The sequence below is a fragment of the Gorilla gorilla genome, chromosome 5 (assembly GCF_029281585.2).
Source record: "Gorilla gorilla gorilla isolate KB3781 chromosome 5, NHGRI_mGorGor1-v2.1_pri, whole genome shotgun sequence".
NCBI lineage: Eukaryota > Metazoa > Chordata > Mammalia > Primates > Hominidae > Gorilla > Gorilla gorilla.
Genome location: NC_073229.2, coordinates 176973494 through 177105127, shown reverse-complemented (window position 1 = coordinate 177105127; position 131634 = coordinate 176973494). Strand labels below are relative to the sequence as shown.

Genomic DNA, 131634 nt, shown 5'->3' with positions numbered 1-131634 from the left:
TCCCAGCACTTTGGGAGGCCGAGGTGGGCGGATCACGAGGTCAGGAGATCAAGACCATCCTGGCCAACATGGTGAAACTCCATCTCTACTAAAAATACAAAAATTAGCTGGGCGTGGTGGCATGCAGCTGTAGTCCCAGCTACTAGGGAGGTTAAGGCAGGGGAATCGCTTGAACCCGGGAGGCAGAGGTTGCAGTGAGCTGAGATCCTGCCACTGGACTCCAGCCTGGTGACAAAGTGGGACTCCATCTCAAAAAAAAAAAAAAAAGAAACAAGAAAAAGAAAGTGTGAATAGATTTGGAAGAAACAGTCATCTACACTGTTAAAATATTGATGCATAAAATCCAAGAGAGAAGATGAGAAGACTAAAGGAAGTGAAATTACTTGGTCTAGAGAAAAAAATTCAAGTATATGAAATCTATCATGAGAAGAACAAGAAAAAGTCAGCACTAGCCAAAAGATAAATATTTTTGAATAGATATCAGGAAAAACACTTCCTCACAAGTTAGACTAGACTGTTAAAATGTGATTCCCCTTTGGAGATATTTTAAAGATGGAATTAGGTTCATGCATGCATGCATTCATTCATTCATCTCTTCAACAAGTACTTATGGAGCAGCAACAATGTACAAGATAGCCAAGATCTCCAGTCTGTTTGTTCTTACCTTATGGTAGGTGATAGGACAATAATAAATAAACTCATAAGGTAAGAATTTCAGATATCAAGAATCACTGTGAGGAAAACAAAACAAGGCAAAAGGAAAGAAAGTGGCCAAGTTAGGGTTTATATTTTCAAACAAGGGAGTTAGGGAAGTCTCTTTTAAGAGGGCCACATGGGTACTGAAACTTGAGTGATGGAAGGAAATAGCCTTTTGAAATCTAGGGGAAGAGCATCACAGGCAGGGTAAGTAGCAAGGGCAAAGGTGCTAAGCTGGGCTTGGACTCAGGATACTCGTGGAAGACAAGAAGGCCAGAGGACCCAGAGAATCAGCAAGGAGGAAGAAGGGTAGGAGATGAGATGGCTGAGGTTGAGTTTCTGCAAGCTTTGTAGACTACAGTTAGGAGTTGGGATTTCATTCCAAGCCCAGTGTGAAGCTACTGGCTGGTTGTAAATGAGGTAGGGAACTAGGATAGGTATATTTTTCCAGTTTGCATCACACTTAGGATTTGACAATCATAATCAACATTTTTTAAGGTCTTTTCTTTCATAGAAAAGGGCATAATCTAAACTTGAACAGAAAAACTCTTAGATTTCCAGCCATATTTAATAGCCTAAAAACATTGTGAGTTTTAGTTTATTCCAGAAAGTTTGTGCCTGAAAAGACCAGCAAAACCGGGCTATTTTGTGAGACTGTTAACTTTTGTAACTTCTAAATACAACTCAAAGACAGCATTCCCCATTCCTTCTGTTCTCCATTTCTTTAAAATAAGAAAGAACATTATTTTGCCATTAAATCCACCCTTTTGACTAATACTAGCCATTAAATTTAAATCACTATATTTTATTTTCAGTGTAAATTTCTTTGGTAGCTTAATGTTATAGGATCCATTCTTCTCATTTTGGGAAGAAGAGATATGAAATAATCATTTAATATTTAGTAAGATAGAGAAAGAAGAAGGAAGTTAGAAAATATTAGTACTTATTACATCTCTTACACTCTACCTAAAGTTTTATACACAGTGCCAAGAAAAAGTGACTCTCCTGAGGTTATCAAGAACCTGTGAACTAGAATCCTGGAATTCTGTATTCCCTCTTACCTTCCTGCAACATTCTGGACCCCATCAAACCTGGTGACTGAATAAAGTCTTTCTACACAATCACTTCATGATAACTTTGGCTTTAGTTCCATGGGCCTCTTACTGTCAAGATAAGTTTCTTTTAAAGGAGTGTTACAGCAAATAGATTTGTGCTGCTACACCATCTCATGTTTGCCTAAATGACACTTATTTCAAAGCCCCCTCTTGATGTTTAAAGAGATTCTGTAAAGGACGGATTAAGGACATACCATATTTACTACCTTTAAGTTATCATATTACTAAGAAGTGCAGGAAACTTGGGGCCAATTGATAGAATCCTGATATGATAAATCGTATCTTTCTCACTATTCTTTTAGCTTCTGTCAAATTCCCCATTTCCTCCCAGTGCTTACAATAGAGATTTATGTAGAAGAGATGCTCACCATATTTTGTTGAGAGAATGAATCTGTACTGACATCATTTAGTATTCTTTACCAAATTCTTGTTTATAAAAATAGCATAGGAAATTATGTTTTACTAGAAGGCAGTAAATATGCATTCTATTCTTATGTCAACAAAGACTGACACACTTTCTGATATCTGACTTAAAATTGCTACTTATGTTTTACTTTGCCTATTACCCGAAGAATTTGAGGTGGCTTATAAAAATTCAATGACGGAAATCAATGAAAATGAATTGGTGTTTTTCTATCCCAACAGAAGCACACAGCGCTATGTGATGGGGATACCAAAATGAATAAGATGTGTTCTCTGCACCCAAAAAGCTCACTGTCTAGTGGAGGCTGTCAATTAACTATAATACATGTAGTCAGTACTACAGTGCTGATATGAGCAAAGTGCTCTAATGCAATAAGAAAAAAACAAATGCAATTAGACCACAAAATCATTGCAATTCTGATAAAGAAATAAGAGTCCTGCATTGGGTGGAGGCAGATATAAAAAGAAAGCCCGGACTAAGAAAAAAAAAAAGCCCTACTATAATTGAGCTCTCATCTAATAAGCTGGATCATGAAATTTTCCCAAGAAAATCATCTTATTTTCATAACACTAAATGTATCATGTTTGTCTTTGTGTGAGGGCAATTAGCAAAACTAGTGCAACTTCACGTAGAGTACAATTATATGGAACATTTTAAAATAATGTCTCTTTCTTATATCAATACATGACAATGGCTGGTAATACAGTTGTATATTGTACTTTCATGAAGATGTTCCCGCAGGAAATATAGAGGTGTTGTCAGACCAAGGGTTTTTTCATTATCTGATTTGATATGAGAGTTTAAACTAGAAGTTCTACACAAATAAAAAGCATAGTCCGTATTACGTAACAGACTACTGCTGTCCACTGGAGTTTTGCCTCCAGGTATGGCACGTATTGTTTTTATCGTCTTCTTGGTAACATCCAGCAGTCAATTTACAGACAGCATCACCTGTTCCTTCTTCAGCTATTGGCTCCTCAAATTCTCCATCAGCCTAAAAGGCAGACCATTAAAAGCAGAAATTGGGCTCCTTGAAAGTAAGCTTTGGATAGCTTTAGACTGATCATGAGTGTTAGGTGTTTGGGGTTAATCAAGGAAAAATATATGTCCACAAGAGGCAGTGACATGCTGTAAGCTTTATTGGGTGGTACTTGGACAAGGTCACCTGAGAGAGGAAATTGTTCACAGCAGCAGTCTGTCCAAAGGCTACATGGAGGCCACCATCCAGAAAGGGAGGAGGGCAAGAGGACTCCCAGGAGAGAGGAAGATCAGACAGACATTTTATGTTCGTATGTGTCTAGGTGATGTTTCTCAGCAGCATAGTGGGAAGTTTCCGGACCAGGGAGTTCCAAAGGGCAAAGCAGTTTTGAATCTAACTTATCAACATCCAGCAGAGGTTGGGTGAAGTTTCACAGATTATGCAAAGTAAGCAGGCTAAAAATCTGCTTGTTGGGCCTATTTTTTTTTTAGTGTGATAAAAATACGTAACATGAAACTTCTTAAATTTTTGAGTGTACAGTATAGTATTTTTTAACTATAGGTACATTGTTACACAGCAAATCTCTAGAACTTTTTCATCTTGCATGACTGAAACTACACCTGTTGAACAGCAACTCTCCATCTCTTCCTTCACAGCCTCTGGCAACCACTCTTCTACTTTCTGCTTCTGTGAATTTGACTGTTTTGGATACCTCATGTAAATGAAATCATGCAGTATTTGTCTTTCTGTGAATGGCTTATTTCACATATTTTTAAAGACCTCCAGGTTCATTTATGTCATGACATATGACAGGATTTCCTTTTTCTTAAAGGCTGAAAAATATTTTATTGTGTATATATATCACATTTATGTATTCATTCATCACACTGAGACATTTAGATTGTTTGCACACCTTGGTTATTGTGAAAAATGCTGCACTGAACATGGGAATGCAAATGTCTCTTCTGGAGCCTAATTTCAAGTCTTCTGAATAAATACCCAGAAGTGCGATTCCTGGTGCATATGATGCTCTTTTTTTTGAGACCGTGTCTTGCTCTGTCACCCAGGCTGGAATGCAGTGGTGTGATCTTGGCTCACTGCAACCTCCACCTCCCAGGTTCAAGCAATTCTTCTGCCTCAGCCTTCCAAGTAGCTGGGACAACAGGTACGTGCCATCACACCTGACTAATTTTTGTAATTTTAGTAGAGACAAGATTTCACCATGTTGGCCAGGCTGGTCTCAAACTCCTGACCTCAAATGATCCACCTACCTCGGCCTCCCAGAGTGCTAGGATTACAGGTGTGAGCCACCACATCCAGCCTGGTAGTTCTATTTTTAATTTTTTGAGGAACCTCCATACGTTTTCCACAGTGGCTGTACCATTTTACATTCCCACCAACAGTGCACAAGGGTTCCAATTTCTCTACATCCTTGCCAACACTTCTTTTCTTTTCTTTCTGCCTTTCTTTTATTAATAATGACCACCCTAATAGGTATAAAGTGATTTCTTACTGTGGTTTTGATTTACATTTCTCAGATGATTAATGATATTGAGAATCTTTTAACATATTTTCCGGCCATTTGTATGTCTTATTTGAAGAAATATCTATTAAAATTCTTTGTTCATTTTTAATTGGGTTATTTATTTTACTATTGAGTTGTAGAAGTTCCTCACATATTTTGAATATGAATTCCTTATATGCTTGAAAATATGTTGTCTCATTTGGTAGCTTGTGTTTTCACTATGTTGATGGTCTCCTTTGCTCTACAGACACTTTTTAGTATGATATAGTCCATTTGTCTATTTTTGCTATTGTTCCCTGTGCTTTTGTTGGCATATCTAAGAAATCATCACCAAAATCAATGTTATGAAGCTTTCCCTTATGTTTTCTTCTAGGAGTTTTATAGTTCTTGTCTTACATTTAAGTCTTTAATCCATTTTGAGTTGATTTTTGTGTACGGTGCAAGATAAGGATCTAGTTTCATTCTTTTACATGTACATATCCAGTTTTCCCAGCACCATTGTTGTAAAGACTATCCTTTCCCCACTGTGTAGTCTTGACACTTAATTTTGACACCGAAACTGCTACTCAGTTTAAATAATCCCAGGTTTTTTGCAGGCAAATTCCTATTTTCTTTTTCATGTATCTTCTAACGAAGATAAGACTGAGTAAAACTACCATGTGGTTCCTCAATCCTGATAGAGCCATTTATTCTTCGATTCATATGTACTCAAATGCCAGGTCAACCATTTTTCCCATCATGCAATGATGATACCAAACAGGTATTTTATAATTCATTAAGTTTACTTTAAAAGTTTGAATTAGAAGAACAATCTCAGGCCAGACACATGGCCCACACCTGTAATCCAAGCATTTTGGGAGACCAAGGTGGGAGGATCACTTGAGCTCAGGAGTTCAAGTCCAGCTAGGCAACATAGTGAGACCCCATCTCTACAAAATATAGAAAAATAATTAGCCAGGCATGGTGGTGCATGTCTGTAGTCCCAGCTACTCGGAAGGCAGAGGTGGGAGGATTGCTTGAGCTCGGAAAGTCGAGGCGACAGTGAGCTGTGATCATGCCGCTACACTCCAGCCTGAGCAACAGGGTGAAACCTTGTTAAAAAAAAAAAAAAAAAAGAAAAAAGAGAAAAACCAATCTCATGTAAGGCACTGCTAGGTGCACATGCTCATTTCTAGGTGTAATCGTTATTGTTTAATTGAATTCCCAAAATTTAAAGAAATTTCAAACTATTTTTATAAAGCATGATCATTAAATTTTATCTGTTATTTTTGTATTTTCCTACAATATTCCTAAAGTTTCAAAATGGATTGTACTAAAGTAAAAACAAGTATGACTTTTGTGCATAATTGCATAGTTTCAAATTTAACGATAATTCAGAAAACCAATATGGCAGTCGTGGAGAAAAAAGTGACTCCATCTTGGATACCAATCCACCAGTTGACTTATGATTAACCCCAGTTCCGGGAGTGTCTCCAGGCTTCTGTTTTATTTACTGTCCCTAATGTAAGAACATATACTCCTACATTTAGGACAAAGCAATCTTGATGTTACCACATACTTTATAGGCTGTGATGCACATAGCATTCTTGCCTGTCATGGAGAGTGCCTTTAATTGTCTTGTTAGAGTACATATATCCATTTTCTATGGCATGTAAGCCATGGATTAGGGAGTAACAGTGCAGAGATCTACCTGTCTTGAGGGCATCCAAGACCATGCTTCTGTTGACAGTAAGTTCCCTTAATAAATCCCTTAATAAATCCACCTATGCTGACAAAATGGATTTATCTGCCCCCTTCTTCTTGGTTTCTCGGCTCCTTTGGCAATTGGGGGCCAAGTCATTTTATTGACTTGGCCTCTTCTAAAAACTTGAAGTAGAATAATAGCTAAATGTATAGTCATGTGTCCTAGGAACTTAACAGACATTATGTTTTTTTTTTCTTTTTTTTTGAGACAGAGTTTTGTTCTTGTTGCCCAGGCTGGAGTGCAATGGCACAATCTCAGCTCACTGCAACCTCCACCCCCTGAGCTCAAGCGATTCTCCTGCCTCAGCCTCCCAAGTAGCTGGGATTACAGGCATGCGCCACCATGCCCGGCTATTTTTTGTGTTTTTAGTAGAGACAGGGTTTCACCATGTTGACCAGGCTGATCTCGAACTCCTGACCTCAGATGATCTGCCCGCCTCGGCCTCACAAAGTACTGGGATTACAGGTGTGAGCCACCACACCTGGCCGACCTGTTAATGAAATAGGTTCCATTGTTATTGCCATTTCTATACAGGCCTAAGCTGAAAAAGGTTAAATGACTTGCTTAACATCACCAAGCTTATAAAGAGGAGGAGTTCAAACCTATGAAGTCTAATTTCAAAGCATACTCACTTTCCATGATACCATACTGGTTATGGAGAAGGAGCCTTGAATACACTGACAGAAAATTTTGGAAAATGTAATGCATTAAATGATATTAAATATTAATTAAAATGGAATAAATTATTATTTAAATTATGCATGGTCTAAATTGAGTTATAGCCACTTATATAGGGAAAAATATTTTAAATATTGAATATTTGTTGCTTTTGCTTAGAAACTTACAGCCTCATTTCAGATCTTATTGATCTTTGTTTTATGCTACTTCTTAGTTTTTAATAAAGCTCTAAGATTTGTTCTTATGATTTGAGAAGCAGGAAGGCTAATCTAATTATTAATCTACAGTTTTGAATTTGAAATGACGTAGAGGAAGATACATTCTAAAGAGCTCTTTAATAACTAATCTAGATGTCAGGATGCACAAGTTGGTTGAAATACTTCCTGGTGCATCTTAGGAATCACTTAAGTTTAAGTAACCAAATTAAGTATTTGAAGTGTCAGAGACCCACATGGATCTATTTGTGACCATGGAAATAAAAACAAAGATGGTTGACTATGTTCTGATTTTAATCCCCTCCATGTCTTTACTTTCTTCTGCAATGATAGAGCCATTTGAATAAGAAATTGTGATCTGTAACTTAATCCTGTTTAGTGTCGTCAAGCAGTAGTAGTAACTCATCTGTCCTCTGTTGTTTTAGGAGAAATTTGAATGTATGTTTTTATATTTTATATTGAAACAATATTCAGTTGTGTCACATTATTTAATAATTAATTAGTCAAAATGGCTTAAACAAATTTTACAAAACTTTAAGAAAGAATTTTTCCATAAAAATTTTGGAGGTAACATTTAGTAAGGGCTTAATGGTTTCATTATGACAATGAACATTTATCAAGTTAATTTTTATACATAATTAAGTCTAGATTGTTACTTTTCTTTGTAATGGTTTTAATTTGTATATTCCTATTAGCTTACTTTTAGTCATCTTCAGCTTCTAATACTGAATGACTACTATACTTTAAAAATTAAATTTCTGTGTTCTATCTTTACTTTTTAATACTAGGATGAACAATTTATCTTTTCACAGTATTTTGAAAATTGTGAATCTGGTAATAATCATGATATCATTGTATTGGTCTGTTTTCACACTGCTATAAAGACTGGGTAATTTATAAAGAAAAGAGGTTTGATTGACTTACAGTGCTACCTGACTGGGGAGGCCTCAGAAAACTTGCAATCATGGTGGAAGGCAAAGGGGAAGCAAGTTCAAACCTTATCACATGGCATCAGGAAAGACAGAGCTAAGAGCAAAAGGGGAAGAACCCCTTAAAAAAACCATCATATCTCTGAGAACTCACTATCATGAGAACTGCATGGTGGAAACCACTCCCATGATCTAATTACCTCCCACCTGCTCCCTCCCTCTACTGGCAGGGATTATGGGGATTGCAATGGGGATTATGGGAGATGAGATTTGGGTGGGGACACAGAATGAAACTGTATCAATAATTTTTCATGTTAGTAAATGCAAATCACGTTTTTGATTTATAAAAGCATTCAAATTCAAAATATTCAAATTATAGTAATTTAACAGGTAAAACCAAGGAGTAATGAGCTAAATAAATAACCACCTCAAGAATTTTTTTTTTTTTTTTTTTTGAGATGAAGTCTTGCTCTTGTTGCCCAGGCTGGAGCATAATGGCGCATTCTCGGCTCACTACAATCTCTGCCTCCTAGGTTCAAGTGATTCTCCTGCCTCAGCCTCCCGAGTAGCTGGGATTACAGGTGCGTGCCACCATGCCAGACTAATTTTTGTATTTTTAGTAGAGACGGGGTTTCACCATGTTGGCCAGGCTGGTTTTGAACTCCTGACCTCAGGTGATCTGCCAGCCCCGGCCTCCCAAAGTGCTGAGACTACAGGTGTGAGCCACCGATGAATGTACATCTTAGTGTTCAGAAAAAGCATATCAAATTTTTATTTCTGTAGCTCTTTTTTTGCATAGTTCTCTCTTTTTCAGAATTCTGCTCTTCACATTCTGCTGCATTAGACTACCTGAACTCTGATTTCTGTCTCTTCAACTGAGCAAAACCACTGTAATTTGTGAAGGTTCCCCCTCCCTCTTTTGTAGTCAATAATCTGCCTTTAAGCAAAAATTCTGTGTGGTCAGAAGACAACCTCCATTGCATCTCACATCTCAGGGATCCAAGTCCTGTGTTGCCTGTTGATTACTGTTTGAAAACAGTTGTACTGTATACTTTGTCCAGCATTCCATGTGTTTAAAGGATAAATCTAACCTTTATTACTACGTTGTGGTTAGAAGAGGAGGTATTCCACTGTCTGAATTTTTAATTTTCAGTTATTAGCTCTTGAGTTCTTAGTCTGAGTTAGAAGTCTCTTATTCTGAAATTCTAAACATTTATTGTTTTTGAACGGCTTTTAAAATAATTCTCGAATTGTTGCTTCTATGGTAGTTGGTATTTCCATAAAAAATAATAGAACTATGCTTTCCCTGTAAAGCTTATTTTGGAAAATCCATTTACATACTTAGAATTTATTATCTACAGAACACCTGCCTGCTCTAAAAACTATAAATCTATTGTAACTTGATTCCTATTGAAAGGCATAATGCTAGAAGGTGGGCAGACATATTAGATCTCTTTTCTTTATTTTAAATTCATGATTTTTATTGTGTTAGAAGCCATTATATGTTTTTAAATCTTATGATACAATGAGGGTCCTCTTAAGACTGGGATCCCCAGAGTTTTTAACCCAGGCTAGTTCACACCGAGACTGTAGCAGTTCGTCAAGTACAGCTACGTGTTTCTACTGGGCTGGCTCTAGCAGCAGGCTTCTGCTCTGGGAAACCTGTGATTCCCTCTGTGCACCTCTCTCTCTGGTTCTCAGGGCAGTAGCTTGTCCTGTGACCTCAGTTTTCTGATGGATCTAGGAAGAGTTGTTGTTTCTCAGTGTTTTCAGCTATTTTAGTTGTTGTTGTTTCAAGTTTTCTTGTTGGATGAGAGTGACACCTTCCAAGCTCTTTACATGTCAGAATGAAAACCAGAAGTCTCCAGCAATAAACTTTCTAAATGTTACCGTGCTAAAAATCGACAACTCATTTCCAATTCAGGAAGTCTGTCTCAGAGCCTGCACACTAAACTATTATGTGTATATAAATATTCTCCAGTTCACTGTGTCATCTGGATGTTTGACATTTTCTTATATTTTCTCCAACTAACTTACTGCTTTTGTTGCTTATAAACAAAATAATTAAAATATAAGGCTACCTCTGAGAAGAGCTTTTTACATGCCATAGGTTTCACTTGCAGACTCAAGTTATATTGCTTTTAAGTCAGTTAAGTGTGCTTTTATTATTTCTGTGATTGTGGCTACTTCTAGAATTTTTGTCTTTTCCGCAGTTCAATATTTCTACTATCATTTATTTGTCATTGTCTTTTTTTTTTTTTTTTTGAGACAGAGTCTCTCTCTGTCACCCAAGCTGGAGTGCAGAGGCGTGATCTCGGCTCACTGCAACCTCTGCCTCCCGGGTTCAAGCGATTCTCCTGCTTCAGCCTCCCAAGTAGCTGGCATTACAGGTGCCCACCACCATGCCTGGCTTACCTTTTTTTGTATTTTTAGTAGAGATCGGGTTTCACCATGTTGGCCTGGCTGGTCTCAAACTCTTGACCTCTCTGGTGATCCTCCTGCCTTGGCCTCCCAGTGTGCTGGGATTACAGGTGTGAGCCACCATGCCCAGCATCTTATTGTCTTTGACATTAGTTTTGCCCCTTTTCCTTTTTCTTGTTGAAGGGCATATGCGTTTGTTTTCCTGATCACTGATTTCACTTTTGCAGGGTCTATTATAAACAATACAGCTTTAATTCTTCTCTTGCACTTTTCATTTTCTAAAATTCTCTACTTACTTTGGTCAACTCACTCTCCATTTTTGACTTGATCTCACACTCTCTCTTTTCCTTATGATTTTCTGCTTCTGCCTCATGGCATCGTTCTTGAACTTGTCAAGGAAGTTGTTCCTAAGACCTTGCCCTGGTTCCTACTGAAAACTGTACTTAGAGATATTTTTAAGCTTTGTGTTTTAGGAAATCTAATGAAGTGATGCCTTTCTGTCTACAAACAGTAAGATCTGTCTGGGACATTTCCCTGCTTTTAGATAATATTTGAGGAATGTCCTTGGTTTTTCTTGTAACTGCCTTAGGTGATGACCCAACTTTTAACCCAGATCTGGAGAAGAATATGGGTTGATTTCATAAATCAAAGAAGTAATTCTACTTTTTAGTAGATTTGCATCTAATGTGACTAACATGAGATCTTAAATGCTGTTAGAATTGAGTCGTTGGTTTAATTAGATCCCAGGCGGGACTGTAAACTAGTTCAACCATTGTGGAAGTCAGTTTGGTGGTTCCTCAGGGATCTAGAACTAGAAATACCTTTTGACCCAGCAATCTCATTACTGAGTATATACCCAAAGGATTATGAATCATGCTGCTATAAAGACACATGCACACATATGTTTACTGTGGCACTATTCACAATAGCAAAGACTTGGAACCAAGCCAAATGTCCAACAACGATAGACTGGATTAAGAAAATGTGGCAAATATATGCCATGGAATACTATGCAGCCATAAAAAACGATGAGTTCATGTCCTTTGTAGGGACATGGATGAAGCTGGAAACCATCATTCTCAGCAAACTATCGCAAGGACAAAAAAACCAAACACTGCATGTTCTCACTCATAGGTGGGAATTGAACAATGAGAACACATGGACACAGGAAGGGGAACATCATACACCAGGGCCTGTTGTGGAGTGGGGGGAGGGGGGAGGGATAGCATTAGGAGATATACCTAATGTTAAATGACGAGTTAATGGGTGCAGCACACCAACATGGCACATGTATACATATGTAACAAACCTGCACATTGTGCACATGTATCCTAAAACTTAAAGTGTAATTTAAAAAAAAAAGGAAAAAAAAAAAAAAAGAAAGAATTGAGTCATTGGATTGGATCCAGAAAGAGTTGCTGCTGCTAGAGAATCAGGTGCTCCAGAGAATCAGCTACAGTCCTTGTGTTCTTTTGGGTAATGCACTGGTCCTTATCGTTCCCTATGTGCTTACGTCTGCTTTCACCTATATAACTTTTTTGCGTGCACATTTCAGGAAGCAAGATATTACTGCCTATTACACTCTATTTGACTCATGTTATAGAAGTTGTAGTGTCCCAAAGGATTAAAAATATAGGAAATGGAGATAACAATGGAGGTGGGTGATGAGAGGGCATGGTTTTGCCCTCCTGAGGAGAGAGTCCTCATGAGGTTGGGCGCCTGTTTTCGGATTAGAGTTTCATTTTACAGTTATTGGCTAGTACACAAAAGCTCAACTTCACAAAAATCACGTCCATCTTGAAGTGGTTTAACTGATACAAAGATAGGTTTTTCTCAAGCTATTTCATAAAATAAAAATTAGGAAATAAATATATTTCTATTAAGATAGAAAATTAAATTCCCCAGTGCCCCATGTGACTGTTTTTCTGGATTGTTTTGATTTAAGGACATATTAGAGTGGAAACTGTCATGCGCCACATGGGTTGGCCTTCCGACCAGATGTCCTTTCCGCAGGTCTGGCAGCTTTGGCTGCCAGAGAGTTCACAGCCAAATTTCTACCTCAGAATAGACCTTGGCTGAAGGGAACTGCCTTGGTGGAGGCTATTCTCTCTCCCCTGCAGCAGACAGCTTCCAGTGATTGACCAAGCTGGGAACAAACGCCAAGGTCCCTCTTCCCCATTCAGAACATTTCTGAAGGCCTACCCCAGCTTCAGAGCCCTTGAAGGATCAGCTGAAGTTGTTGCTCCAACTGCATCGCAGCTCAATTTTTGCCTCACTCCATCATGCTTCCCTCCCTTGAGTGTTGTTCTCAAGAGCGTCTTCCTGCTAACTTCCTACATTCAAATCTTTTTTCTTCCAGATTCTGTGTTTCAGGAATGCAACCTGAGACAATAGTTGTGTTGCATTTTTTTTTTTTTTTTTTTTTTTTTTTGAGACGAAGTCTCGCTCTGTCGCCCAGGCTGGAGTGCAGTGGTGCAATCTCGGCTCACTGCAAATTCTGGCTTCTGGGTTCATGCCATTCTCCTGTCTCAGCCTCCCGAGTAGCTGGGACTACAGGCACCCACCACCACGCCCGGCTAATTTTTTGTATTTTTAGTAGAGACAGGGTTTCACCGTGTTAGCCAGGATGGTCTCAATCTCCTGACCTCATGATCCGCCCGCCTTGGCCTCCCAAAGTGCTGGGATTACAGGCATGAGCCACCGTGCCCGGCCTGCATTTTCCATGTCAGATTGTATTAGTCCATTTTCATGCTGCCGATAAGGACATACCCAAGTCTGAGCAATTTACAAAAGAAAAAGTTTTAATGGACATACAGCCACTCACGTGGCTGGGGAGGCCTCACAATCATGGTGGAAGGTGAAAGGCACATCTTACATTATGGCAGGCAAGAGAAGAGAGCTTATACAGGGAAACTCCCCCTTATAAAACCATCAGGTCTGGTGAGACTTATTCACTATCATGAGAACAGCACAGGAAAGTCCTGCCTCAGTAATTCAATTACCTCCCTTCAAGTCCCTCCTGCAACACATGGAAATTCAAGATGAGATTTGGGTGGAGACACAGCAAAACCATATCACAGGTCAACCCGTTGCTCTCCTCTGCTCTGCTCTGCTCTCACAGGCTCATCTCTAAAAGAAGCATCTTTTGGGCTCCCATGCTTTCTGGTTTCCTGTTGTCTTCAGCCCACCCTAAAAACCAACAGGAGATCAGAGGGTGGGAGGAGAGTGGGACCGTGGTATTTACAAATTTCCCATCTTCTTTTTTTCCTCATGGTTCTGGAAGTGGCTGGGTCAAGACTTTGTCTGCCTCTTTTTCATGGCTCTGGGCCTTGGGTTAGTAGTGGCTTCCTGTTGTTACTGGTTCAGCACAGCTCTGCCTACAGCTCTGTAAATACTCATCCCATTAAGATTTTCTTCAGTTACAACCTTTTATGTGTGCCAGCTGTTTCCTGCTAGGCCCTTGACTGATGGTATTTTGCAAAATTCAGTGTTAACTTACTGGTTCTAATTTCTATCATCAGGCATTCAATGATACAACATTAAAAAACTAACAGGTAGCACTTATTCTCTTGTGCAAAAGGCAGAAAAATGTTTTTGAAACTAGTTTACTACTAGCATAATAATTTATTCAAGAATCCTGGGCATGAGAAAGCTCCAATGGAGCATTCCGATCTGGCGAAGGATGACAAAACGTTTTACAGGGTGTAGGTGGAGGGGTCAGCTGAAGTTCTGCTAGTTTTGGGAGTAGTTGGTCAAAGATAGTTCTTTTGAAGTAGAAACAATTTTTCTTAGATTGAAGCTATTGTTTGCACAATTTGGAGTTTATCAAAAGGAGTGAAGAAGAACAATTTGGGTAAGGTGACAGGATAGAGGGGTTGAAGGGGAGCGGCTATGAGGGACAAGGCGATGGGAGAGGCATAATGAAATATTCTCAGCCTTTTAGTATGTCTTAGAGAGAGAACAGACTTTATCCTCAGATGGGTAAAATCATAACCAGAATAATTTAAGGCTTATGAATATGTAAGGAAATGAACATAGAGTTTTAAAAAGTTTACTTAAACTTTTTAGAGGAAGAAATGCCAAATACAAAAATGGGATTAAAATAAACCAGCACAGGGAGTGGTTGGTGCACGCCTGTATTCCCAGCTACTTGGGAGGCCAAGGCACGATGTTTGCTCAGGCCCAAGAGTTCATGTGCAGCCTGGGCAACATAGCAAGACCCCATCTTAAAAAATATATAAATAAAATAAGCAATAAAACACGTGAATTGTTAACAAAATAAATAAAACAATCCAGGATGCCTTTGAGACATTTGCATTAATTTTTCAAAGTGAATGTAATGTGTCTGGTTGAAGTGAATGTGTCTTGGAAAAAAAATGAAGAGAGATTGAGGTAGAGTTTGCCTAAATTTGCTATTGCAATTTAAATTAAATTAGAGAGCCCAAGAAAATACCTAACACAATTTCTGAGCTGCAAATAGTGAGTTTCTAATGTTCATATCTCCTTTTCTCCTTCTTAGATTACTTTGTTATTTGCTATTAGCTTTTCATGGAGAAGGTACCTTGAGTAAGAGAAAAGGCCAGGAAGCCACTGTTCCAGAAAAAGGCAAAAGCAATACAAGTCCCAGGAAAGTGCAGCAGTTTATACTAATTCTTTCTCCTTCTCCACTCACCTCATTATGCTGCACAAACTGCATGCTAAAAAGTTTGATGCCGAGCAGTCTAAAATCGACTATGTGCAAGAGAAAGGGACATTTACATGTAAATGGTTTTAGTGGGTGTTGCAAATTTGCAGTCTTCAACTCAATACTCACTTGTGCTAGTGGGATCTATGATGGTTGCTCTACCATTAGAGATTTGGTTGACTGAGGTGGGAGCTGCCTTTCATTTTTACATGTTTACGTATTATAATAGTTAATAATTTCTGTTCTAAAGCAACTACACTCAGTTTTTCCCACTGTGATTCCTTTTTTGCTGTCTTTACAGTTAATGTGGAATAGTATTTTCTTTTTCATAAAGCCAAGCATGTGTTGATTATTTCATTTGTTTTATAGACTGTCAGAGTATGGTATTTAACGGGGACTGTTTACAATCTCATGAAAATAAAACAACAGCATCAACAAAACCACCACCAACAAAAATAAAATCTCATGAAAACAAACTGAAAAGGGCACTATTTTCATGGAAAAAATAGAACAAATAGACTGTTTTAGTTTTAGGAGTTCATAAATCCTTTTTAGAAATCCTTTCATTACTTGTCTGATGAAATGTCTACAATGGAGAGTGTGAAAGTAAGAGTAGTAACAATCGCATATAGCTTCCTGTTTCCTGATTTACTAACTTACTTATGCGATTAATATCCTGTAGGATTCCTGCTCAAACAACCTTTCCTTTCGTGATTGTTTTCTCACCCGTTCTTGTGCTTGTTTTCTTTCTGTCTGCCTTTGTTGTATTACATGCCTTCACTCCTTCTCATCTCATTCATCTGCAATCACAGATTTTCTATTTCTAAATTGGCCGCATAATGTCACTTGCTGTATATAAATTCTTTAGTAGTTTTTCTTAGTTTTGGGGACAAAAGACAAGCAATAAGATTGGACCCAGATGATAAAGAGTCAGCCTAATTCTGAAATCTCATATTTTTCACTTCTACATTAGCATTCTTTGCTCCAATTGCAGTGGAAAGTCCCTTAATTGTATTCTGCTGATTTACACCATATTGTAGGAAAACATGCTGTTTCGTTATCCTGGAATTTTTTTCCTGCCTACAAATAGTTTACTCCTATTTCCTCTTTAAAATGCAACTTAAATATTTTTTCTCTTAGAAGTTAATAAATCCCCATGTGTCATGGGAGGGGCCGGTGGAGATAATTGAATCATGGGTGCAGTTTCCCCTATCCTGTTCTCATGATAGTGAGTTAGATCTCACGAGATCTGACGGTTTTATAAGGGGCTACTCCCTTCGCTGGGCACTCATTCTTCTCCCTGCTGCCATGTGAAGAAGGACATGTTTACTTTTCTTTCCACCATAATTGTAAGTTTCCTGAGATCTCCCCAGCCCTGCTGAACTGTGAGTCAATTAAACCTCTTTCCTTTATAAATTACCTGGTCTTTGGTATGTCTTTATTAGCAGCATGAGAACAAACTAATACAGATGCCCTTCCTAATCCACAAGTCTAGTTTGTATGCTCCTTCTCTTTGCATGCCCTCATTCACTTAACAAGTATTTATTTAGTACTTATTATGGATTGTGCCCTGAGTTAGACACTGAATGTATTGTGGAACAACGTAAATGAAGCTCTCAGCCTTATCTGTTACACTTAATGTTTTTTCATTTCTTTGTTTGTCTTTTACTGTAGTCTTAAATTCTGTCTGGAAAAGGTAATGTTTTATTCAACTTTGCCTTGCTAGAACCTAGCCAATAACATGATGTATATAATACATGTTCAGTAAATACTTGTGGAGGGCAAGAATTAATGAAGGAGGAAACTAAGAATGCGAGGTTATGGGGAAATGAAAATTCCTCCCCAAAAATGAAAAACAAAACGGGCTGTATTAGTTTGCTAGGGCTGCCATAACAAAGGATCATAGACTGGGTGGGTTAAATAACATAAATTAATTTTCCCACAGTTCTGGAGGCTAGAAATTTGAGATCAAGGGGTTAGCAGGCTTGTTTCTTCTGAGGCCTCTTAACGTTGCCTTGTAGATGTCAATGTTCTCCACGTGTCTTCATGTCGTCCTCCCTCTGTGTGTATCTGTGTCTTAATCTCCTTTTCTTATAAGGTCCTCAGTTATATTGAATTAGGGCCCCACCCTTAGGACCTAATTTTAACTAAATTACCACTTTAAAGACCCTATCTGTCTCCAAATACAGTCACATTTTGAGGTGTTGAGGGTTAGAACTTCTACATATTAATTTTAGGGGGGCAAAATTCAGTCCATAACACCTCCTAACCCAAAAGATCCTCTCCAAAAAAAAAAAAAAAAGAAGAAAAAAGTTTCATTATTGAATACGCATTAAATCAGAATGTGAGTCACATCACAAGCAATCTGCTAAAGAGATTGCAAAAACAGAAATTTTACCCTTTTACATGGCAGACAGATATTTACAAATCCAATCTGTTACATACATTGTCTCAAGATAAACGATAACTAGCCATCAAGTAAGAGGAGTTGACTGTTCCAGTTCATGTTCCTGATAATTTCACTTAGTAATTGGGGTAACCATCCATGTTTGATAATTACTTTTATGTAAAAAACACAATTGTCATATTTTTATGACAGAAGGTAGTTTTGCAAGCTGAATCAAGGCTTCTACCCTCCCACAGAAACAGGGAGATAAATACTCTATCTTCCTTGATGATTACATTACAAAAAGATCTAGACCTCGAGAAAAATATTCCTTTTTTTAAAAAAAAATTATTTCCATGGGTTTTTGGGGAACAGGTGGTATTTGGTTACATGAGTAAGTTCTTTAGTGGTGATTTGTGAGATTTTGGTCCACCCATCACCCAAGCAGTATATACTGAACCCTATTTGTAGTCTTTTATCCCTCACCCCTTTCCCACCCTTTCCCCCTGACACCCCAAAGTCCATTGTGTCATTCTTATGCCTTTGCATCCTCATAGCTTAGCTCTCACTTATAAGTGAGAGCATACAATGTTGAGTTTTCCATTCCTGAGTTACTTCACTCAGAATAATAGTCTCCAGGCCGGGCGCAGTGGCTCATGCCTGTAATCCCAGCACTTTGGGAGGCTGAGGTGGGCAGATTACCTGATGTCGGGAGTTTGAGACCAGCCTGGCTAACATGGTGAAACCCTGTCTCTACTAAAAATACGAAAATTAGCCAGGCATGGTGGCAGACACCTGTAATCCCAGGTACTCGGGAGGCTGAGGCAGGAGAATTGCTTGAACCCAGAAGGTGGAGGTTGCAGTGAATGAAGATCATGCCACTGCATTCCAGCGTGGGCGATAGAGCAAGACTCTGTCTCAAATAATAATAATAATAATAATAATAATAATAATAATAATAATAATAGTCTCCAATCCCATCCAGGTCATTGTGAATGCCATTAATTCATTCGTTTTTATGGCTGAGTAGTAGTCCATCATATATATATGTACCACAGTTTCTTTATCCACTTGTTGATTGATGGGCATTTGAGTTGGTTCCATATTTTTGCAAATGCGAATTGTGCTGCTACAAACGTGTGTGCAAGTATCTTTCTCGTATAATGACTTCTTTTCCTCTGGGTAGATGCCCAGTAATGGGACTGCTGGATCAAGTGGTAGTTCTACTTTTAGTTCTTTAAGGAATCTCCACATTGTTTTCCACAGTGGTTGTGCTAGTTACATTCCCACCAGCAATGTAGAAATGTTCCCTGAGAGAAATACTCCTTTGTGGTAAAACTGGCAAAAGGCATATTTTAAAGAAATCCTTTTAGAAAGAATTTCATAAATCTCAGAGGGTCAGAAACAGAAGTTACAATTTTCACAAAGTTTTCTAAAACAAAAGCTGAAATAAAAGGATGGGGGGGTAGCAAGGAGTCCCTTCCATTATTTTAAAAAGGTAAAGTTAAGCCTCTTATTTTTAATTTGTATTTACCCTTAGAAAGACAAAAAGGAGAAGATGTAGTACAACAGGTATTTCAGCTCCTCTCTGAGGTGATACTCCCCATGGAACATTCACACACAGCACATTCCACAGCTGTGCCTGGGGCTGTGTCCAAATCCACCATGCCCATTTCAACTCCATCCTTCCTGTCACTAGTGCTCAGAAAGCACATTAGAATTCAAGCTGATGAAAGTACAGTTCATCCATTCTAACTTATAATAATGTGAGTCATGTACACACATTCATAATCTAACTATTAATAGCAAGAATTTACTTGCCATCTATGCCTATTTACACCATAGCAGAGCCACTAGAAAAATGACAGAATAAAAGGAGGAAAAGAAGACATAGTGTTTACCATTAAAAATTACCTTAACATGTGGAATATTAACCCCTTCTTTCCTGTAAAAACAAGATGAAGCAAAATCAGAAATTATGTGTATAAATGACCACATTGATAAGGGACATGTGCAACAGCAGCTGCCTCAGAAGCAATTGAATTTCTCCTACCTTCCACTCCCCAAAGTCATGCTACTTTAGTCACAGTAACAAAGAATGTCAATGTCTGGATACATACTTTTTATCCCCCTAGAACCAGGTTACTTGTGCAAACACAGTAAAGACATTTACAAAATGATATAAATTATGCATAGAAGAATAGCAAGAAATGCAGAAAGTGTGACGGTCAGTGCTTGATGTGATTATGGTCAATTTTCTCTGGAATACTTTTTGTTTCTAAGTTTTTAAAAATAGAATGTATAATAATTATAATCATAATTATATTAACACTAGAAAATTGCTAATTCCATGATTTTCTAGGTCATTCCCCCTAATTTTGTGCTGAGAAAAATATGTATACATAGATTTATCTCCATTCCAGTGCCTGCTCTCAGTTAGCAACATGAAATGTTCAGTTGTGAAGAGAAACTGCTGAACAGAGTAAAATAGTCAACAGGTTTCTACTTATTCTTTATGATTTCCACCATGATCTTGAAGACAGTCTTATTTAAAGCTGGCAGTTTATCTTATAATAAATAAGATAGCATTTGGAGTCACGTGTCTGAATTTTGTCATTTTCCATGTAGCTACGTGGTAGTATTAGACCACAGAGTTTTAATTACATATTTTAGCTGAGATGCAAAAATGAAGTGCATTTTTATGCATTCTTTTAGAAAGAACTATGTAAATCTTGATGCCTTTGAGGTTCTTTAAAGTTATTTATGCTTACCCCTACCCACATCCTCCTGGCCCTGCAGCTTTCTCCCATCGCTTTGCTGGCATGAACTTGCTCATAGCTCCCCCACCACTTTGCTGGAGTGTGTATGGATGGACCACACTGCACTGCCCCCAAAGGCAGGCATGTGCGCTCACCCCACCATGTTGCTGCTGAGAGCACAAGCACACATGGACACCACTGCCCCACCTTCACCTGTGCCCTGCCCTCACCAATGCACATACATCCTGCCATGCTGCTGTTGCTGCTGGCCTGTGTGTGCAAGTGTCTACCCTGCTGCCATGGCACTAATGAACTGCTTTGGTTGGCACTGCTTCACTGGAGTCTTGTTGCCAATTGACCTGGAACACTTTGGCTTCTCCAAAGCAGTGGGTTCCTAACCTCAAGGGGTCAGAGAACCAAGCTGTGTGCCTGGTTCCAGCCCCCTAGGGCTAGAGCATGAGTCCAGAAGCTCTAAGTTGAGTGTTGGCCACCTGAAATCTTACAGAAACAAAGCTAGGTGATTGAACCTACCTTATACCACAGTCAAACTGTCAATGGGATCAAGGAATGTAAAAGCAAATAAATTTATCCAAGGAGAGCAGCTTCAAAGATTAAAGTAACATCAGCCCACACGAATGAGAAACAACCTGTGCAAGAACTCTGGCAACTCAAAAAGCCAGAGTGTCTTCTTACCTCCAAATGACCATACTAGTTCACCAGTAGCTGTTCTTAACCAGTCTGAAAAAAGACTCTGGATAAGAATGAAGATCGTTGAGACTCAGTCGAAAATCAAAACCTAATGCAAGGAATCTAAGGAATTCAATACAACCATACAAGAAAAAGAACAAAACCTGACAGGCATGGTGGCTCATACCTGTAATTCCAGCACTTTGGGAGGCTGAGGAGGGTGGATCACTTGAGGCCAGGAGTTCAATACTGGCCTGGCCAACATAGTGAAACCCTGTTTCTACTAAAAGTACAAAAATTAGCCAGGTGTGGTGGTGAGAGCCTGTAATCCCAGCTACTCAGGAGACTGACGCAGGAGAATCACCTGAACTCAGGAGCGAAGATTGCAGCAGTGAACCGAGATTGTGCCACTGCAGTCCAGCCTGGGTGACACAGCTAGACTCTCTCTCAAATAAAGAATGAACAAAACCTGAGAAATATGGGATTATATAAAGAGACCAAACCTATGACTCATTGGTGTCCCTGAAAGAGAAGGAAAGAGCAAGCAACTTGGAAAACAAGTTTGAGGATATTGTCCATGAAAATTTCCCCAAAGTCCCTAGAGAGGTCAACACTTAAACTCAGAAAATGCAGAGAATTCCTGGGAGATACTACACAAGACGATCATCCCCACATAGTCATCAAGTTCTCCAAGGTCAATGTGAATAAAAAAATATTAAAGGCAGCTAGAGAAAAGGGGCAGGTCACCTACAAAGAGAACACCATTGGGCTAACAGCAGACCCTTCAGCAGAAACGCTACCAGCCAGAAAAGATTGAGCACCAATATTTAGGATCCTTAAAGAAAACAAATTCCAACCAAGAATTTTATATCCAGCCAAATTAAGCTTCATAAGCAAAAGAAAAATAAGATCCTTTTCAGACAAGTAAATGCTAAGGGAACACATTACCGCCAGACCTATCTTACAAGAGGTGCTTAAAGAAGTGCTAAACATGGAAAGGAAAGATCATTGCCAGCCACCACAAAAACACACTTAAGCATACAGACCATTGACAGTATAAAACAACTACGAGATCAAGCTTGCATAAAAACCAGTTAACAACATGATGACAGGATCAAATCTGCCCATATCAATATTATCCTTGAACATAAATGGGCTAAATGCCCCACTGAAAAGGCATAGAGGCATGTTGAATAAAGAAGAAAGACCTGACTGTATGCTGTTTCCAAGAGACCCATGTCACATGCAATGACACCCATAGGATCAAAGAAAAGGGATGGATAAAAATATACTAAGCAAACTGAAAATACAAAAGGAGTTGCTATTCTGATTTCAGACAAAACAGACTTTAAACCAACAATAATAATAATAATAAAAAAAGGCATTACATAATGAAAAGGGGTACAATTCAACAAGACTTAACTATCCTAAATATATATGCATCCAACACTGGAACACCCAGATTCATAAAACGCATTCCTAGAGATCTACAAAAAGACTTAGATAACCACACAATAATAGTGGGAGACTTCAACACCCCACTGATAGTATTAGACAGATCATCAAAGCAGAAAACTAACAACGATATTCAGGACCTGAACTCAACACTTGACCAAATGAACCTAACAGACATCTAAAGAACACTCCTTTCAACAACAGAATATAGTATGAGAATATTCTTCTCATCTGCACGCAGCACATACTCTAAAATCAACCACACAATCGGCCATAAAACAATTCTCAAAAAATTAAAAAAACTGAAATCATACCAACCATACTCTCAAACCACAGTGCATTAAAAATAAAAATCAATACTAAGAAGATCTCTCAAAACCAAACAATTACATGGAAACTAAACAATGTTCTCCTGGATGACTTTTGGATAGACAATGAAATAAAGGTATTATTCAAGAAATTCATTGAAACTAATGAAAACAGAAGATACAGCATACTAGGATCTCTGGGAAACAGCCAAGGCCTATTTATTTATTTATTTATTTGAGACAGGGTCTTGCTATGTTGCCCAGGCTGGTCTCAAACTTACAGACTCGAGCAATCTGCCCACCTCAACCTCCCAAAGTGCTGGGATTACAGGCATAAATCACTTTTCCCAGCTTAAAGCATTGTTAAGAGGAAAGTTTATAGCACTAAACACCATATCAAAAAGTTAGAAAGATTTCAAATCAACAACCTAATATCACATCTAGAGGAACTAAAAAACAAAAGCAAATCTTTGCAGGTAGCAGAAGATAAGAAATAACCAAAATCAGAGCTGAACTGAAGGAAACTGAGAGGTGGAAAATCATACAAAAGATCAACAAATCCAGGTTTGGTTCTTTGAAAGAATTACTAAGATAGATAGACTGCTAGCTGAACTAATAACAAAGGAGAAGCTCCAAATAAACACAATCAGAAATGACAAAGGGCACATTATCGTCTACCCCACAGAAATACCAGAAGCCCTCAGAGAGTGTTGTAAACACCTCTATGCATGCAAGCTAGAAAACCTGGAAGAGATGGATACATTCTTGGAAACATACAACTGCCCAAGATTGAACCAGAAAGAAACTGAAACCCTAAACAGACCAATAATGAGCTCCAAAATTGAATTAGTAATAAAAAGCCTATCAACAAGAAAAAGCCCTGGACCAGACAGATTCACAGCTGAATTCTACTGGATGTATGAGGAAGAGCTGGTACCAATCCTACTGACATTATTCAAAAAAATTGAGAAGGAGGGAATCCTCTAATTCATAGTTGAGGCCGGCTTTATTCCAAAACCAAAATCTGGCAGAGACACAACCAAAAAAGAAAACTTCAGGCTGATCTCTTTGATGAATATAGATGCAAAGCCCTCAACAAAACACTAGCAAACTGTATCTAGCAGCACGTCAAAAAGTGACTCCATCATGATCAAGTAGGTTTTATTCCTGAGATGTAAGGTTGGCTCTTCTCTACATTCACAAATCAATAAATGTGATTCATCATATAAACAGAGCTATAAACAAAAAACACATGATCATCTCAATACATAAGGAAAAGGCTGTAGATAAATTCAACATCCCTTCATGTTAAAAACCCTCAACAAACTAGAGACCAAAGGAACATACCTCAAAGTAATAAAAGCTATGACAAACCCACGGCCAACATTATACCAAATGGCCAAAGCTGGAAGCATTCCCCCTGAAACTGGAACAAGACAAGGATGGCCACTGTCACCACTCCTCTTTAACATAGTACTGGAAGTTGTAGCCAGAGCAGTCGGGCAAGAGAAAGAGATGAAATGTATCCAAATAGGAAGACAGGAAGTGAAACTATCTCTGTTTGCAGACAATATGATTTTATACCTAGAAAACCCCAGTCTCTGCCCAAAGACACCTAAATCTGATAAACAGCTTCAGCAAAGTTCATACAAAATCAATGCACAAAAATTAGTAGCATTTCTATACACCAACAACATTCAAGCTGAGTGCCAAATCAAGAACACAATCCCGTTCACAACAGCCACAAGAATAATAAAATACCTTGGGATACAGCTAACCAGGGCAGTGAAAGATCTCTACAACAGCTGAAAATAAAAATCAGAGACTATAAAAGGAATGGAAAAGCATTCCATGCTCATGAATAGGAAGAATCAATACTGTTAAAATGGCCATACTGTCCAAAGCAATTTACAGATTCAATGCTATTCTTATCAAACTACCAATAATATTTTCAAAGAATTAGAAAAAAATTATTCTAAAAGTTACATGGAACCAAAAAAGAGCCCAAATAACCAACACAATCCTAAGAAAAAGAGAAAAGCTGGATGTATCACATTATTCAACTTCAAATTGTACTGCCAGATTACAGTAACCAGAACAGCTTGGTACTGCTACAAAAACAGGCACATAGACCAACGGAACAGAATGGAGAGTCCAGAAATAAAGACACACACTTACAACCATCTGATCTTCAACAAAATTGACAAAAAAACAAGCAGTAGGGAAAGGACTCTCTATTCAATAAATGGTGCTGGAATAACTGGGTAGCCATTGACAGAACACTGAAACTGGACCCCTTACTTCTACCATGTTCAAAAATCAACTCAAGATGGATTAAAGACTTAAGTGTAAACCATAAAATTGTAAAAACTCATGAAGAAAACTTAAAAAATATCATTCTGGACATAGCCCCTGGGAACAATTTTATGACAAAGATGCTATATGAGTCAGGGTTTTCTAAAGGGACAGAACTAATAGGATAGATGTATATATAAAGTGGAGTTTATTAAGAAATGTTGACTCACACGATCACAAGGTGAGGTCCCACAATGGGCTGTCTGCAAACTGAGGAGCAAGGAAGCCAGTCTGAGTCCCAAAACCTCAAAAGCAGGGAAGCTGACAGTGCAGCCTGCAGTCTGTGGTTGAAGGTCCAAGAGTCCCAAAGCTGAAGAAACTGGAGTCTGATGTTTGAGGGCAGGAAGAATCCAGCATGGGAGAAAGATGGAGGCCAGAAGACTAAGCCAGTCCAGTCTTTCCATGTTCTTCTGCCTGCCTTTATTCTGGCTGCAGCTGGCAGCTGATTAGATGGTGCCCACCCAGATTGAGGGTGCATCTGCCTCTCCCAGTCCACTCACTCAAATGTTAATTTCCTTTGGCAACACCCTCACAAACACACCCAGGAATAATACTTTGCATCCTTCAGTCCAATCAAGTTGACACCCAATATTAACCATCACAGATGCTAAAAGCAGTTGTAACAAAATGAAAATTGACAAATGGGACCTAATTAAACTAAGGAGCTTCTGCACAGCAAAAGAAACTATCAACAGAGTAAACAGACAACTTACAGAATGGGAGAAAATATTTGTAGACTATGCATCTGACAAAGGTCTAATATCCATCATATATAAGGAAATTTAACAAATTAACAAGCAAAAACCAAACAACCCCATTAAAAAGTGGGCAAAGGACATGAACAGACACTTCAAAAAAAGACATACACATGGCTAACAAACACATGAAAAAATGCTCAGCATCACTAATCATTAGGGAAATGCAAAGCAAAAACACAATGAGATACTACCTCACATCAATCCATATGGCTATTATTAAGTCAAAAAAACAGATGCTGGTGACGTTGCAGAGAAAAGAGAGTGCTTCTATTCTGCTGGTGAAAATGTAAATAAGTTTCAGCATTGTGGAAAGCAGTTTGGAGATTTCTCAAATAACTCAAAGCAGAATCGCCATGCAAACCACGAACCCCATTACTGGGTATACACCCAGAGGAATGTTAATCATTCTACCATAAAGATAGATGCACTTGTATGTTCATTGTAGCACTATTCACAATAGCAAAGACATGGAATCAACCTAAATGCCCATCAGTAGACTGGATAAAGAAGATGTGGCACATATACACCATGGAATACTAAGCAGCAATAAAAAAGAATGAGATCATGTACTTTGTAGCAACATGGATGGAGCTGGAGGCCATTATCCTCAGTGAACCAACACAGGAATGGTATATCAAATATCACGTTTTCACTTATAAGTGGGAGCTAAACCTTGAGTACATATGGACACAAAGAAGGGAACAACAGACACCAGAGCCTACTTGACGGTAGAGGGATGAAGGAGGGCAAGCGTCAAAAGACTATTGGGTTATATGCTTATTTCCTGGGTGGCAAAATGATCTGTACACTAAACCTCTGTGGCATGCATTTTACCTGTATAACAAATTTGCCCATATCACTGTGAATCAACAATAACAGTTTATTAAAAATAAATCTAAAATAACATTTATTAAAAATAAATAAATGGAAATAAAACTACCTATTCTATAATCAAAGTTACTATGAAATTGTATTTTAACAGTACATGTGAAAATACATTAATAAACAATAGCACTCTACAAATGTGCAAGTCTTTCATGTTGGTGAGAGCTCACTATATTCTGAGAAAAATCTGAGTAAAAGGGAAATTCTTTTCTTCCTTTCTTTCATCCTTCCACAACTACTCATTGAGTGATGAATCTGGAACAGGTATAACTATAGGCACTTAGCATATAACAGCAAACAAGTTCAATGAAGTCCTTGTTCTCAAGGCTAATAACTGCAACAAAAACGCTACATAATAATAAACCAAGCTAAATCTCTCTTGAGCCAAATTAATAGTTTAATGGTCACTTACCACTTAAAAACTAATTTAATTTTAATTTTGTCAAAAATGGATTAAAGAGTCAGTTATCAAAAAATGTCATCTATCATGGCTTTTAACTGATATTTCAAATGGTAACTTAGGGAGTTCAGTAACTGATGCTGAATGAATTCCATTACGGTTCTTATGTCTGATAGTTCCATATTTTATTTTCCTTAAAAAAAGCTAATTAGTACAAACTAACTAATAATAATAATCGGAAAGTTTAATATTAAGCCATTTAGGGATTATAAATGCAGATTCCATTTCCCACCCTACATGTGCAACATTTGTTTGTCCAGAATAGAAAATATTAGCATTTGATTCAAACTTATAAAATTATCTTGATGACTTTATAACAGAATGCAATTAACTAAATAACTAAAGAAACCTTTTCTGTAGAGAAATTGTTGAAGGGGAGAGTAGTGAGAAAACTAGTAGTCCAATTTGTCCCTTTTAGTATTATCATGGGTAAAACATAAAAAAAAATGAAGCCAATGGAAAAGAAACAATTTAAATCAAGTAAAAAGATTTTCAGAATAATGTTATTGCAACATTAGTAGGAAGAAATTTAAATTTTGTTTGGCAACTTGAAGTAAGCTATTATATAGGATTTCATTAAAATTCGAGAAAATTACTCACAGTCTAAACGTATTTGTAATATTAACTCTAACATTGTCTTTATCTATAAACCCATAAGATCCACATGTAAGTTCATATAAATATGAATGTTTATAAATCTTTAAAATAAATATCGTAAATAAGCATGAAGCAAAAGCCCTTGTAATCTTTGCTGTTATTTCTTGATAGTCATCTATCCATCTGCTTTCTCTATGATCTGAAGAATTCCACTTGAAAGAAGATCGAATTAATTGAGTTCACCTTTCCTCTAACCTGTTTATATTCTTCTTCCAGGATCACTTCACAAAATTTACTTTTAAGCTAGCCCCACATTTTAGAAATGACCTTGATTTTATTGCATGTCTTTAAAGACATTTATCTTTTTTCAGATAGGAGATAAAATAGCTTTTTGTGGGAAGATATGAATGGCCCTAGTTCAGAGTAGGTATTTTCTAGGGTAATTTGCGTCTCTTCGGTTTCTGTCTTCTCCAAACTTACATTCAATTATACGCAATTCTGATGATTAATTACTATAATAATAACGTTCTATGTGCTTTTTACATGCATGTTCATTACATAAATCATTATTAGTTGAATATTAATATTCGACTAATATTGTTTTCATTTGACATTACTGTATATCAGGATTTTTATTTTACTATTTCACTGTAATTCTTTTTTTATTAACTACTGTGCATAAATTATTATAAATGGTCAAAGAAAAAAGATGAACAAAACACTGTCTAAGACCTTGGAAGAGGCCGGGTGCAGTGGCTCACACCTATAGTCCCAGCACTTTGGGAGGCTGAGGTGGGTGGATCATTTGAGGTCAGGAGTTCAAGACCAGCCTGGCCAACATGGTGAAATCCCTTCTCTACTAAATATACAAAAAAAAATTAGCTGGGCATAGTGGCAGGTACCTGTAATCCCACTTACTCGGGAGGCTGAGGCACAAGAATCGCTTGAACCTGGAAGGCGGAGGTTGCAGTGAGCCAAGATCGCCACTGCACTCCAGCCTGGGCGATAGAGCGACTCAGTCCAAAAAAAAACCTTGGAAGAGTTGTCAAAGTAGTAAAGTACAGAAAACTCATTACCAAATAAATACAACAAAAAAGCTGAAATGATATTTCTTATACTTCCAGTGAATTAAGAACTAAAAGAAGAGTTCCCCAATATCAATTTTCGCTTAAATCTGCAAAGTGGAAAAACTAAAAAATATATTAATTTTATTTTAACTACTAATTTTAGGTTTCACATTATCTGATCTTTAGATGACTTATTGGTGAAGTTTTAAAACTATAAGATTTTATTTTTTCTCATTCCAGCATTAAAAAATTGAGAAATTTGAGAATACAGATGTAAAAAGAGAAAGATCGAAGTGTAGAGGGACCATATAAACAAGAGATGGGATTAGTAGTATCACACATTTAAGGATTTTGTGTGGAAAACATAGTTCTTCATTTAATAATAAGTTTCTGCCAAGTCAGTTATTTAACACATAACTTGTAATGGATTCTGCATAGTGTCAGTTTGGATAAGCTGAAACTACAACACCCAGAATCCTCCTCTCTGTACAGTTCCAGGCTAGAGTTGGCCAAATGAAAATGTTTTATGGGATTTTTAAGGCAGAAGTGACGCAACAACCATTGCTTTCTGAGGGTCAACATGTTAGTTGTGGTGAGAGACAGATGCAGAGGTACCCACAAATTCCATCTTGTCCTGGTTTTTTCTGTCTCCAAGTCCAGTTTTTCTTCTACTAGCTCTGAGTAGAAAGAGTATCCTAGATCACCACCCAACACAGAGTCAGTCACCTTCCATGGACTTTCTTACCAGCTCTAATCTATGCAGTCTCGCTGTGGCAACAGGATGTGCTTATTTTGACATATTTCCTTGTAGACTCTGACTTATCTATGCCTACCAATGTTTCAGGAAGGCTGGTTAGTGACCTCTCCCTAATTCTCCAATGCTCCCTTAAGACCTTTATTTCCTAGCTTTTAAAAAAATTGTGTAAGATTTTATTCCTATAATAAATCCTTTATTTCATAATGCTCATAATAGTTTTGTTTTTTGATTAATCCCTAAATGATATTTCTAGAGGTTGCAGAGGAGCAGAAACTTAACAAGGGGAATCTGGAATTGGTTCTGTGATCTGATTGGTTAAAATGACTTTGTTGACAATATCAAAGCAAACATGGTATTTCGGGGTATGTGGTGGAAAAAGACTTACTTAAATTATAACCCAGAGTCACCTGTAATCAAATGTCTACAGAAGACAAGATTTTGGTTGACTATGTAGGTGCTTCCATAGGACTTTTTAGTGGACATAAGAACTATAATGTTTTGTAGGTGATTTCTAAAAGGAACCAACTTGGAGAAAGAAAATTTAAGTTCAGGATCAAGGTATAAGCAAAAGGTCAGAGCTTCTGTAACTGCCCTAAAAGAAACCCTATTTCCTATAATTACAGGATCAAGGTTTCTGGAAACCAAATCCAAAGTCTAATACTTCATTTGGCTGAATAATAAAATGAATTCTATCTTTACTCTCACAGAGTATCTTAGGTTAAAGTTAGGGCATTGGTTGTGAAGGAGTGGGATCATTGAAAATTAGAATGATAACATTTGAGCAGATTTTTAGGAAGCTGGGAAAATTGAATCATAAATTCTGCCAAGACTCCTAGGCCTCTAAAAGAACACTGTTCTCTCCTGGAAGTTAGTGTCCCTTAGCTTGTAGACATTGTGATGGTTTCCTGTGAAGTAGTTGTCTTGCAAAGACTGATGATTCCTCTCAAGATCTGCCTTCCCCACAGTACAGAGCTCCTAAGGGAAGCCCATAGGTGGAAAGCTCCATTCTCAAGCAAAACTCCGTCAGCTCTTTTTGTTCTACTTTTATCTGTGACTTGACAGTTCAGACTCAATGGTCATCTTAAGAAACCTTCTATGTGAAACAAACAAGTTATAATAAAATCACTAACCAAAAACCAACAAAAATGAAAACAATTTGAAAAAATATAGAGAAAGAGAGTGAAGAAACAGAAAGAAATGTAATAGTATCCCTGAAACAAGAACACAGTACTATGCAAAAAGCAGTCAGAGAATAAGAAAGAGCCCATGGGAATTAAATATATAATGCAGAAATTAAAAAGTGAGTAAAACATTCAAAGGGTAAAATATCCTACAAAATAGGTTAAAAGGCAGATATAAAAACTAGGAGCAAGAGGATAAGAAAACTAGAGGATTTGTATGGTAGGACCAACATCCATATACTAGGAAACTGAAAAGAAAGAATGAAGAAAACAAAAGTGAGAAAATTGTCAAAACATAATTTCCTGCTCCTGAATGACCTATGTTTCCATACTGAAGATGTTCACAAGAGGTGCTGTGAGAAATAAATGGAAACAAAATCCACATAGTATATTATTGAGAGATTTCAGAATATTTGGAATAAGAAGATTCTAACCACTTCCAAAATTGAAAAACGTAGCTCAAAAGGATCAAGAAACAAAATGTAATTGAATTTCTCGTTAGTAACATTTCAAGATGATGAAACAAAGTCCATGGTTCTTTACCAGGAATCTACTGGAAAATGCGTTCCACTAAAATGGGAGGACATCTAAAGAGGACAAAAGAGACATAAAATACACAAGAGACATGCAGGGAGACATGTGGGAGACCCACGATTGTGGTCAGAAAGCTCTCAGGTTGATGACCCATGCAGCACCCAGCAGCCAGGCAGTCCATATTGGACCAGTTCAGGAGACTTTGGGAAGTTGTCTCCAGGGGATAAAATTAATAGAATCTATGTAACAGGTTTCAACTTAATGAAAAAGGAGTTATACAAATAAGGAGCATGAGGGAGACGAATTAGTAACGTAATAAACAAAGGAAACAAGTAATGCAAGACTGCAGGGAGAAAACAATTACGCAAATCACCATTGTGTACTGTGTGGCTTAGTACTGAATGTAAAACCACAAAGATAATGTAACAATACCGGGGAAATGGAGAAATGAGTGTGCTTATGGGTTTGGTAGGGGTAGAGAAAAAGAAGTAAGTCTCTGTTTCCATACTGCCAAATCCATAGATTATGCCTAAAACTGAAAATTCAGAGTGTGGCAGTTTAAGTAGGTTATATAGAGATAAAGAACTAAAAGAGTTAAAATAGTTGCCTGGAGGATGGAATGGAGGCAAGAGGTGTGGAAAGAAGCTATGTTTTTCTTAGTAAGTCATGTACAACGATTTGACTCATTAAATATATATGATTTTGTAGAACTGTTTGAATACGTGCATGTATAACTGACAAAATATTTTAAAATTAAAAACTACACAATTTATTCATAAATGATTAAACATATCTGATCATACCTAAGTGAGATTTGGGAAGATTAACACAAGCTAAGAAAAATAAGTGAATAATTGTGACTGAATATGCCATAGTCCATATAAGTTCATCTAAATGTTACTCAACTTAAACTCAGTAGTTTGAGTGAATCATTAATGATGCATAGATGACAGTAGAAAAGGAAGAACCTGTTTTAAAAGTGATTGATTCATTTCTTTTTCCCGATTATGCAGGAAATAACTTCTCCAGATGTCGTTGTTTTCTGTAGTCAGATGAGGTGCTTCCCTTGACATCTTGTCGCCCAGGAAAATCTTTCTTGTGATCCTCCAGGTTGAAGCTGGATATTCCCAGTACTCTAGGTGTGCTAATTTCACCACATTCTTGGACATTATTCTTCCTTTCCAATCAAAGTGTGGTGTTTGTGGCCAGTCGTTGTAACCCCTTTTTATCTTGTCTCCATAAATGTTGACCAGCTTGAAAATCTAACGTCAAAACATAATGAGTGTAATCAAGTGGAGGAAAGAAAAGCTATTTGAAAGTGGTTATTTCTTCCCCACCTAATGTATAGGTTCTTGTGAAAATGTTCTTTCTGTTATTTTTAAGACTGCCTAAGACTGCAATAGTTTCCTCACTGAACAAGCTATAAAGAATGAATACATCCAGATCAGGGTCAATCTGGTCTTCAAAGACCTCCTAGTTTATGTGATTAACTTCAGCCAAAAGAGAAATTATATACTTATGTGACATCTGAAAGTCACTTTGGTAAAACTCGGTACGTGGTGACCTAGAAACGTTTAGACTTTGTCAGATAGGAGTAATTGTGACAATGTAGATCCTTTTTTTTTTTTTCCTTTGTGGTCAATACTCACTGGATCAAAATAGCTATTACCCTCTGTGCTTCTGTCTGCCCTGGCTTCTTTCATTTAATCGGATGCCCCTTGAGTAACTTCATTCCCCCACCAACCCCCCTTCAGCTTTGTTTCCTAGAGAGATATTCTTTTAAACCCAAGATTTAACCCAAGGTATTTATTCTGTTCTTCCATTTGGCAATGGAGGAAACAAAGGGAGTGTTAATGGAGACGCGGCTTTGCATAATTCCCACAGAATGACTTGTAAATATGATGTTTACTATAGTAACACAGTTGAATTAGGATTTATAGTCCCTTTTTCCGAGATATGTTAAAATAATACATGGAAAATGCTAAAATTAGACAAGTGCATCCATTTCAGACATTAGTTTCTTAATAAGCAACACATATTTAACAGTTTCGGCCCTGCACGAATAAGGTGAAAGAATCTTTTCTTCATTAACTCTGTCTTCCTTTTATTTACCATTACTTCTTACTATATATACAAATACATATAGTAAGTATATTTCTTATAATATATACTAAGATATATTATATAATATATATTTGCTAGAAAGAGAACAGAGATTGTGGATTGTAACTTTCCTTGAACAACTCTGACATTCTTATCTCCATTACCAAGTAGGAAATCCTTACAAAGTTATATTTGTTGTCTCCAGAGGCCCTGGTTATAATAATTTCCATTGTGATATCTAACTAGTCCATTCATTGAGGTAAAATCCCAAGCCTCTTTCTAAATAAAATTATAGTCTAGACTGATATCTCACAAACAGAACAATTCATTCACTAAAGAGGTTTCTGAGAATAAAGAACTTTTTGTTACATCATAGGCTTGGCTATTATTTGTCTCACTAACTTCATCTTTGTTTCTGTTACCTATAGGTTTAATGATGATTTGGGAGTTTTTTGTTGGGGAAATGAGTCTCACGGGACTCTTTGAAGTAGGGTAAGAAAATTGCTTTTCTGTTTCCTAAGCCTGGTCAGAAGGAAAGAATGAGAATGAATTAATAAGTTGGAAATATTCTATTTTTTACTATTCCAATTAAATATTTATAAAATATTTGGAATAATAAAAGACTTTATTCCATCTACATATGAACAATTTGGACTGATGATGATAATGTAATGATTTGCTTGATTTATTTCCTGTGTATCAGTTTTTTAACAAAAAGACAATGAAAATGCTTTTGTCGTGGTACTTGGTGCAAACAACTCGTGCAAAAGTTATCAGGTGACAGTCTCATGAATACGAACATTATGAATATAGAACATGTCATAAGCAAGGGTCAGCTTTGGGAAAGGAACCATAATATAATTTACATCGTGCTAAATGAAAGAGTTCTTTGAATTTTATTCCGTAGTCCATGACGTTCTAGGAAGCCTTTCTTTTCTTTTTTCTTTTCTTTTCATTTCTTTCTTTCTTCTTTTTTTTTTTACATCATTGAAATAGGGATGTTAAGAATGTGCTTTTTCAACTCAATTCCAGCACAATGTTCTATTAATTTAAATGGTACCAGTGGAGTGTACATTTTGTTGTCATGTGGATTCTGGGAAGTCTATGGAAGATGTAATTCAGGAATCCAAACTTCTAAGAAGCTTCTCAATGGCATTTCCATGAGGCATATGACTTTTACTTTATTCAAACACTGATAGAAAAGTTAATAATAAAGAATTCTTATAAAATCCTCTATATTTTATTCAGTAAATAATTGATTGGAATGATTTTCTAAATTAAAAATTTTTAAACTTCAACTTCATCATTAGTGGGTGTTACTTAAAGATAAAGCAATTGCATCTAATGCTAAGTTGTACATTTAGTATACTTTTATTTTAAAAATATTGAAATTATTATTTATTTGCAACTTTTATTATATTTTATTACTTTTAAAACTTTTATTTTAGTTTCAGGGGTACATGTGCAGGTTTGTTTTATAGGTAAATTGCATGTCACGTGGGTTTCATATACAGATTATTTCATCATCCAGGTAATCAGCATGGTACTTAATAGGTAGATTTTTCAATACTTACCCTCCTGCAACCCTCCACCCTCAAGTAGGCCCCAGTGTCTCTTGTTCCCTTCTTTATGTTCATGTGTTCTCAATGTTCAGCTCTCACTTATAAATGAGAACATGCAGTACTTAGTTTTCTGTTTCTGCATTAGTTCACTTAGGATAACAGCCTTCAACTCCATTGACGTTGCTGCAAAGGACATAATCTCATTCTTTTTTGTGGCTGTATAGTATTTCATTGTATATATGTACCACATTTGCTTTATCCAGTCTACCATTGCTGGGCATTTAGGTTGATCCTATGTCTTTGCTATTGTATGATTAGTACTGCGATGAACATATGTGTGTGTCTGTCTTTATGGCAGAATAATTTATATTCCTTTCTGCATATACCTAATAATGGGATTGATGGATCAGAAAGTAGTTCTGTATCATGTTGTTTGAGAAATCACCAAACTGCTTTCCACAGTGGGTGAATTAATTTACCTTCCCACAGGTAGTGTATAAGCATTCCGTTTTCTCCACAACCCTCACTGACATCTGTTCTTTCTTTGACTTTTTAGTTATAATCATTCTGACTGGTGTGAGATGGTATCTCATTGTGGTTTTGATTTGCATTTCTCTAATGATTAGTGATGTTGAGCATTTTTTTATAGGCTTGTTGGATACGTGTATGTCTTCTTTTGAAAAATGACTATTCATGTCCTTTGCCCACTTTTAAATGCTATTGTTTGTTTTTTGCTTGTGAATTTGTTCAAGTTCCTTATAAATTCTGCATATTAGACCTTTGTCAGATGCATAGTTTGCAAATATTTTTTCCCGTTCTGTAAGTTGTCTGTATACCCTATTGATAGTTTCTATTGCTGTGCAGAATCTTGTTAGTTTAATTAGGTCCCATTTGTCAATTTTTGTTTTGTTGCGATTCCTTTTGGTGTCTTCATCAAGAAATCTTTGCTAGGGCCTATGTCCTACATACAATGTAGGCAATACAATGGTAAAACCTAGGCAATACAATAGTATTGCCTAGGTTTTCTTCAAGGATTTTTATACTTTTAGGTTTTACATTTAAGTCTTAATCCATCTTGAACTGATTTTTTGTATATGGTGTAAGGAAGGGGTCCAGTTTTAACCCTCTGTCTATGGCTAGCCAAGTTATTCCAGCACCATTTATTGAATAGAGAGTCCTGTCTCCATTGCTTGTTTTTGTTGATTTTGTTGAAGATCAGATGGTTGTAGGTGTGTGGCTTTATTTCTGGGCTCTTTATTCTGTTTCATTTGTCTATGTGTCTGTTTTTGTACCGTAGGATGCTGTTTGGGTTAGCGTAGCCTTGTAGTACAGTTTGAAGTCAGGTAATGTGATGACTCCAGCTTTGTTCTTTTTGTTTACGATTGCTTTGGCTATTTGGGCTCTGTTTTATTTCCATATGAATTTTAGAAGTTTTTTTTTTCTGATTCTCTGAAGAATGTCATTGGTAGTTTGATAGAAATAGCATTGAATATGCAAATTGCTTTGGGCAGTATGGCCATTTTAATATTGATTCTTCCTATCCATGAGCATGGAATGTTTTTCTATTTGTTTGTGACATCTCTGATTTTTCCTCCTTAATTCATTCTATGAGATGAACATCATTCTGATACCAAAACCTGGCCAAGACACAAGCAAAAAAGAAAATTTCTGGCCAATATCCTTGATGAACATAGATGCAAAAATCCTCCAGAAAATACTAGCAAACTGAATCCAGCAGCATATCAAAAAACCTAATTAACCACAGTCAAGTAGGCATTATCCCTGGGATGCAAGATTGGTTCAACATATGCAAATCAATAAATGTGATTTATAACGTAAACAGAACTAAAAACAAAAAGCACATGATCATCTCAATAGATGCAGAAAAGGCTTTTGATAAAATTTAACATCCCTTCATGTTAAAAACCTTCAACAAACTAGGCATTTAAGGAACATACTTCAAAATAATAAGAGCCATCTATAACAAACCCACAGCAACATCACACTGAACAGGCAAAAGCTGGAAGCATTCCTTTTGAAACTGGAATAAGACAAGGATACCTACTCTCACCACTCCTATTCAATGTAGTATTGGAGGGCCTAGTCAGAGCAATTTGGCAAGAGAAAGAAATAAAAAGCATCCAAATAGAAAGAGAGGAAGTCAAACTTGCTCTGCAGACAGCATGATTTTATACTTAGAAAACCCCTAATGAGTCTCTGCACATAAGCTCTTACATCTAATAAACAACTTCAGCAAAGTTTCAGGGCACAAAAAACCTGTGTACAGAGAACAGTAGCATTTCCATACACCAACAACATTCAAGATGAGTGCCAAATCAAGAATGCAATCCTATTTACAATAGCCACACACACACAAAATAATTTATGTAGGAATACAGCTAACTAGGGAGGTGAAAGATCTCTACTTTGATTTTTTTTTTTTTTAATATCATGCACCTACTATATCCAGGTCCTGCACTAGTACGTTTGAAGTGATAAGAACTTCCACCCTCAAGGATTTAGGATTTTCAGTGTTTTAGGATATTGACATGTTGTCCAAATTTACCCATTCTACAAACTAAATGCAATAAAATTGATTGAGATGCATCCCAGAGGCTCAGGAGAGAAAGCTCCCTGAGAATGCCGAGGATGCTTTGAAACTTGCAAAGCCTCACAGAGACAAATGATTAACTTTTTGTTTTTTTTTTGAGATGGAGATTTGCTCTTGTTGCCCAGGCTGGAGTGTAGTGGCATGATTTTGGCTTACTGCAACCTCCGCCTCCTGGGTTCAAGAGATTCTCCTGCCTCAGCCTCCCAAGTAGCTGGGATTACAGGCATGCACCACCATGCCTGGCTATTTTTTTGTATTTTTAGTAGAGATGGGGTTTCACCACGTTGGCCAAGCTGGTCTCAAACTTCTGACCTCAGGTGATCCACCTGCCTTGGACTCCCAAAGTGCTGGGATCACAGGTGTGAGCCACTGCGCCTGGCCAACAGAGATGAATTTGAGATGGTTCTTGGGGGATGCACTTCCTTTTCACTATGAAAATGCTGTTAATGATGGTGTCTGTACAGTGTGTGCTATGAAGTCGGGAAGAGCTCCAAGTGTACACACAGTGAGACCTGGTTATCAGAGAAAAGATTGTGAGTAAATAGAATTCCCACTGCTTCCCCACTTTACCCAGTGTCCATGTCTGAAGGCTCTAGGCCACCTTCTTCTTGGCCTCCTTCTCAACCTTTCTCTCCTCCTTGGCTGAGGTGTCCTGGTATTACTGGTACCGGGACACCAGGTTGTTCATGTTGCTCTCAGCCTTGGTGAACTCCATCTAGTCCATGCTCTTGCCCATGTGCCAGGCAGAAAGGCTTTGCACCGAAACATGACCACTCAGAGATGTGCTTGAACAGCTCCTGGATGGCCACGCTGTTGCTGATGAAGGTAGCAGACATTTATAGCCCCAAGAGTGGGATGTCACAGACACCTGTTTTCACATAGTTGGGGATTCACTCAACAAAGTAGCTGCTGTTCTTGTTTTGGACATTAAGCATTTGCTCATCCAACTCCTTCATGGACATGCAGTCCGTGAACACTGTGGCCACCTTTAGGTAGTGGCCATGGCAGGGGTCTCAGGGAACCATCATGTTCTTGGCATCAACCATCTGCTGGGTGAGCTCAGGCACTATGAGGGCCTGGTAGTGCTGGCTGCTGTGGATGGTCAGCAGGGTGAAGACAGGCATAAAGAAGTGCAGGTAGGGAATGAGACCATGTACATAGCCAGCTTCTGCAGGTCAGCATTGAGCTGGTTGGGGAAGCCTAGGCAGGTAGTGACCCCACTTATGGCAGCAGACACCAAGTGGTTCAAGTCACCATAGGTGGGTGTGGTCAGCTTTAGGGTTCTGAAGCAGACGTTACGGAGAGCTTCATTATCAATGCAATAGGTCATATCTGTGTTTTCTACCAGTTGGTGGACTGAGAAGGTGATGTTTTAGGGCTCCACCCCCATGTCTGACACCTTGCGTAAGGGCACACTGAACTTGTTCAAGATCCTGTCTGGATACTTCTCTGGGATCTTGCTGATGAGAGGGGTACCCCTCTTAGGCCCAGTCCCTGCTCCTAGGGAATGGGTCAGCTGGAAATCCTGCAGGCAGTCACAGCTCTCAGCCTCCCTCCTCACAATGTCCAGTACCGAATCCACCAGCTCCGCACCTTCTGCGTAGTGCCCATTGGCCCAGTTGTTTCCAGCACCACTCTGATGGAAGATGAAGTTGTCCAGCCGTAAGATCTGCACGAAGGAGCCTGAGCACACCGGAGTCCCCGGTGCTGGGCTCCAGATCCATGAGCTCAACGTGGGGCACATACTTGCCACCGGTGGTCTCATACTGTAGTACACACTGATGCACTCCAGCTGCAGGTTGCTATCCCCATGCTAAGTGCCAGTAGGCTCGATGGCATGCTCATCACTGATCACCCCGTAGAACTAGTTGCCAAACTCACCAGCCTGCAGGTGCACGATCTCCCTCAAGGTGGCAGCAGTGAGGACAGAGGCGGCAGGATAGTCACAGGCGCAGAGGCTCAGGCGTGCAGAGTGCTGGAATCCACTTTGTATCTGGAGAGAACGATATACAATTTATAAACTGACCTTTTAAATTCAGATCTGATATCCTATATATGTTGATGTGTTAATATTATTTGCCATCAAAATAACGGCAAAACTGCAATTACTTTTGCACCAACCTAAAATAACTTGGGAAAACCTTTAGATCACTCCTTTTTGTTTATGAATAAATAATATTATTTTGCTACTTTATATGGGGATAAAATATACCTTAGTAATAAGAGACTTTTTTCCCCACAATACATCATGTTCATCTCCCTAAAGCCAAACTGTTTTACCAACTTCATTATGATTTGAATTGAGAGTTTATTTTTCGTGTAAGGTCAGGCAATTCCTGTCTTCACTTGCTGATGGACAGATGCATATAGGAAAAGGCATTATAATTATTAATGAAGTGAAAGTCGTAATTATAGAAAGACAATCCTGAAGTAGTCTTCTGTATGGGAGTCCAACATGTCACATGAATCTTCATTTAGAGTGACAAAATTATAGTAGATTTTGGAAATTTTAATTTTCTTGTGCAGGCAATTTCGAATTAGCTGTTCTCTTTGTCTTTATTAGCTATATAGAGTTTCAAATAAAATCATGTACTTACTATAACTTTTAAATCACAGGACAGTTTAACTTGACCTGAGAAATGACATGGATCTATACATACCTTCATTGCTTATGTATGAAACAAAGCGAAATTAATCCTCTGAAAAAGGAACTTCCCAGTGGCTTTGGTTCAATTTTCCTTTAATGATGATTCATGTAGTTTCAGAGCTCCAAAGGTCACTAAAGGTTGTGTCTGTGCAAATTTGAGAAGTCTGCCAGCTCAGAAGATAACCTGAGGCAGTTCTGTCATCCTCTTGTGTTATCAAAGGGTCTGCAAATCTGTAAACAAGAAGCTTCATATTCCCCAAAATAATTTCTTCAAGGAGCAACAAGAAAACAGTAGTTGGAAAGATAAAATCCAAAATAATGTTGACAATTAAAAATATGTATAGATAGATGATTTCAATAAATTAAAACAAAAGGGGAGTAAGCTCTTCATTAAACTTTTGGTATTTTTTTCTGATACAGAGTATGAACATTCAACTTGTTTTTACTTTGAAGAAATAGGACCTCTACGTCTGTGTGTGTGTACGCACATGCATGTATGCACACTTGCTCACGCGTGTGCGTCCATGTGGTGTGGTTTTGTAAAATCACCCAGATAATTCTAAGGCGTTTCTGTCTTTCCCCTACCTCCCCACAATCATTGATAGAATGTCTCTTTTTCCTTTAAAGACAAGTTTGGAATATTGCAGAGGGTGAAAACATAAGCCCACAATATGGGCAGGCTAGAATGAAAAAGCCCTTTTAGTTTACTGTATTTGTAAGTAAAAATTTAACCGTGTTATCAGGGTTAAACTATAGGCAGTTTCTAACTAAAAATAACCAAACTCAAATAAAAAATAGTAACATTTATGTGTAATAATTAATATCTACTTCAATTATAAAATTTCTACCTGTAGAACTCTACTATAAAGTAATATACATACTACTTTCTACAGCAATAAATAAAATGGATTGCACATTTCAGTGTCTCATAAGTGCATAATATCAAAAATTTCACTTATAGCCCTCTGTTCTCATTTTTTTCCTGGTCTTGTCTTTTGTTGAATTAAAAAATGCATCATTTCTGTAATTTGGGGGCTGTTTTTGCCCTTCACAAAATGATTATGTTGGATTTGTTTTGGAGGGTTGTTTGTGCTTTCCTTTTAAATTGGCTCTAGATGATTTTCAGTGAGGCAAGTACCAGGGTATCCTACTCTTACCCTACTCTTCCATTGGTGGGAGTTGATTCTGTTGCTTTAACTGTTATTGTTAATGTATATCACAAGGCATCTCCTTTTGCCTTAGTTCTTCTGCTGCTTGCCCTCTGATTTTTAAATAACTCTGTGATCTCCAGCACACCTGAGGGATAAGACATATTTCCCTAATGATAGTGGTTCATCATTGCCCTGGTTCTGAGTCATGAGATCATGCCACTGTCATAAGCACATCAGATCATACAGGTACATATGTGTGGTGTGTGTGTGTTTATGCATGTGTGTAGTGTGTGGTGTGGTTTTATAAAACCATCCAGACAATTCTGAGGCATTTCTGTCTTTCTCCCACCTACCCATAATCATTGACATAATGTCTCATTTTTCTTTAAAGGTGAGAATTTCCTTGGCTAATCCATAAGTCTTCTTTTAACATTTGAGGACATGATTCTCCTCTTTTACAATTCTTTATGGTGCTGCCTTTTAGGGACTCTTTTTTCCCCCAGTTTTGGAAATCCTTTCTCTAATCTACAGTACTTCTATACAAGTAAGGGGAATTAGAAGCATGTATCTCAATTAACGTCCTTAGCATTAATATTGACAAACAGACAAAACACAGGAAACCATAAAAGAACTCTGTAATTCCCCCATTGGCACTGAGTTTGCTATTCTAGAGGGTCATAGAAAAGGTTTTCCTCCGTGGAACCAGAGTTCTCATTGGCATGTTGTGGTAACAATACAGAGCTACTAAACAGAAATTTGGTTACAGGAACAGCTTTATTGCCTTTGTCTTACATTTAAAAAGAGACATTTAAATCATTTATTTTCTCCTTTTTGTTTTTTGGGCTTTTTTAACTCTTCAAAATATACTTCAAGAATTCTCATTGGTCTAATTTTCTACTTTACATGTTTGTTTACAATCTCTTGGAAGTCTTTCTGTTGTTGTTTGTTTGTTTGTTTGAGACAGAGTCTCCCTCTGTCGCCCAGGCTAGAGTGCAGTGGTGCAATCTTGGATCACTGCAATCTCTGCCTCCTGGATTCAAGTGATTCTTGAACTCTAGCTGGGACTATAGGCATGCGCCATTACACCCGGTTAATTTTTGTATTTTTAGCAGAGATGGGGTTTCACCATGTTAGCCAGGCTTGTCTTGAACTCTTTGCCTCAAGTGATCTGCCTGCCTCGGCCTCCCAAAGTTCTGGGATTACAGGTGTGAACCACTGCACCCAATCTGGAAGTCTTTTCTAATTTTTCCACTAGTGTAAGGCATTGCTTAACAGATTTTTATCTTCTTTACCAAACTGTAAGCATATATAGAAGTGAACTAGATGTTACACATCCTTAACCTCTAACACTTAGCACTGTCTGGCATATGAATAAAAAACTGAAGAAACTATATTCCCATTTTTCTTAGATTATTTGTTCTCTTGACTTGTATTCTAACTTTTGTATTAGTTTTTTTTACATATTTTAATAACTTCTACTCTTGTTCTTGGCAGTATGTTATTATATGTCATATGAGATACAGATACATAGATATATATACACACATATCAATAAATGGATCTATACATATCTATATATGTCACATGCCATATGCTTTGGTTTAGACTGTATTGCAAAGTATCTTTGTCATTGTCACTCATCATGTCTCATATATTTGATGTTCTTAAGATTAGAACCATGGTGGGAAAATAACATAAGGGATATGTAGTCAGCCTTGGTTTACTTATATTTATTTCGTTAGCAGCACATTAAGTATGAGGATGCTGCTTCCATGTTTCATATCAATATCTTTAGTTATCTTTGCAATGTTTCTGGTAGCCACTAATTTTCTATGGTCTTAAAGAGAAAATGATGGCCTTAGCAAAATATTTTTTTTAAAGATCTAAACATTATGACTATTTTTTCCATTTTTTTCTTTTAGTGTGTTCTACAATTTCTCTTAAGTTTATCAGACAGGCATTGTGTGCCTAGGTGAACTCCATCTGGTGTCTCATGTCATCTGCTATTATTTCTATATGGTTTAAGCCTCTATATTACTTAACAATTAATTTTAAGAAATGTTATTGCTATTTCAGCTTCCTTGTATTAGTCATTTCACCTTCTTCTAGAGTCATAAAAAACTCCATCAGGGTTGGCTCAAGAAAAATAAATCATAATCAAAGTCGAAGTTCCCAAGTACAACCAAAATGAACGGAAAACAAAAACGTATGAGACGGTGCAGGCCATCAAATTCAGGTGTGGAGTCCGAGAACCCGTGTCTGAATCTTGGCCCTACTACTCAGGATGTGTCAACGTGGAGAAGTTACTTAACTGATGAACCTCCCTTTCCTCATCTTCCTTTAATAATGAACACGACATTTCCCATTATGTAATAACCTTGTAAAGCTGCTTCCACTGGCTTGGCACTTACAAAATGCTTCAGTACAACTCAACACACAATTGTGTCATCACAAGGCCTGACCCTGGCGAGGTAAGGGGGAAAAGGAATGCCCCTGGCTTCAGAGAGTTCACAGTCTCATCCGGCTCCCACCCCACCTTTGACCCTTGCCTTCAAATCATGGTGCCTTCCCAATAGATCACAAAGAATGCTGATGAGTGATGTTCTCCGGGTCTCATGTTTGAGAAAGTCTTGATGTGAGGTTGCAGATGAAGGTCTATGATTTGGAGAACATTCTATTAATAGAACTGTAAGCACAGATGGCCCAGAGTTCTTTTCAGGGACAGCTTTCTGAACCACATCCATGGCAGCTGGTTCACATGAGATGGTCTTTACCAGTGGAATAAGGAATCAGGTGGCCTGGCTCAATTTCAATTGGGAGGCACCCCGTGAAATTAGACACTATTTAGCATATATTTGCTGGTTTGTGATACAGATTGTCTTGTGATTCTACAGCTCTTTCCTTACAAAAAAGCTTCACTTGCTTGCAGCTTAGCTAGATTACTATCCTGCTAGCTCCTACTTTCCTTCTACGTGATTAATGACATTTATGTTTCAGATAAAGGTAAATTAAAACTAAAGATTAAAAGCAGAATTTGATTTAAAAATAGCGTGATGTGACATGAGACCATGGAATGAGCAAATACTCTACATGCTGCCAATGTTGTTTGGTTGAAGTTAGTATCATATTCAACACTGCTCTTTGTCAATAGTCACTAGGTAAAAAAAAAAAAAAAAAAATTCAGACAGGGAGAAGGCTCAGTGATGTCTGTAAATGAGATTCTTCTGTTGAGCTGGAGTAAGAGAATGGGCCTGCTTTGGTCTGAATGTGTCCCCTTGAAATTCTAATGCTCAAATGCTCAAATCCTAACCTCCAACCTGATGGTATTAGGAGATGGGCCTTTGTAAGCTGATTAGGTCCTCCCAATGTGGATTGGGTGTCCAGAAACACCAAATCTACTGGCACTTTGATCTTGGACTTCCCAGCTTCCAGAACTGTTAAAAATACATTTCTGTTCTTTATAAGCCACTCAGTTTATGATATCTTGTTGCAGCAACTGGAGCACACTAAGACAGGGACAATGGGATTTTTACTATTTTAAGTATTGATATGCTGAAGAACTATTTTAAATACTATAATAAAACAAAACAACAGCAACAAGAAACTTTGCTGGCATTCTGTGCTGGAAATATCTTGTTTGCTGCAAGACTCACAGAACTTGCAAGCTGGCATTTCTTCTTGCCGTGAGATTTTTATGTTAACTGCTTGATCCACAGGCTTCTTTTCTTCCCAGTATCTGCCACAGGATTCCTACTGCAGGCTCTGTTTGTGACCTGTGATTGGTGGGGGCTGTGGTGGTTGTGGGCAGAGAAAAGGAGTCCTTGTTTATTGCTTTTTAAACTTGAATAATTTCCAGAATTACCTAGAAGAGCTTATAAAAATTCACATTTCTGTCTTAACCATTCTGATTTTCTAAGTCCAGTGTGACTCTTAGGAGTACATGTTTTTATAAAGCTTCTTAGGTGATTCTATTTAGGTTGGTGCAAAAGTAATTACGGTTTTTACCTTTACTTTCTATAGCAAAACCCACAATTACTTTTGCACCAACCTAATATTAAAGAACCAGAATTAAAACCAGAAAAAGATATGCTTCTGGTCTTGCTTCTCATAACTAGATTCTGGCATTTTTATCTTGCCCCCATTCCTAGGAACCAAATCATGGGTAAGTTCGATTAGTGCCCACATCCTTTTTTTGACACACTGCCTAGAAAACTTTAAAACTGTGCTATTGGCCAGGCACAGTGGCACATGCCTGTAATCCCAGCACTTTGAAAGGCCAAGGTGGGCAGATCTCTTGAGGCCAGGAATTTGAGACCAGCCTGGCCAACATGGCAAAACCCTATCTCTACTAAAAATACAAAAATTAGCCAGGCATGGCAGCGCACACCTGTAATCCCAGCTATTCGGGAGGTTGAGGCAGGAGAATCGGGAGAGTCACTTGAACCCAGGAGGCAGAGGTTGCAGTGAGCTGAGACTGTGCCACTGCACTCCAGCCTGGGTGACAGAGTGAGACTCTGTCTCAAAAACACACACACACACACACACCACAAAACTGTGTGATTTACTTTGTTATCTCCAATTGGCTTTCTCCCTATATTCTCACCTGGAAGAAAGTCCTAAACTTGAAATCCCAATACCCAGGGCAATATGGAGGGGACAGGATGCCTTGCTGCAGGTCTCTTTGGATATGCAATCTTGCCTGCTCCTGGGTTCCCTGGCACTGTCCTTGCTCTGTCTCCACCTGTCCGTCAGAATATCTAATTTTGTTATATTGGATGTCCCTAACTTGAGCTTTCTGCACTCCCACCTGTTGCTTGACAAATCCTTGCAAATTTAGACAGGATAGTGATCAACTGCAGCATGAGTTAAATAGATTTTTGCATTCACTCACTCCAGTCAATATATCAGAAACCCTGGGAATTGGTCATAGGAATCTACATTTTTAAGAAGTAGGCAAGTCTTTCTGATACAATTACTGCTGGGCCACACTCTAAGAAAGAGAACCTAGAACTAGATTAATTTCCCTAAGTTCAGTTCCTATCTTGTGGGTAGATCTTATTTTAAGCCTTAACTCAGGTAAGCCTCATGCATCCTGTTACAGTTAACATGCCACCCATGTGTCTGTGTGATGAAATACACTAGCATTAAGTTAATCCAAATGTCACCTCTTCCAATTCTGATCTTCCCCACTTGAGATGTATCTTGCCCTCTCCTGGACTTTCATAGCTATTTGTTCATCTCTTTAGGTAGTCATCATATCTCACTGTCTTGCATAGCCATTTATCCAACCTAAGAGGCTGTGAGCTTCTTGAGGCAGGTCTAGGTCTGGGTTTTCTCTGTTTTCAGCCCTTGGCGCAGTGACACAGGCCTGGCACATAGTAGGTGACTAAAAATGCTTATTGAATAAGAGAGATATAGTGTGGACGCTGCATTTGGAACTGGAGGTATAAGAAAGTCATGTGATTTTCAGAGGTTTATTCTTTTCTTAGAAAGTAGTGATTTGAAAGCATTTTAAGACTTTCCTCGAAAATGTTAATTACAGAAAATTTTTCTAAAAAGAAGAATAATTGGTTGTAATGGTGAAAAGAGGGAATATTGCAAGGAGGACCATAAAAATGATAATGCTTAGTCTTTCTATCTAGTCACAACTTTGGTAGATTGTTTATAGATGGGACTTGGTGGACTGTTTATAGATAGGAATTATTTGGCCGACATGAGTTAGGCCACAACAAAACTCTGTTTTTAAAAACAGTGTGTGCAATACCTTACTCCCCATACTATTTGCCTGTTTTTAGGTCAAAAGAAACTAAATCAACTAGCTTCAGAAATTGACCCCTCAGAAACATTTTTTCAGAATATTTGAAACACTTTCTTTCAAGAGAGACCTCGACGTTGGACACTATTTTTCCATTTCAATACACAGAGAACTGAGTTTTTTTCCGAAGTGCTCAATAAAACTCCCTAACAAGCAAAAGACCTATTCACCTGACCATTTCTTCTACAATGCAGCTGATAACCAGGCTTGGACTCTTGGTGTTGTGTATTTCTTTTCCTTTTCATTAAGGAAAGGGACTAAAGGAAATAAGTTTGTGTTAGTTTCTTCATTTATTTCTCTTTCTCCTCTTGGCCATAAGAACAAAAAAGCTTTACAGTGTCACTCACAAAACAAGGTGGTAAAACTGAAGCCGCAGGCATCTGTTTTCAAAAAAAATTAGCCAGTATCAGAAAGTGTATAATAATTATTAGAAGCCCTAAAGTGTTCACCAGTTGAAGAAGTGGGATGTTTGAGTTGATGCAACTCAATAGCAAGTTTCCAGTGGAAAAGTCCATTAAAAAAGGATTTATGTACAAAGACCTGGATGTAAAGTGCAGTGTTAAGCTTTCAAAATAATAAACTCAGCCAATACGATCATTCCAGTCTTTCTGACAGTATTGCAATTCTCTCTCTTCTGTTAGTCAGGGTCCAATCAAGAAAGAAAAATCATACCAGTTAGTTTAACAGGCTTTAATATGAGGAATTACCAATCACTTTTTAGGGAACTGAACATTTAAATAGGTAAAAGTAGTGATTCAAAGAGTGTTTTAGTGCTGCTATAACAAAATACATGAGACTGGATAGTTTATGAAAAACAGAAATTTATTCCTCACACTTCTGATGGCTAGGAAATCTAAGATCAAGGCATTGTCAGGTTGGGGTTTCTGGTGAGGGCTGCTCTCTGCTTCCAAGATGGAGCCTTGCTATGCATCCTCAGGAGAAGAGGAACATGGTGTCCTCACATGGAGGAAGGCAGAAGGGCAAATGAGCCGGAACAATGCATGAAGCCCCTTCTATAAGGGTCTTAATACCACTTATGATGGAGGAGCCCTCAAAATCTAATCACCTCTTAAAGGTTCCACCTCTTACTATCATCTCATTGGCCATTAAGTTTCAACACCTGAATTTTGGAGAGGACACCTTCAAATCTTAGGGCAAAGGTGGTAACTGCAGGAAGCAGGTTTTCCCCTAGGGCTTGGGAAAAAGAAAAAAGACTGGGATTATTAAATTTAGAAGTCAATAGAAGAGCGTGTAAAATTGGGATCTGGTCTAATGAGGAGGAATGTTTGGGGCTACTAAGTAGCACCTCAGGAACTTGCAAGAGGGTACCCATGGAACCCAAGAAACTTAAGGCTATAATATAGATGAACAGAAATCTCTGTTCTTAAGATGCTCACAGTGTAGTGAGGAAGGCAATAACATATGCAGAGGTAATTTGGAAATTGCAAGGTATTGTATAAAAATAAATTTATGTTACAGTTATTTATAATAAGTTTCAAATGTATTTATCATGAACATTCAAAAGAGATATTCTGGGAGCAGTCTGGATGTCATATCTTCTGCCCATTGTCAAACTGGTGTTAGACTATGGAACCTGATTTTTGCTTTGTAATATACAATAATCAATTATAAACCTATACACCACAATCAGTTTCTAAATTCATTTAATTAAAACCTAGACTTATTAAAAGTAACATAAGTTTCAAAGTATGTGCCTCATCGATATTCATGGTTTGTTTATTATAGCCTAGCTTTCCTGGGTCAACTTCAGAAGGTTCTAGTGACTATTGAGCTTCTTGAGGGGGTTAGATAGGGTGGAGCCAAGAGAGGCGGGAACGTGTTGCTGTTGTCGTATTTTCTGAGAAATTTTTAAACACACAGAAACAGAGATTGAATCATTAAATACAGGGAAGATAATGTAAACTAAGTGTTTTACTCATTTAGTGATTCTAACTTATTGTCTCACGGGCAAAAAATTGTTTATCACAAACTTCAAGAGTTAGAAAATAGTTCCTTAACAGTCCACAGATTACACATACTTTCGGGTGAAAAACGATTTCAGATAAGTCTTTCTCAGCTGTACTTAAAAACACAGGTGGCAAAATCAATATTTATATTTTGGTTGATTACAAGAGAACATGAAATTTAATTATGAAATAACGGGCACAGAGAATACTTCCTCTTGGTTTAGGATAACAATCTTTTCCTGTACAATTTCATCCCAGACATCAACTGATTTATGTAAATGCCAGATAAATATTCTGAATTTTTGTCAAAACGAAAATATTCTACAAATATCTGCAGAGAGGATCTCTCCCTGTAATTAGCTTCTCATTATGCAGTTCATCCCTCAATCCACTCAAATAGTCCTCTATGCTAATTGCACAATATTTCATTGTTAGCAGAAAGTGCAAATAGCATCCTCATCATTTAACAGAAGTTGGTTCCTTAACACAGATCTTTTGTAAAATGAAGCACATTTTCTGGCATGTCTATGTTAAAGAAAAATATTATTCATGACACTTGATAAAGACGGTAGAGAAGACTTCCCTACTACAAAGGGGTTTTGTGGTAAGAGAGAGATCAGTCTCAACTCCAAATACAATAACGACAAGTGGAGATTTCTAGCCAAGGAGTTGGGGTGGGGGGTGAGGTCGTCAAGCGGATAGAAAATTACTAAGAGGAAACATCAGGGGTGAGAATAATGCTCGCTAAGCCCACTTGCCAGGATGATTGCTGAAGGCGGGCCAGAGTGATAAGATATTGAGGGTGGGAGAAGTGGGGAATTTGATCAGATATCAAGGGTGGCGGATTTTTGCTAACCTGATCCAGCAGGATTCTTGCTAGAACTGGACTAAACCAGATGAACCCAAAAGCCCAAAAGTCAGAGCTTAGTTTAGAAGACTTCAGAGAAGACTGACTTAGAGTTAGGTCAAGGAAGAGTCTTTGTCAATAGCACTTAAAATAGTTTTTGACTGATTTATTAAATTTCTTATAATTAAAACATGGGTAGGTATATTTTCAGTCACACTTTATATTAATGTGATATGTTACACAACAATTTGTCTTCTGAATAGCTCAGTATTTCTTTGGCTTTCTCATTTTTACATTTAAAACTATAAATGAATGGCATTAAAATTACTTGTGGCATTTAATGGCATGACTTATTAGGAATTATGAATTATAATGACAGTCTATACTTAGAATATTTAGGGTCTTTTTGCAATTATTCTCATCTGCCCAAGAGCAATTCTTATTAACAAACTAATACAGTAATACTTAGAACAAACCTTTGAGTCTTTCCTGTGTGACAGATAATGTATTAAAATCTTTACATGATTATTATTTTTTAATTTTTATGATGTAACAGTTCATTTCAGCCATCACCATCAGACATGTATGCTGTTGCCACTTTTCTCCATTACACATAATACTGTGATTAAGAGCAGTTATGGCAGAATTGCTAGGAGAGAAGGCATGAATTTTTTTTTTTTTTTTGAGATGGAGTCTCGCTCTGTCTCTAGGCTGGAGTGCAGTGGCTAGACCTCAGCTCACTACAACCTCAGCCTCCCAGGTGGTATGAACTTTTTTTTTCTTTGTTATACTTTAAGTTCTAGGTTACATGTGCCCAACGTGCAGGTTTTTTACATAGGTATACATGAGCCATGTTGGTTTGCTGCACCCATTAACTCGTCATTTACATTAGGTATTTCTCCTAATGCTATCCCTCCCCCTGCCCCCCACCCCATGACAGGCCCCTGTGTGTGATGTTCCCCTTCATGTGTCCAAGTGTTCTCCTTGTTCAATTCCCACCTATGAGTGAGAACATGCGGTGTTTGGTTTTCTGTCCTTGTGATAGTTTGCTCAGAATGACGGTTTCCAGCTTCATCCATGTCCTTACAAAGGACATGAACTCATCCTTTTTTATGGCTGCATAGTATTCCATGGTGTATATATGCCACATTTTCTTAATCCAGTCTATCACTGATGGACATTTGGGTTGGTTCCAAGTCTTTGCTATTGTGAATAGTTCCGCAATAAACATATGTGTGCATGTGGCTGTGAATCGATTTGGTCCTGGACTTTTTTTTGATGGAAGGCTATTAATTATTGCCTCAATTTTAGAGTCTGTTATTGGTCTATTCAGAGACTCAACTTCTTCCTGGTTTAGTCTTGGGAGGGTGTTTGTGTCCAGGAATTTATCCATTTGTTCTAGATTTTCTAGTTTATTTGCATAGAAGTGTTTATAGTATTCTCTGATGGTAGTTTGTATTTCTGTGGGATCAGTGGTGATATCCCCTTTATCATTTTTTATTGCATCTATTTGATTCTTCTCTCTTTTTATTAGTCTTGCTAGTGGTCTATCAATTTTGTTGATCTTTTCAAAAAACCAGCTCCTGGATTCATTGATTTTTTGAAGGGTTTTTTTGTGTCTCTCCTTCAGTTCTGCTCTGATCTTAGTTATTTCTTGCCTTCTGCTAGCTTTTAAATGTGTTTGCTGTTGCTTCTCTAGTTCTTTTATTTGTGATGTTAGGGTGTCGATTTTAGATCTTTCCTGCTTTCTCTTGTAGGCTTTTAGTGCTATAAATTTCCCTCTACACCCTGCTTTAAATGTGCCCGAGAGATTCTGGTACGTTGTGTCTTTGTTCTCATTGGTTTCAAAGAACATTTTTATTTCTGCCTTCATTTTGTTATTTACCCAGTAGTCATTCAGGAGCAGGTTGTTCAGTTCCCATGTAGTCATGCGGTTTTGAGTGAGTTTCTTAATCCTGAGTTCTAATTTGATTGCACTGTGGTCTGAGAGACAGTTTGTTGTGATTTCTGTTCTTTTACATTTGCTGAGGAGTGCTTTACTTCCAATTATGTGGTCAATTCTGGAATAAGTGCAATGTGGTTCTGAGAAGAATGTATATTCTGTTGATTTGGGGTGGAGAGTTCTGTAGATGTCTATTAGGTCCGGTTGGTGCAGACTTGAGTTCAAGTCCTGGATATCCTTGTTAACCTTCTGTCTTGTTGATCTGTCTAATATTGACAGTGGGTGTTAAAGTCTCCCATTATTATTGTGTGGGAGTCTAAGTCTCTTTGTAGGTCTCTAAGGATTTGCTTTATGAATCTGGGTGCTCCTGTATTGGGTGCATATATATTTAGGATAGTTAGTCTTCTTGTTGAATTGATCCCTTTACCATTATGTAATGGCCTTGTATCTTTTGATCTTTATTGGTTTAAAGTCTGTCTTATCAGAGACTAGGATTGCAACCCCTGCTTTTTTTTTGCTTTCCATTTGCTTGGTAGATCTTCCTCCATCCCTTTATTTTGAGCCTATGTGTGTCTCTGCACATGAGATGGGTCTCCTGGATACAGCACACTGATGGGTCTTGACTATTTATCCAATTTGCCAGTTTGTGTCTTTTAATTGGGACATTTAGCCCATTTACACTTAAAGTTAATATTGTTATGTGTGAATTTGATCATGTCATTATGATGTTAGCTAGTTATTTTGCCCATTAGTTGATATGATTTCTTCCTAGCATCGATGGTCTTTACAATTTGGCATGTTTTTGCAATGGCTGGTACCGGTTGTTCCTTTCCATGTTTGGTGCTTCCTTCAGGATCTCTTGTAAGGCAGGCCTGGTGGTGACAAAATCTCTCAGCATTTGCTTGTCTGCAAGGGATTTTATTTCTCCTTCACTTTTGAAGCTTAGTTTGGCTGGATATGCAATTATGGGTTGAAAATTCTTTTCTTTAAGAATGTTGAATATTGGCCCCCACTCTCTTCCGGCTTGTAGAGTTTCTGCTGATAGATCCGCTGTTAGTCTGATGGGCTTCCCTTTATGGGTAACCCGACCTTTCTCTCTGGCTGCCCTTAGCATTTTTTCCTTCATTTCAACCTTGGTGAATCTGACAATTATGTGTCTTGGGGTTGTTTTTCTTGAGGAGTATCTTTGTATTGTTCTCTGTATTTCCTGAATTTGAATGTTGGCCTGCCTTGCTAGGTTGGGGAAGTTCTCCTGGATAATATCCTGACGAGTATTTTCCAACTTGGTTCCATTCTCCCTGTCACTTTCCGGTATACTAATAGAACATATATTTGGTCTTTTCACATAGTCCCATATTTCTTGGATGCTCTGTTCATTTCTTTTTACTCTTTTTTCTCTAAACCTCTCCTCTTGCTTTATTTCATTAATTTGATCTTCAATTACTGATACCCTTTCTTCCACTTTATTGAATCGGTTATTGAAGCTTGTGCATGCATCGCACAGTTCTCACGCCATGGTTTTCAGCTCCATTAGGTCATTTAAGGTCTTCTCTACACTGTTTATTCTAGTTAGCCATTTGTCTAATCTTTTTTCAAGGTTTTTAGCTTCCTTGTGATGGATTCTAATATCCTTCTTTAGCTCGGAAAAGTTTGTTATTACCGACCTTCTGAAGCCTACTTCTGTCAGCTCATCAAAGTCATTCTCTGTCCAGCTTTGTTCAGTTGCTGGTGAGGAGCTGTGATCCTTTGGAGGAGAAGAGGTGCTCTGGTTTTTAGAATTTTCAGCTTTCTGATCTGGTTTCTCCCCATCTTTGTGGTTTTATCTACCTTTGGTCTTTGATGCTGGTGACCTGTGGGCTTTTGGTGTGGATGTCCTTTTTGTTGATGTTGATGCTATTCCTTTCTGTTTGTTAGTTTTCCTTCTAAGAGTCAGGTCCCTCAGCTGCAGGTCTGTTGGAATTTGCTGGAGGTCCACTGTAGACCCTGTTTGCCTGGGTATCACCAGCAGAGGCTGCAGAACAGCAAATATTGCAGAACAGCAAATATTGCTGCCTGATCCTTCCTCTGGAAGCTTTGTCCCAGAGGGGCACCCACCTGTGTGAAGTGGCAGTTGGCCACTACTGGGAGGTGTCTCCCAGTTAGGCTACACAGGGGTCACAGATCAACTTAAGGAGGCAGTCTGTCCATTCTCTCAGTTCAAACACCATTCTGGGAGAACCACTGCTCTCTTCAGAGCTGTCAGACAGGGACATTTAAGTCTGCAGAAGTTTCTGCTGCCTTTTGTTCAGCTATGCCCTGCCCCAGAGGTGGGCAGTAGGCCTTGCAGAACTGCAGTGGGCTCCACCCAGTTTGAGCTTCCCCGGCTGCTTTGTTTACTTACTCGAGCCTCAGCCATGGTGGAGGCTGCTGCCTTGCAGGTTGATCTCAGACTGCTGCGCTAGCAGTGAGCAAGGCTGCGTGGGTGTGGGACCCACTGAGCCATGCACGGGATATAATCTCCTGGTGTGCCATTGCTATGACTGTTGGAAAAGCACAGTATTTGGGTGGGAGTGTCCTGATTTTCCAGGTACAGTCTGTCACGGCTTCCCTTGGCTAGGAAAGAGAAATCCCCCGACCCCTTGCACTTCCCGGGTGAGGCAATGCCCCACCCTCCTTCGGCTTGCCCTCCATTGGCTGCACTCACTGTCCAACCAGTCCCAATGAGATGAACCAGGTACCTCAGTTGGAAATACAGAAATCACCATATAAAAGAGTTCCTATTTCTCCACAGCCTCACCAGCATCTGTTGTTTCTTGACTTTTTTATGATTGCCATTCTGACTGGTGTTAGATGGTATCTCATTGTGGTTTTGATTTGCATTTCTCTGATAATCAGCGATGTTGAGCTTTTTGTCACATTTGTTGTCCATGTAAATGTCTTCTTTTGGGAAGTGTCTGTTCATGTCCTTTGCTCACTTTGTAATGTCTTTTTTTTCCCTGTAAATGTGTTTAAGTTCCTTGTAGATTCTGGATATTAGACCTTTGTCAGATGGGTAGATTGCACAAATTTTCTCCCATTCTGTAGGTTTTCTGTTCACTCTGATGATAGTTTCTTTTGCTGTGCAGAAGCTCTTTAGTTTAATTATATCCCATTTGTCAATTTTTGCTTTGGTTGCCATTGCTTTTGACATTTTCATCATGAAATCTTTCCCTGTGCCTATGTCCTGAATGGTATAGCCTAGATTGTCTTCTAGGGTTTTTATAATTTTAGGTTTTACATTTAAGTCTTTAATCCATCTTGAGTTAATTTTTGTATAAGGTGTAAGGAAGGGATCCGGTTTCAGTTTTCTGTGTATGGCTGTCCAGTTCTTCCAGCACTGAAAAGGGAATCCTTTCGTCATTGCTTGTTTTTGTCAGGTTTGTTGAAGATCAGATGGTGTGACTGTGCCATCTTATTTCTGAGATTTCTATTCTGTGCCATTGGGCCATGTATCTGTTTTTGTACCAGTAACATGCTGCTTTGGTTACTGGTTACTGTAGCCTTGTCATATAATTTGAAGTCAGGTAGTGTGATGCCTCCAGCTTTGTTCTTTTTGCTTAGGATTATCTTGGCTATAAGGTCTCTTTTTTGGTTCCATGTGAAATTTAAAGTTTTTTTTTCTAATTCTGTGGAGAATATCAATAGTAGTTTAATGGGAATAGCATTGAATCTATAAATTACCTTGGGCAGTATGGCCATTTTCACAATATTGATTCTTCCTATCCATGGGCATGGAATATTTTCCCATTCATTTGTGTCCTCTCTGATTTCCTCGAGCAGAGGTTTGTAGCTCTCCTTGAAGAGGTCCTTCACTTCCCTTGTTAGCTGTATTCCTAGGTATTTTATTCTCTTTGTAGCAACTGTGAATGGGAGTTAATTTATGATTTGGCTCTTTGCTTCTCTATTGTTGGTGTATAGGAATGCTTGTGATTTTGGCACATTAATTTTGTATCCTGAGACTGCTGAAGTTGCTTATCACCTTAAGAAGCTTTTGGGCTGAGATGATGGGGTTTTCTAGATGTAGGATTGTGTCATTGACAAACAGAGACAGTTTGACTTCCTCTCTTCCTATGTGAATATGCTATATTTCTTTCTCCTGTTTGATTGCCCTGGCCAGAACTTCTATTACTATGTTAAATAGGAGTGGTGAGAGAGTTCATCTTTGTCTTGTGCCAGTTTTCAAGGAGAATGCTTCCAGCTTTTGCCCATTCAGTATACTGGCTGTGGGTTTGCCATAAGTGGCTCTTATTATTTTGAGGCATGTTCCATCAATACCTAGTTTATTGACAGTTTTTAACATGAAAGGATGTTTAATTTTATTGAAGGCCTTTTCTGTATCTATTGCAATAATCATGTGGTTTTTGTCTTTAGTTCTCTTTATGTGATGAATTACGTTTATTGATTTGCATATGTTGAGCCAGCCTTGCATCCTGGGGATAAAGCCGACTTAATTGTGGTAGATAAACTTTTTGATATGCTGTTGTTGGATTCAGTTTGCCAGTATTTTATTGATGATTTTTGCATCAATGTTCATCAGGTATATTGGCCTGAACTTTTCTTTTTTTGCGGTATCTCTGCCAGGTTTTGATATCAGGATGATGCTGGCCTCATAAAGTGAGTTAGGAATGAGTCCCTCCTTTTCAATTGTTTGGAATAGTTTCAAAAGAAATGGTACCAGCTCCTCTTTGTACCTCTGGTAGAATTCAGCTGTAAATCCATCTGGTCCTGGGCTTTTTTTTTTTTTTTTTTTTTGGTTGGAAGGTTATACATTACTGCTTCAATTTCAGACCTTATTATTGGCCTATTCAGAGATTCAACTTCTTCCTGGTTCAGTCCTGGGAGGGTGTATGTGTCCAGGAATTTATCCATTTCTTCTTGATTTTTTAGTTTATTTACATAGAGATGTTTATAGTGTTCTCTGATGGTTTTTGTATTTTTATGGGGTCAGTGGTGATATTCCCTTTATTATTTTTTGTTGTGTCTACTTGATTTTTCTCTCTTTTCTTCTTCATTAGTCTAGCTAATGGTCTATTTTATTTTATTTTTTCAAAAAAACCAGCTCCTGGATTCGCTGATTTTTTGAAGGGGTTTTCATGTCCTTATCTCCTTCAGTTCATCTCTGCTTTTGATTATTTCTTGGCCTCTGCTATCTTTGGGGTTTGTTTGCTCATGGCTCTCTAGTTCTTTTAGTTGTGATGTTAGGGTATCACTTTGAGATCTTTCTAGCTTTTTGATGTGGGCATTTAGTGCTATCAATTTCCCTCTTAACACTGCTTTAGCTGTATCCCAGAGATTCTGGTATATTGTCTCTTTGTTCTCATTGGTTTCAAAGAACTAGATTTCTGCCTTAATTTCATTATTTACCCAGGAGTCATTCAGAAGTAGATTGTTCAATGTCCATGTGGTTGTGTGGTTTTGAGTGCGTTTCTTAATCTTGAGTTCTAATTTGTTTGAGCTGTGGCCCAAGAGACTGTTATGGTTTCAGTTCTTTTGCATTTGCTACTTCCTCATACTTCTTATTCAACCAGCCCTCATTTCCTCCAGCCACCATGACCCTTTACAATCCTTAGACAGGTCAGTCATGCTTCCCCTTAGGGTATGTTTGTTATGTTTTCCACTCCTTTGGATTCTCTTGCCTCAGATAACTGCTTGGCTGACTCCCTCTCTAACTCAAGTCTTCACTTAAATTTCACCTTTGCAAAGTGGCCTCTACTGACAATATTAATACTAAACTTTTACCATTTCCCCTTCCACCATCTTGCTGTCCTCCAATTCCAACCTTCCTTTCTATGGTAGGTCATGCTTTATTTCTTCTTTATTACCAGCACTAATTACCTTCTACAGCATATAATTTACTTATTATTGTGTTGTTTGTTGAATCTCAGCCTGCTCCCTCCAAAACACAATCTCCTGGGGTTTAGGATTTACATTTGTTTTGTTCCCTGATATATCCCAAGTATCTAGAATAAAGCCTAGACAATCATACACTCTCAGTAAATATTTGTGGAATGAATTAAAGTTCATCATCAAATTGAATTTTTAAGGGACTTATTGCTAGGAAATGCCAAAATCTAAAAAGAGAGTCTTGAGTGCTTGTAATCAAAAGCAATCATCAGCTCTTCCAAGTATGCTAAAAGGAAGAAAGGTCCTAAAGCCATGCAGCCCCAGAAGGGAATCATCCCCCATCCATCTGCCCCTGACTCCCCGCTCCCCCACCCCCAGGGTCCCTTCAGGTGTGTCAAGAAAGTCTTCAGAGCAAGAACAACTGTAACCAACCAGATTGCCTCTGGGGGCCTCATTTTACTGTAGAGCAAGGAATCGTTACCCTTCCTTCCCACAGGGATGAGTATCACAGACCAATCACCACTCTGCGGCTCTTCCTCTTCTCTGTTTTTCAAGGGCAGCTCTTATTATGATGAGGATATTGTTATCTTTGAAGGTGGTACTTTGAGTGTGTTGGGATGATAAGATTTCTCATTAATTGGGACCATTGACTACTTGTTGGGCCATGAGGAACCACAATTGGAACTAACCAAGAAGAATTCACAGGCCCCAGAGCTCTTAAACTCAGCACAGAACCCAGAAACTGGACATGACTGTTGGTGTGTCCTTGAAAAGATAATAGTGTATTATTTATTTTCAGTTGAGCATAGAATATTTGCATGGGACTATATGTATCATGTTTGGAATTGGATGTATGCAGAAAAAGAGAAAGTGTGTGGACCTGGGCACTGATGAGGATGGTTTGTATCGAACAATAATTATTAGTTTAAATTTTTAAAATGGAACCAAAACACAGTCAGAAACATGTACAAATTATAATAGATTGATGGCATATTACAAAGAAAATAAACTCAAGTAACCAACACTTAGATCAGGAATGAATACAGGCAGCATTTCAGAAGCTCCTCTGCCTTATGCCAATTGCATGCCCTTCTTTCTCCTCAGAGGTGACCACTCTCCTGACCTCTAACATTGACCTCTAACATCATAGATTACTTCTGCTTGTGTTTGGCTTTAATAAATGGAATCATGCAGCTTGTGTTGTTTTTGTATCTTGTTATTTTGAATAATATGTTTGTAAGATTATTATGCTTTTTTTTTTCAAATACCAGGGCTTTTTTTTTTTTCATTTTCATGCTGTATAGTTTTCAATTACCATGTATACCATAATTTAACCATTCTACTGCTTATGGACATTTGTTCTTTTATATACATTTTTGAATATGTGTATACATTTCTACTGGTTATTTAGGAGTGTGCTGTGGATTTGCTGGGTCATAGGGTAGGTATTCCTGCATATATTCAGATTTGGTATATGCTGATAAACACTTCTTACAGGTGATTGTACCAATTTGCACTCCCACCAGCAGTCTGTGAGAATTTCATCTATTCTGCAATTATCATCAGTTGTTTTAATTTTAGCCACTCTAGTGAAGATGTAATGGCATTTACTGTGATTTTATTTGCATTTTCCTGCTGACAAATGAGAAATAAGCACATTTTCACTGTTTGCTTTATTTTGTTTTCGTTTTTTGACCATTTGACTGTTCTCTTTTACTGTTAAATTTTGTTTCTTATTGATTTACAAGAGTTCTTATATATTACAGCTACAAATCAACCTTTTGCTAATATATGAATTGCAGATATATATACCCAACCTATGGATCAATTTTTCACTTCCTTAATTTTATCGTTTGGTAAACAGAATTATTAAATTTTGATGAAGCTGAATTTCTCTACTTTATTTTATGACTTTTGCATTATTGTGTTTTCATTATGGAGTTTTTGCTAACCACAAAGTCATAGAGATATTCTTCTATAATATCTTCCAGAAGCTTTATTATATACCCTTTTATATTTAACTCTATAGCAAATGTGGAATTGATTTTTATAAAAAGTACAATGTTAGGAGTCAAGTTTCTATTTTTTTCTATTTTAATGTACATTTAAATAGCACTATCTATTGAAAAAAATACCATCTCCCTATTGCTTTGCAGTGCCACTTTTCACAAAAATCAAGTGTTCACATATGTGCAGGTCTGTTTTTAGACTCTCTGTTTTGTTTCATAGTCTATTTTTGTAGCTTTGCACCAATCTTGTACTATTTTAGTATTGCCAGTTAATATTACCAGTCAACTATTGATTTATCATAACACAACTCTTCTAACTTTATTCTTTTTCCATAAGACAATTTTGTTTTTTTCCTGGACTTCTGCATTTTCATATATATTTTAAGATCATCTTGACATATTCTATAAAAAATCTTGCTAGGATTTTAATTGACAATTTACTGAATCTATAGGTAAATTTGCAGAGAATCAATATGGTAACGTGATTGAGTTTTCCAATTCACGTACATAGTACACTCTTTGATTTTGAGGTTTTAAATTTCTCTATCAACGTCTTATAGCTATTTTTGTAGTGATCTTACATGACTTTTGTTAGATTTATTCCAACTATTGGTAATTGTTTGACGCTATTATAAGTGATGTGTTTTTAAATTTTACGTTTCTATTTTGTGTTACATAGAAATGAAATTGACTTTTAAAATTATTTTTTAATTTGTATTTATTTTTATTTTTTTATTTCCATAGGTTTTGGGGGGAACAGGTGGTGTTTGGTTACATGAGTAAGTTCTTTAGTGGTGATTTGTGAGATTTTGGTGTACCCATCACCTGAGCAGTATACACTGAACCCAATTTATAGTCTTTTATCCCTCCCCCCATAATTGATTTTTATATAATAAATTTGTAAATATAAATATTACTTATTAATTTACTTATTAAATGTACTTATTAATTATAATCCTTATGGATTCTTTTGGATTTTCTATGTTAATGCTAATATCATTTGCAAATAAGGACTGTTTCATTCTTTCCTTTCTAACCCTTATACATTTCATTATCATTATTCATAGTAGTTCTATTCCATAAGATGCTGTAAGTTATATCCTATAAGGTAGTGACAAACATTGGATTAGTGAATGCTGAAACATTGCTCCAAGGAGAAATACACAGTTAAGTTGCTGTGCACCTCTGATCACAACTTTTTAAATCAATATATCCACGTAACCTTGTTTAATATATATTGTTGATTCATTAGCATTGAACTCATGGCATTCGACACTGTAACTGATGCCTGAATAAAGTTTATGTGGCACATATTTTTCTACATAAGGCGTATCACAGCTTTCTGGCTTTGTAACAGTAGATAGCACTTCAGCACTATGCCAGGGGGCTGTTTTAAACAGTATAATCGCCAATAAAAATACAACAATGTGGCACTAAACAAACCAAGGAAAGGACACTGATTTTTTTTTTATTTTTATTTTTTCTGAGGCGGAGTCTCGCTCTGTGGCCCAGGCTGGAGTGCAGTGGCGCGATCTCGGCTCACTGCAAGCTCCGCCTCCCGGGTTCGCGCCATTTTCCTGCCTCAGCCTCCCGAGTAGCTGGGACTATAGGTGCCCGCCACCACGCCCGGCTAATTTTTTGTATTTACAGTACAGACGGGGTTTCACCGTGTTAGCCAGGATGGTTTCGATCTCCTGACCTCGTGATCCACCCGCCTCGGCCTCCCAAAGTGCTGGGATTACAGGCGTGAGCCACCGCGCCCGGTGGAAAGGCCACTTTTTTACAGTATGAGCCCTGAAACAAAAAGGCAAAGCAAGGTCTGTTCACCTTCAGCTGAGAACGTGAGGATTGGTAAGTCAAATTTTGCACTGCTCTACAGGTGCCTGTCAATGTCTGCAAAAGTGCAGAACTGATTTTGGGTGACAAATTTCAGCCAGTAGGTGAATCTGCAAAAACTGAATTCTTTTGCAGATAACTTACAGTAAATTAAGGGACTTCTCCTTTATTAGCAGTTATCAGGGTTTTTTAAACTATTAATATCTATTTTATTTAGTTATAATTAAGTGAAAACCTCTGCCATTTTCCCGAATGAGGAGACAATTTTCTTGTCAATTAATTTATGAATATTAATGTCGTTCCAATTCCAAATCTAAGAGGTGTATGTGTATTGTGCATGTGTGTTTGTGTGTGTACAAGGGGTGATGGGGAAGGAAACTAAAAAATCATCTTTACAAAAATTTAAAAAAATCTTAAGAGTGTCCTACACTTTCGGTGGAAAATACAGAGAGTTACATTTTATATAGATTAAAACATTGGCTTTTACTTTTATTGTCATACTTAGGAATGTATAGTGGACTTTGTTATCTGTACCCAGCTCCCCCTTCAGGCGTGGAGGATTGTCACTCCAGCTGCTGGCTGTGCTGCCGTCTGATAGCTCTGAGCTGTCAGCTCTCTTCAGGATTCTCTCTGCTCACAACAGCCACCTTGTCCAAGAACCCACCCTATTCCCAGAGCAGCCCACATGCAATAACTGATCTGGGGGTATCCTGGCCCAATACTCTGTCCATGCTGGAAGGCTCCTCACTTCAGAATGTCCCATGGGATAATCTGAGGACTTCATGGAGACTAATTTCCCTCTCTGCCCAATCTTCCTTCCCTTCCACTGTGTTGAAACCAAGAACACTTTTTAATAAAGTCCTGCATATTGATCTCCACCTCAGAGTTGGCTCCCACCTACCTTAGGGCACCTTTAGTATATAGTGGGAAGGACCCAGGTATGCCCAACATCCTGCAATGAGGACTGTCTTGCCCAGCAAATAATAGTCTTGATTTTGTACAATTTTTAAAAATACACCACCAGACATTCATGTACTTATAAAACTTTATAATTTTCAGAGCCTAGAACTGAGGTATTTTAAATATATAATTGCAGAGTATATTTTGCAAGATTTTATGTTTACTGATTTTTATTAGCTATGCAACTACAATGTAAAATGAAAGAAGTTTGTGTTGTGTTTCGTTTGGAATTTTCCCAATCATTGTTCACTATTGCAAAAACTAAAGGCAGTAACATGCGTGTCATTCATGGCGCTTGTGTTAACACAGCACACTGATAGTAGACTCCGTGTACAGCTGTCTCACCCATGATGAGTCTGTATTCAGGGACAAACATCTGACTGTCTTATCATGTATTCAAACTCAAATATATTTGTATGTTCATAACAAAATATTGACGTATATGTTATTTTATATTAAATTACTTTTATTTTCTCTCCCTCATAATTAAGACAGTATATTGATTATTTTGCAATCACAGGTGTATCAATTCAATAATTTTGTTAAAGCTCCTATTCCAATTTCCCACAAAATATCCTTTTTAGTTTTTTTTTTAATTTTGGATTTAGAAGCCAATGAAATACTGGGTTTTGTTGTTATGTCTCTTTAGACTATTCTAGAATGGCTCTTCCACATACGCCCTTTGTGACACTGATTTTGTGCAGTGGTTTAGTGCATTGTCCCACAATTACATATGTCTATGATTAGGATTTCTTTGATTGTTTCCTCATTATCAGATTCTCACTGAAACATTTTTTGGGAAGAATTGTCATAGGTGAAATGGTGTTCTTACCAGTGGGTTACATTAGGAAGCAAATAATATCAGCTTGTCCTATTACTGTTACATTTGATCACTTGGTATTCTTCCATAAAAACAACTTTCTACACTGTGTAATTAGTTCATCGTTTTTGGGGTAACACCTTTAAATGATATGAATATCCTGTTTTACAAGAAAATTTGACCCAGTGGTTTTAGCATACATTGATGATTGTTGCCTGAATCAATGATTCCACTGGGAATTCCAAAACAGTAATTTTCTAATTCCAGAATTTCTTCTGGACGTATTAGCTGTCATTCTTTTGTCAAGAAGAGTGTGCTTTCCTTCCTTTCCCTGCCTTTTTTGAATATCAATCATTCAGAACTTTATTTATTTGTTTATTTATTTATTTGAGACGAAGTTTTGCCCTTGTTGCCTAGGCTGGAGTGCAATGGCACGATCTCTGCTCACTGCAACCTCCACCTACCAGGTTCAAATGATTCTCCTGTCTCAGCCTCTCAAGTAGCTGGGATCATAGGCATGCGCCAACACACCCAGCTAATTTTGTATTTTTAGTAGAGACAGGGTTTTGTCATGTTGGTCAGGTTGGTCTTGAACTCCTGACCTCAAGTGATCCACCAGCTTCGGCCTCCCAAAGTGCTGGAATTACAGGCGTGGGCCACTGTGCCCAGCCCAGAACTCTATTTATTTTAAAATTTTATGCCTTATAATATATTGTTTTGATCATTATTTTTTACTCAAGTTCACCCACATTTTGCCGATGGTAACCCTTGGATCTTGTTTTGGGACACTTTCTTACTTTGTGGCAAAACAAAATGTTCTATTCTCTCATTGTACTTTTCTTCTTCTGACCGATGTGCTTATTGCTACTGCAGGTGTCACTGCTTCTAGACTATATATGAATCTATTTATAGATCTATCATATAAATCTACCTGTCAATTATCCATCTATTGAGAGTGAGTAGTTCAGACTGATATCTATAATTTTCATTCAATACATAGAATTCTTCCTCTCCACTTCCATATCTTGTTCGACAATATCAACGTACATACCATTGACTCTTATCTATAATACAAAAAATATTTTCAGAGTTGCTCCGCTGATATCACATCAACAGCAAACTAACCAAGTAAAGTTCATGATTTCTTGGCAATCCTTTTTGTCTTTAGAATATATGCCCTTTTTGTTTTTAGAATATATCCCACTTAGGGAATAATCAGGATATATCCCACTTAGGGTATAATCAAGTTACTTGATTCAATATTTTTCTATATGATTACTTTATTAATTTGATACAGCTATATAGGCTCATTTTTTTCTGACTGGTGTCCTATTTTAGTTTTTTTCTCCAATTCTTGTGAATGTTGTTTTATTTTTGGGACTGTGAAAGTAGTAACATGTTAAAAAGTGAAGTTTATATAAAAAGATATGCTGAGATAAATCTTATTCTCCTCTTGATTTATTTTCTCATTTCCCCTACCCATTTGTGGTAATCCATGACATTAATTTCAGATTTACCCTTCCTTCCTACCTTCCTAGGTTTTTTTCTGTACAAAGAAGCAAATACATATATATCTGTCCTCTTCTATTTTTAAAATAAAAGTTGCATACTTTTTTGCTTTTATCATTTAATAAGTATGTTAAAAATCATGTCATATCAAAAATTACAGACTAACTATTCTTTCGAGTTGTAGAGTATTTCATTGTGTGGATGTAATATAATCTATTCAACTCTTCTCCTATTTATGAGCAATGAGGTTGTTTCTAGTATTTTGCAGTTAGACACAGTGCCACCGTGAAAACCCTAATTCATATGTTTTTGTATTGTTGGAGATATATGTTTAGCATTAATTTCTAGAAAAATGGGATTACTGCAACAAAAGGTAAATGGATATGTTGTTTTGTGAGTTATCGCTAAATTCTGTTCCATGTAGATTTCACCATTTTGCATGTGTGTATGCAATTATGTATGACAGAACCAGTAATGTATCATAGAATCTGTTTCCCATAGTCTTGTTGACAGTGTGTAATGATATTTGAGAATGTGATAGATGCATACATGATGTCTGTTTATTTTTGTTTCTCTTGTGTTGAACATCTTTTCCTGTGTTTAAGTGAGGTTGAACACCTTTTCGTAAGTTTGAGTATCATTTATTTATATGTCTTTGTGAGAGAGACAGAGAGTGCGAGAGAGAGAGAGAGCTGGGGAGTGAGGAGGCAGGGGAGTTATTTTTGCCCTTTGCGTATTTTCTTCATCTGGTTTTTATATTTTTATGTTTTCCCTCATATTTTAAGAGTTATTTATATATTATTTTTTGCCATGTACTTTTTGGTTTCAGTTTTGGCCCTCAGATTCTTCCAAACCTTATTTCACAAGAAAAATATATAACATGACGAAAAGAGACATGGAATCAAGGCATGTCATGTAGTTTATTTTTCCTTGCCTGTTACTTTTATGGAGTCTTCATCTGTAGATTTTGGCTGGTTCAGCAGTCTTTGTCCAATGTGTGTGGAATGCTGTCCACACCTTAGAGGAGCACTTGAGAAATGTGCACAGACGATACACCACATGAGTAAATGGCTGTGGAGAACTAAAGCAATTTCTATTGAGTACTTAGTTAATTCACTCAAGTAGATAAATACTTTATGAAGATTATTAAATTGTTTTATTGAATTTTTGTAGCAAACACAGCTGTGTTTTACTATTACATAATTTACCTCTTATTAAGGAAGTACTTTAACAATATGATTGGGTCCTTGAAAACTATGCAATGCATTGGACAGTCATAATGCAAAGTATTAAGATAGAAATACAACGTTCATTGCCATCAGAACAAGGGGTTTTTCACTCCATGTTTTAGGTGTTGGTTTAATGAACCTGGTTTATTTTCCTCCGTCATCCCTTTGACAATTTTTATGTATGTCATTCCTTCATCTAAGTAATTTAATGCATTCTTTCCAGTGCACTTTTCATTTGCTAACTAGTTATCAAAATACAAATAAATGCCATTAAAAACTCAATTAACTTATTAGATGTATATGCTTGAATTTGTGGATTTCTTCTTAAACTCTTAAATCTGTGAGAGCATCAGCATGTGCAGGCCAGTTGCTTTAAACAGACTGCAGAAGATTCAGGAGCAAGGCGAACCTAGAAAAGTTATTTAGAGCTTTGTTTTTAAATGTATACATTCAAATTTGTTTACAGAAGGTTACCCTCAATATAGACATTTTGGTAAAACAGGAAAAGATGAAAAAACCCTACCTAGTTCCAACATACTTAAACATACAGGGTGTGGTCATTTTAGCATGATTTCCTATCTATTAGTCCATACATAATTTTTTTTAACATATGTATCTGGCTTTGTGTGTCTCCATTTATAATATTCTATAATATTTTATTTCACCAGATGTAAAATAATTTATATGACATTTCAATAGTATTGTATTTTTTCTGTATTTTAAAATGAATTTACTGTTTCATTTGACTCTTTAAACATTTGTAGCAATAGCTATAGAAGAGAAGAAAGTACAATTAAAACCTTGAATACCAGGTGAATTGATTTTAAAAATTGCTGTATTTACCGGTTTAGTCTCCTGTGGTACAGCTAAGAATAAAAAAATGATGTAGACCTGAATGGTTGATAGAATTACACATTCTTCTTCAGAAGTCAATGGTAACCTGTTTCAGGATGCATATATTTATATATTGGTACTCATATATGAATCATTTTTGTTTAGTTCATATACTTACTAACTACTTTGTAATTGCATGGGCTATTTAAGGATGTGTGGAGAATAAAATAAGTACTTTCTACTTCTAAGGTATTTTAATTCTAGTAGATGGTAAAAATTCATATTTTTTTCATGAAGCACATAACATGTATAAATTTTTCATATAACTTAAAAGTTTAAGATTGGAGTTGGAGAGATTACCTTTTATTCATTAAGAAAGAGAACAATGTATATTTACAAATTGATAAGTACTTAGAATTACATTTGAAAAAAAATTAGCCAGGACAGAAAAATATCAGCAAATACTGCTAAAAGACCACAAACTGAAAAACTGTAGTCTAAAAAAACAAAGTTGTAAGCCCCTTACTGGTCTACCAATGCTTTTTTAAACTATTGACAGTTTTTACCTTTTTGAGACAGCGTCCCCCGCTCTGTCACCCAGGTTTGAGTGCAGTGGCGTGATCATGGCTGACTTCAGCCTTGATCTCCTGGGCTCAAGTGATCCTCCCAACTCAGCCTCCCAAGTAGCTGGGACCACACTCGCAGGAGCCACCACACCTGGCTAATTTTTGAAAGTTTTTGTAGTGGCAAGGTCTCACTACATTGCCCAGGCTGGTCGTGAACTCTCAGCCTCAAACAATCCTTCCACCTTGGCCTCCCAAAGTACTGGGATTACAGGCATGAGCCACTGCGCCCAGCCAATTTTTTCTCTTTTCTTTTCTTTCGTTCATTCTTTTCTCCCAGGATGGAGTGCAATGGCAGGATCTCAGCTCACTGTAAACTCTGCCTCCCAGGTTCAAGCGATTATCGTGCCTCAGCCTCCCAGAGTAGCTGGGATTACGGTTGCCTGCCACCATGCTCGGCTAATTTTTGTATTTTTAATAGAGACAGGGTTTCACCATGTTGGTCAGGCTGGTCTCAAACTCCTGACCTCAGGTAATCCGCCCGCCTAGGCCGCACAAAGTGCTGGGATTACAGGCGTGAGCCATCGCGCCCAGCTCAATTTTTTCCTTTTTACAGCACTTTTTTTTTCCTGGTTGGACCGCCATAGCACAACATTTTTCTGGGTCTCTTACTTTTCTTATTTCCCTTTCTCTTTTAGTTCCTGAACTGTGTGCATTTTTGAAGACTACTTCCTGAGTCATTTTTCTTGACACCTTCCTTATTCCTGAGATAACTTGTGGGCTCATAAAACTTCAACGCTCCAGCTCCCTGTGCACTATTGTACAGAAGTCTCCTCCACAGACCAGCCACGGTGGTTCACACCTTAAATCCCAGCACTTTGGCAGGCCGAGGTGGGTGGATCACCTGAGGTCAGGAGTTCAAGACCAGCCTGGTCAACATAACGCAACCCCATCTCTACTAAAAATACAAAAATTAGCCAGACGTGTTAGTGCGCGCCTGTAATTCCAGCTACTTGGGAGGCTGAGGCAGGAGAATCGCTTGAACCCAGAAGGCGGAGGTTGCAGCGAGCCAAGATTGTGCCACTGCACTCCAGCCTGAGCGAGAGAGAGAGACTCCTTCACATATGTGATTAGCCATGGTTTTTCTTCAAATTTGATTTCTTAATTTGGTAGGAAGGGAAATAAAGATAAATAATTATGATATTTCCTTAGCAGGGATACAAGGACCATTGGGACAATTGTAAACCAATCCCTTCTTACCACATGAAAAACAGAACACATTTTAATTCCTCCCTCTCTTTATATTCAGCCAAGCCCCGATGAGACTTCCTTTGTGGTGCTCACATTTATTTCATTCACTTCAGTTCCAGCTGTCATAATGCAGACCCTTATCACCTGACCCTGATTTAGGGTAATATTCTTCTAACTTTTTCTTCACTAATCTGCTGGGTCGCCAGATGAATCCTCCTAAAAAAAAATTAGAAGAATATCACTCTAATGTGATAAGTCCTAAAATGTGTCTTTTATAATAACTTTCCTGTTTACAATTCTTAGAAGTTCCGCACTACCAACTGGCTAATGTCCACTTCTGGCTTTCTGCTCCTGACCTCAATCTAACGTTCCAGAATTTTACCTTCCTCATTCTTCTCCCATCTGTGCTCTGTTTTGGTTTGTTACTTAGCTGCTTAAAGTGCACTTTCTCTGTTCCTTTCTGCCTTTAAACATTTAATACCAGTTAAAGTCTCAATTCTTTTGCGAAGTCTTCTTTAGGAACTTGAAGCATTTGCAAACACATATTTGTTCTCACTTTAATCACGTATGGCAATAGGATACCAAATTCAATCCATAATTGTTTATGTGCTGGGTATGGTGGACAACAAAAATGTTATGTTTAGCCCGTAATCTTGGGGAATGCACAGCCTACACCTGCACTGTTCATTTGGGAGGCTGCTCACCACCTGAGGCTATTGAGCACTAGAAATGTGGTTCCTATGACTGAGACATCGAGTTTGTTATTTTATTTAGTTTTAATTAATTTATATCCAAATTTAGAATCTGAAGCAATGCAAATAACATTTTTTATTAAACACAACTCTGTTTTTTGGTAGGACAATATTTTATTTTTTTGTTGTACCACATAAAACATTATTATATCGCAATGTATGTGAGGTGAGGGTGGATGGGGGTATGGACTTCATTTCTAGATAAACGCATCATCCATCCAGTCAATATCACTGAACTGACTCAGTTCCAAATATGTTTTCTAAGCACTGATAAAACAGTGTAATGTATTCGAGTTGTTGAGACAGACAGCCAAAGTCACAGTAACTAACTGTAAGGTAGGTGTAATTGTGGTACTATGTTGGGGATATCTATTATATTTTAATTGTAGTATAATTAAATTATTTTTCTTGTTAAAAAGTAAGTATGGACATATATTTTTAGATTTAAAATGAAGGCATGCTGCTGATTTAAAATCAAGAGTTGCAGAAGCTAGCACTATGCCCAGAAGACTGGAAGAGAGAGAAAGAGTGAGAGACAGAAATTGGAAGAAGATATGTCCTAATGATGAATGGCAATTGCAATTTGTTGTGGCAGAGCAAAACCTAAAAAGCTTTCAAAGCTGTTGTGAAAAAAGATTTTATGTTAATAAAGTGGGTAATATTTAGATTATTTTCAGGAAATACACAGTGAATTTAATAATCACTTTCCTCTCAACAGTTACAAGTTAAAAAAGAATTAAAAAAATTAGTTGCCAAAAATAAGGATGAACAGTCCAATCATCACAATGAAAATATTACAATGTTTAAGTAAATCTGACCTTGTAACTAGGGCCAGCTATTAAATGGCTTATATATTTGTATAAAAAAGAAAGCCATTTTTAGATGAAGGAATGTAAAAGGAGTCACTATGTCAGATATGGAACTTCTGTTCTCACATCTTGAAGACAAGCCTTAAAAAGGTATTTTATAAAAAGTGAAATATCTACAGTTAATTAACCGAACAGTTGCTTCATAATGCAAGACCCTTCTAACCGTATCAATGATCTAATGAATCCAAATTGGAAAAGTTGAAAGCACTTCCTTTTCACTTTAGTTGAGTCTTGCAATAGAAGAGATACTGTTCAATTAGCAATGTGGGTGCCTTTTGTCTCAAAGGATTTACTTCCAAAGATATGAAGAAGTGTAGTTTCACAACTGCACGGCATAGATATTTTTGATTCTTTCATATCTCCAAAGAAGAATTTAAGCTAATTATGAAAAAAATAATTTCTATTGTGATGAAACTGCTCTAGTGTACTGGAATTTTAAAACAAGAATTTTTCTTTGTTCTTTCATTCTGTGCTATGATACATACAGTATGTATGCAGTTTTTTCAGACAGACTCCTCGAACTATTTAATGGGTATGCTTGTTCAGTACGTATGGGTGTATGCTAGGAATCACTGCAAGTTTAGAGGACTGCTGAAAGAAACACGAGATTAGGACTCTAATGATCTTAAGTTCTTTGACCAAAGCTCATGCATTAAGTCATGGAAGACTTTTTACAAAATTTCCTGTGCTGCTAATTCCAATTCAAGATTTTCTTGAAACTAATAAATGTTTACCATATATTTAATAATTAAAGACAAAAGAAATGACAATGTGGTTTATATTCTGTCACTGATACCACACTACATGTGAATAATATAAATCTGAAGCTCCAATAGAAAGAAAAAGCATATTTGTGATTAGGTAGACATGCATGAGAACTTCTGTTGAAATTAAACCTTTTTATACTTCTAAACAATACTAAAGATTTTACAAACATTTATAAATCAGTATTCAGAAGATTTTAATTGTAATTGACAGTTTTATATAAATTGGCTGCACAAACTGCATGAAAAACATGAATAATGCTTTGTTGATATTGATTGATTAGGAGTTGATTTTTAATTTACACAATAGTCTGAATTCAATGTTAATAACTGGTTGACTTAAGAGTTAGTGAGTTTGCTTAACTTGGAGAGCTATAGTTTTAAAGGTATATGATTTTGCTTCAAAGTCTAAACAATTCTTTTTAAAAAAGAAACCAGTTTTGTCAATGTGCATATGAATATTAAACAAAAATAATGTTTTGGTACTCAAATTATTGGAAAAGTTTTAAAATGTATTTGGAACAACTTGAGTATGTGAATCTACTTTTCAATTGTAAATTGTAAGTAATCTCAGTACAGATCAAGTATTTCTGATGAAAATATTGTGTCTGAATTGAGTTGTCCTTTAAGTGTAAAATATACACTGTATTTCAGGGTGGGTGCAGTAGCTCATGCCTGTAATCCTAGCACTTTGGGAGGCCACGGAGGGTGGATCACTTGAGCTCAGGAGTTTGAGTCCAGCCTGGCCAACATGGTGAAACCCCATCTCTACCGAAAATACAAAAATTAGCTGGGCGTGGTGGTGGGCATCTGTAATCCCAGTTACTTGGGAGGCTGAGGCAGGAGAATTGTTTGAATCCAGAAGACGGAGGTTGCAGTGAGTCGAGATCATGCCTCTGCACTCCAGCCTGGGTGACAGAGGGAAACTCCATCTCAAAAACAAACAAACAAACAAACAAAAAACCTATCTATCTATCTATCTATCCATCTATCTATCAACTATCTATCTATCTAGATATACATACTGAATTTCAAAGACAAAAAATGTAAAGTATATCATAATAAATATTTTATATCAGTCAAATATTGAAATGATAATATTTTGGGTATTCTTGATTAAATAAATATACTATTAAAATTATTTTTACTTGTTACCTTTTACCTTTTTAATGTAGCTACTAGAAAACTTTCAGTTATGTTTCTGTTGGACAACACCACTGTAGACAACTCATATTGTGACATTGTATTAACTTCTTTAATATTATTTAACTTTTCAAGGTGCCTGACTCACGTTCCCTATCAGACTAAATTCTACTTGAGATCAGGAATCATGTTCTTCTTTTCTCACTTAGCCAGCTATTATTGAGAGCTTACACAGAAGACAGAAAGGTACATTTAAGGCGCATTTCTTGCACTCAAAGAACTCATAGTTTAATAGGAAAAGATATGTAAATAAATAATCAAAATATGGAGACATAAGAACTTAAAGATCATAAAGACATAAAGAGCATAAAGACATAAGAGCTTAAAGCTTCAGAGCACCATGGCTCTTGAAAAGAAGGAAGACTAAAGTATCCACCATAGCATTCTAGCAAGCAGACTGCTATGTCATTACTTAAATGGCTTTAAGACTAATGCAACAAATGGAATTTAAATCCTTGATTGTACAGTGGAATCAGAGTAGTAGAAAAATGCTAGTGGGAAAGAAATAGTCATAAAAAATTGAAGGCGAAGTAAGAAGTTTGAAAGAAAATGAATTATGTTCAGTGTGTTTGGATGGAAGTCTTGGTTTCATGCGAAATTCATGCTGAGAATAAAGGAATGTGTTTCCATGCGATAACACAAACTCTTAGCTTTGTTGCACAGTTTAGAAGTAACCAAAAGCAGGAATGAGAAAATATTCATCTTATCATATCTGCCAGTTTTAAAGATACTGTTTACCATGCAGTGGTGTTTGAAGCAAGACCATCTCTGTAAACAGAAATGTAGAGAAAGCAAGCAGTTCTCTGAAGTGCTAAGAGGACTAAGGACTCTTATTGCTTCTGCTTTGGCGCCCTCAAGTGGCCAATTGAAATGAGTAATTCAAGGTATTTATAGTATTGTATTGCGCTTATTTGCAGTTATGCACCATCCTTGCATTAATTGGCTTTTCCCAACTATGTCACTAATAGATGGCCCCATTGAAGATGAAGCCTTTGGTAAGTTGTTTCAGAGAATTTTCCTTTCCAAATAAAGGAAGAAACCACCATTTTTTAAGTGGATGCTTATTTTAGGCAATACAAGGCCTAGACATAATGATGAAGTACTGGCCCCGGGGTGTTTTGAGAGAAAGACAGAAATAAATCATCTGTCTTTCGAAAATTCTCTACAAATATTTCTATACCGTAAGAGACGACTTGGAATCTTCCGATGTCCAGAGTGTCCCTTAGATGGTAAGGCTTACTGATGAGAGAAGGGGCCACCTTCTATATCTTTATTTAGTTCTTTAAATGTCCTCTGGGCTGTAGAGATGAGCATCATGAGTCGCTGATGAAGGCTGTACAATAGCCAAGCTAAATGTGCTCCATCTAGTCACTGCGCCAAGAATGGGCCTATTATGACACATACTAGTATATTATGTGACCCAATAAAAAGTCTCCATTATTAAAGGTCATAGTAAATGGATATACTTCAGTACAAGAAATGAAAGCAACAGACATTCTTTTAGGAGAAATCAGCTGATTTCAGGAAAGTTTTTATGCCATATTTTTAATTTTTGACAAAGCATAAATGATGACACTTTGGTGTGATGAGTAAAACTTTGCATTTATTGTCATACCTGTCTTATGAAAGTCATGAACTATTAATGAACTTAATAGTTGATTATTTCATTAACTTTGACACAATCCTGTAAGGTAGGGCCATTGTAATTCCTTCTGTAGGTTTTCATATTCTTAATTTATTAGGAGAGGAACTGTCAGGACTTAGAAATAAAAATAAAGACTTGGTAGTTGATATTTGGCAGGAGAAACAATTCTGAGTAATCAACTGGGAATTAACAGATGCAGAATCTTAGCACATTAAAAATAAAAATTCTAAAAGATTCACTGTAGAGCCAGATGATATTTTATCTATTGTCTGATATGTTTTCAATGTTCTAAAACATAACATCGTGATATAAAAGGTCTTCTCATTAAAGACGACAAAGGAGAAAGGATAACAATGACATGCCAGGATTCTGCTATCTGATAGTTCTGAAGAGCACTTTCCATAATATTAATGTACTTTTGTTGTTGTGAGAAGAATCTAATATTGATTTTTGAAATGAGACATTTCTTTATTGTGGAATTTAGAGTGCAGTTTACAGAATTTTCTCCATGGAAAGAAACCCTTCATTGCACTTGATTTGAGGGTTTCTTTAATTATTATTATTGTGGATGAAAAACCTTTCAAATAGGCAGACCTCATGTAAGCATATTGCATTTGAATGAAGTTGCATCACCAAGTATCAGAAATTTATTATTAAGAATAATAACTTTGATAATAATTAATAAAAATTCTTAATAATATTATTTATTGAACTTATATTTATTAAATGTCTATAATGTATAACTGCCAACTCCCATATAATGTCTTGAAATAAAAACCAACTAGGAATAAGCTGTCCTGGAGGCTTATATTTACACACTTCTTCAAACAATAATCTTGGTGTCTGTGAGCACCTGGTGTCTTACTATAGTGTAAGGTAGGTAGGAAAGGTCTGTTTTCTTTAATGTTTAGGGTTTGTGATGCATAAATAAAATAATGCATGTAAAAGGCATTTTTGAAATTCTAGAATTCTAATTTCTAGTTGTAGTTCTTTTTTTTTATTGTATATTACTAGACTAGCCAAACCAGCAAATTCAGACAATGGTATCTGTTTGATTATAATATGTTTCCATATAACAACAAACAACTAATCATTTGTTGGTCTATATCAGAGGGAAAAAAGATGATCAAGTTGATAATCTCTGGTTAGCTCACACTGTTATTTAAGGAAAGACCTTTCGTCTTATCATATTTTATCCTCACTGGAGCGAATGTTTGTGTCTTTTTTATTTGTACAGATTTATGGGGTACTTGTGAAATGCTGTTACATGTATATAAGACAGAGTGATCAAGTCAAAGTACAATACATTTTTGTTAACTATAGTCACCCTACTCTGCAAACACTGTATTTAATCCTTCTATTTAACTGTATGTTTGCACTTTTAAGCCACTTCTCTTCATCCTCCTCCCCGTTTTTACCAGTCTCTGTTATCTTTCCACTCTCTACCTCCATGTAATCAAATTTATTAGCTCCCACATATAAGTGAGAACATGTGATATTTGTCTTTTTGTGCATGGATTATTTCACTTAAGATAATGGCCTCCAGTTCCATCCATGTTGCTGCAAATGGCATGATTTCATTCTTTTTTATGGTCATATAATATTCTATTGTGTATATATACCACATTTTCTTTATCCATTCATCCACTGATGGATGCTTAGGTTGATTTCATATCTCTGCTATTGTGAATAATACTGCAATAAACATGCAAGTGCAGGTATCCCTTTCATGAGTTTATTTCTTTTTGCTTGAGTAGAAACCAAGTAGTGGCATTGCTGGGTCAAATGGTAATTCTATTTTTAGATTTTGAGAAATCTCCATACTGCTTTCCACAGGGGATGTACTGGTTTACATTCCTACCAACAGTGTATAAGGGTTTCCTTTTCTCCACATCCTCACCAGCATCTATTATTTTGTCTTTTTTTAAATAGCCATTTTGACTCAATAAAATGATTATCGCATTGTGGTTTTGATTTATATTTCTCTTATGATTAGTAATGTTGAGTATTTTTTCACATACCTGTGGCCCATTTGTATGTCTTCTTTTAAGCAATGTCTATTCATGTCTTTGTTCGCTTTTTAGTGGGATTATTTAGTTGTTGTTATTGAGTTGTTTGAGTTCCTTGTATATTCTGGATATTATTTCCTGTTGGATGAATAGTCTCCAGATATTTTCTCCTATTCAACAGGGTGTCTCTTCACTCTTGATTATTTCTTTGGTTGTGCAGAAGCTTTTTAGTTTAATTAAGTTCCATTGGTTATTTTTGTTTTTATTGCCTGTGCTTTTGATGTCTTAGTCACAAATTCTTTGCCTAGACCAAGGTCCAGGAGAGTTTTACCTAGGTTTTTCTTTGTTTGTTTGTTTTGAGTATTTTTTGTAGTTTTGGGTCTTACATTTAAGTCTGTAATGTATTTTGAGTTAATTTTTGTGCATGATAAGGGACATGGGTCCAGTTTCATTCTTCATGTGGCTATCCAATTTTCCCAGCATCGTTTATCAAAGAGGGTGTTTTCCCCCAATGTAAGTTCTTGTTGGCTTTGTTGAGAATCACTTGGCTGTAAATGTGTGTCTTTAATTCTGGATTTTCTATTCTGTTCATTGGTGTATGTGTCTATTTTTATGCTAATACCATGCTGTTTTAGTTACTATAGCCTTGTAATATCTTTTGAAGTCAGGTTATGTGAGGCCTCTGGCTTGTTCTGACTTGTTTTTGAATTCTCCTGGGTCTAGCCAAATATCTGGCACAGGTAGGTGCTCAATAAATCACTTTAAGTTTGTTGGTATATTAACAAATTCTTATCAGGCGAAATAAATTCTTAACAATAAACCAAAGTTCTAGTAAAGGCTAAATTGACAATAATAATAGTTACAGCAGAACAATTAATTGGTATTATATGGAAGTTACTAGAGAGACAAAGAAAGCCCAATAGTAAAATTACTGACAATACATACACCTAGAGAATGATAGCCCACCATTGGTAATGCAACGCAGAGCTCCACTGAGATGAGACTATGTAGTAGAAACCAAGATAAAGGCACTCTGAAAATGAATTCATATATAAGCCTAGAAAGTGAAAAACAGTCTTCAATGAAGAAACAAATATTACATTGAAAATGCTCAGAGGCAGAATTTTATGTAACTCCATATGAATTTTGCATAAAAGTCCAATAAAATGAAATTCTGGGTATTCAGCAGCTTTGGCAATTGAAGCTCTGAATATTCTAGGCTACCCACAGTTTATTTGTGAACTCTGTGATAAAGGAGAAGAGCATTGCTGTGAGCTGTACATAGACAAATAAGTTAGCAAACTATGTTTTGTGGTAGATAAATATTTTGGAAATCAGAATTTTTTGTGTTATTGTTATGTCTTAAAAATGTATTCTGAGATTTAATTTTTCTAAATAGTGCATTTGTTTGATTCCAGTTTCTCCAGAGGAAAATGATGGCATTTCAAAGAAAAATATACTTTTGTGTGTGAAAATAAGAATTACCATGAAACATTTTGTATAACTACTGATTTATCTTTTTATTACATAATTTATACTGAAATAAGTTCAATTCTCTAACATGCTAGTCAATATCAGCTACAGCCCACCCTAAGCAGGTATTTCCAGCTCATTTTTGAACATTGATTCCTGCTTCATCATATTTTTCTGTCATTGTCATTGAGAAGTAGCTTACAATCAAACAGCTTTCACCAAAGTTCCCTCTTCTCTCCCCAAACTAAGAAAAAAAATCAAACAACAACAATAAATAAGTCAGACACACAGCACATGCTATGTGAGTTCCTTGACATTGACACTTGACATTTTGAGTTGCGGTTGCACTTGTTTTGGCTCCGTTTACATCTGGTTTCGATTTGTGTTATAACCAACCACGTTCAGGAGAAGTAACAGAGTTGGACTTGACAAGATATTAAGAACTTTCCTCTAGGGTAATTAATTGTCTATGGGATGAAAATGAAAGTTGACATCCAGGGATCGATTCCTTGGTAACAGAAGTCCAGTGAGATAAGATGTCATATGACGAGAGAGTTATATATAGGAATTGGATTCAGATGATGTGGAGAACTTGTGGTGGTAGAAATGATAGGAATTGGACATTTACTAGACACGGCTATCAAATTTCTATGTCTGAGTGACAGGGTAGATTTTTGACAGGGTAGATTTTTGTTGCCATTACTAGATATAAGAAAACGAGGAAGAGGAGACTGGTGGAAAAGATTTGATTTGTCAGGACACACAGAGGAACATGTATAATAGAATTCTAGAAGTATAGAGCTGAAGTTTGGGAAAGATGACCCAATGATGTATTCCTAAATCAAAAAAGCTAACCTCCTAAAGGAGGAGGAGTTAGTCAGGATCTAAAATCTGGAACATTGGTTTGGGTAAAAACAACAGCAAGCAAACAAGAATGACCTGAGGAGGATCCACATTATAAAATGCTCCCATTTGTGTTACTAATTGAGAATAGAAGAAAACAAAAAAATTTGATAATAATCAGCTTATTTCTACAAGATTATTAAGAGCACAGTATATTAGTTCCATATATATCTCAACTAAAATGCATTTGACAAATGTTTGCTGATTACCTACTAAGTGCCTTTTGTTTTTCTAGGCACTGGAGCTCTGAGATGAGGCATGGTGATTTGAAAGTGGTCCATTGTAGAGGTTAACAGTGTAGGCTTCAGCATTGGAATTATGCTGGGGTTTGATCAGAGGCTCTGCTTTGCCATCTCCTGCTATTGGGGAGGAGGCTAAGCTTCCTTGAGTCTCCGTTTTCTCATTCGTAAAGTTGAGATGTTTAATACCTCATGGAGTTGTGAGTTAGTAAGGAACAAATGTTGAAAACTGTTTGTTTAACACAGTGCCTGATGCACAGTAAGAATTAAATAAATGGTTCCATTTTTGGACCAAGGGTTTAGGCCATCTGTTCATTTGGGAAGGTTTCAAAATATCATTTCGGCTTTCCAAAGTGAAGTGACCTAAACTGCAGTCTTTTTTTTTGTTTGTTTTTTTACATTTTGGTCCATATATATCTCAGGAGTTCTTTTCTTCATTCTATTCCTAGTCATTCACATTCGCAGCATGAGATTTTTCTTCTGCACAAAGAGTATCTCATGCTTAAGGAAAACTTTCAAACTGTCTCAAGCATAATTTATCTCTACCATTAGGCTTTAATGTTTTGGCAACAACAAAAATTTTAACCACAATAGTAAACTTGTGGTGAAAATATTTGGGTATATTTTTAAAAACATATTTATTGAGGTCTAGTTTACGTAAAACAAAATTCACCCTTTGTAAGTGTATAGTTCAGTGATTTTAGTAAATTTATAGTTGTACAACCATCACCACACCCATTTTTAAACATTTCCATCACTCCAAATGTCCACTAGTGCTGTTCTGCAGTTATTCCTAGCCTCTACCACCAGTCTTCAGCAACTGTGAATCTGTTTTCTGGCTCTGTAAATTTGCTTTTCCACATATTTCATATAAAGGGAATTATACACTATGCAGACTGTTACATCTGGATGCTTCTTCAACTTAGCACACTGTTTTTGAGTTTCATCCATGTTGTCGCAGCAGTAGTGCATCTTTTATTTTTATTGCTATATAGACTTCACTGTCTGTCTATGATTCATGCACTGGTCATTTATTCAGGAACCATTTGGATAATTTCACATTTTGGCTATTATAAATAATGCTGCTATGAAAGTTAGTGTTCATCTTTTCCCGTGAATGTATGGTTTTATTTCTCTTGGATAGATTCCTAGAAGTAGAATTGCTAGGTCAGATGGTAATTTATGTTTAATTTTGTGAGAAACTGCCAAACTGTTTTCCAAAGTGGCTATGCCATTTTAATTCCTAATGGCTGTGCAATAGAATTCCAGTTCTCCAATCTTTGCCAGCGCATGATATTGTCTGTCTCTTTTAATTATAACCATTGTAATAAATGAAAATTTATTAGTAATTTCTTGGCATGTTACTGTGATTTTATTTTGCATTTTCCTAACAATTAATAATGTTGAACATTTTCTTATGTGTTTATTAGCCATTTACACTTCTTTTCCTTCTCCTCTTTGTCTTTTTTCTTCTCCTTAGTGAAATGTGTACTCAAATCGTTAGGTTCAAATATTTTATTTGGATTCTTTGTCTTATAATTGAGTTTTAATTGAACATATTTTAAAATAATAAACTCTATAAAAATTATATTCTGTTTAGCCACCACTCAAAGAAAATAGTGAAACATAGCCATGTGGAGGATTTGAGAAGAATTACATTAAAACAGGTTTACATTGCTCATATAAGGGGATGTATGGGAGCACTCTGTGGATGGCTAGTTCAAGGACAGACATCATCAAGGATCAGGCCTCACTGTCCTCATATTGTGGCTTCCTTCCTCAGGCTTGCACGCTGGCCAATGCACCTCTGGGAATCAAGTCCATGTTCTAGACAGAAAGAAGGACGTTGCAGAACAAAAGGCATGGGACACCCTGATTTAGATTATTTTAATCCGGAAGTTCTATTAGGTTGGTGCAAAAGTAATTGTGGTTTTTAAAAGTAATGGTGAAAACCACAATTACTTTTGCACCAACCTAATAGCTAGTACACTTCTGCTTATATATCATTAGCCAGCACTGGGGCAAATGACCACGCCAAGTTGCTGCAGAGCGTGGGATCGGGGCTGCGATATTTTCAATGTTCAGGGTGCTGCTCAGGGTTCTTTCATTAAGGAAGAAGGGGATAGTGGATATTGGACAGGCAACGAATAGTTTGACAGTGCTACATTTATGCAGACATATATTTATAGGATGTCCACCACAGAGTAATTTGTAATAAAAAATTTAAGAAAAATTAATTAGAAAATGGAACTAGTTAATAATGGGATACCTGTCACAGGGGGACTTTATGATTCTATTAAAACTAGATTTAAAAGACTATTTAATGATGAGAGAAAACATTCTTCTTATATTAAGTGAAAAAGCATTATTAAAAACATCATATAAAATAATCACATTATTGGCCAGGTATGGTGGCTCATGCCTGTAATTCCAGCACTTTGGGAGACCGAGGTGGGCGGATTGCTTGAGGCCAGAAGTTCAAGACCAGCCTGGCCAACATGGCAAAACCCTATCTCTACTAAAAATACAAAAAATTAGCCAGGTGTGGTGGCGTGCTCCTGTCATCACAGATACATGGGAGGCTGAGGCAGAAGAACCACTTGAACCTGGGAGGCGGAGATTGCAGTGACCTGAGATCCATGCCACTGCACTCCAGCCTGGGTGACAGAGCAAGACTCTGTCTTGAAGAAAAATAAACAAAAGACTATTTAAGATGCAGGAAGGGTCTGTTTTGTAAGAGAAAGAGTGAAAGATTTGGGAAAGGAATCATCTAGCCAAGGCACAGTAGGTCTGATGGCAGGAGATTGTCAAAAAAGGTAAGCTCATCCAAGATGTTTGGGTCATTTTTTTTTTCCCTTCCATTGCTGTGAGTAGACACCTGTTCATCTTTCTATTATAACAAACAGCCTAGTATCTGACACATATTAAGCACTGTCAGTGTTTACTGAATGAGTCAATAAATGAATTAATGAATGCCAGAGGTCCCCGTTAGTATACTAGACAGGAGTCCGAGACACACGCTTAAGTATAGGGATACCAAACTGTGGGATTGTCTATGGAACCCAAGGTCAGGTGGGAACTAGCAGTTACTGTGCTGGGATGTCACCCATTCTGACATGCAGCTCCTGAAGTCTGCCCACCCCCATCCTCACTCCTCTCCCTCACCCTCACCCTCTTTAGGATCCATCTTGGCCTTGGGAACAGGAGTAGGAGGAGGGTTGAGCCTTCATGTGCCTCAGGTGTTGGATAGTAAACATGTAAAAGACCAGAACTGAGCAGATTCTGGTGGCTGCCTTTAAACTTGTTTTGAAGTAAATAAATATTTAAGATAAATGTAATGATATTTCAACTCCTGAAGCATGATTGGTTTTTTAAATGTTCTTTCAATAAAGTTAATTTCTGTGTAGGTTGTACTATATATTCTTCCTGAGGTAGATTATAGTCTTGAACATCTAAAGATATAGGTGGATCTTTTCAGGCACTCTTTTTTTTTTTTTTTTTTTTTGAGACAGAGTCTCACTCTGTCGCCCAGGCTAGAATGCAGTGGTGCGATCTCGACTCACTCCAACCTCTGCCTCCCAGGTTCAAGGCGATTCTCCTGCCTCAGCCTCCCAACTAGTGGAGATTGTAGGCACATGCCAAGATGCCAGGGTAATTTTCATATTTTCAGTAGAGTCAGGTTTTACCATGTTGGCCAGGCTTTTCTTGAACTCCTGACCTCAGCTGATCTGCTCACATCAGTATCCCAAAGTGCTGGGATTACAGGCGTGAGCCACTGCACCTGGCCACTTTTTAAGAAATCAGAATGGCAAAGAACTATCAGATGTTTGTAAATCTGTTTTTCAAACAAGTTTGTTAAAAGGCCAAAGGAAGCAGAGACCAGACACCCCGAGAGCAAGGAGGACTGACCTTCCTTGAGGGCCAGATTCTAAACTTGTGACAGCCTTTTTAAGAACCTCTTTTCTAAGACAATCTTCAATGTAAGTACTCATACTTTCACTTACAAGTCAGGGGCATCTGGACAAAAGCCTCTCAGCTACAGACTTCAGTTTATAACCACATGATTTCATGTGCAGGCAGATGTTACATTTATAAGTATCGTAGGATGGGCTGGTACTGTAGGACATAAACATCATGATGTTTTTATTTCCAGAGACCTTCACAGGGAGAGTCTTATTACGGAGACATGATCTATTTTTAAAGATCTATATCCCTGGACTTGATAAACTAAGGAGATATAATAAAACATGCATAACCTAACTGAGGAGAGAGAAAGAGAAAACCACATTGTTCTCATGACAGACAGGGCTGAAGGGTCCCTTTGTAGGATGCAGAGAGACTTTAATATAACAGTGATGTTAACCTTTGCTTCAAAGGCAACTGTGTAATGTAAGAACAACCAACTCTGCCTCAGGGGATAGTGAGACTGACATTTCCTATGATCTAGTTGCTATATACTCTACATACTCACTAATACAGATTCAATGAGGTTTTGAATTAAAGCTTATTTTGCCTGCAGAAGCAAGCTTAAAAGAGATCTGGTTTATCTTATCAATTTTGCTTGACTCCAAGCCACTTATTATACCTTAAATCAATTTTCTCTCTTACTTTTTCTTTAGGTTAATTTTCACACATCTATAAATTAAGAAGAGGCCCACTAGTTATTTTATCTGCGTATTAGCAAAAACAAATTTAGCTTGGAATCTATTTACTGAAAGTTTTTTCTTTTGGTGATTCTTATTGAATCCTTTCTTTCCCCATACATTTAAAATTTTGTGTTGAATAATCCTTCCGATTCTCAGCAATTTTTTTAGCTATGTTCGCTAGCCTTAAGGCACTCGCTTTCTCTCTGTGTACACACACACACACACACACACACACACACACACACAGACATTAGAACATTGCATAATTCAGTTTAATGAAATTTAAAAATATTTAATTCTAGATATGCACAATGAACACATACAGATACTTGCTTCTCATACTAACCATTACTGGTGACAGATAGAAGGTAATAGTAAACCCATTTGGGAAGACTAGAATTCAAGTTCCAAAATTTTTATGCTACTTTACTTGGTTGCCACAAACAAACAAGCACACCATTAACAAACTAAGCATAAACAGAATGGAATAGAAGTTAAAATGGGAGCTGGTAGAGAAGACATAAATAAAGACAGTGAGGGAGGGGTTAGAGAGACTGGGAGATGAAAGGGCAAATGCCATGGTATTTGAAGAATGTTGAGGAAAAGAAAAACTGATTAAAGGCCACTAGGTAAGTTTAGGCTCCTGGGCCTACTAGGAGGTTTCTCGTAGCCTTGAGTGCAGTTTAAGTTGAATGGAGACAACAGAAATTTAACTAAAGAAGTTAAAGAGTGGTTGGGGTGACCAGACAATGAGATAAATTAGTGTATGTGTTAAGAAAAACACTTAGAACAATGCTTTGAGAGCATAGCAAAGTCAAACAAGGTTTTGGTTACTTGTTGATGGGAAGACCTGAGATGATTAGGCAAAGAGTCAGATTTCAGAAATTGAAAGATCAGAAAGCAGAAAGAAAAAGAGCATTAAGGAGAAACAATAGAGGCTGTGGAATCAAGAGTGCATGTTTTTACTTGAAAAGAAAGAGAGAAGCAGCATCACTCTCAGAGAGAGTCAGGAAAAAGCACCATGGAGAAGATGTACATGGATTTAAAGCAGGAGGGAAAGGAGTGAGTGAAATTTATGAATCGAGGAAAGTTTAAATGGTGAAGTATCAGCCACTAAAACAATATCCTCACAGAAGAGCCAATGGTGTTGGAAAATGCTTTGACAGAAAAGTAAGGTACAAATTGTGTGTACAATATGATCTTAATATGATAGAAAAAATAGAGAGGAAGGGAGGAAGAAAGGGAGGAAGGGAGAAGGGAGGAAGGGAGAAGGGAAGAAGGGAGGGAAGAGAACTTATGCTTCTGCACAAACAGAAGGCTGAAATGGAAAATGACACCTGTGTGATAGAGCATTGCGGGCAGCCTGGACAGCAAGAGCAACACAGAGATGAGAGAGAAGTGAGCTATTTTAGGAAACTGAATCAAAGAATCTCTACTTCTCAGCTACCAGGGCCATTTGGAACACACTCAGTTTAAAATGGCAATAGCTGTAGGGATTCTTCACTTCTGTCATTGATATTTTCAAGGACTGTGAGTTCTAGTTCTGTTAGGATGGGTGAAGGTTGGTAATATTCCCTTTAGAATCGAGCCAAGTCCCAGTGGAAAGTTAGCATCCTGGCAAGGGGATGGGCACTAAGGACTGAGCAAGGTGATGGCCAATAAGGATTAATAGTTCGACTTAAGACTGATAAAACAAATGCTACTAAACAAAGATGTAGAAAGGAGCTGGGGAAAGACGTGTTTCCTTTTAAGGGACTGTTGCTTAAAATGATAAGCACTCTAATATCCAGCAGCAAGTGTATGAACTAGAAAGAAGTCAGTAGGAAAGTTTCACAGAGGTAGGATTCAGAGATAAATACATTTTCAAAGGAGTTGAATTTTTTTTTCTTTTTTTTGAGATGGAGTCTCACTCTGTCACCCAGGCTGGAGTGCAGTGGTGCGATCTTGACTCACTGCAACCTCTGCCTCCCAGGTTCAAGGGATCCTCCTGCCTAGCCTCCTCAGTAGCTGGGATTAAAGGCGTGTGCCACCATGCTTGGCTAATTTTTGTGCGTTTAGTAGAGATGGGGTTTCACCATGTTGGCCAGGCTGGTCTTGAACTCCTGATCTCAAGCGAGCTGCCTGCCTCGGCCTCCCGAAGTGCTGGGATTACAGGTGTGAGTCACCGTGCCTGGCCGGGAGTTGAAAAGTCTTAACATGAAAGTAGAGGTCATTTATAAACCTTGCATTCAACAGGAATCTAAAGTTCATTTTAAAACATGCTTTTATTTCCACATAGATACAGTAAAGAACTCCAGGAAGATCCTTAGTCCTCAAATTCCTCCCTTTGTTGTTGTCAAGATGCTCAGAGTTTCAACAGTTAAAACAGATTTATTTGTTCAAATGTTTTCTGGTAACAGCTAGCAGAATGTGTAGCTAACATTGGTGGATTGAAGGGACTTATATTTATAAGGGCTTTAACCCACAAGAACAAAGAGAACAGAAGATGACAGCAACAAAATTCTGGAAACTGGAAAGAATAGGAACACGTGGTAATCAACTTCGCAGGCTGAAGGAAGCTCAAAGCTAAGCTGGAAGTGAGTGTTAGAAGTAAGTTGATTTAAACTGCAAAACCTCAGAAAGCTCAGCAGCTAGATACATCTATCATCTTGAATAGTGAGATTCATGGGAGGCTGGAACAGAAGGATTGTTGGTTGTCTACATAAAAATAATTCAGAATTCTACAGCTGAGAGTACATTGAGATCCCATGCATGCACACAGAAAGATTTAGGAATAAAGGAAAGTCATCTAAGATAGTTTCTAAGTTCCTGCATGCTGGATTTCCAAAGAAGTTTTGACTTTTGACCAGATTCAGAAAAAAAACTGTTCCTTCAGATTTTTGGAAGATTGCATGCATATCCATTACACATTCAAACCCAGCACTATTTTATATCCCAAATGAAGGTTTATATATCGGCAATCTTTCATTATAAAATAGGAGCTAGAATTTTTAGCTTGAGTCATCCTTCTTAATGGGCAGCTGGTCTCTTTTACCAACTGATATTTCATATTAAATTGTCCCCCAGATATTTTATCAAAATGGCTTGCAGCACACACCCTACATTTACCTCATGTCTCTTTTGTGGTTCATTGTAAATCTGCACAATGAGGGCGTCTGTGAGGCAGCTGCAAATTTTCTGGTTTTCAATACACACAGCGTATTTGTCAGCAATTATGTCTCAGCTTCTCTTTCTGCACTTGTATTCTCAGTACTGAGCAGTGATGCAAATTAATTATTACAAAGATCTGGATTCGGCATTCCTGTTCCTGCAATGCAAACCGAAGTCCTTCCAATTCATGGATCATTCTAACCACTCAGGAGCAGAGATCGAGAAAACACAACCTCCGTATATTTTAGAATTATTTGAGTGTCTTAAAGTTTTCTTCCTAAAGATAACATCATGTTATCTTTAATTGCTAGATAAATTGTGCCACATCTTCTTACTGCCCTTGAACAATGGTTTTCAAAAACTTTCCTAGTACAAGTTTAAAGGTAGAAGAAAGTAAATACTAAGAAGGATAGCTACATAGCCTAAGATCATGGAAAAGTGAACATTAAGTCCCAGGTTTTAGTTTAAAAAGTATACTAGCTTTATATTCCAATTAAAAAGGTATTTTTTTTATATTATCACAATACTCAAATTACTGCCTAGGAGAAAATTGTGTGTAAAACCTTTTTTGAAGTTTATACCGTTTATTTGAGTATACCTTGCCACACTCTCTCATATGCCTGGGATTTGTGCATTCCAAATCTGAAGTACAAGGGAAGATTCCTTGTAAAAAATTATGACTTAAGTTGCCTCAAATTTTATTTATTTAGGGCAGGGCACAGTGGGCAGTGGCTCCTGCCTGTAATCCCAGCACTTTGGAAAGCTGAGGTGGGTGGATCATCTGAGGTCAGGAGTTGGAGACCAGCCTGGCCAATGTGGCGAATCCTGTATCTACTAAAAATTACAAAAATTAGCCAGGCATGGTGGTGCGCACCGGTAGTCCCAGTTACAGGGGAGGCTGAGGCCGGAGAATCACTTTAAGCCCAGGAGGGAGAGGTTGCAGTGAGCTGAGATCATGCCACTGTACTCTAGCCTGGGCAACAGAATGAGACTATCTCAAAACACCAAAAAAAAATTTTTAGTTTTTTTTTCTTTTTTCCTCTTGAAAAGTTACTCTTTTCTGAATTTGGCAGATATTGAAAACTTTCTTATAAGTTCTTCCTGATGACCATCTATAGTTTTGTCCTCCAATAATCTTAAAATTAAAAATTCCAAATTAATTAAAGTATATAACTATAAATATATTTAGCACAGTTCGTAGGCCTACAGGCCCATCTCTCTTTGCATTCTAGGTTCAAAACCCAGCTCCTTCATTTTCTTGATGTGAAATTGAGCTACTTTATTCCTCAGTTTTCTCATCTAAACAATGGAGGTGAATATAGTGCCTAGGTTTTAGGACTATTATAAAAATTAAATGAAATCTTGTATGTAAAATGGTTTAGTGCTGGGCAATAGTACCAATGATCAATATTCTTACCTCTTGTACTTAGATAAGAAAATTGAGTCCAGAAAGAGAGAAGTTCTAAACACAATAAATCTTTTAGTAATTTTCAAAAATGACAATCACCATACCTCTTTCCAGAATTCTCTCATTAAGAAATAGTGACTATTTCTCCTCAGACAGTCACAAATTTTGCAAAATGTTGGCACATCTTTCTACGTAGCTATTCTCAACAAAAAGTCAAATGATAGGCTATAGTAGACACCTGGAAAATGAACACTGAGAGGGAAGGAAATGTACATTCATTTATTCATTCGTTCTTCACCCATGAAACACACGTGCACCAATTCCCTGCAGTGGCTGTTCACACGTGTTGAACACCACTGAAAGCTCATGTCTTTGTCCATTCCATTGTAAGCATCAAATTAGTCCCTAACCTAGCATTAGAGTCTCTGTTTATGCTTTAGATGTATTTATAAGTGCTGATGGTTCAAGTCACAACAGTAGAGTGAATGATTGAAGCCATTCTTTGCAAGCTCAGCTGTACCTTTACTATTGCTGGATTTTTTTTTTTTTTTACAGTAGCATATCTGTTGCACCACCTACAGTAGCTTTTCTAAACCTTCCTTTTGTTCATACCCCTCTACTCCACCACTATCCCTCTGTTCTTTGCCAGTGACCTATTGAAATTTTATGAAGTTTGAGATTATTTACTGTAAATTGCCTCAACTGTCTCCCTTCCTTCTCAAAAGGAGTGGATGTGAACCCATCTTCCCTTTCTTCTTCTCAGAGAAGTAGACATCTCTCTTTGCAAAGGCTAATTCCTTGGCGAAGTTCCTGATCCTGCTCAAGTTCTTTGTTTTATCAGCTAGTGTTTCTCATCCTCCCACCTGACTTCTTTCCTAATCAGAATCAAAGCAGCACCTTCTTCCTACATCACACTGCTCACTAAACCTCATTGTTAATATGTCAGTGGGAGCTGCCTGTTAAAACATAACCATGTGTTTCCACCAAGATATCTAACAGCTACAGTAAAAGAAATTAGGATGATTTTCAAAACATATTTGATTAATAACTTGGTCACGTATTATGAATAAAATAAGATGTTCTAACTATAGAAATATTTTTTAAAAATCACAATCTTTAAGAAAGGTGTTCTACATAGAAAATAAAGCTATAAAGTTTCATGATAATATGTTTACTATGTGACTTTCTAAAATTTGCACATGCTAGAAATATTAAGGAAACCATTTATGTTCTTTAAGTGTGTGTGTGTGTGTGTGTGTGTGTGTGTGTATTTTTTTTTTTGAGACAGAGTTTTGCTCTGTCACCCAGGTTGGGGTGCAGTGGCACAATCTCAGCTCACTGCAACTTCTGACTCCCAGACTCAAGTAATTCTCCTACCTCAGCCTCCCAAGTAGCTGGGATCATAGTCAGGTGCCACCACACCTGGCTAATTTTTGTATTTTTTGTAGAGACAAGGTTTCACCATGTTGGCCAGGCTTGTCTTGAACTCCTGACCTCAAGTGATCTGCCTGCCTTGGCCTCCCAAAGTGCTGAGATTACAGGCCCTACATGTTTATATTCTAGAGGAAATTTTAGTTCCTGCACAGTGTAATGAACTATTACAAATGTACAGGAAATTAGATTGTATCATAGACTTGTGCTAGTATCTCTCAACACTTTAGGCAGAAAAAGAACAAGTTAGATTCTTTCAATACTTTGGACTGGAATGAAACTGTTGTAGAGTTGCTTAAGTCACCTGCTTTTAAATATTTATATACTGAAATCTTGAGGGGACGTTGAAAGACTCATTAAGATGTATTTCTTTCACTTCAATTGTGATGATTAGATTTCTGAGTCTCTGAACACCAACTACAGATCCATATTTCTCTCTATTTCATTACTCACTGATAATTTTATTTTATGCTGCTTTGGAATTCATCTTATAAAATGTCATGTATTCTCACATTGTGTTGTGCTCCTGTTGCTTGATTCTCAATGACACAGCATACACTTAAAACAATAGTCTGCTCTTTCTTTAGGAACATTTTAAAATCAATTAATATTTGAGAATGAGACAAAGGGGAAAAATTACCATGTTTTAATCAGGCTACATGTTGAAAAATTTGTTCTTCAATTACAAAATCCTTTATAACGAAAAGGTATAGAAAATAACTCTTCACTGCCTAAAATATTTACAATGAAGAAATTCGAAATTCAAGTAAAAGCAAGTTTTGTGTTGAAAACCTTTTAAATATATAAAACCAAGAAACAAATGGCTTTTTTTTTTTTCCTGTATGCAAACGTGAGAAGGTCACCAAACCTGGTCTGGGTCTGTGTTTGGGTAGCAGGAAGCACTCTGCTGTAAGGGAAATGGCTGTGCTTTAGTCAAGAGCAGGCCGAGGTGGCCTTCCCATGCAGCATGACTCAGAGGGTTTGGAGCGCAGGCGCACAACCCTGCACATTATGTAACCATGCCATGTGAGGCGCATTAGGTGAACACTCACGTGAGCTCATGCTTGGCTTGCAGCCACTGTTGTCTGTAGAAGGTATAACTACCCTGCTGATGCTGTACATACGGCTTGCACCCAGAAAGAGAATAAAGCCATGCCATGGTTGTCTAGGATTTCTCAAGTGTTTTTCCAGCTACCCACCACTCACCCACCCACTTCCCTCAGACCTCAGCTTGGGCTAGAACCTGACACTTGGCGTGACATCTGCCTACCATTATAAACCTCTTCTATTAGTTAAATCACTGGGAACAGTAGCCCACAGTAAAAGTGCCCTCTGTAATATATCCCATACTCACCTTAATCCATTGCCAATTGCCTTCTGCCCAAAAATGTCTGTATAAGCTTTTTCTAAGGTCAAGAATGACTTCCACGTTGCTCAATTCAGTGAACACTGTCATCATTTTATTTGATTCTGAGCACCATTAACCCCACTCTCCACTTTTGTCTTTTGTTGTTGTTCATAAACAGATTGATATAAAATAGTAAAATTGGGGCAATAGAGAACTAGCTAAAGATAGTATGGCACAGCTATAAAATAGACCATATAATCTTTTTAATTTTTTTGATTTGCTTCAGACTTATTATATTTTATTTTTTGACACATTTTAACCATGTATAATTATATGTCACACAGTGATGTTAAGATATATGTATATAGCATGGGATGATTGAATCAAGCTAATTAACATATCCATCCCCTTAAATACCCATCATCTATTCCTCCTGTCTAACCACAACTTTCTAGCCTTGGATCACCTCCTCATGCCTTCCATTCCCAGCCTCTGCAACCACCATTCTACTTGCTGCTATTATGAGTTTGTTTCAAATTCCACATATAAGTGAAAACATGGCTTTTGTCTTTCTGTGATTCGCTTATTTCACTTATCAAAATGTCCTCCAGGTTCAGCCATTCAGTCATGTTGTCAAAAATGACAGGATTTTCTTCTTATTCAGGTTTTATTTTAGAATCAGGGGTACATGTACAGGCTTGTTACAAAGGTATATTGCGTATTGTGGGGCTTGGAGTATGAATTCTGTTTTCAGGCTAAATTGTATTCCATTATGTCCTTCAGTTCCATGATGCAACTGACAGGATTTCACTCTTTTTTATGGCTGAATAGTATTTCATTATGTATACGGATCATATTTCCTTCATTCATTCATCTATGGATAGATTATTATGAATAATGCTGCAATGAACATAGCAATGCAGATGTCTCTTCCACGTACTGATTTCAAGTCTTTAGGATATCTACCCAGATGCACTTCTGTTCTTTGAAGTTCACTCTCTCTCAGCTTTTGAGGTTCTGGGCACTCCTGCTTTTCCTCATTCCTTTCTTGCTGATCCTTCTTAGTCACCTTGGCTCCTTTTCTTCCATTTGGTTCTCAGAATGTCTGGACTCCAGAATGAACATACTTAGAGATGGCTTGGGATTACAGCTGTGAATAAAGAAGTGAACAAATAAATAAACTACCCACTAATTCTTTTGATTTCAGAGTATTAAGTAAGACCCTCTACACCTATGAAATGACTCCTCCTCACCAACCTGCTGATACATGAAATACCCTAAGTAGGAAACTCTCAAAAGTCTTACTGTCAAACACCATCATCTTGGGGATTAGGATTTTGTGGGGACACCGGCACATAGACTGTAATGAAAATGTAAAATTTAGAAAAGCTGGGTGATATATCCCTAGCACCTAAACAATGCATTATAGATACTCAATGAATAATTGGTGACTGAATAAATGAACACGTACATACAACTGAACTACGTAGCAGGGAACATGTGAACTAGAGCTACATTCTCCTATATGCATTTATATCTCCAACACAGAGTAAAATAATAGTTGCCAAAATATGTATGGTATAAAATATTTATATACCATTTAAAAACATGAAAACAACTTAAATATTAAAGATATAGGAATGAAAAACAATGAATTCAGGACAGTGGTTGCCTTTGGTGACAGAATGATTCATAGCAGGAATAAGTGCATAGCAGGCTTCACAGCAGGAGTGTTAATAAAAGGCTTTATTTTTTTTTTACACTGTTGGTGGGACTGTAAACTAGTTCAACCATTGTGGAAGTCAGTGTGGTGATTCCTCAGGGATCTAGAACTAGAAATACCATTTGACCCAGCCATCCCATTACTGGGTATATACCCAAAGGACTATAAATCATGCTGCTATAAAGACACATGCACACATATGTTTATTGCGGCACTATTCACAATAGCAAAGACTTGGAACCAACCCAAATGTCCAACAATGATAGACTGGATTAAGAAAATGTGGCACATATACACCATGGAATACTATGCAGCCATAAAAATGATGAGTTCATGTCGTTTGTAGGGACATGGATGAAACTGGAAATCATCATTCTCAGTAAACTATTGCAAGAACAAAAAACCAAACACCACATATTCTCACTCATAGGTGGGAATTGAACAATGAGGACACATGGACACAGGAAGGGGAACATCACACTCTGGGGACTGTTGTGGGGTGGGGGGAGGGTGGAGGGATAGCATTGGGAGATATACCTAATGCTAGATGACGAGTTAGTGGTTGCAGCGCACTAGCATGGCACATGTATACATATGTAACTAACCTGCACATTGTGCACATGTACTCTAAAACTTAAAGTATAATAATAAAAAAAATTAAAAAAAATAAATAAAAGGCTTTATTTTTTAAGTTGAGGGAATCATGGGTATATATTTTATTGTTATTTATGCATCTTTTTGAATGCCTCAGATGTTGAGTAACATTTTTTAAAAACTTGAATTGTCCTAATTCAAGAAAAATCAATCACTCACTCACTCTCTTTGCCCCATCATGGTATTCAGGCTACATTTTCTTAGTATATTTAAGCACTGATTTTAGGTAAATATCCTCTAAATGATAAAGTTTATATGAGGTTTAATCCTTTATTAAAATTATACTGTGGTAGGGTGCAGTGGCTCATTTGTGTAATCCCAGCATTTAGGGAGGCTGAGGCAGGAGGACTGCTTGAAGTCAAGAGCTTAAGACCAGCCTGGACAACATAGTGAGACCCCTTTTCTATCAAAAAACTACAAAAATTAGCCCAGGTGTGGTGGCATGCATCTATAGTCCCAGCAACTTGGAGGCTGAGGCAGGAGGCTCTCTTGAGTCAGGAGGTGAAGGTTGTAGTGAGCCAAGGTCGCACCATTGCATTCCAGCCTGGGCAACAGAATGGGAATCCATCTCAAAAAAAATTATAATGTAATCTTTTGGTAGTTATTTACTTATAGATATCTTTTATACTTGCGTTGAGTGCCCTGAGGAGCATTCTTATTTTTGGTGAGGACAGAATCATAACTATGTATTTAGTAAAAAATTATTGAAAAGTTTTATGAAAATTTTACGTTCCCAAATTAGGTACTCAAATTTCTATCTTTATAATAAAAGATATTTGATAACAGCCATCTGAAGGAGCCACTATTTGCTTTAATTCCCCTAAAAGGATTTAGTACAGAGATATGCATCCTAGTGACATAGATTAAAGAGTCTTTGGAGTAGAATTGACTTTTAGCTTAATACTAAAGCAGGCAAAGTTCCTCTTCGTTGTCTCATCTCTCTCTCTCTTTTTAGTGTGGTAAGAAACTACACCTTCTTAAAATTTTAAGTGCATAATACATAATTGTTGAATACAGGTACAATGTTGTTCAGCAGATCTCTAGAGTTTATTTATTTGGCTTGACTGAAATTTTAACTCACCGTTTCCTCTCCCCCATCCCCAGCTCCCAGTAACCATCATTGCACTCTGATACTATGAATTTCACTATTTTAGATACCTCATACAAGTGGAATCAAGCAGCATTTGTCTTTCTGTGACTGGCTTATTTAACTCAGCATCATGTTCTCAGGATTCATCCGTGTTGTGCGTATTGAAGAATTTCCTTTTTTTTAAAGGTTGAGTAGTATTCCATTGTGTATATTATCCCACAATTTTTTTATCCAGTCATCTGTTGATGGGCATAATAGGTTGTTTCCACATCTTGGCTATTGTGAATAGACCTGCAATAAAACATGAGTGCTAACATCTCTTAAAGATCTAAATTTCAATCTTTTAGATAAATATGCAGAAATGGGATTGCTGGATTATATAATCATTCTATTTTTAATTTTTTGAGGAATATCCATACTGTGTTTTTTATAGCAACTGCATTATTTTGCATTCCCACCAGCAGTGTGCAAGGGTTCCAGTTTCTCCACATCTTCACCAACACTTGTCTTTTGACTGTTCCATCTCTTTCTGTTCTGCATACTTTCTTCCCACCTGGAAAATCCCCTTCTAAACTTTCTGCTGATCCTGAACTTCAGGATCCATTAGAATCTTTATTAAGCTCTTAAAATTCAAGAGAGAGTAATAGGACTTCTCCTTGGGAGAAAAACAGAAATGAAGAATCAAAGTGTAAAAATTCATCTGACTCAGAACCTTGTCTCTTTTCATATTTCAGCAACATCATCACTAATCTTTTTACTTTCTCTGTTTTTAGTTAGTTCTACTATTCTGGCATGTGTGCATATTACTTGAGCCTCTCATTAATTCCAATTGTTTGAAGTCATTGCCTTATTTTTTCCAGTTTTACCCTATCAGAGTTAAGGCAAATGGATGGGGGTGGGGGGAAAAGATAAAAATGATTTCTGAACTGAAGAATCAAGGATGAGGCAAAGAATCCTCACCAAGATGATGGCAGTTCTGGGACTTAGAGAAGTATAAGATAATGACAGCCTACCTTTCTCCCTTCCTGTGCTTTGAATATGTAATCTCACTGCCTTCTGGCCTCCATGTTTTCTGCTGGGAAATCAGCGGCTGATCTTATGGATCCCTTGTACCTGATAGATTGCTTCTCTCTCACAGCTTTCACGGTCTCATTTAGATTATGATGTATAGATCTCTGTGAGTTTATCCTATGTGGAATTTATGAAGCTTCTTACACATATAAATGAATCTTTTCATAAATCTTGGGAAGCTTTTGGCCATTATTTCTTCAAATATGTTATTTGTTCTTTCTTCCTCTCCCTCTAGGACTTCCATTATTTGTACATTGATACACTTGATGATGTCCCACAGGTCTCTGAGGCTATATTCATTTCCCTTTCTTTAGTTTTTATTTCTGTTTCTAAGGCTAGATAATTTGAACTGCCTATATTTGAATTTACCAATGGTTTATTCTGCCAGTTCAAATAGGCTGTTGAGACTACCTGGTGAAATTTTCATTTGAATTATTTTATTTTTTAACTTCAAAATTTTTATTTGGTTCTTTTTTATAGTTTCTGACTCTGTACTGGTGTTCTCTACTTGGTGAGATATCACTTTCATGCTTTCCTTTAGTTATTAAGACATGGTTTACTTTACTTCTTTGAACATATTTGCAATAGCTGATTCAAAGACTTCACCTAGGAAATCATTGTCTGGACTTCCTTAGAGACAGTTTCTAATGGCCACGTTTTTTTCCTACGTATGAACCACAGTTTCTAGTTTTTTTACATACAGAGGAGAGCCAAGATCACTTGGTGGCCATCAAGCAGACCGTCCAGAGGCAAAATTCCTTATCTGAGGAATTTAGAAGTAATTACACTTCCCTATTATCCAAAGCCAGCATCTGCTACTAGGCTTCTTTCCTAAAATTTATAAATAACTAGAATGTCTATACATCTCTGGAATGCATTCATATTGAAACTCATTTTGCAACCCTTGCTAATATTAAGGCACCAAAATGTCTATAAATGTAATCATTTGTTATGACCTACATGGCCAATATGGTTCAAATTATCCTTAAGCTACTGCTTTAAGGTCCATAAATACCCATAAAGGAAAATCCACCATGGCATGTTCAGTCAGTCCTCTCTTGCTGAGGCTTCCCACTGCACTCTTCTGCAGCATTCTTTCTATCTAATAATAGACTTCAATCCTATCTAATAAAAGGACTTCAAACCTATACTATTGTCGGTAAATTCTTCTTACTACCTGTAAGCTGATCACTTCACGTTGCTGCGGCTCTGACTCCTCACCCAGCACATGCCTCATACATTGTTTGTTGTAATTGGATATTTAAAATAATATGTGATAACTTTGAAAATCTGATTCCTCCCTTTCGAGACTGACATAAAAAAATCTGCTAAACCCCGAAACCCTTAGGTTCCTGAGGCAAGAATGGAAGGGTTGGTCTTCAGAGCCATAAGAGCTGAGAGGGTGAAGATTTCTGCAGGAAGGGCTAAGTACTCTTAGAGCTGATCTGCTCTCCTGATGTAGTCTTCCCTCTGCTTTTTAAAAACTGGACAAGAAAAATATTTCCTATATATAGAAGAAAGGCATTCTTATAATATTATTCTTTTTATTTTTCTACCCTCAGAAGTTCTTTTGTTTGCTAAACATTTAGTTTACTCTGCCCTCTTCAACTGACTTCAGTGTTACATGTAAACGTGTTCCTTTAGGCAATTCTTTGAAGCAAAATCAAAACCAAACTAAACTAAACTAAAATAAAATAAGAGTTGACATTTCCATAGATATCTGTTTACTTTCTTTATATTTTCAGGTTCTATGTGATCTACACCAATTTTATTTTTGGAGAAAAGATCGCACTTGTTAGGCATATATTGTCATTACAGGTAAAATATTCCTTTAAGTCTATAGTTCTAAGGAAGAAAAATAGTGAGAACTGTACTTCCTCACAGTGATTCTAGAAGTTATCAGAACAAGGTGAAAAAATTAGTTATAAATTTTCAGCTCTGCTTTTCTTCCATATGTCCTACAAATAAACTAGAAGTGATTTTAATTTTTTTGAAGCATAAAGTTACATATATATCTCCAAATGTTTTGTAACTCAAAAGTCATTTGGAGCCCTCTTTACTCTCTGAAACTTAGATATCTTCAGATCTCCCTTGGAAGTTCAATGCCCTTCTATCATATCTGCTAATATCTTGGTGTTCTCCCACTCTTCTGTGCCAGGCTCCTTAACTCATATATGTGAGTCTTCAAAGATTCACGGAAAATGTTTATTAAGAAAAAAACTGTGCATGGACTTCAAAACTTTTTTGCACCAAAATAAACTCAACTAACCTGTTATAACGTATCTGAACAGGATATAGTTTGAGATACTAAGAAGGATAAGACATTAGTTTACAAAGAGTCTCTATCAGAGCAACATGAGTTCTGCTAAAATTAAGAACAAACATCTATTGATGGTAAAGCTTGGGTGGAAGAATAGTGAAATCGCTGATGCTTTTTGAAAAGTTTATGGGGACAAAGCCCCAAAGAAACCAGCAATTTACAAATAGACTGCTTGTTTTAAGAAGGGAATAGTGATGTTGAAGATGAAGCGTGCAGCAGCAGACCACCGACAACAATTTGCAAGGAAAAAAAATTTGTGCCCTAATTGAAGAGGACCAATTGTTAACAATAGAAACAATAGCCAACACCCTAGACGTCTCAATTGGTTCAGCTTACACAATTCTGGCTGAAAAATTAAAAGTGAGCAAACTTTTCAGTGAGTGAGTATCAAAAGCATTGTGCCCAGATCAGCTGCAGACAAGAGCAGAGCTTTCACTGGAATTTTGAAACAAGCAGATCAAGATTCTGAAGCATTTCTTCGAATTGTTAACAGGAGATGAAACATGGCCTTACCAGTATGATCCTAAATACAAAACACAATCAAAGCAATGGCTACTGAGAGGTGGAAAGGGCCCAATCAAAGCAAAAGTGGACTGGTCAAGAGCAAAGGTCGTGGCAACAGTGTTTTGGGATACTCAAGGCATTTTGCTTGTGAATATTCTGGAGGGCCAAAGAACAATAATGTCTTGCTCATTATGAGAGTGTTTTGAGAAAATCAAAGCTTTAGCAGAAAAATGCCTGGGAAACTTCATGAGAGAGTCCTCTACAACAACAATGCTCCTGCTCAGTGCTCTCATCAAACAAGGGCAAGTTTGAGAGTTTTGATGTTAAATAGGCATCCACCTTACAGTCCTGATTTGGCTGCAACTTTTTTTTCCCCCTAATTTAAAAAATCTGTAAAGGGCATCCATTTTTCTTCAGTTAATAGTGTAAAAAAGGCTGCATTGATGTGGTTAAATTCCCAGGATCCTCAGTTCTTTAGGGATGGATGAAATGTCGGTGTCATTGCTTACAAAAGTGTCTTGAACGTGATGGAGCTTAGATTGAAAAATAAAGTTGATATTTCTTATTTTTTGTTTAGTTTCATTTTTCCATGAACTTTTTGAAGATCCCTCATACCTTGGTTTGTTTTGTTCATGTCAGATCAGACTCAGACAACTTAGTTGCTACCTTTTGTTTTTCCTGTAAAAAATCAATATATACTTTTGTGAGATTAATAATCCTTGTTGAAGGTTTAGAAAGATATTCTCATTTGAGTGTGTGGACTTTTACTATCTCACCAAGTCTTCCTCCTCCTTTGCCTTTTGATATCTGTGCTTATCCTGCTCAGACTTATCAATTCTCCTTTGGTAGCTATTTACATCTCTCTCATTTCTACACCTAAAATTTGCATAATCAGATTCATCAATGATTTTCATTTGGCAGAACCCACCCCACCTAAAAGACAGTTGGGTTACAGATAATGAAAGCATTTCAGTAATACCCCCAGACACAAAAACATATCCATTGGAATTCTGAAAATATGAGAACAAGTAAATTTGGAAGCTAGTCTCAGTATTATTTGTCTCAAAATGTCAACAGTTCTTTGATTAGGTCATGCAAAGAATGATGTTAGGACTATTTGCAAGATTATCCATGCTGTTAAAGCTACTATAGTCCAATATGTTTTGGAGTAATTAACAAGCCTTTTTATTTTTTTCTGAGAATTTTTTACTTTCCTCCCATAAGCTGAAGATAAAAAAGACACAAGATGAAGATGTAAAAGACGTTGGGAATAAACCCTGAGCCAAAGCCAGATTTATATTTCTTTCCATTTATCTCCTAATACCAGGTGTAATTCTAAAACTGAACATCCACTATTTTATATAGGAGCTGAAAAGTAGCTTAATTTTTTTATGGAAAGAGGGTATGAATGAGCTTTCTGAAACATTAATTTTATAGTTTACAGCACAGGAGCATCTTAGTTCTTGAACTAGGATTTCTGGTTTTCTCTGCTTGTCTTTTATATTCTTTATATTTGAAAATGTATGTCAGAATTCACATATGAGTTATTTCCCTTGAAATAAGTATACTTATATTAAAAAAAATAGATGTTACCTGTCTAAAATTAGAAAAAATATTTGCTTTATAATTGAGCGATTAAAGTCATGTTTGTGTCTGCCATTTAAAGTTGTCCATGGTCCAGAGCTCACTTGAGATTTACCATGCCTAATTCAGTAATGTTGACTCAAATCTTTCCAGAATTTTTGATAATCCTGTCTTCACTCAACAGTTATAGGCCATTTTTGCCTCTGAAATATAGGATTTGAAGAACTTTTATCTACTACAGTGTCTCTTTTATAGATCTGTTCATTTTTATAACCAAGTTCTTTTATTTCAAATTATTCTTTAATCTTTCTTCCTAATCTTTATGATTAAACTTTCAACCTCCTGTAGTAGAATAGATTCTAGATGCTGAGGTATATAACTCAATTGTGCAATTCAGAATTGACCTCAGAGTTTTGTATGTCTCCAGTACAACTGTTTAAACTACTTGACATTAAAATGTTAAGCCATTCTGTCATTTTTGAGCAATTTCCTGAATAATTTCCAATTTCCAAGCTATCTGTACACAGGAAACTGCTGTTTAACAAAGGTTGCACCCAGTGAAGTCAGGGGCCTTTCATCTAATTATAAACATCCCTTATTATCTTCAATTAAGTCTGCTGTGACCCTGAAATAACTTTTCATAGTTGAAACCAAACTATAAAAAGAATCTATTGGGTATCAAAAATATCACTTACCTCCCCAAAGAATGAATTTTTAAGGCCTCTATCAAAATCTCTACTTCAGAGATCTCTGGAGATGCATGTTTGGCAATGGTATCTGTTTACTAAGAACTCATTTTCTATGAGACTTCTAGAAATATCTTCCACTCAATTAGCAGTTGACATTCTCCCTTAAGTAGATTGAAGTCCCCCAGTATTAGAGAACAAAGCAGAGACCTGTGGCTTCCATTCCTTACAGGAATGAGTCTTTATGTTTAGAGAATACCCGCTGGGGAGGGCTAAAAAGAATAGCCTTGTCAAGCCAAGGGGTGTGAATTGCTACCGTGAGGATTTACAATTCTAGAGTCCTCTATATTTTAGTACTATGGTTACATTAGCAGAGGTACCATATGGAAGGGGTATGAGGAGATGGTACTGAGTAAGTGTGAAGTGTAGATGAGATGAAGAACTTTTATCTATTACAGTGTCTCTTTTATAGATCTGTTCATTTTTATAACCAAGTTCTTTGATTTCAAATTATTCTTTGAATAATTTTATATTCTTTATATTAATATATATTAATATATTTTCTTGTCCTCACCGAAATCTCATCTCGAATTGTAATCCCCGCGAGTCAAGGAAGGAACCTGTAATCCCCACCTGTCGAGGGAGGGAGGCGATTGGATCATGGGGGCAGATTCTGCCATGCTGTTCTCATGATAGTGAGGGAGTTCTCACAAGATCTAATGGTTTTAAAAGTGTGGCACTGGCTGGGCGTGGTGGTTCATGCCTGTAATCCCAGCATTTTGGGAGGCTGAGGCGGCTGGATCACCTGAGATCAGGAGTTCAAGACCAGCCTGGCCAACATGGTGAAACCCAGTCTCTACTAAAAATTCAAAAAATTAGCCGGGTGTGGTAGCGGGTGCCTGTAATCTAGTTACTTGGGAGGCTGAGGCAGGAGAATCGCTTGAACCCAGGAGGCGGAGGTTGCAGTGAGCCGAGATGGCGCCGTTGCACTCCAGCCTGGGCAACAAGAGTGAAACTCCATCTCAAAAAAAAAAAAAAAAGTGTGACACTTCCTCGTTTGCTTGCTTTTTCTCGCTCCTGCTGCCTGTGAGGAAGGTGCTTGCTTTCCCTTCGCCTTCCGCCATGATTGTAAGTTTCCTGAGGCCTCCTTAGCCATGTGGAACTGTGAGACAATTAAATCTCTTTCCTTTATAAATTACCCAGCCTCAGGTAGTATCTTTATAGCAGTGTGAAAACAGACTAATACAGTAGACAAATATGCTAACCACCCTGATTTAATCATTACAAACTGTATACATGTATCAAAACATCACACTGTACCCCATAAATACATACAATTATGTCCGGAATTGGTGGGTTCTTGGTCTCACTGACTCCAAGAATGAAGCCGCGGACCCTCGCGGTGAGTGTTACAGCTCTTAAGGTGGCGCATCTGGAGTCTGTTCCTTCTGATGTTCAGATGTGTTCGGAGTTTCTTCCTTCTGGTGGGCTCGTGGTCTCGCTGGCTCAGGAATGAAGCTGCAGACCTTTGAGGTGAGTGTTACAGCTCATAAAAGCAGCGTGGACCCAAAGAGTGAGCAGTAGCAAGATTTATTGCAAAGAGCGAAAGAACAAAGCTTCCACAGTGTGAAAGGGGACCCGAGAGGGTTGCCAATGCTGGCTAGGGCAGCCTGCTTTTATTCTCTTATCTGGCCCCACCCACATCCTGCTGATTGGTAGAGCCTAGTAGCCTGTTTTGTCAGGGCCTGATTGGTGCGTTTACAATCCCTGAGCTAGATACAAAGGTTCTCCAAGGCCCCATCAGATTAGTTAGATACAGAGTTTCCACACACAGGTTCTCCAAGGCCCCACCAGAGCAGCTAGATACAGAGTGTCGATTGGTGCATTCACAAACCTTGAGCTAAACACAGGGTGCTGATTGGTGTGTTTACAAACCTTAAGCTAGATACAGAGTGCCCATTGGTGTATTTACAATCCTTGAGCTAGACACAAAGGTTCTCCAAGTCCCCATCAGATTAGTTAGATACAGAGTTTCCACACACAGGTTCTCCAAGGCCCCACCAGAGCAGCTAGACACAGAGTGTCGATTGGTGCACTCACAAACCTTGAGCTAAACACAGGGTGCTGATTGGTATATTTACAATCCCTGAGCTAAATATAAAGACTCTCCACGTCCTCACCAGACTCAGGAGCCCAGCTGGCTTCACCTAGTGGATCCCGCACCGGGGCTGCAGGTGGAGCTGCCTGCCAGTCCCGCGCCGTGCGCTCGCATTCCTCAGCCCTTGGGTGGTCGATGGGACTGTGCGCCGTGGAGCAGGGGGTGGTGCTCGTCGGGGAGGCTCGGGCCGCACAGGAGCCCATGGAGTGGGTGGGAGGCTCAGGCATGGCGGGCTGCAGGTCCCGAGCCCTGCCCCGCGGGAAGGCAGCTAAGGCTCTGTGAGAAATCGAGCGCAGCGCCGGTGGGCTGGCACTGCTGGGGGACCCAGTACACCCTCCACAGCCGCTGGCCCGGGTGCTAAGTCCCTCATTGCCCGGGGCCAGCAGGGCTGGCCGGCTGCTCTGAGTGCGGGGCCCGCCAAGCCCACGCCCACCCGGAACTCCAGCTGGCCCGCAAGCGCCGCACGCAGCCCCAGTTCCAACTCGCGCCTCTCCCTCCACACCTCCTTGCAAGCTGAGGGAGTGGGTTCCAGCCTTGGCCAGCCCAGAAAGTGGCTCCCACAGTGCAGTGGGGGAGCTGAAGGGCTCCTCAAATGCCGCCAAAGTGGGAGCCCAGGCAGGGGAGGTGCCTAGAGCAAGCGAGGGCTCTGAGGACTGCCAGCACTCTGTCACCTCTCACAATCATTCGTCAATTGAAGACAAAATAAAACAATAATAGAGTAAGCTATGTCTCTCTCTCTATATATATTCACACACACATACAAACACACACACACACACACATAATTTGCCAGATTACTACTATTTGACCTTTTAATAAAATGTTATTTAAAATTTAATATGAATCAACATTTTACACCTTGAATTTTAGAATACTTTGGTTTTTGTTTTGGCTTTTTTAAGCCAGGGTCTCTCTCTGTCACTCAGGCTGGAGTGCAGTGGCACGATCTCAGCCCACTGCAACCTCTGCCTCCCAGGCTCAAGTGATCTCCCACCACAGCCTCCCAAGTAGCTGAGCTACAGGTACACAGGCCACCATGCCCAGCTAATTTTTGTGTTTTTTGTGGAGATGTGGTTTCACCATGTTGCTCAGGCTGGTCTCAAACTCCTGAGCTCAAGCAATCTGCCTGCCTCCGCCTCCCAAAGTGCTGGGATTAGAGGCGTGAGCCACCATGCCCAGGTTAAAATACTTGCAATATGAAATAAATTTAACTCTAGAAAACATAGACACTAGCTGCTTGAGAAAATTGGTCTGAGGTAATCTCAACTTCAAACAAGTAATAGTATTTTCAAAATCAGCCCATATCAGTTAGTTCTGGCTCTCCATGTTTCCGGCACTCTCTTGCTATACTCAGACTGCAGGATCCAAAAACAAATGATACAGCAAGTCATAAAAATAAGGAGGTGACTCAAATAAAACGAAGCTGGTCTTCATAAATATTACAGCCTTTTTAGCTTGATAAAGTTTAGCAAAGCAACTATTTTATTTAATAGCTGTAGTCTTTAAAACTTAGTTTTACAAATGTCGAAATTTCTATTTAAAATTTTTAATGTCCCTAAGGAAAAAAGCCTAAAAAATGGTTTTTAAAAACATGTCTTTATTGTGAAAAACTTCAAACATAAAAATGTAGTTTAATTCATATTTCTGCCTAATCACCCCCATTGGCATAGTTTAATTGAATTCCTAGATATGATATCATTTCATCTGTAAATACCTAACAGTGTATCTTTAAAGGGCAGGGACTTTAAAAAAATATGAGAAGAATGTCATTATCACACCTAAAAACAACAATTCCAGAGCATAAAATTGTATCTAAATAGTGTTCCAATTTTGCTGGTTCTATTGTAAATGCATTGTTTCAGTTGGCTTATTCAAATGAAGATACAAAGTCTACACATTGCCTTTGTGTAATATGCCTCTTAACCTCTGTTGATATATTACAGTTTTTCTCCTTCATTTTTTCTTGCTGTTTGTTTGTTGGAATTTCCCACAATCTGAATAGCAGCATCATGGTATTTTTTTAAACATGCTCATTTACTCTATGAATGTCCTATGAACTGAAAGTCAGATCTAGATGCTTAACTAAATTCCTTTTGACAAGAACATTTCATAGGTGGTTGTGAGTGCTTTCTATTGCTCTGTATCAGATGGTACATGATGTCTTGTTTCAATCCCTTTTACTTGATATTAAGATTGATCTGTGAATTCACGTGTGATCAACCTGATCCATCCATTGTAAGGTTTCCTATTGGCCTTTACCTAAGGATTTTAAAACTGATGAATGTTACCTAGATCTATGATTTTATTAGGAAAAATATTACATGTATTTTAAATTCTTTCTGAATTTGTTTAGAATTATTTCAGAAAGAAGGTTCTTTTATCAACTGTTTGATTACTCACAAATGCACTTTGTACAAGAAAGGTAGAATAGATGCTTAATTCCCAGATTTATTCCTAATAAACTAGGAAGATTTGTATATCCTTATCAAGAGCTTTCCAACATAGCGGGTGTTAGAAAACAGTTCTAATTTGATTTGATTTCCTATTTTCAAGAGGGACAAAATTGTTTGAGGTTGACTTCTTTCATTTTCACTTGGTTATGAATAGCTAAAGAGAGTATAATCTTTTGTAAAAATATGATTGGTTGTCTAGAAAGTAATTTCTTATCCAAAAATTATGTGATTCAGAACATCGACAATGAAAAGCTGGTGAACTTGAGAAGAAGAAATAAAATGAGAAACTTGTCTTTCACGAGGGTGGTTTGAAATGAGATAGAAATTATGGGGAGAAGGGATAGGGATAGGGTAACAATGGAGTGACATTTTTCCTAGTATATGTTTCATATGGATTTGATTTTTAGAATATGCTATTTTATTAATTAATTAATTAATTCTAACTTTTATTTTAGGTTCAGGAGTACATGCGCAGGTTTGTCATATAAGCAAATTATGTGTCACAGAAGTTTGGTGTATGGATTATTTCATCACCCAGGTAATCAACATCATACTTGATAAGTATTTTTCCTGATCCTCTCCCTTCTCCCACCATTCACCCTCAAATCGGCCCCTATGTCTGTTAGAACATGCTATGTTTTTCTTTTTCTTTTTTTTTGAAATTTTCAGGGAAAGAACATGTTTTTTTTTAATCTTCAAAAGCAAATAAAATAAATAAAAAGGGAGGGGTACCATAGAATACAAACAGAAAGAAATGAATAACATAATACACTCAACTGAGAAATAAGGAACTAACCCAATTACTTGTTGAATTTGGTATTTTGACTATATACTTTCTGGCTAAAAAAAAATGGCAAACAAGTTAGTAGTTGGTAGGTTAGTGTTTCAGAGGTATAGTTTAGAAATTCTGAAACTTCTTAGTGCATACTGTAGGATTGAGCAGATACATAAATGAATTAAGCGTAGTAGAAGTCAGGTTTGGTATTATCAGAAAAGAGTATCACAAAATGGGAAGGGTAAGCGTTTGGAGCAGCAATCCAGGAAGGGCTCTGGGCATCCCTGTGCATCATTGCTGGGTGTGCCAGGAATGCAACACCCTCGCCACTTTTCATCCAGGCCGTTTCTCAGCGTTGGATGTGCAAGCAGTTTTGAGAGATGAAGTCATGACTCCCTACAAGACAAAAAACAGGTTTGCTTATTTTGCTACAAACCAATAAGTTCTTCAGCCATGCTGCAAATCCACTGTGTATCCAGTTCCCATCTGCGGCCCGCACATCATCCCCATGGGACTTGAGAGCAAGAGGATCCCACGCAAATCATGTTGCTTGCTGTGCTGTGAGTAAAATGTCGTTTGTCTATGACTCAGAAGTCTTGTATCTTCTATTAGCATCCATGAAACACTGGCAGGCTAACTCGTTAAAATAACCCAAAATCAAATTCCAAGTCTGAAAGACACTAGAATGGCGTATGGTATTTTGTTAAAATTGGAGGGATGGGGATGAGCTCATAGTTATAAAGATAAATGATAGATATTAGATTAATGTATAGACAGATATTGGTGTGTATGTATAAATAAATGTTTTTACAAAGACAAATGTTTTTACAAAGTAGATTGCTACAGGGTTCGTATAGCCCTTAGCTCTTCGTTTATAAATACCTTTCGTCTCTAAAAAGATCCAGGGCTCCCTGGAGAACTGGCTAATTCTCGGGCATGGAATGAAAAAATACAAGATGAACCTGGAGAAGCTTTCTGTGTCAGAAAGTAAGAACGTGCTCAAAGAATGATGGGACCATGTGAAAAGGACATAGGCGTCTGTTTGAAAGGCATCCCACTGGCCAAATATAGGATAACTCTGAGGATAAAAATGTCAGTAAAGAATTATAACCCACTGAAATAAAAAATGATAAATGGATAAATGAAGGCATTATTTATAGGACAATGACAGCTTATACATTTTAAAAGAAAAATGAGATACAAGATCAACATTTGGCAAACACCATAATAATTGTTTCTGGCAAGAAACATCCATGAAAGCTAAAAACTAATGGATGCAAATTGATGAGAAAGATAATATTTATATAACCTCAAAGTATCTCCTTCATAAAATACTTATTAGTGACAAAGTGAAGATGGTGACTCTACAATGGAGGAACCTGGCAGACAGCATCTTAACCAAGGGATCAAGATGGAACAATTGTGTACCATAATGTACATTCTCATATCAGGCGCTAAGTACACAACATCACTTTTGTGCTACTCTGCACAAAACCCATAACTGAAACCTAACTCTGAGGAAACATCAGATAAAAACAAAATGAACAATATTCTTTGTAATAAGTGATCTGTGCTCTTCAAAATGTGAAGGTCATAAAAGACAGTTCCAGGTCAAAAGAGACCAAAGGTGCACAATAACTAAATAAAAAAAGAACCTTATATTAGATTTTGCAGAAGAAACTATTTTTTGCCCTTTCTTTAAACACTATTAATGGGAAGTTGGTGAAATTTGAATAAAGTCTGTACGTGAGTTAATAACATTATATCAAAGTTAATTTCCTAGTTTTAATCACTGTCAGGTGTTTATATAAGAGAATTTGTTTTCCAGGAAATACAAACTGAATAATTTAGGAATAAAGGGATATATCTCTATAATTTACTCCTAAATGACTCAGAATATATATATATATATATATGTATATGTATATACACACACATATGTATGTGTATGTATAAATTTGTTATATATATAACATATGTATGTGTTAATATAACAAATTTATATATATACATATATGTATATAAATACAATATAGATATTTTTTGTATATAACTTATATCTCTATCTATGGGGAGAGAGAGTAAAGAAAATGTGAAATGTTAACATTTGGGGCCTTTAGCAAAGTGTTGACAGAGATTCTTTGTATAATTTTTTTTTTTTTTTTTTTGGAGATGGAGTCTCGCTGTGTCACCCAGGCTGGAGTGTGGTGGCGTGATCTCGGCTCACTGCAACCTCTGCCTCCCATGCTCAAGCAATTCTCCTGCTTCAGCCTCCTGAGTAGCTGGGATTACAGGCACGAGCCACCATGCCCGGCTAATTGTTGTATTTTTAGTAGAGATGGGGTTTCACCATGTTGCCCAGGCTGATCTTGAACTCCTGGGCTCAAGTGAACCGCCCGCCTTGGCCTCCTAAAGTTCTTTGTATAATTTTTGCAACTTTTTAGTACGTGTGACATAATGTTTTCTAAAAATGTTTATAAAATTTCATTTCTTGCAAAATTCGGTACTTTTTTACTTTTGGATTTAGTCAATAGGTTTTAGTAAAATTTAAAGTAATTGGAATTAAAAAGAATTGTTTCTAATCCTGGCTGAGCACAGGCTTGATAATTTAATCTCTCTGAGCTCCGAAGACACATAATTGCAATATTAATATATATACACTTATTTTCCTCATATACTTAATACCTTTATATAGCAAACATAGATTGAATCCTGACTTGTTTTTAAATGAAAAGTTTATGGCAGGAAATTGAATAGAGAGATCTGATTATAATCTCAAACTGTAATTCTTAATCTCTGGTTCATGACATACCAATCCAAAGTACTGCAAGTGACTATTTCCACAAATATTTAAAGTAAAATTTTAACTCATAACATTTTTGCAGAGTAGAACATGGTTATTGTCATACTAATATTATTGTGTTTTGGTAAATTTTCCTGAGTTGGGGAGATAGGGTTGGATTATGGCCAGGACACTGTGCCTTGTTCCGGCAGTTGATGGTCCCATCTGGGAACCACCTGTCATTAATAAAAGCAGTATGCATGAATTACTGCAGTACTTTATGTCCCTGTAAATATTAGGTTTCATCAAAATATAATTGTATGCATGAGAAGGAGTGCATCCATATTTGAACATCATCTGTCATGAATTGTATGAGGAAATAACATTTAAAAATTATTGCTCCAAAAATGCAAATGGTTTGAAGACACCATAACTTATGGTTCATAAATGTGTTCATAACTGAACAAGGTTTATGTGGGACATTTCAGTATTTGTAACTTATAGAAGTAAAAAGTGATAAATCTTGCTGTTTTATCATTTACAGATAAAATAATTTTGAGAAAGAAAACATTTTGGAGATAAATATAACTACTACATTTCCTAGAAGTAGTTCTGGCTCATTGGAGATAATGTTTCTATAATAACTGTAAACAATCACATTGGATTTGATGAGCATACTACTGCTGCAAAGCATTGTGCAAAGGAGCACTCAGCTCCTTTAAATTAATTGCATTTGTATAAATGGAATTGGTTTGGTCAAAGGCTGTCTTTTAATGAATGAGGTTTTATATTCAAGAGTGAACATAATCCCTTGGTTCAAGAGTCAATGAAATGAAAAAGTGATTGATTCACCAAATTAGGGCTGAATTTACTTTTGTATTTTTTATAGATGAGGAGCTACTGGCCACATTTGACTCATTTGAAAACGCCACTCCATCAAAATTAACTTTTATCATTACCACCTACTTCAGGGCATGCTTTCCCAGTTGTTTTCAAATATAAATTTCCTCAGGAATATAAATAGGTTTACTTAGTGATGATTCAATATGAAGTGGAAACTCACTTAGATCTACTGGAGAATACAGAAAATCTATTATATTAGTCTTGGTTATAAGGAATTATAGTAGTAAAACAAACTATATTCACATGAAATAGAGCATATTATAGGTAAATAGTAAAAAATATATACTAAATCCTAACAGATGCCCAGATTTTTGGTTCTTTACTGTTCCCTCTATTTTTGTGTGGAGATTTAGAGAGATTGAAAAACTAAGCCATCACCCTACCGTCTTCTCAGAATCAATCAATTGAATTAATAATTTTGAATATTTGGGAGGAGTTAATATAATAGAAGACAGGGAATTTTAAAATGTGCTCTAAGGTATGGATAGAATTTACATATTTGAAGGTTATTCTAATTATCATGTTAGAGATTGTTCAGCATGCTGTATATCACAAATATCTCATTTTAACATCATGGAGGCCAAATGCAGTGATTCATGCCTGAGAGGCCGAGGCAGGAGGATCGCTTGAGCCCAGGAGTTTGAGATCAGTCTGAGCAACATGTGAGACCCTCTCTCCACAAAAATAATTGTAAAAATTAGCCAGGCACTGTGGCCTGTAGTTCCAGCTACTTGGGAGGCTGAGGCAGAAGGTTTGCTTGAGCCCTGGAGGTCCAGGCAGCAGTGACCCGTGAATGCACCACTGCACCCCAGCATGGGCAACAGAGTGAGATCCTGTCTCAAAAAAATAATAATGAAATAAAACAAAATCTTGGCATATTTGAGCCCTTTTTATTATGTTTTTTTTTTTTCAAATTACAATTTGCTGATACAATACAGAGGTAACAGGGCCTGGACTGAGGTAGAAGGAACTATGCATAGTATCAGTTGTGTAGAGCGAAGGGACAGGTAAAGTAACTAGCCCTATGTCACCATAGCAGGCCTACACACCACATTTTCTACCACAGCTAGAGCTTAGGTCAGGTGGCTTTCTGTTCCTTCTGGTCTGCAATCTCTAGTTACCTTCCAAATACTAGGAATCACAGGCATGGCAGTAGAACCCCAAAGCCCCCTAAAAGCCACGAAGAAAATACCCAGACTCAGATATGTGGCAAAAAATTAGGAGCAGGTCCAGATTTTGTGGGCCCAGAAACTTTGACAATTGGGAGGAACTTTTTTAAAAATGCAAAACAAGAAACCCAAAATTAGGAACAAAAGTAAATATTTATTTAGAATGAGTAAAAATATCTTCCTCAGTTACTAATTATAAAAGTTGATGAACACCACAAATATTAAAAATGCAAATAACTCAATATTTTATTAATAAACTCCCTGATGTACCTTTACCAGCTTTATTGGGGTATAACTGTATAAAAAATGCACATGCTAAATGTGTACAACTTGAAGCATTTGGACGTAGGCACACAACTGTGATACCATCATCAAAATCAAGGTAATAAACACGTGCATCACCTCCAAAAGTTTCCCTATGCCCCTTTATGTGTGTGTCTGTGTGTATACATATGTGTGTATGTCATACATTCTATTAGTGCTTACTCTGAAGGCTATACCTGCATTCTTGATTTGTTTATTGTAGTTATGAATTTTAATTATATATATTTTAAATTCAACGAAAGATTACATCATTGTTTGGAGACTTAACATAAGTCTACAGTCTTAAATATTCAGGTGCACAATACCAGTGTTATTTATAGGCATTATGTTGTATAGCAAATCTTCTCCTATTTCTCCTTCTTTTCTTATTCATAAAGATTTAAAAATATAAAAACCATATCTAGCTTCAAGAAACAGGCGTGAGCAAGATTTGCTCTTGGGCCATAGTTGGCCATCTCCTCTTTTGGTAGTTTTTTGTATGTATATATATATATATATATATATATATAATATAGAAAAACCTTATTTTATCATGCTTCACTTTATTGTGCTTCAGAGATACTGCATTTTTCACAAATTAAAGGTTTGCAACAATCCTGCTTTGAGCAAGTCTATTGGTGCCATTTTTCCAACAGCATATGCTCACTTTGTGTCTTTGTGTCACATTTTTTGCAATTTCTTCAATATTTCAAACTTTTTAAATTATCATTACGTCTGTTATGGTGATCTGTGGTCAGTGATCCTTGATGTTACTATGGTAATTGTTTTGGAGCACCATGAACTGTGCCCATGTAAGATGGTGAACTTAATCAATGTTATGTGCGTTCTGACTGCTCCACCAACCAACCCTTCCCCTGTCTCTCTCCCTCTCCTTGGGCTTCCCTGTTCCCTGAGACACAACAGTATTGAATTTAGGCAAATGAGTACGATGCCCTCTAAGTGAAAGGAAGAGTCACACGTCTTTCACTTTAAATCAAAAGCTAGACATGGTTAGTGAGGAAGGCATGTTGAAAGCCAAGATAGGCCAAAAACTAAACCTCTTGCAAAAAAACAGTTGGCCAACTTCTGAATGCAAAGGAAACTTTCTTGAAGGAAATTCAAAGTACTTCTCCAGTGAACATATGAATGATAAGAAAGCAAAACAGCCTTATTGCTGATATGGAAAAAGTTTTAGTGGTCTGGTTAGAAGGTCAAACCCACCACAACATTCCCTTAAGCTGAAGCCTAATCCAGAGCAAGAACTTCTATGGAGGCTGAGAGAGGTGAGGAAGCCACAGAAAAAAGTTGTAAGCCAGCAGAGGTGGGTACATGAGGTTTAAGGAAAGAAGCCACCTCCATAACATAATTGTGCAATGTGAAGCAGCAAATACTGATGAATCTTTCTCATCCCTTTTAATATGCACATTTAAAATTATAAAAAATTTCAGCTTGTTAAGGAATAACTGAAAAATAAAATTCACATATTTAAAGTATATATTTAGCTATGTTGTCCAGGTTGGTCTCGAACTCCTGACCAGGCCTGGGTGAAACAGCAAGATTCTGTCACAAAAAATAAATAAATAAATAAATAAATAAATAAATAAAGTGTATATTTAAAGTGTACAACATGAAGATTCAATACAGGTATATATTGTAAAGTGATTACCACAATCAAGTTAATTAGCATATTCTTCCCTCAACTCATGTAGTTTCCCTTTTTAATTTTTGTTTTTTTGATGAGAGCTCAAGATAAACTCTCTTAGCTAATTCCAAGTATACAATACAATATTATTAACTATTGTCACCATGCTGTACATTAGATCCCCGGATCTTATTTTTATAATAGAAAGTTGGTACCCTTGGATCAACATAAGATCATAGAATTTTATTTAAGCACCTCTTTTGCTGTATCTCATGAGATTTTTATATGCTATACCTTTATTATCATTTAGTTAAATATATTTTCTAGTGTCTGTTTTGATTTCTTTTTTGGTCTATGTATTGAATAGACATTTATTGCTTAATTTCTAAGCAGGCGGAGATTTTGGTAGCTTTCTTCTCATTATTTTGTCTTAATTCTGATGTAATCAGAGAATATATTCTGAATTAGTAAATTCTTTGGTAAGACTTAATTTGTGGCCAGCATATGGTTAATATTGGTATCCATTGCACTTATTCATTTCCTTGTTGTTCAGTGCACTATTCTATATATGTTAACTAGGTCAAATTAATGATGATATTCAAATATTTTCAAACCTTACTAAATTTTTTTTGTCCCTTTATTCTATCAGCTTTTGGAAGTCTGTTTCACGTTTATTTCCTTCCATTTCTGTCATATATTTTGAAACCTTGTCACTGAGTACATGCAGACCCAGGAGTATGTCACTCTATTGTTTCAATGACCCCTTTATCATTCTGAAATGCCCTTCTTTAACTTTTATAAAGCTCGTTTCCTTAAAGCATACTTTTCTGATCTTAGCATAGCTAGATGATCTTTTTTTGTTAATGTTTTTCATAGTAAACATTTTCTGTTCTCTTACTTTTAATTTTATATGTTCTTGTATTTAAAATGTGTTTCTTCTATGCTGCGTATTGCTGGGCTTTCTTTCTTATTCAATGTATTTTATTTCTTATTTGGTTTATTTAGTTTAACTTATATTTATTGTAATATCTGGTACAGTTGTGTTTATGTCTTACCAGTTATTTCCACTTGACTCCCTGAGTTTATGGTCCTCTTTCTGTACATTCTTTTTTCTTTAATTAATCAAAAGTTCTATTTGTCCACTAATTTCTTATTAATTTGTTAGTCACATATTTTATTAATGCTTACTCTGAAGGCTGTACCTGCAATCTTGGTTTGTTTACAGTAGTCATGAATTTTAATTACATATATATTTTAAATTCCACAAAATATTACATTTTTGTTTTGTACAGTGAATGTCCATTTATGTTTGGGTTTAACCCAAAAAATTTGAGAATAATGACTCAAATACTTTAGTTTTAAATTTTTGATTATTTTATCTAAATTTTATTTATATACCACTTGGCTTTCCTTTTCTTACTCAGAAATCGAGGCCACAAGCAAAGATCCCAACATTTAAAATGTCAGTGCAAGATCCCTTCTCTGTTAATGAAGGCCATTTTAAACAAAATGAAATTATACAAACATAAAAATAAATGTTTTAATAAAATAATTTTAACTTTCACCTTTTAGTTTTAAGCAGTGAACATTAATATATGAAATTTTTCACCTTAAAATACCATCCATTTATTTATAACAAGACATCTAATAACATGTAAGCAGAATATGCTTCAACTGAGGTTAAGTAAATGATAAACATACTTGTAAATAAGCAGTAAATGTTTAAAAGGAATCTACAAAAACTTTTGACTCAAAACCATTGAAAATGCAAAATCCCAGTTCTTGAAGATAACAAGTTAATAGATACATTTTCTTTTATAACGGAGAACTGTCTAACCTCAGTCATACTGAGTCTGAATGAAGCATAAATTTATTATTGATAATTTTAGGGAGGCTGGTCCAGTTCGTTTTCCTCATTTTAAAATTCTAATCTGTATTACTGCCTAAGCAAAGGCATCACTGCAGGAACCGTGTAGAATTTGTCATTTAATTCATTTGTCTTCTCTTTTCGAGCCCACCTTTGTCAAACTGTCAAGTGTCTATGCTTGGATATGTTAATTAATGTGTTATTTTCTAGGGAATGACTTTTACTCAATAACTTTTCTTCTGTGGCCTCTTTAAAGACCACTTCTTGGTTTCTCTAAAATCTCTAGCTACTTTGTTAGTATTTACTGCAAACAAAATTATCTTGTAAAATGGAGAGATCAAGTCAAATTGGTTTCATCTAGTTCTAAATTCCCTCTTATCCCTATGTTCAACCCATCAATACAATTCTCTAATGCAATTTAGGGAATGGTCCCTGTGCCCAGCTCCTTATTTTTTAAATTAACATCTTCAAGTATTTAGCCTGCTTGCCTTCCCTTTTTAATTTTGCCTCATCAAATATATGCTTTCAGAAGCAGTCCCACATTAGAGCCTAAAGTATAAAGAAAAATAAGAACCCCATATACATATATCAAAATACCTTCTTATAGTCTGAGCCAAGTGAAGAAGTCAATAACAGCTCTATATTTTTTAAAAATATGACTATATATGAATCAGTGTTGCCCAATCCGTTTTCACACCATTGTCAACATTCAGATGCCCTGGCCATGAGCTGAGACAATTGCTGTTGCACAACAATGCCACATGGTAAAACAGCCTGGATTTATTAAACTTTTTGATATTTTGTGCATCCCAGATTTTTTGTATTAATTTCAGTTTTTAAAAATATTGCATTAAAATATTATTTATCTTGATTACTGGAATTTCTAGCACCCTTTAAAATTTTGTGCCCCAGGAGAGTGCCTCATAGGCCACACCCTAAGCCCCATCCTGAGCTGGAACCCTTCCTTGAAAATTAATGTCTGAGCATTCAGCAAGGTGAATTTCATTGATGTTTCCCTTTGAGGAGAGAGGAGCATGTACTTCTGTCTTCGCTGAGCTCCGCTCCTGGATCATCATCATCTCTCTCTGGAGAGGCTGCAGATGGGAAAAGAAGATTTTTCCACTTCCGAGTCTTCTGAATCATTTGGCAGGTCAACCAAACTGCTCTCTAGTGGTGTCTGCATTTTCCTCTCATTTCCCTTGCTTCTGGCTCCTCCTCCTGGACCTCCTTAGCAGGTTCATTTTCTTCTAACCTGCTCATTCCGTGATTTCAACCCAGACCTCTTCTCTCTCCCTCCCCCTTTCTATGCTTTCCCAGCTTTCTTGTGTCTGCCTCAGCGTCCTGAACCTCTTTTCTCCTAGGGAACATCATGCAGCTACCTGCTTCCCTCATGGTGCCTCCATGCCAGGCTACGTTCCCAGGCCTAGGGACTATGAGAATGATGACACTTAATGTCAGAATGTTTAATACACCTTTAATTCAAATATTATACTAATGTGCTTTAAAAGTGGCCCAGATCATTACTTTCCTGCTTTATTTTAAAAAGTAGGGGGTTAGGGAAAAGATCCAGTTTATAGCCTAGAGGAAGAGGGTAGTTCCTTAGCAGAAATAGAGAACAATTTCTCAGTGACTATTTCTAAACACCATTTTCTCTCCTTAATCAAATGAGTTTGTACAAATTCCAGAATCTCAAAACCAGAATTTCCTGTAACTCTGTAAAGAGAAAGATTTAGTACTCATTAAACATACTAATCATATAGATTCTAAATGTTATTTGTTGTAAATATACTTTCCTTTTAACATTTTAAATGCATTTGTATGTTGTTTTACATTTTTAGTTTTACATCATTTAAGAGCATTCTATTTTACAATATAATTACTATAGTAAATTATCATCATCAATTTTTAGAGTACATTGTACAATTTTAAAAATATTTGCAGCTCAGAATCACAGGTAAAATATTTTTCACGAATGTTGTTTTTTCCAATGTACTGTCTGTGTTACTCACAATCTAGGCAAACCTGAGTAAGTGGCTAAAATTCCTGTTTATCAGTTTCCTCACTACAATAATGAGGAAACACGATTGATACCTACCTCCTGGGGATGCTCTAGGGATAGACCGAATCAGTGTGTGCAAAATGCCCAGAACACTGCCTTTTGCACAGCAGTGCCCAACCCAACAAGTATTAACCATTATGTTTATCATTATTAATAGGGCTAATATTAATACGAGTTCCTTAGTGTGAAACTAAATTTACCTTCTTTTTTTCTAAATTCTTTCTCACACTGAATAAGTTGGATCATTCTGAATTCAAAACAGAGCTCAATTATTGTATTAATCCCTTAACTTGGTAATACCAATTGATAAAAAGGAGTATCACAACATAACCACAAAAGAAGTCATTATTTATTTTTATTTTTCATTAAAGACCAGGATTTTCAGGGACAAGTAGGGTTTCACATATGATAACAGCTTTGCCTTATTATGAAATAAAAATAAGTGATATACAGTATAGAATATTCTTTTTGTTATGATGTATTTTTTTTTTAGATTGGAATAGATAGGAAATACTAATTAGGTAATACTGATAGGGACACAAAATTCTCAAGTTTTGGGTAGGGGTTTTCTGACTGGGAAAAAAGCATCTTATAATCCTTGAAGTTTAGACGAGGTGATCTTTGCTTTAGGAAAAGTACAGACAAAAATGAAACTTAAAAATAGAACAACTGCATTCAGCAGTATTCCACTCACTTAATTGTGGAAAGCTAGAGCTGAAGGGACGTTAGAAATGGCACAGTTTGACCTCTGCATTATATTATGTGAGGCAATGTGATCACATACATGCACACACTAGATAGGGTAGAACATGGGCTTCAAACTCTGAGCCTCAGCATTTCTAAAACTTGTCTTCCATATTAATTCCTTTCGGGTCAAAATGTTTCCAAACTCATCATCTATGGAATGTATTTCTCATTTCCCACCTAAAAGATGATATCTTACATTATACAATGCAAATGACTTAGTGAAACACACCATCTCAGTGAAATATTGATATTCTGTACATTTATCCTGATATATCCTTGGATAGTCTTAAGATAACTGAATACTTAAGTTTGAAGCCTGAAGTCTTAAGATAACTGAATGCTTAAGTTTGAAGCAGAAGAATAACTGGCATTCTTTTTCAAAATGAAATTACTTTGTTTAAAAGAATTATTAGAAGAATTTCTCTCTCTCTTGGTTTTAGACTGTCTTTCCACAAATCACGTATAGAGGATAATTGTGTCTTTCCACAAATCAAGTACATAGGATAATAGAGGATTATATTTTGTCAAAATAATAAAGATATTACTACTTATTTTATTTAATTTTTAATAAACAATTTATATATATTTATGGGGTACAAGGTGATGTTTACTACTTATTAAGGGCTTTTTGCATGTCTACATGCCTTATCTGTTTCAATTCCTACAATAATTCTGAGCTAGGAATCACTATGCCCATTTTATTGATGAGGAAACTGAAGCTCGGGAGGTTGCATAATGCGCTCAAGGCCACAGTTCATAACCTGAACCCAGATTCTTCTCACTCAGGGTTCAATATTTTTAACTACAATGCCACAGTGCAGAATGTTCTTTACCCAGAATACTTTTTAAAATTATCTATTAATGTACACAGCTGTTTTAACTATTCTCCTCACTATTTCTATGTATAATGAATGTTAATGACTTTTAGTGAGAAGATTATAAAGCTTTATTTAGGAATTCACTCTGACATCTAAGACTAAGAATTCTTTGCTATAATGATTTTTTTTTTTTTTTTGCTGAATCTCAAGTAGATTATTTTTGCCTTTTTATTATAACTTAATTATTTTTAAACACAAATTAAGAGTAAAAGTATATAATGATAGGTAGGGGATCTATTCATTTCTAAGAACTGTCTAGGAAGTAAAGAAATCAGCATGAGTGTTTTTTTAGGACTTTTCATGATTATTTATGGGGTTTGCATGAGCGAGAGTCCCAGGGACAGTCATGCTGGCAGTAGTACCTGCAGGCACAAGAGTGTCACCCTCAGAAGAGAATGAAATGCTTGCCCCAGGGAAGGGAGGAGAAAGCTTACCATCTGCTCTCTGGAGCTTGCAGGTATAGATGAAGGAGAGGCTGGTGTCTGCTTTTCACCTGAAGATTCCTGGGAATCACACTTGCCTGAAGCATTCATAAGAGCATGGCAAGAGGGACAGTTGCTCTGTTGTGCCAGGAAGAAGATGGAGGTAATCCCATGCTTTCATTCCAGTTATCCAAAGCTCTCAAAGCTGTAGAAGAGAACTACAAGGTTCTGTTTTATTATTATTATTATTATTATTATTATACTTTAAGTTCTGGGATACATGTGCAGAACGTACAGGTTTGTTACATAGGTATACACGTGCCATGGTGGTTTGCTGCACCCATCAACCCGTCATCTACATTGGGTGTTTCTCCTAATGCTATCTCTCCCCTTGCCCCCCACTCCCTGACAGGCCTCGGTGTGTGATGCCACCCCCACCCTCGTGTCCATGTGTTCTCATTGTTCAGCTCCCACTTATGAGTGAGGACATGTGGTATTTGGTTTTCTGTACCTGTGTTAGTTTGCTGAGAATGATGGTTTCCAGCGTCATCCATGTCCCTACAAAGGTCATGAACTCATTCTTTTTTTACGGCTGCATAGTATTCCATGGTGTATATGTGCCACATTTTCTTAATTTAGTCTATGATTGATGGGCATTTGGGTTGACTCCAAGTCTTTCCTATTGTGAACAGTGCTGCAATAAACATACATGTGCATGTGTCTTTATAGTAGAATGATTTATAATCCTTTGGATGTATACCCAGTAATGGTATTGCTGGGTCAAATATTATTTCTGGTTCAAATATTATTTCGGGCAATTCTTGAGGAATTGCCACATTGTCTTCCACAATGGTTGAACTAATTTACACTCCCACCAGCAGTGTAAAAGAGTTCCTATTTCTGTGTTTTTATGTGAAGAAACCTGAGTTTAGGGGAGAGGGCAGGAGACAAGGTCCCCACCCAGGAGATAAGTAGACAAAGTAAGATAGAGGCCCATGAATGAGCCTAAAGCATAGGTGGGTTATAGGGAGATGTGTCTGTGTCTCACTAAGAATGTTCTAAAGATCACCCTAAGGAAGCCATCCACATCAGCAGCAGGGAAACATCTAAGGTGATGACACCACTAGCAGCAGAAAAGAAGAGTTTGTGCTGGAGTAAGACCGGGGTCTCTAGATGAAGCCCGCATGGCACCAGAGTTGCCTCCCCACCACCAATACACGGCCAGGTCTGCAAAACCTGAAGATTCTTTAGTTTGCCTTTTCTTCTCTCTGCCATACCCCAAGAAAAGCTAGACCCAGAAGAGAAAGAGAAGAAGGTGTGTAAATAAGAGAAGTCCACATACTTTTACCTTCCCCCTCAGTCTTCTCAAAGACCCTGATGTGAGAGGAGAAGAGGAAGATCAGACATTGGCTCTTCCTCACATAGGTTCCTCCTTGATAGGAAAAGAAGACAGCGTTAGATAAAATTTGGGATCACAGCTTCAAAGATGCCATTATGTGACGGGAAAGAAATACTAGACAGAGTCTTGTTAAGGGCAGTGATTGGAGAAAAATCAAAATGGTCAGTTTTGACCCCATTGAGTTATCTACTCTGTAAGCCAGGTGCACTTACATGAGACGAGATTTAACACAATGTGAATTTTGCTTTTTTTCCTCCCTTAAGGCTTTCATACTGCACTTAGCACTTTATTAGGATTTTAGTTTATGGTATGCACACTAAATATTAAATTTATCAAGTCTTGGTTGGGCAGATGCCCTATAATTCACACAGTGCCAGGTAACATAGACACTGTGTAACAAAGGCATATACGCTGGGCACGGTGGCTCACGCCTGAAATCCCAGCACTTTGGGAGGCCGAGGCAGGCAGATCACGAGGTCAGGAGACTGAGACCATCCTGGCCAACATGGTGAAACCCCGTCTCTACTAAAAAAAAAAAAAAAAAAAATACAAAAAATTAGCCGGGCGTGGTGGCGGGCATCTGTAGTCCCAGCTACTCTGGAGGCTGAGGCAGGAGAACGGCGTGAACCCGGGAGGCGGAGCTTGCAGTGAGCCGAGATGATGCCACTGCACTCCAGTCTGGGCGACAGAGCGAGACTTCGTCTCAAAAAAACACAAATAAACAAAGGCATATACGACAAGGCTTCCTTTCCAAACATTTACAATTGGCCGGGGGTAATATACAAGCACTTAAGTTATCTAAAAAGACAGAAGTCAATTAACAATACAAATTCTGCCAACATTTATATGAAACATATTTTAAAGAAAATATTGCATTTGTGCAATGTTAGAAAAAATTAAATACCATATGTTAAACCTCATATTTTCTTCAGCCAGCTCCTCCTATATGTTTTCTTTAAATCAATATTTTATGTGTTAGGTCCGGTCATTCGCTTCTAATTGTTGCCATTAATTTTACATGTGAGAGTGCACAGATGAAAAGAATGAGTGTTTGACAGCGTCTACAAATGGAAAATGTCTTTGTCAAGAGCCAAACTGAAAAGGCCAAAGCCCTCTAGTTTGCTGTTTCTAGCATCTGAAGTCCAGACACAAACGACTCTGACCAGTGCTTGCTGATGTGACATCTGTTTTCATCTGCGTTTGCTCTGGGAGATGCCCTGTTAGCCCTTTCCTGGACTGCCTTGATTCTGATACCTTGCCTGGACAATCTTATTATTTGTCATCTGGCTTTCTGGCTACTGTGTTCTCTTCCTGTCACCCTAAACTTCCTTTCCTTATCTGAAGCTGGGACTACACTCATTCTGAAACATGCACACAAACACACCTAAATTTAAAAAAATCTTGAAATTATAGTGACCAGTATATCCTTTTACGTTCATCTGATTTAAGCAGCACTGTAAATGAGGAAATCATATCTAACATGAAGTCAAGGTATTCTTACGTCTAGAAATAATAAGCTTTTGATTCACTTCAGAATATTTTGAGCTGACGTCAAGGCTTTTAATACAATTTTGTTGATGCGGGAGCATAATATGACCAACAAAACACTTGAGAATGTTGAGGTATGCTCTCAAATATGTTAACATGATCAGACAAAATTTAGTCCTCAAACTGGAACAGAGCAGTTAAGGTAGCATGCACTGGCAGATAATCAAACTCAGGCTCGCTAATTAAATTGTACTGCAGCTGATAACAATGCAGTTGATGATGCCCAGCATATTCCATGCTTGTCACAAATTGCTGTTACTTATGAAACAGAGCAGTAGCTTTCCACTTGAATATTTTCCAGAGCAAAGGGAACTGCGGGCATATGCACATATGCTTACAAGTGCTTGGTGGCTCTTTCTAAATATTTTTAAATGGATGTTTTAATACAGAGCAAGCTTTGGATTTTTTTTCTGTGATTCAGCATTGTCAAGTACCCCATCATTTGCAAGATTAAAGTCAGAAAGTTGTCATAGCCTGTCTCCATCAGGAATATATGTGTGCATATATATCTTACACCGCTTTTCACTTGTCACATATCTCAGTGGCTGGATGAGAATATGGTGCCAATACTGAGTTCTAACTCTTGGAAGGTAGCTACACTTTAACGCATTATATTAAACAAACATCTTTACAACTCTAAAAGATCTATCTGAATATGGAATGTGTGGCCTTAAGAGAGCTCTTCTCAATGCCAGAGAAGTACAAAAATACACCGGACAGTCATGTAGCTGTTATGCTGAATTCGAATTTCAAGTACTAGGTGATGGTTAAACATGTTTTGGTGGGAGCCTAGTCAGAGAACACAGAAGCTATAGGTCTGTTTGGTTGGCCCACCTCATGCTGGCAAAATTCAGTGTAAATAACAACTCCTATATATTTTTCTTAGAACTGGTTCCTAAGAGAGCAGAAAATCAGCTATATGAAACCACGGCTAAAGAGATAAATGGCCTCAGTACTCAAATTTGTATACCACGCTTATCTGCAACTGCAGATCACCTGAACGATAGTGAATCAACTGATTGGGAAGAATTCATCTAATGTAAACTATGTGGTCAACAATCTAAGGGATTATTTGTGAAGAAGAAAATCTGGGTTCTAATTTATACTCTGTTCTAGCTGATGGTAGAACCTAAGGAATCATCCATTTCCCCTAGTAAATTCTCTTGTATCACTATAGATGCTTTCCGAAAATGCTGATCACAATTTAAAATTTTACCTCTTAAGTGTCTGTTTGATTAGTGGCTGAATCCCTCCTTCAGACTGAAGTCCATGAGAACAGAAACTGTTATTTTTTGGTCTGCATTGTATACACGGCATTCAACACAGTGCCAGCCACAATGTGAATGCTCACTTACCAAATACATGATTGAATGAATTTAAATCTTCGGGGGCTCAGTTTCTCCATATTGAAAATAAAGAGATCCTTGTATCATGTCTAAATATTGCTCAAATTTCTTACATCTTTAAGGGTTGTGTACCACCATTTTATGATCCTTATTCTTCAGAAGCGTAACAATGATTTAGAAACAGAGGCATGTATGAAATTACTAGAGAAAAAAGATATAGCCAACAATTAAGCATTCCCTTGTAGGTTACTGAGCTCAGAAAATGAATGAATAAATTATTATTTTGCATGATGGATGCATTTGAATAATGGAAAGAATGTAAGAAGACATTTTCAGGTTAGTGGTAGAATAATAACAGAGGGAAAGAAGACAGAGGCAACAACGAGGATGAGCTGTGCAAGGGAATGTGAAGATTTTCTCCATATCTGCATGTTTGTATGATTAAGATTTCCAATTTATTCTATTAATGTTTGTTTCTCTGCCTAATTAAATGATGAAGTAAATGTCATGGCCCAGATATTTGGGACTGGCTTCATCAGAATCATTTAATTGTATTTATGGGTTCTTGGAAGTTCAGATTAAAAATATCACATCCCAAATCTTGAACAGCTCAAGTGACAATGCAATACTCCTAGGGAGAAAAACATGGCCATCCCCATCATGCTGTGTGGAGGCTGATTGTGACAATAGAGATGCTTGCCTCCTTTCAAAGATAAAAGGAAAAACTTCAAGTTCTTTAATTCTGAAAAGCCGGTAAATAGTAACAGCTTATAATAGTCTCTAAAATGACCATAAAGAAAATTCCAATTGATTTAATGATTAGAAGTGAAACTTGAAGTCAAGAAATTCAAAGCCTCTTTACAAAGCCATGCCCTTCACATTTATTTAAGAATATATGTGATCACAGGCACACATTGTACAAGTCCAGCATCCTTTTGCTTATCCAAGAGAATATACAGCCACATGGCACAATGCTTTCGATTAATACCACTGAAATAAAAAATGAGAAATTTAAGTGGAAATAACAGCTGACTAAATGCACACAAAATAATAAAGTGCTCCATTTGTTTAAGTGAAAAATAAGAACTCTTACTTATTTTAGGTAATTTTTTGAAAAGAAAGGCAACAAATATTTTTCAACAAGTACAAAGATCATATGTATGTTCTACAGTTTTGACTGAGGGTACAAAATAAAAATGTCCTGGACATTAAAGGGTCATAAAGGAATTTTATGCACAACTGTTTGCCCACAGATTTGATTATTGGTTGATTGTAGTGAAACAATTTTATGAAAGATGCCATCTGCCAATATTTGTAAAAGGAGAAATAGACAATCTGAATAGATCTATGTCTATTGTAGAAATTGAATAAATAATTAATAACCTTACAAAACATAAAGTCTTGGGCCTTCATGGGTTCACTGGGATGAATTCTACTAAACATTTAAGGAAGGAATTAGAGGAATCCTGTAAGATCTCTTTTAGAAGATAAAAGCAGAGGGCATACTTCCTAACTCATTCTATGAGGCCAGCTTACCCTAATACTGAAACTAGACAAAAACATTGCAAAAAAGGAAAACTACAGACCAATATCTCTCAAGAACATTGATGCAAAAAATCTCAACAAAATGTTAGCAATTCAGATACAACAATGTATAAAAATAATTATACACCATGACCAACTGGCATTTATCACAGATATGCAAGGCTAGTTCAACAATAAAAAAATCAATTAATGTAATCAATCACATCAATAGGCTAAAGAAGAATAGTCATGAATTTAGACATAGACCTTACATCTTTCCTGAAAACCAACTTAAAATGAATCATAGACCTAAATGTAAAATGCAAAACTAGAAACTTTTAGAAGATACTATAGGAGAAAATCTAGATGACTTTGGATATGGTGGTAATTTATTAGATACAACTCCAAAGGCATGATTTATGATAAAAAATGATAAGCTGGACTTCATTAAAATTAAAAACTTCCACACTGTGAGAGACAATATTAAGAGAATGAGCAGACAACCCACAGACTGGGATAGAATATTTACAAAAGACACATCTTGTAAAGGTCTGTTATCCAAGTTTACAAAGAACTCTTAAAACTCAACAGTAAGAATACAAGTCTGGGTGTGGTAGCTTATGTCTGTAATCCTAACACTTTGGGAGGCTGAGATGGGCAGATGACTTGAGCCCGGGAGTTTGAGACCAACTAGGGCAACATGATGAAACCCTGTCTCTACAAAAAATTAGCTGAGCATGGTGGTGCACCTGTAGCCCCAGCTATTCGGGAGGCTGAGGTGGGAGAATCATCTAAGCGCAGGAGTTTAAGGCCACAGTGACTGCCACTGCATTTCATCCTGGGTAACAAGTGAGATCCTATCAAGAAGGAAGGAAGGAAGGAAAGAAAGGAAAGGAAAGGAAGGAGGAAAGAAAGAAAGAAAAGGAGGAGGAGAAGAAGGAAGGAAGAAACAAAAGAAAGAAAGAAAAGAAAGGAAAGAAGGAAGGAAGGAGGGAAGGAGGGAGGAAAGAAGGAAGGAAAGAAAGAAGAGGAGGAGAAAGGAAGGAAGGAAAGAAAGAAAGAAAAGGAGGAGGAGGAAGGAAGGAAGAAAGGAAGGAAGGGAGGAAGGAGGGAGCGAGGGAGGGAGGAAGGAAGGAAAGAGAAAGAGAGAGACAAAGAAAAGGAGAGAAGGAGGAAGGAAGGAAGGAAGGAAAGAAGGAAACCTGATTTAAAAATAAGCCAAATAACTTAACACACACTTCGTGAAACAAGTTGTATAAATGACAAGCATGTGAAGAGATGCTCCACATTATGTCATCAGGAAAACGAAAACTGAAACAATAATGAGACACCTGTTTGTGTGGCCGAAATCCAGTACACTGACAACACCTAATGCTGGGGAAGATGTGAAGCAGCAAGAACTCCCACTCGTTGCTGGTAGGAATGCAAAGTGGCACAGCAACTTTAAAAGACAGTTTGGTGTTTTCTCACAAAACGAAACATACTCTTACCATAGGATCTAGCCAACACATTCTTTGATATTTACCCAAAATGTTGAAAACTTATACCCCCACAAAAATCTTCATACGGATCCTTATAGCAGCCTTATTTACAACTGCCCAAATCTGGAAGCAACCGAGATGTTCCTTAGTAGGTGAATGGATGAATAAACTGTGGTACATCCAGGCAAAGAAATGTTCAGTGACAAAAAAAAAAAAAAAAGAGCTATGAAAAGACATAGAGGAAATATAAATGTATATTACTCAGTGAAAGAAGTCAACATCAAAAGGCTATATGACATTCTGGAAAAGGCAAAACTATGAAGACAGTAAAAAGACCAATGGTTGTCAGGGGTTGGAGGGGAGAGAGAGATGAGTAGACAGAACACAGGATTTTTAGGGCAGTGTATATACTCTGTGTGTACACTATAATGGTGGAGACATGTCATTATGTATTTGTACAAACCCATAGATGGTATAAAACCAAGAGGGAGCCGTAATGTAAACCATGAAGTTTCGGTGACTGGTTTGTCAATGTAGGTTCATCAGTTGTAACAATGTGCCACTCTGTAGGGGATACTGATAATCGGGGAGGCTGTACACATGTCAGGGCAGAAGATATATGGGAAATCTCTGTACCTTCCTCCCAATTTTGCTGTAAACCTAAAACTGCTCTTTAAAAAAGTGAAAAATCAAAATAAGGGCAATCTAGTTGATATGGGGGATGTACAGAAAAGGTAGAGGGGGAAGCAAGATTAATTTTTGAAATTAGGATCATGAATAAAATGAAAGAGTAATATGATTATAAAGTCTTCTTCAATATCCACAGATAACTTTTTTTTCCTAAATGTTAAATTTCTCCATGATCCCTGACATTGTATGAACCAAAGATTTACAATCTTGGACTATATGATAGTTCAGTAATATATCTGATTTTGGAGAATGCATACTAGAGAGGCTTGCCTAGAAAGTTCAGAAGGAAATTCTGAAAGCAGTATTCTTATCTTAGCGACAAGCCCTCGTTCTCCAATGGGAAAATCATGTTTGTATTTAAGCATCATTTTTAGTATCTGCAAATGTCACACACAGACCTTCCGTTTTTACTTCAATAACCTGCACATGGTGTATATTTAGTTAGAGGCCCTGCCAGCTTTGAGGGACCTATTTACCCAAGCGCAAAAATATCTTTACTTAATACATAGATTGTACAGATTCACCAAATAGCTTGTCTTCTAAAGTAATGATAAGACAATGGTGAATAATTCTTTATTTTTTTTTTTTATAATAAGAAAGAAACGAAAGTCTTTCTCTGCAGTTAAATTACTATCTGTTAAAAGTGGCAATATATGCTGCGTCTTAAAATTGAATTTGGCATATTTTTAAAATGTTTAATCTTGCCTTAATGTAATTTAACAATGAAATTAAGAGAGTTGTTTTTATTTATTTTTAGAAGTTTTTTAAGCCGTATGAGTAAATAAAGCAATTACCCATAATGTTACATTATAGTATGCTTATTTCTATTTTTGTGCTGGTTTGTCCACAGACATATATGTACAATTTATCAATTTGTTCCTTTTGCTTCATATTGTATTAATATAGCATTGTAAACATTTTTCCTTATTTCCATAGTTTTAAAAATAAATATCATATTAGTGTCAATAATTAAATTTATTTTGTGCTTCTTTTAATCTCCCTCAGTAATTTTGAATCATTAATTATGCTGTTTTTATTGTTTTGCTTTCATAATGATTATCTCAAACTCCCTTTAGCTTTTCTAATGTTGTTATTATTTATTTATTTTTGTTGTTACTCTCAATTATCTTCTAAGGAAAACAGGGTGTAACCTCAAAGCCATGTGGCTTCTCCTAGCTCATTATCTAAATTTTGGAATCTGAAATCCCATTTTTTAACCTTTAAATAAACTTTTATTTTATTATTTACAATGTTTATTCTACTTTTTTTTCTAAAATTTACTCCAGTTATTTAGACTTACAGCACGTCTTCCCTTGTTAGACCCTTACTTACTATTACCAAACAATAATCGTACACTTTAGTGACTGCTCTGTAATGGGAACATGGTTTTAATGGCCATCAAACGTTTTTGTTTGTTTTTTTTCCAATCCATAATCCAGTTGGAGAGCTTACATGTAATTCAGTCTTTTGGAGTTCTGGTTTATATCCTGCTGTGTATTTTGCAGAAAGAATTTCTAGGTGGGAAAGTGGGAGTCCGTAGTTCGAAGAATGTCTTCCTATTGTTTTCACACACAAATGACACATTTCCTGAGTGTCTTGGTTGAGATCTTTTTCCTTTCAGAGACCAGGCCATTGATTGATACTCTATTTGTGATGAGGTTGAAAGGAGTCCTGATTTTAATGCCCTGAAACTAAGTTTTCTTTATATAAAAGCTTGAAGATTTTTTTTTAACCTTTAAAGAATTGCACCAAACTATGAAGTGCTGACTTCCTATGAATTTTGCTCGGATATCAAAAGCACTTTGAATATCCAATGATATTGGTTTTTTAGTTTGCCTCATGACTTTTACTATAAAACTTTTTCCTACTCCGTTTTGTTCCTTAGTAATTTCTATTATTGAATGTTTTCTTTCTTGTTTTTATTCCACACCTGACATTTTTGTCTCATTCTCTTCATTGTTATTTTTTCCCTATTTATTATTAGCTCCACCTTCCATCATTTACCTTCACTTTGAAATAATTGATCCTTTTACATCTGCTTTCCATAGAAATCTTTACCTGTTCATTTTACAAATTAATTCTCATAGCTGTGATGCTTTGTTTTATCTCCCTGAAAATAAATAACATTTTTGCCTTAAAATACTGCCTCTCGCCGGGCGCGGTGGCTCACGCCTGTAATCCCAACACTTTGGGAGGCCGAGGCGGGCAGATCACGAGGTCAGGAGATCGAGACCATCCTGGCTAACACGGTGAAACCCCGTCTCTACTAAAAAAAAATACAAAAAATTAGCCCGGCGTGGTGGCGGGCGCTACTCGAGAGGCTGAGGCAGGAGAATGGCGTGAACCCGGGAGGCGGAGCTTGCAGTGAGCCGAGATAGCGCCACAGCACTCCAGCCTGGGGGACAGAGCGAGACTCCATCTCAAAAAAAAAAAAAAAAAAAAAAAAAAAAAAAAAAAAAATACTGCCTCTCATATATTGCACATTCTAGGGTGAGTATTAGCTCTAGGATTTTTCTTCTTTCTTTTGTTTTTTTATCCCCAGAATTTTTTCATGAATCTCAATTATTGTTTCTGTTTTGTTCATGTTTCATGGAAAACTAGTACTAATTTTAAGAGAAAAAGGAAACGTGGACCCTTGCTTACAAATATTCTTCTTTGAGTCCGTTAATAACAAAATGCACTCCCTTCCAATCCCCTAGATTTGTCAGGGTCAGTCAGATTCTTCGTGGTATGTTTGAAGTGAAGTGTAAATTAATAAAATGATTCTGATAGGTGAAGAAGTTGGCAAATATATCCTTTGAATTTAGAATTGAGGAGCACACTTATTTACCTCCTATCACTACATCTCACCAACGATTTCTCCATGTTTTAAATTGGAAATGAAAATGGAGGGAGGAGTTGCTGTTCACCAGCTAAACCACATAAGACTTCCAAATTCGGGGACTGGAGATACTTTGGGGTTAGAGAGCTGTTTCTGATTAATTTTTAAATTTTTATTACAGACACATGCATCTAAGTTTAGATAAAAGTGTTTACAAACATTTGTAGAAATTAGTGTAGGAGTCTATTTCTTGTCTCCATTTTTGTTTGGCTTGCTGCCTCTTCTTTCTCGAGCCACCCTCTTCACGCTCCCCTCCACTGGTAACTCATGTGACAGCCTAGTATATAGCAGTCTATACTTTCTCCATGTTTTCTTTTCTAAAGCAGAATAAGATTTTACATACCCATCTGCATCTTTTCATATTCAACAACTCTTTGTGGAAAGTTATCCAAGTGAAATGATTTGTTCTTATTAATGAATACATGGTATAATGTATGCATGATGTTTCACTGCATGCTTATGCCATAATTTGTTCAGTCATTCCGTTGTTGAAGTGCTTTATCACTGTGAGCAATGTTGTATCCTGGTACTTTGACTCCTATGGGATATATTTCTAGAAGTGGGGTTTTCAGATTAAAAGACAAATGATTTTTAACTTAATAGGTTATATATTTCTGCACCCAAAGCTGCTACATATCCTGTAACGGCAATGTATTATAATAATCTTCACCTGATCTCTGTCAGCAATACAGTTTTTTAAAGTATTTTTAAATAGTCTGATTGGTAGAAAGCATATCTTGCTAATTTAATTGGCATTTCTCCAACTTTTGGTTACTTCTTTCTAGTCTAAGTTTTTCATCTCTTAAAACTTATGCTTTAACTATTAATCCTCTGTTTTCTGAATTATGATTTTTTTAACCAATCTATGGTTTATTTAGTGTTTTTTTTTTCCTGGTATTTTTCAAGGTCTTGATCTTCATGCTAGTCTATGATAATAGAATATTATAGAAAATGCTGCAAAATATGTAAATGGTTATTATTTGCAATTGTAGCTCATATTTCATTTTCTGTTTGCATATTACTACTTGTATCCCAATGGATTTTATTAACAAGATGGTCTCAAAACTTTTACTCATTTTATTCTTTTTCCTGCACACCCCGATTTTTTTATTCTCTCTCATAATAGAGTCTGATTACTTTACTCAGAGTGAGTGGGGAATAGATAAAATACAACTTTTTGACATTATAAGAAATACTCCTTCCTGAAGTCTGAATTGTACTTTCAAGAGTTCCTTTTTCATGTAATATATTTTAATATTTTTTAGCAAACATAAAATAGGATTTTTTCTATTAATACAAAGGAAAAAGAATAATTTTTACATCATTGAGCTCTATTTTGAAAATCATCTTAGATTCCATATGACAGTGAAAAATTAACATCTGTTAAATATTTTTACCATGCAGTAGGCATGGTGCTTTCCAAACCATATATTGTTTGATCCTTAAAACAATACCACGAAGAAGGAGTTATCATAATTTTACAGTAGAGGAAATTGGATTCAAAATAATTGCAAAGATCACATAATTAATAAATATTAGATAGGATTTTAATCAAATACTATCCTTACTCCTGTAGCCCTCTCTGTATGAGTTTAACAGAACAGTTGAATTGCACAATCAAGGTGCAAAATGAAAAGAGCTACCTGCAAACAGTTCTGAGAACTGCCCACCCACCTGCCCTGAGGATTTACAATACAAAAAAGAAAATTGATGTGTGTGGCTCCCTTGTTATTTTGTTAAAGCCATCAAACGAATAACTGAAGAACTATATGGTAACAGAAAATGGAGTTTACATTCCATCTAGTCATTCAGGAGGTGAAGCTCCCACTTTGGGTGCGTAGATTGCTATGAATTTATCAAAACTTTCCACTGAATGTGATTTTCAAGTGAATGTTTTAAAGTACTTCATATCAGAGATTTCTCACTCTTTTATCAGCTCATTAATGTATTCAAAAAATTTTAAATATTTTATCCAATAATTTTAGTTGTTTTCTTTATTTCTTTCAGGGAAAGAGTTA

General features: G+C 36.9%; 2 long non-coding RNA genes and 1 pseudogene across 2 annotated transcripts; 1 reads left to right on the top strand and 2 right to left on the bottom strand.

The window, feature by feature from the left end:
* Positions 1-38590: 38590 nt before the first annotated feature.
* LOC101148903 (tubulin beta chain-like) lies at positions 38591-44417 on the bottom strand (annotated as a pseudogene).
* A 17258-nt stretch (positions 44418-61675) lies between these two features.
* Positions 61676-107732, top strand: LOC129534293 (uncharacterized). The gene is made up of 3 exons (XR_008680826.1): positions 61676-61966; positions 105656-105738; positions 106317-107732. It is a non-coding gene; the product is annotated as an uncharacterized lncRNA (long non-coding RNA).
* Positions 66323-74035, bottom strand: LOC129534292 (uncharacterized). Its single transcript, XR_008680825.2, has 3 exons — positions 73886-74035; positions 69127-69333; positions 66323-66878 (listed from the first exon to the last, which is right to left on the bottom strand). It is a non-coding gene; the product is annotated as an uncharacterized lncRNA (long non-coding RNA).
* Positions 107733-131634: the final 23902 nt, after the last annotated feature.